Source organism: Coregonus lavaretus, assembly GCF_964263955.1.
Source record: "Coregonus lavaretus genome assembly, chromosome: 24".
NCBI lineage: Eukaryota > Metazoa > Chordata > Actinopteri > Salmoniformes > Salmonidae > Coregonus > Coregonus lavaretus.
Window position 1 is genome coordinate 33,436,389 of NC_140011.1, and position 141,483 is coordinate 33,577,871.

The 141,483-nt window shown below is 43.3% G+C and overlaps 11 protein-coding genes across 18 annotated transcripts in view; 4 read left to right on the forward strand and 7 right to left on the reverse strand.

The window, feature by feature from the left end:
- Window positions 1–15,831: 15,831 nt before the first annotated feature.
- On the reverse strand, window positions 15,832–50,501 carry LOC311099600 (EH domain-containing protein 1-like). Its single transcript, XM_084140312.1, has 5 exons — window positions 49,239–50,501; window positions 34,819–34,916; window positions 18,455–18,867; window positions 18,126–18,290; window positions 15,832–17,963 (listed from the first exon to the last, which is right to left on the reverse strand). The coding sequence occupies exons 1-5, from the start codon at window positions 49,625–49,627 to the stop codon at window positions 17,442–17,444; spliced, it is 1,587 nt and encodes a 528-aa protein (XP_083996438.1). The 5' UTR covers window positions 49,628–50,501; the 3' UTR covers window positions 15,832–17,441.
- An 11,054-nt stretch (window positions 50,502–61,555) lies between these two features.
- Window positions 61,556–65,466, reverse strand: LOC311099609 (WD repeat-containing protein 74-like). Its single transcript, XM_084140328.1, has 10 exons — window positions 65,301–65,466; window positions 64,989–65,095; window positions 64,734–64,858; window positions 64,266–64,329; window positions 63,973–64,116; window positions 63,760–63,861; window positions 63,271–63,427; window positions 62,782–62,924; window positions 62,577–62,630; window positions 61,556–62,166 (listed from the first exon to the last, which is right to left on the reverse strand). Exons 1-10 carry the CDS (start codon window positions 65,359–65,361, stop codon window positions 61,993–61,995), a joined length of 1,131 nt encoding a protein of 376 aa, XP_083996454.1. The 5' UTR covers window positions 65,362–65,466; the 3' UTR covers window positions 61,556–61,992.
- Window positions 65,467–68,495: 3,029 nt separating this feature from the next.
- On the forward strand, window positions 68,496–72,680 carry LOC311099617 (protein cornichon homolog 2-like; the record flags this gene model as incomplete). The annotated part of the gene is made up of 6 exons (XM_084140336.1): window positions 68,496–68,576; window positions 70,577–70,645; window positions 71,188–71,235; window positions 71,765–71,877; window positions 72,230–72,373; window positions 72,606–72,680. The coding sequence occupies 6 exons, from the start codon at window positions 68,496–68,498 to the stop codon at window positions 72,631–72,633; spliced, it is 483 nt and encodes a 160-aa protein (XP_083996462.1). The 3' UTR covers window positions 72,634–72,680.
- Window positions 72,681–80,671: 7,991 nt separating this feature from the next.
- Window positions 80,672–82,178, forward strand: uqcc3 (ubiquinol-cytochrome c reductase complex assembly factor 3). The gene is made up of 2 exons (XM_084140344.1): window positions 80,672–80,873; window positions 81,945–82,178. The coding sequence occupies exons 1-2, from the start codon at window positions 80,757–80,759 to the stop codon at window positions 82,080–82,082; spliced, it is 255 nt and encodes an 84-aa protein (XP_083996470.1). The 5' UTR covers window positions 80,672–80,756; the 3' UTR covers window positions 82,083–82,178.
- Window positions 82,179–83,918: 1,740 nt separating this feature from the next.
- On the reverse strand, window positions 83,919–85,364 carry faub (FAU ubiquitin like and ribosomal protein S30 fusion b). Its single transcript, XM_084140337.1, has 5 exons — window positions 85,303–85,364; window positions 84,823–84,904; window positions 84,566–84,707; window positions 84,358–84,413; window positions 83,919–84,205 (listed from the first exon to the last, which is right to left on the reverse strand). Exons 2-5 carry the CDS (start codon window positions 84,895–84,897, stop codon window positions 84,080–84,082), a joined length of 399 nt encoding a protein of 132 aa, XP_083996463.1. The 5' UTR covers window positions 84,898–84,904; window positions 85,303–85,364; the 3' UTR covers window positions 83,919–84,079.
- Window positions 85,365–90,256: 4,892 nt separating this feature from the next.
- Window positions 90,257–92,671, forward strand: LOC311099602 (zinc finger HIT domain-containing protein 2-like). The gene is made up of 2 exons (XM_084140314.1): window positions 90,257–90,423; window positions 90,514–92,671. Exon 2 carries the CDS (start codon window positions 90,598–90,600, stop codon window positions 92,482–92,484), a length of 1,887 nt encoding a protein of 628 aa, XP_083996440.1. The 5' UTR covers window positions 90,257–90,423; window positions 90,514–90,597; the 3' UTR covers window positions 92,485–92,671.
- Window positions 92,604–101,719, reverse strand: LOC311099607 (delta(14)-sterol reductase TM7SF2-like). 4 transcript variants are annotated; one of them, XM_084140321.1, is made up of 12 exons: window positions 101,661–101,696; window positions 101,211–101,278; window positions 100,861–101,057; window positions 98,590–98,644; window positions 96,797–96,991; window positions 96,577–96,680; window positions 96,356–96,475; window positions 95,972–96,140; window positions 95,748–95,828; window positions 93,629–93,751; window positions 92,924–93,461; window positions 92,604–92,863 (listed from the first exon to the last, which is right to left on the reverse strand). In XM_084140321.1, exons 2-11 carry the CDS (start codon window positions 101,266–101,268, stop codon window positions 93,301–93,303), a joined length of 1,263 nt encoding a protein of 420 aa, XP_083996447.1. In that variant the 5' UTR covers window positions 101,269–101,278; window positions 101,661–101,696; the 3' UTR covers window positions 92,604–92,863; window positions 92,924–93,300. The 4 variants fall into 4 exon arrangements, with proteins under 4 accessions (XP_083996447.1, XP_083996445.1, XP_083996446.1 ...); XM_084140319.1 differs by having other exon boundaries at window positions 92,604–93,461; window positions 101,661–101,719; XM_084140320.1 differs by having other exon boundaries at window positions 92,610–93,461; window positions 101,211–101,303; window positions 101,661–101,686.
- A 509-nt stretch (window positions 101,720–102,228) lies between these two features.
- LOC311099569 (vacuolar protein sorting-associated protein 51 homolog) lies at window positions 102,229–112,180 on the reverse strand. 2 transcript variants are annotated; one of them, XM_084140268.1, is made up of 11 exons: window positions 111,936–112,180; window positions 110,778–110,907; window positions 110,526–110,672; window positions 109,503–109,722; window positions 106,049–106,970; window positions 105,698–105,913; window positions 105,488–105,571; window positions 105,244–105,378; window positions 103,428–103,549; window positions 103,168–103,255; window positions 102,229–103,085 (listed from the first exon to the last, which is right to left on the reverse strand). In XM_084140268.1, the coding sequence occupies exons 1-11, from the start codon at window positions 111,996–111,998 to the stop codon at window positions 102,825–102,827; spliced, it is 2,388 nt and encodes a 795-aa protein (XP_083996394.1). In that variant the 5' UTR covers window positions 111,999–112,180; the 3' UTR covers window positions 102,229–102,824. The 2 variants fall into 2 exon arrangements, with proteins under 2 accessions (XP_083996394.1, XP_083996393.1); XM_084140267.1 differs by having other exon boundaries at window positions 111,817–112,163.
- A 59-nt stretch (window positions 112,181–112,239) lies between these two features.
- Window positions 112,240–120,186, reverse strand: LOC311099687 (FERM domain-containing protein 8-like). Its single transcript, XM_084140405.1, has 11 exons — window positions 120,040–120,186; window positions 119,600–119,687; window positions 119,300–119,467; window positions 118,687–118,788; window positions 118,343–118,401; window positions 116,625–116,791; window positions 116,270–116,485; window positions 116,021–116,144; window positions 115,668–115,817; window positions 115,322–115,535; window positions 112,240–114,001 (listed from the first exon to the last, which is right to left on the reverse strand). The coding sequence occupies exons 2-11, from the start codon at window positions 119,685–119,687 to the stop codon at window positions 113,889–113,891; spliced, it is 1,401 nt and encodes a 466-aa protein (XP_083996531.1). The 5' UTR covers window positions 120,040–120,186; the 3' UTR covers window positions 112,240–113,888.
- Window positions 120,187–125,678: 5,492 nt separating this feature from the next.
- slc25a45 (solute carrier family 25 member 45) lies at window positions 125,679–135,779 on the forward strand. The gene is made up of 7 exons (XM_084140269.1): window positions 125,679–125,767; window positions 130,054–130,119; window positions 130,218–130,261; window positions 130,372–130,443; window positions 134,106–134,294; window positions 134,379–134,631; window positions 135,064–135,779. The coding sequence occupies exons 2-7, from the start codon at window positions 130,083–130,085 to the stop codon at window positions 135,345–135,347; spliced, it is 879 nt and encodes a 292-aa protein (XP_083996395.1). The 5' UTR covers window positions 125,679–125,767; window positions 130,054–130,082; the 3' UTR covers window positions 135,348–135,779.
- Window positions 135,780–135,825: 46 nt separating this feature from the next.
- The window catches only part of ganaba (glucosidase II alpha subunit a), an 11,781-nt gene continuing 6,123 nt past the window's right edge, over window positions 135,826–141,483 (reverse strand). For all 4 annotated transcript variants that reach the window (XM_084140825.1, XM_084140823.1, XM_084140824.1 and 1 more), the window contains 7 exons: window positions 138,583–138,647; window positions 138,339–138,415; window positions 138,137–138,211; window positions 137,915–138,028; window positions 137,700–137,812; window positions 137,500–137,600; window positions 135,826–137,275 (listed from right to left, as the gene is read on the reverse strand). In XM_084140825.1, coding sequence (XP_083996951.1) covers window positions 137,166–137,275; window positions 137,500–137,600; window positions 137,700–137,812; window positions 137,915–138,028; window positions 138,137–138,211; window positions 138,339–138,415; window positions 138,583–138,647 — 655 coding nt within the window. In that variant the 3' untranslated portion in view covers window positions 135,826–137,165. The remainder of the gene's footprint in view (window positions 137,276–137,499; window positions 137,601–137,699; window positions 137,813–137,914; window positions 138,029–138,136; window positions 138,212–138,338; window positions 138,416–138,582; window positions 138,648–141,483) is intronic.

Genomic DNA, 141,483 nt, shown 5'->3' on the forward strand with positions numbered 1-141,483 from the left:
TCATGAGATTTAAGCCCCTAGGCTTTTCCCTAGTCGCACTGCTCCCACTCGATCACGCTTCGTGACTTCGAAAACTCGAATGCCCAAATATGCTATCTCTTGCCTCGTTGGTTGCACCTTCCCACATGCCCTGTGGCCCCTCTTCTACCAAACCAGTTCACTAATGTGATGATGGTCTGGTCCATCATCTTCTGTGGACATACCCCTTCCTGAACTATTATTAGTCCCTCTGATATGCATTTAATTTGGACCCCCATTCTACACAGTGCATCTCTTCCTAATATATTAACTGGAGTTTATTCTGATACTAATATAGGTATACATGTAGCTTTTTCCTGCTTCTTATTTTACTGGAACTGTCATATGTATTAACTACGTTTGTCATGAAAATTATACTGTTTGTGCATCTTTGCCTGACATGGGGAGGTGAGAGGCATAATTTGGATGTACACATGAGTAAGTTGCTCCAGTATCTATCATCATTGGTGTGCCTCTATTATTCCCCTGAACCTGCAGCATAGGTTCTTCATCAGCCTGCATAGTTACTGCCACTAGCTGACCCTCCCCTTTAGGATTCCCTGGGCATCCCTAGTATCCCTGATTTGGTCCTCCCCACGGGTTCACTGGGCCCTGTGGAGCCTGTGTCTGAGACTGCTGCCATTCAGCTAAGCTGGGCCCATTTCCTTGCCAATTACCCTGTTGAGGTTCCCTATGCCACCACGGCTTGGTAGGACAATTCTTTCTTGTATGTCCTGATTGATTACACCTCCAGCAGACACCTGGTCTTCTTGGTCCACCATTCTGGTGTGTCTGCTGCTGTGGTCGGTACCATTGATTCCTTGGTCTGTTTCCATTTCCTCTGTTTTGCCACTGCCCATGGGATTGTTGTGTGTACACGTTCACTACTGGTAAGGCAGGAGCTCTTTGGCCTTGCTGCTGAGGCGGTATTGGTTGACCTCCTTAGAGAACAGGTGCCATGGTGCCCTCCTCCGGCGATGCTGGAGTGATCACTGGGGCTTGTGTTTTCTTTTTGTCCTTTCTTGTCAGCTCTTCCAACTGCAACTGTGCCAGTTTTCTTTGAATGTCTTTCCCTTGCTCTGTCAGTTTCTGCTCGTCCTTCCTGTATTTCTCCACTGCGTGGATAACATGGTCGCAGAACTCTTTGTGTGATTTTGACGTTAGTCCCACCACATCTTCTAGTCTGCTTCTGACAGTGCTGAACAGTGTTGTCATCAGTGGATCCCCCTCTGGATCTCTTTCTGTTTCTTGTCGCCACCTCTTGAGCTGGTCCTCCAGGTAACCTGACGGGTTTTCTTTATCCCCCAATGGCTCCCCTCTTAGTGCTTTAGGGTCTATTTTGGCTGGATACTCTATTCTCAGAGTGTCCCATAGTCCTGGCCTATAATTGTCAAAGGCCACTCCATCCAGTACCGTCCTCCGCACCGCCTGTATGAGGCCACCCTCCTGCAACAGGTCCTCCATTTTGGCCACTCCCACCACCCTGGCCAGCAATGCCTTCAAGTCTCCCACCGCCAGTAGCTTCCCCATCGTTTGTTCTTCAAATGTTCTAATCCATTTCCCTGCTCATTCATGCAGGTTAGGCAATCTAGTCACCAGGCCTTCCAGGTCCTGCGATCCCCAGGGCACATAGTGAACCTGTGTCCCCTTTACCAAAATGGGATATTGGACTCCATACTTTTCTGGCTTTCTTATTGTCCTTGTTTCTTAAATGTTATCCTTCTAGCTTTGGCTATGCTGTCCCTCCAACTCTTTCCTTCCTCCCAGAATATTTTCAAGATTTCTCTCTCTTTCTCTCTCTTCTTCTTTATTTTCTCCTCTTTCTCTCCTGTTTTATAGTTCTTTATTAGGGTATCCATTTCCTCACACACTGTTACATCACACATTCCCTCCTTTGGCCATTTTGTTGCTATTGTCCTGGTTCTTTTTTCCCATTTATCAGAGATTTGACCAATCTCTTCACTATTTTCTGGGAACCTTCTCTTCATGATTACTACTGCTGTTCCTGCCATCCCTATGTTTGGTTCAGTGTCTAGGTTAGGATGCAAGGTCAATTATTTATGTTAGCTTCCTCAGTTAATGGTATTATTCTTCCTAATATCTCTTCATACTCTTCTTCTTTCCAAAAAATGAGATTTTATCTATTCATTGTCTATTCATTGTAGGTCGCTAGACCACCCCTTATTCACCCCTAATCATATTCACATTTCTATTTTCTTTAATCTAGGTTTTTCGTATCTAACTTCCTATACAGTGGGGGAAAAAAGTATTTAGTCAGCCACCAATTGTGCAAGTTCTCCCAGTTCTCAAAAGATGAGAGAGGCCTGTAATTTTCATCATATGTACACGTCAACTATGACAGACAAAATGAGGAAAACAAATCCAGAAAATCACATTGTAGGATTTTTAATGAATTTATTTGCAAATTATGGTGGAAAATAAGTATTTGGTCAATAACAAAAGTTTCTCAATACTTTGTTACATACCCTTTGTTGGCAATGACACAGGTCAAAAGTTTTCTGTAAGTCTTCACAAGGTTTTCACACACTGTTGCTGGTATTTTGGCCCATTCCTCCATGCAGATCTCCTCTAGAGCAGTGATGTTTTGGGGCTGTCGCTGGGCAACACAGACTTTCAACTCCCTCCAAAGATTTTCTATGGGGTTGAGATCTGGAGACTGGCTAGGCCACTCCAGGACCTTGAAATGCTTCTTACTAAGCCACTCCTTCGTTGCCCGGGCGGTGTGTTTGGGATCATTGTCATGCTGAAAGACCCAGCCAAAATCTCACGATACATGGCCCCATTCATTCTTTCCTTTACACGGATCAGTCGTCCTGGTCCCTTTGCAGAAAAACAGCCCCAAAGCATGATGTTTCCACCCCCATGCTTCACAGTAGGTATGGTGTTCTTTGGATGCAACTCAGCATTCTTTGTCCTCCAAACACGACGAGTTGAGTTTTTACCAAAAAGTTATATTTTGGTTTCATCTGACCATATGACATTCTCCCAATTCTCTTCTGGATCATCCAAATGCACTCTAGCAAACTTCAGACGGGCCTGGACATGTACTGGCTTAAGCAGGGGGACACGTCTGGCACTGCAGGATTTGAGTCCCTGGCGGCGTAGTGTGTTACTGATGGTAGGCTTTGTTACTTTGGTCCCAGCTCTCTGCAGGTCATTCACTAGGTCCCCCCGTGTGGTTCTGGGATTTTTGCTCACCGTTCTTGTGATCATTTTGACCCCATGGGGTGAGATTTTGCGTGGAGCCCCAGATCGAGGGAGATTATCAGTGGTCTTGTATGTCTTCCATTTCCTAATAATTGCTCCCACAGTTGAATTCTTCAAACCAAGCTGCTTACCTATTGCAGATTCAGTCTTCCCAGCCTGGTGCAGGTCTACAATTTTGTTTCTGGTGTCCTTTGACAGCTCTTTGGTCTTGGCCAAAGTGGAGTTTGGAGTGTGACTGTTTGAGGTTGTGGACAGGTCTTTTATACTGATAACAAGTTCAGACAGGTGCCATTAATACAGGTAACGAGTGGAGGACAGAGGAGCCTCTTAAAGAAGAAGTTACAGGTCTGTGAGAGCCAGAAATCTTGCTTGTTTGTAGGTGACCAAATACTTATTTTCCACCATAATTTGCAAATAAATTCATTAAAAATCCTACAATGTGATTTTCTGGAGAAAAAAATTCTCAATTTGTCTGTCATAGTTGACGTGTACCTATGAAGAAAATTACAGGCCTCTCATCTTTTTAAGTGGGAGAACATGCACAATTGGTGGCTGACTAAATACTTTTTTCCCCCACTGTACCTTCTTTTACTGTCTTTCAGTATATCTATATCATACGTTATTATTTTTATGTTTCCCATCACTGTATAATCCACTATTCTATCTCCACTTATCCTATACATAAATGCGGCTGGTTCTCGTTCTAATCTTCGTCTTGGCATTTATTCCCTAACTCATCCTTTTTTGTCTTTCTCTTTTACTTGTCTATATCTGGACAGCTAGTCCCTATCCTAAATTCTCCTACCTAGATTTCTATTATTACTATCATCCTGGTCTCATTACTGAATCAACGACACAGGTAATAGCTGTTTCCCATTAGCTTGTGCCTTTTCCTGATGATGTTATAATTGTAGCTTATTGGATTACTTTAGTTAAAATATAAATTTGTTGTTTAACAAATCTAGAACCCACAATAAATTGGTGCTATCCCATCAGCATAATAGTTAAAGCTACTTTCAATCCACTGGTCCACGTAACGAAAACAAATGATCGTTTTAGAATTCATTAACTATTTGCATACGTCACTGGTGTTACGCAAACTTATAGAATAAAGTAATTACAATTAAAATTTGACAAAGAAATGTTTTCCATTCAACTATTCAGACTTCTGCTTCAAATGTTTCTTACAGCTCAATTTGTCTCTCTTTTACCCGTGAACTAGAACATGTCCTTAGTAGAGTATATTCCCAAACCACCAATAACTAATAGTATATTTGCATTCATATTATTAAAATACATTACTTTCATTCCAATCTATATAAACAATTCAAATTTGAAACTTACTTTCCTTTGTTTATCAATTTAAATCATGGCCACAGCTCTATTGCAATTGCCAGTCCGCTATTCAATTCCTGTTGCATAAGTGAGTCTCTCAATTTGAAAGACGCAGGCTGCTAAATCGTTCAGTCTTATATCACAAAATCTGTTCTGTCAATCTAAACAACCCACAACCATAGCTGAACTATAATCAGAAAATCTAGATTTTAGTCAGTAATGCAGAATCTATGCTTTATTGAAATGACAAGTAAATCCTCCTTTATTCCAATTATAATGGTCTGTAGTTTTTTATTTTTATTTTTGTATTTTTTTGGGGGTAGATCAGCTTAATATTGCAGATAGATTGTAACTTCCATCAATGTAATTGTCTGCATCACTTCCAATCCCCCATGTTTTTTATATATATACTCCCCTTTATTCATTTTCAACCCCGCCATCCTTTCCCTACTTGGGGTAAATTAGTGAACAACAATCCCCTCTACTTCCAGCCTATACTTACTATCTACATCTTATGGACACAGTCAATTTTACAATAATTCTATTTTATTTGTTTTTGCTCCTGAACTTCTTCTACTCTCAACCTCTCCGATCATTTTCATGATGTCCATCCGATTTGCTTCTATATGCCATATCTTTCTAACTGTGCTCTGGTCTGTAGTCTTAGCATCTGGCACATACCACACGTATCCGAAAATAGCTTTACAGGACAAAGATCTCACAAGCTCAAAGGGAATGACTTAGCAGTCAACGAGTCAAATCTACATTCATTGATTTGGAAACAGATCTAACAAATTTAATCAAATGGATTATGTTTTTCCTCCCTAATATACTAAAATTCCTTTACTATATCACCTCTGCTCCGAAATGATAGTTATTATAATGCTTAATCTTATTTCTATCAAATGATCTATGTACTGTCTCCCACCCCTCACGTATGTCTACGTTTCGGGTGCGCAAGTCAGCATTTATATATTATTCCACTTTTATCCAATCTCTAGTAATCAATTACCCGTACATAACATTCATCATATTTTAATATATTCATATCAACCAAACCATTCGTATTTCTAATGATTCTTTATTACCACAAGTTAGTTTACCATAATCTAGTCCCAGCGGAACATTTTACTACCTAGACCCTGCCCATCAGTCATAAAATCCTCCCAGAATCCTATAGACTGGTCACTATTCCCTGAACTAACATCTCACAATATTCTATGACAGGCAGTGTTTTTACAAACCCCAAGATATCATTATATCAACAGCTTATTCTCCAAACTTCAGATTAACTCATTCCCATATTCACACGACTCTCATATCACATTCACACAACGCTATTTCCCAACACACAATCAATATTCGTATAAGCTGCAGGAATATTTTCCTCTATAAAAGTGCCCAGATTTGGAATATTAACCCTAGCACATTTGACATTTCACTATGGTCAATTTTACCATAATCCTACATTACTTCTAAATTTCCCAAATGTAATGAACCCCTAAAAGCTTGGCCGAAATACAATGTGTTGACGTCATATGATCACACCCGTACATGTGACCTGTTCCTCCAACAAGATTTATCATACCCCTTCTGATTTTCTTCTAATCAGGACACACTTCTTTTCTACTAGCCTGCATGTACGCTAGCCTGCTCGTCCACTAGCCTGCTAAAACTTATTTACACTTATAAACAATAACATTGCATGCATGCTTATTTCTTATTCCAACAAAAACTCTGTACTTTTCCTAAATTTAGTCCTTAATGCTGGAGAGACCCCTTCCATACCCCACCATCGGATTCAGCTTGATCGAATCACACAGTTCCTATGCTAGAAGTAAGAACGTCCCTTACCTGTATTTAACAATGGCCATTGTATATGTGTGATTCGCTCAAACTTTCTCCGATGGCGAAGCACTCAAAGATCTCTTTCCAATCACGTCAGGGTCACCAATATGTTGTGGAAAATAATCACTATACTTTATTAAAAATCAAAGTTCTTCCAGAGTTTTTGTAGAATCAAGATTTGACTTTATTTACAATTCAACAAAGCCAGGCTAGTCTGCAGAGTAGCCTCCCTCTCTCTCTCTGCTCCCCATCTATATAGTCCCATTCTCATCCCTTCTAGCTCAAAATCCCTCCCTCTTCAGTTTCCCACTCTTTATCGCTCCGCCCACTTCCTTTGTCTATGATGGCGGCTAAATTAAACTTTTATTCAGTTCAGAATCAATAGTAATACAATCAATCAATCCCTTATCTTGCAAAAACACATGTTTGGTTTAAACTCTGTTCAACCCCAGCTCTCCCGAGATTGACCTGAAGATTGATTGTTGGACATGACAGGTTCACTGAGGAGAGATGCATTAGGCAACAGTCTGGTTTCAGTCTCTGATAAGGTAGGACAGCCATGGATTTAAGTAAGAGCGAGCAATTCGACCCTAGGTCAGATTCCCACTTCACCCACACACACACAGTGAAATGACCCAATTAAGTTCTTGTCTAGCAACAGAGAATTCAAACTAAATGTTTGTGATTAACTCAGTTTTATCTCATAGTCCACTAACAAATCTCCCTCAGTGCATCAAAGCTGGGAACGAGAGAATGAAAAACAGCTTCTATCTCAAGGCCATCAGACTGTTAAATAGCCATCACTAGCACATTAGAGGCTGCTGCTACCTATTGAAATCACTGGCCACTTTAAGAAATGGAACACTAGTCACTTTAATAATGTTTACATATCTTGCACTACTCATCTCATATGTATATACTGCATTCTATTCTATAATATTCTTCTGTATCTTAGTCCATGCCGCTCTTAGTCCATTCCTTACTTTTTTGTGTGTATTGGGTATATGTTGTGAAATTGTTAGATATTACTGCACTGTCGGAGCTAGAAGCACAAGCATTTCGCTACACCCGCTATAACATCTGCTGAACATGTGTATGTGACAAATAAAAATTGATTTGACTTGGTACGAGAGACTTATAACTGGTTTTCAGTGTCTCCAAAGCGCAGGGAGGCCTACAAGGCCATATATGAGACCATCAACTGTGGGGAGAAACCTTTACAGATAACCAAGGTGTGTGCCACACGTTGGCTCTCCATTGAACCCGCGGTTTCACGCATTTTGGACCAGTGGGAGGAGGCTACATTTCACAGTCACCAAGTCCAGTGAACACTGCTACATGGCTGAGGTTTTATACTCCATGTACAGTGATCCTCAATATTGTATCTGACTTTTTTGTCAGTGCTGGGTGAGGTACAGTTGGCCATCAAGGCTTTTGAGGGAGAGAAAGTAGATCCTCTTAAGCTACTTGACAGCTTGGTTAGCCTGATCAAGTATGTGAGCAGCAGGGTGCTGAATCCACTGGCAAATGTTGATGTACTCAAAGGGCCAATAGATGGATACATCAGTCCCAAACCGTACCTTGGTTACCTTTTTGAGTCAAAGGCAGCTGGGCTCCACCTTGCGCCTGAGGATGAAAACAATGTCCAAAAGCGGTGTGTAGCCTTCACCATCTCCCTCACTAATGAGTTGAGGGTGAGACTGCCGGACAACATCAAAGCATTGCAGTACATGTCAGTTTTCAATGTGGAGGAAACTCTAAAGCACAATAAGAGCCCTGGAGAAATATAAAAAATAGCCAAGTTCCTTGGCTACTCCCCTGCAGAGATAGACAAGATTGTCCAGCAATGGCGTGCCATCCATCTTAGTAAATGGAATGAGACAAAAAACACACTGGGCTTCTGGAGTGAAATTTGGAAGTTCAGGGATGCAGCTGATATCAACCCGTTTCAAGAACTTTCCACACTCGAATGCTGAAGTCGAGAGAGTATTCAGTCAGATGAGTGTACTAAAAAGCAAACTTTGAAATTGGATGTCCTTGCAGACCCTTAACTCCATCCTGTACATTCGATATGGACTGAAGCTGTCTGGTGAGGCTTACTATGAGCACCAGCTGCCTGATAATGTTTTGCAGCTTTTGGCACATCAGCTGCTTACTCATTTAAGTCAGCTCCCTCAGTTGCTGAACCTGCCATAGAGAGCCTTGACCAAAATGACGATGACCCACTCTTTCTGTGAGCCAGCACAGCCTGTGTGGCTCCTAAGTGGACCATAAGGTTAAAAACCAAACCAAACTTAAGAAAACTAAACGAAACATTTGTAAAAAATAAATAAAAAAGTAACTCCGCCAGTGTCTCTTTTGGGTCACTTTTGCCGGTCCCAAGCCCGGATAAAGGAGGAGGGTTGGAATTGTGACATAAAAAAATACAAGAATCGACAGAAGAAAGTTCATTTGTAGTTCTAAACATATTTAGGGTGCTTTTTACTCACTTATTGTCTCTCCCACGACGTTATTCCTCTCTCCTATAGCATCCGCCACAATTACATGCACATGGCCAATTATGCAAATTAGGTGATGATGTAATTTAGCGACTTTTAGGACAGCCAATAGCTACTTTCCTTACTAAGGAGTTGGCAACACTGCAAGTTGCCACAGAAAGCATTGAGCTAGGCTGAAACACCTGCATTTTGGAGCTGCCTTACTCAAGAAAGCAAAAAAAAATACCATGTTTGTATGCGGCTTTATTAACTCCAAAACAAATTAAACATTGTTTGCAAACTGATATGTGACACGTATTAATGCCAAAATAACATGCAAAACAGGCAACAAAAAATAAACGTTTTTTAGCTAAATAGGTGGGGCTCAAAACAGGTGGGGCTCTGTACGTTGCCTGATCCTTATGGTAAATGGAAGAAAGGAGAAAATCCTATCGATACTATTGTTGTTTGAGGAGACTACCTGAACGGAGAGCATTTGTGTCCAAACCACTACAGTGTGGGAATTGTAAAATATATGGTCATGCATCAAATGTTTGCAGACGGCAGAAGTATGGTATTGAAGAATCTGTGAATGGAAAATGTTGCAACTGTGGTGGGGATCATACTCAGGACTTCCTTGAGTGCCCTGTTAGGGTGAAAGAGGTTGAGGTGTCAAGGATCAGGGCTATACAGCAGATCTCCTATGTGGAGGCGGTGAAGAGAGTTGGAGGGGCAAGAGGCCACAGTGTCGAAGAAGATATGGCGGTGGATGCATTGCAACCAGTTGCTAATGTTTTAAATCAATCAAGTGATCTCGATATACTCATTGTGAAGAAGTTGGATTTTGTAGCATTTATAGCCACAGTGATTAATTGTACAGCACAAGTGTCTAAGAAGTCCAAGAAGCTGGACATCATTATATCTGCAGCCGATACGTTTTTAGGTCTCCAAGACTTCACGGCAGAAGCACTGCAATGTCAGGTGCTGATGTGGATGTGGTGTAGGAGTCAGGCGCAGGACACAGAGGCTTAGTCCAACAGACTTTACTTGTCATAAAGTGACAAAATACAAAATACGGGCCTCGAACAAACAGAGGCGAGCGATTACGCAAACTGTGCGTAAAAACACCAAAACAAATAAACAGAGCAGAAACTCGCAGCTCCTACGGTCAGGCGGACAATAACACACAACACAAGACTAACCAAACGAGAAACTTATAGGAGACATAATCAACCAAACAGGAAACAGGTGTACACAATCAGACAAAACCAAACAGACATCGAAAACATCAAACGGTGATAGCTAGTACTCCGGGGACGACGACCGCCGAAGCCTGCCCGAACAAGGAGGAGGAGCAGCCTCGGCCGAAACCGTGACAGTACCCCCCCCCCTTGACGCGCGGCTCCAGCCGTGCGCCGACCCCGGCCTCGGGGACGACCAGGAGGACGCGGAGCAGGGCGCGTAGGGTGTCCACAGTGGAACTCCGTCAGGAGAGACGGGTCTAGGATTTCTCTCCTCGGCACCCAGCACCGTTCCTCCGGACCGTACCCCTCCCACTCCACGAGATATTGGAGACTCCCCATCCGACATCTCGAGTCCAAGATGGACCGAACTGTGTACGCCGGAGCCCCCTCGATGTCCAGTGGGGGCGGAGGAGTCTCTCTTATCTCATCGTCCTGGAGTGGACCAGCTACCACCGGCCTGAGAAGAGACACATGGAACGAGGGGTTAATATTCTTATAATCAATAGGCAGTTGTAACCTGTAACACACCTCGTTCAATCTTCTCAGGACTTTAAAAGGCCCCACAAACCGCCGACCCAGTTTCCGGCAGGGCAGGCGGAGGGGTAGGTTTCTGGTAGAGAGCCAGACTCGATCACCAGGTGCGTACACCGGCCCCTCACTGCGGTGGAGATCGGCGCTCGCTTTCTGACGACGGATGGCCCGCTGCAAGTGGACGTGTGCAGCGTTCCACGTCTCCTCCGAGCGCCGCACCCACTCATCCACCGCAGGAGCCTCGATCTGGCTCTGCTGCCACGGTGCCAGAACCGGCTGGTAACCTAACACACATTGGAAAGGGGTTAGATTGGTTGAGGAGTGGCGGAGAGAGTTCTGGGCCATCTCTGCCCAGGGGACATACCTCGCCCACTCCTCCGGCCGGCCCTGGCAATACGATCTAAGAAACCTACCCACATCCTGGTTCACACGTTCCACCTGCCCATTACTCTCCAGGTGGTAACCCGAGGTCAGGCTCACCGAGACCCCCAAACGCTCCATAAACGCCCTCCAGACTCTGGAGGTAAACTGGGGACCTCGATCAGACACTATATCCTCGGGTACCCCGTAGTGCCGGAACACGTGGGTGAATAGTGCTTCGGCGGTCTGTAGGGCAGTAGGAAGACCCGGCATTGGGAGCAGACGACAGGCCTTAGAGAACCGATCCACAACGACCAGTATAGTAGTACTCCCCTGTGAGGGGGGAAGGTCTGTGACGAAATCCACCGAGAGGTTAGACCATGGTCGTTGTGGAACGGGCAGGGGTTGTAACTTTCCCCTGGGCAGGTGTCTAGGCGCCTTACACTGGGCACACACCGAGTAGGAGGAGACATAAACCCTCACATCCCTGGCTAACGTTGGCCACCAGTACTTAGCGCTAAGGCAGTGCACAGTCCGGCCAATACCAGGATGTCCAGAGGAGGGTGACGTGTGAGCCCAATATATCAGTCGATCCCGAACCTCGAGCGGAACGTACGTCCGACCCACCGGGCACTGTGGAGGACTAGGGTCGGTACGCAACGCCCGCTCGATTTCAGCATCGACCTCCCACACTACCGGTGCCACCAGACAAGACTCCGGCAGTATGGGAGTGGGCTCAACGGACCTCTCCTCCGTGTCATACCGCCGAGACAGTGCGTCTGCCTTACCGTTCTGGGACCCAGGGATGTACGTGATCTTAAATACGAACCGGGCTAAAAACATGTTCCACCGCGCCTGGCGAGGGTTCAATCTCCTAGCTGCCCGGATGTACTCCAGGTTACGGTGGTCAGTCAAAATGAGAAAAGGGTGTTGAGCCCCCTCAAGCCAATGCCTCCACACCTTTAGGGCCTGTACCACGGCTAACAGCTCCCTGTCCCCTACGTCATAATTTCGCTCCGCCGGGCTGAGCTTTTTGGAGTAAAAAGCACAGGGGCGGAGTTTAGGTGGCGTGCCGAACCGTTGCGAAAGTACGGCCCCAATACTGGCCTCTGACGCGTCAACCTCTACCTGAAATGGTAAAGCGGGATCCGGATGCGCCAGCACCGGAGCCGAAGTAAACAGGTCCTTCAGTCTCCCAAAAGCCCTGTCCGCCTCGTCTGACCACTGCAAACGCACCGGACCTCCCTTCAACAGAGACGTTATGGGAGCTGCCACCTGTCCAAAACCCCGGATAAACCTCCGGTAGTAATTTGCAAACCCCAAAAACCGCTGCACCTCTTTAACAGTGGTTGGAGTTTGCCAATTACGCACGGCTGACACTCGGTCAACCTCCATCTTCACCCCTGACGCAGACAACTGATAACCCAAAAAGGAGATCGACTCCTGGAAAAACAGACATTTCTCTGCCTTGACATACAGGTCGTGCTCCAACAGCCTCCTCAACACTCGGCGCACCAGGGCTACATGCTCGGCTCGGGTAGAAGAGTACACAAGAATGTCATCAATGTACACGACCACACCCTGCCCCTGCATGTCCCTGAAGATCTCATCTACGAAGGATTGGAAGACTGAAGGAGCGTTCATCAACCCGTATGGCATGACGAGATACTCGTAATGACCTGAGGTGGTACTAAATGCTGTCTTCCATTCATCGCCCCCTCTAATGCGCACCAAGTTGTATGCGCTCCTGAGATCTAGTTTTGTGAAGAAACGCGCCCCGTGCAATGACTCCGTCATAGTCGCAATCAGCGGGAGTGGATAACTGTATTTCACCGTGATCTGATTGAGACTACGGTAATCAATGCACGGGCGCAAACCTCCATCCTTCTTCTTCACAAAAAAGAAGCTCGAGGACGCAGGGGAAGTGGATGGCCGTATGTATCCTTGTCTCAGAGATTCGGCTATGTAAGTCTCCATAGCTCTCTTCTCCTCTTGAGACAGAGGATACACATGGCTCAGTGGAAGCGCTGCTCCTGCCTGGAGGTCTATCGCACAATCTCCCTGCCTATGAGGAGGCAACTGCGTCGCCCTCGATTTACTGAACACGATTGCCAAATCCTCATACTCAGGGGGAATGTGCAGTGCGGGCACCTGGTTTGGACTCTCCACCGAGGTCGCCCCCACGGAAACACCTAGACATCGCCCCACACACTGGGCAGACCACTCCTTAAGAGCCCTCTGTTGCCACGAAATAGAAGGATTATGGGTAATCAACCAGGGAAGCCCCAACACCACCGGATACGCAGGAGAGTCAATCAGATATAGCTGAATAGTTTCCTCATGACCCCCCTGCGTCCTCATCCTAAGTGGCGCTGTGACCTCCCTAATCAACCCCGATCCCAAGGGACGGCTGTCTAAAGCATGGACAGGAAATGGGGCGTCGACTGGAAGAAGGGGAATTCCTAGTTTTAAACAAAAATGCCGATCAACAAAATTCCCAGCTGCGCCTGAATCTACTAGCGCCTTTTGCTGGGAATGAGGTGCAACCTGTGGAAAATGTACAGGTAAACAGACGTGCACAACAGAGAGCTCTGGGTAAGTGGGATGCCTACTCACCTGGAATGACTCCCCAGTGCGTGGCCTGTCGTCCTCTCCCCTAGGAGACCCTCCCCAGCACCTGGCCGCAGTGTGCCCTCCACGGCCACAGTTGGTGCAGGGGACAGCCCCCCTCGGGCTCCTCCTCCTCCTCTCTCTAGCGCCAGCACCTCCGAGCTCCATAGGGCTCGGCTCGGAGGTGCTGGAGGGTGGAATGGACGACCCCCACTCGGAACGTCCGCGGGTTGCCAGCAGGGTGTCAAGCCGGATGGACATGTCCACCAGCTGGTCGAAGGTGAGGTGGGCATCCCTGCAGGCCAACTCTCGACGGACGTCCTCCCGTAGACTACATCGGTAGTGGTCGATGAGGGCCCGCTCATTCCACCCTGCATCCGCCGCTAGAGTCCGGAACTCCAGGGCGAACTCCTGTGCACTCCTCCTCCCCTGTCGGAGGTGGAACAGACGCTCCCCCGCCGCCTTCCCCTCAGGTGGATGGTCGAACACTGCCCTGAAGCGGCGGGAGAACTCCGCGTAGGTGATGGTGGCGGCGTCTATTCCCCTCCATTCGGCGTTGGCCCACTCCAACGCCTTGCCGGTGAGACAGGAGATGAGGGCGGAGACGCTCTCGTATCCCGAGGGCGCCGGGTGTATGGTGGCCAGGTAGAGTTCCACCTGCAGGAGGAACCCCTGACACCCGGCTGCGGTACCATCATATGCCCTCGGGAGCGAGAGCCGAATACCACTGGGTTCCGGTGCTGGAAGAGGAGGACTGGCCGATGGTGATGGTAAGGTGTGCGGAGGTGTGGGCACCTCTCCGGTGACCAAACGGCGCAGAGTGTTAGACACCTCATTCATGGCGGCCCCAAGTTGCCGGATCATGGTGTCCTGATCGCTGATCTGTTCCTCCAGTGACTTGGGTGCCGCCGCTGCTCCTGCTGACTCCATGGGGGTGTGTTATTCTGTCAGGTGCTGATGTGGATGTGGTGTAGGAGTCAGGCGCAGGACACAGAGGCTTAGTCCAACAGACTTTACTTGTCATAAAGTGACAAAATACAAAATACGGGCCTCGAACAAACAGAGGCGAGCGATTACGCAAACTGTGCGTAAAAACACCAAAACAAATAAACAGAGCAGAAACTCGCAGCTCCTACGGACAGGCGGACAATAACACACAACACAAGACTAACCAAACGAGAAACTTATAGGAGACATAATCAACCAAACAGGAAACAGGTGTACACAATCAGACAAAACCAAACAGACATCGAAAACATCAAACGGTGATAGCTAGTACTCCGGGGGGGACGACCGCCGAAGCCTGCCCGAACAAGGAGGAGGAGCAGCCTCGGCCGAAACCGTGACATGCAAGGACTATTGTTGCTAGGAAATGTCTCGCCCTCACAGGAGACTGTGTGGGAGCTGATTAGAAATGTATTTGTTTGTTTACAGAAAAGCAGGTTGATTTTGTTAAGTAAACATTTATTTTTTGATAGTTTGTATGATATTTTTTTTTTTCCCCCACATTATTTCCTTTTTGGGATGCTTATTATCCACCCGCACAGTAGGTTGCGGAATGCACATCCAATTGTTGCGAATGCCATTATACCATAGAAGAGGAAGAGACGACAGGTCTTCATGCACATTTTTTCATTGAAAAATACGGCACCAAACATTTCCTTTAGATGTAAAATTGCACAACTAAGATCTCTTAGGCAAAAACGTCCAAATTAATGACAGATTTCTTGAGTTCTTAGATTCATTCTGACTATTTTGAGGAAGTGTATACTGGCGACGGCGTATCAAAATGGACAAACTGTACCATTGCCGTTTGTCTTTTTTTTTTCAAGCGGCCTTAAGGGAGTATGCGAGCACACTCGTTTGTTTCGGCTAGCCGAGTTCGGCTTGGCACCAGCCGAACTGAAGCATGCTGACGCTGTCAACCCCGCGCATCACTACAGCAAGCTAACAACATTGGTTGCATGAGCTAACATTTTCCCACTGTGAACATGTGGCAAAGGGTTAACATAGAATAATGAATATTTGTACTAATGTAGAGTATTTTACTAATGCATTTGAACAGATAGTACATGTTCATATAGTTCATTATAAGGACTACTGCACTGGAATGAACAAGGACAATTATGGCAGTGTTATCCAGTCATATCAAAACAGACAAAAAGTCTATGAAAAACAAATGTATTATAATACAATTTTATTTCAAAATAGAGACTAAAAACAATGTACATATGAACATTTAAGAGGGCTGTAAAGTTGAGGCACTTCTACATAAACTTCTACAGCGACTGTCATTGAAGGCTAACCAAAGATGTGACTGCCAGGGATCAAACTGGGATTTTGAAGCTGGTACTCTCCCCTAAAATCGGTTAATTGGTTTTCCATAAATATATTTGATCAGACATCTTGCCAATGCATACTGTATGCCCAACTAAATCTGGACGATATTTAAAAAAAATTCATATCATGATAAATTGACTGAAAAAAACGGCATAAAATGTAGCTTCAATTTCACAAATTTAATAATTTTGGACAAAATATATGGTTTACAGGAGACTTATCAGACAGATGTTACAGAAGACACCAGGTAGCTAGGCAACGTTGTCCAAGACAAAAGTTTGTCTGTGAGCTAATAAATCTACAAGTCAGTGACAATATGAGGGACAACAATCTGAACTTATCACTCTCCCTTCATCCCCAATGTTACAATAACGTAAGGTTGATGATCCGTCTGCATGTCAGTTGAGTCTACACAAGAGAACAAAGCAGAAGTATTTGGCATGCTGGGAAGAATACACTGTAATACATTGTCTATTGTTATTATTCATTGTGGGGTGACCTATCTTTGCCCTGCCACCAGGTAGCCCTATATTTGTGCTTCTGCAACTCTTGTTTCAAGACTAAAAAGCCACATTTCCTTTGAGGATTCACCCCAGTGTTTTACCCAAAAGGCTCAGACTTTTCTCTTGCTTCTGCAACTCTTTCTCTTGCTTCTGCAACTCTTTCTCTGTGCTTCTGCAACTCTTGTTTTCAGACTCTAAGAACACTTTGCTTTATAATGGCTTTAGAAAAACATACACATTGTTTTGATTAGAAATTATATCATATTATGGTTAAACGTTTGTAAGTAGAATAAACAATTGACTAAACTCGGACACAAATCACATCGAATTTAATGGAAGACAAGGATTAAATAACATTTTCCCCAGCATATATTTGTTATGAGTTCCCCTTATTTCTTTGTAATCGTTTATTGATTTGTTGAGTGACCTGTATAAGTATACAAACCCTCTTATATGAGAAAAAAATAATGAAAAGGGATGGCCCTACAATAAATTTAATTCACTTTTGAACATGGCCCAATGTGGAAATTGAAATGTGATTGTATTGAAGGAGTGTGCACAAATGACCTCAAACGTCTTATGATAAAGATGAGAACTATAAGTAATAATAAAGACAGGGATTCACAGGTGATTAATAAGTTAAATGTTTTTCTCTTTCTTTTCTATTTTTGAATGGACTATGCTAATTGTCATATAGATACAGTCTCTAACATTAATTTCACCCCAACACCACAATTTATGTCACATTCCCATACCCCACACCTCCAGAACACCTTATCTAGACGGTTTCCACTCAAACACCCACTAACGGTCATATTTACCTTGGCCAAAAATACTAACCCTTTCCCTTTTAACTCATCCCACCCACCCCTCTCTCCCAAAAACCTCTAAGCCCCATTCTACTTGTTCAGGCCTATCCCAATGCCATATATGACAGATTTCCAACTCTACAGTCCCCTTTTAGAGGGGGGGATAAGGTGTTCTGGCAGGTCAGTGGGAAGCTCGTGCCCCTCAAGCTTCACCTTGATCAAGTGATTGGCAAGGGCAAACTCTTCGTCGTCCAGGAAACCGTCCTTATCAACGTCAGCCAGCTTCCAGATCTTCCCCAGCACTGTGTTGGGCAGCTTGGACTTCACCATTTCCTTCTTGGCCATGGCGCCCGACACTTTGCCGTTGACAGGAGACAGGGTGTAGAAGATCTCGTCGTAGGTGGGTTTGTCTCGTGCCACCACCCACTCCAGCTCATCAATGCCCTCGCCTGCACCCTCGCCGTAGCCATGGCCGAAGGGCCCATTCATAGTGCCCTCAAAGGCGCCACCTTGGACTGACTGGCTGGGCATGGCTGCCTCCTCCTGGCGGACGAGGGTCATGAGTTTGGCGATGTCGTTGGATAGCATGTCCTCAACGGCCTCCAGCAGCTTGGGCTTCACCACCTGGAACTTACTGAAGTCCTGGTTTGCCAAGATCTCCTGTGTGTTCATAAAAGTGAAAGGAGGTCAGGGGAATTCTAGTCAAGTAAAGGTATCTGCAATGCTCATCACCACTACTACCGCTATCATTACTTACATGGCCACTTCGGTTAACATAATTACTAGCTCCACTGGAAAAATAAATAATATATATTTGTGTACCTGCATCTTAGCTAGTTTGGGGAAGTCTCCGGGTGAGATCTGGTGCTCTTTCTCAATCCTGGTGTAGATCTCCCCCAGGTTGGCGATCAGCTCCTTCTTCTTATTATCCTTCCCAAACATGTTGGGCATCTCCTTCTTTAGAGAGCTGATGATGTAGGCGTGGACCTGGAGGGAGGGAAGACTAAATAAATCACATCTGGACCTAAACAGCTAACCACTGATCAATTTAGATTTTGGCACGAGGGTGATACAATAATGCAGTATAGTAATTGCTTTCGGAGATTAATGTTACTGTTAACATGCCCCAACATTTGAGACCTAGGTCTCACCTTGGCGAGGCGAGCCCGCTTGATGAGGTCATTGAGCTTCCTCAGAGCAGCATTCCGAGGCAGCCCCTGGATGTCCTTGAAAAGGTCCTGTTCCTCGGCCTCAAAAAGCTTCCGGTTGTCTGGGACCAGGAGCGGCTGAGCCCAAAAAGAACCGATGTACACCCGGATCACCTCTGGAGTGCCGACAATTTTACCAAGAGACCACATGAGGGCACCATAGACCCTCATCAGCTGCTGCGTGCCAATCTGGTCAGCCTTGTTCAGAACCACCCGCATCTTGTCCTCATGGTTCTTCAGGGCGCGGATCACCTCAGAGAACTCGTCTGAGATGTCCAGTTTGTGGGCGTCGAAGAGCAGGATGATGCGGTCAACACGCTCGGCAAACCACTCCAGCACTGCAGCAAAGTCATAACCTGAAGAGAGGAAAGAGGAACATTTTATAAGGGATGTGAAATCTTCAAAACAAACATGTGAATTAAATCCTTTTATCAAAAGGTTAAGATTTAAATCATATGAAAATGGTGTGAGATGTAGTCAAACAAATTCCAGCCCAACACAAGTTAAGGCATCTGTGATCATGTAAGGAGTGTAAATATTCACATAAATCCACACCAACTTGATTTCAATTGTGTGAGCCGCTCCTAGTAGTCCATGGGCCACCCACCAAAAAAAGAAAAGGCATTCCGTTACCCAGGAAACAAAACTAAGTTTCAACATCATTACGTAGATACTTTTATGAATATGAACACTGTGGTTCAAAACTTGTGTAGGTTTAACATTAATTGTTTTATATCTTTAATCAAAGTTATGATTAGAGGAAATATATTTTAACCATGGAAATATGTTTTAACCATGTACAGTGGTTTTCTGAACAACATTTCTGGTGGGTGACCCTTAGACTATAGTAAGAGTGTTTGTTTCTCTATGCAAATCAATAAACTCAGATTCCAGCTAATCCTGTCTCTATGGTCCCTCTCCACACGGCAACAGACACACACCCACCCAGCTACAGATCCAAAAACAGGTATATTTTACAATGAGAGAGACAAAATGTGTTTTTCCTGTGCCAGGAAAACCAAACAACACCCTCCTCCATCTTCCTCCCTCTTCTCACAGTGTGACACCGACACTGACCCTTCACCCATGACCTCCAGAGCATAGAAATGGATAAAGCAGAATCCAGTTCATTGAACGTGACACACCTAGTAAAGCCTTATGAAATTGATGTGATGATGCAAGCGAGTTTGGGCCTCACATTTCACCCTCATGTTCTAAAAGATAAGCATCAGGTATTATTCATAGTTGTTTTCTGGAGCACAATTTGTTGAACCCTAGCCTATATAAACACACTGAACAAAAATATAAAACACAACATGCAAGAATTTCTAAGATTTTCCAGTTCATATAAGGAAATCATTACATTTAAATAAATAAATTAGGCCCTAATCTATGGATTTCACATGACTGGGAATACAGCTATGCATCGGTTGGTTGATTGTGGCATGTGGAATGTGGTCCCACTCCTCTTCAATAGCTGTGTGAAGTTGCTGGATATTGGCGGGAACTGGAACACGCTATCGTACAAGTCGATCCAGAGCATACCAAACATGCTCAATGGATGACATGTCTGGTGAGTATGCAGGCCATGGAAGAATTGGGACATTTTCAGCTTCCAGGAATTGTGTACAGATCCTTGCGACATGGGGCCATGTATTATCATGCTGAAACATGATGTGATGGCGGCGGATGAATGGCACGACAATGGGCCTCAGGACCTCGTCATAGTATCTCTGTGCATTCAAATTGCCATCGATAAAATGCAATTGTGTTCGATGTCCGTAGCTTATGCCTGCCCATACCATAACCCCACCGCCACCACAGGGCACTCTGTAAACAACGTTGACATCAGCAAACCGCTCGCCCACACAACGCCATACACGTGGTCTGTGGTTGTGAGGCCGGTTAGACTTACTGCCAAATTCTCTAAAACGACATTGGAGGCAGCTTATGGTACAGAAATTAACATTCAATTATCAACCAACAGCTCTGGTGGACATTCCTGCAGTCAGTATGCCAATTGCACGCTCCCTCAAAACTTGAGACATCTGTGGCATTGTGTTGTGTGACAAAACTGCACATGTTAGTGGCCTTTTATTGTCCCCAGCACAAGTTGCACCTGTGTAATGATCATGCGGTTTAATAAGCTGCTTGATATGCCACACCTGTCAGGTGGATGGATTATCTTGGCAAAGGAGAAATGCTCACTAACAGGGATGTAAACAAATTTGTCCACAAAATTTGAGAGAAATTAGCTTTTTGTGCGTATGGAAAATTGCTGTGATCTTTTATTTCAGCTCATGAAACATGGGACCAACACTTTACATGTTGCTTTTATATTTTTGTTCAGTGTATATATTTCACTCCAGAATAGAAGAGGATTCAATGTTTTTAAGCGATTGTTTTTGATCAACATGCAAAGGAAACCGTAAGACAAATTCTTGGTTCTGAATGAGGACAGACACTTTATACATTGCATTTGTCCCATCAAACTAGACATTCACAGTGATCTTTTAAATGAATGAAAGTCCATTCTATCCACTCTATTTCTACGACAGGGATGGCTTCTCCCCACCTCCACACACACACACATATCCTCCCCTGAATGACAAACAGGAAAGAGCCTTTGGCGCATAAATTGTGCAGCGGGGAGACACTGGGCCCACGAAGAGACCTCTTCCTCGCCTCTGTTTAGAATGGTTATTTATTTGTTCATTCTGAATTGAACTAGAGGGCAGCAGGGCACTAACTCTGCCTTGGCACGCTGTGCTGGAGGTGGAGACTAAACATAGTAATTGTGGCCATTCCCTTAAAAAAAACTAGCAACGTCCAGTTTCTAAAATCGGTTTGGGAAGTAAAATGCAGAGAACAGTCTGACTCAGCGTTCCATTTGAGCAGCGAAAAACAGATTTGTCTTCATCTGATCTCACCATCTCTCTCGCTCTCTCTTACACATACATTAAAATACCTCCATTGTAAATGGTGCAGAGCTTTTTGTTATATGCAATAACTAAGCTACTCATAGCCTAGAAAAAAGACATAAATAAAATCATATTTCTGCTGATTCAACCAGAAGAGAAGCCCTAAAGGCATCAACCTGTCTGTGTGTGTAAAGCCTGATCTTGCTCTTTTTTCCTGTCTGTCGAAGGATTAGTGCTCGACTAATCATTAGCAATTGGGAAAAGACGAGAGACAAGATCCAAAACAGAGTCAATTAAACAGTACAGTAGTTTGTTAGAATTATGTTATTCACTAGGATAATAAGCACAGAGAGTACTAATAATGGTGGCTGTAGTGAATCACAGGAAAGTATTCTTCCGTCAGCCTGGGTTTTGTGTCGATGTCAGCAGGATGTGTGATCTCTGGACCGATCCAATGAGGGCGTCACCTGGCAAAGTCCACGAGAACAGCTCCTCTTATCTCTACTCCCTTTAAGGAGGGATGTGCTGGTAATAAAGTCAGGGATGTCAAATCTACACCGAGGAGATTAAAAAGAACAGCACTGCATGTCACAATTCTTCACATTTAACCTGAAGGTTAATTGTTGCCACACCACATTGTAATTGAACAATCAATCTCTGGTGAAATAAAGTTGAACACTTCAAGGTGAGCTCAATCACAAGAGAGAAGGGACATTCTGGATATCTTTGAGAATGTCCAACCTCACCTCGTACCAGCCAATCAACTATATGTCAGGCCCACCCAGTCTGTTTCAAACAATGGCATTATTCATCATCTTATTCACTGATCTGCCTGATACAGATACGGTCAGGGTCAATTCTGCACTTCTTGCATTAACTAAAGAGTTGAATTGCCCCCAACCCTGGAGTGAGACAATTATTGGTGGAAGGTATTTTTCAGTTGTGTTTTTCCAGCAGCACAGCTAGCTAACCCGTCTTCCTTATTACAAACTTTAGGTAACACACTACATGGCCAAATCAGTGGATTCGGCTATTTCAGTCACACCCGTTGCTGACAAGTATATAAAATCGAGCACACAGCCATGCAATCTCCGTAGACAACCATTGGCAGTAGAATGGCCCGTGCTGAAGAGCTCAGTGACTTTTTGTGGTCCTCTGTAGCTCAATTGGTAGAGCATGGCGCTTGTAACGCCAGGGTAGTGGGTTCGATCCCCGGGACCACCCATACGTAAAAATGTATGCACACATGACTGTAAGTCGCTTTGGATAAAAGCGTCTGCTAAATGGCATATTATTATTACTTTCAACGCGGCACCGTCATAGGATTCCACCTTTGCAACAAGTCAGTTGGTAAACTTTTTGCCCTGCTAGTGCAGCTTCGGTCAACTGTAAGTGCTTTTATTGTGAAGTGGAAACGCCTAGGAGTGGTAGGCCACACAAAATCATAGAACGGGATTGCGGAGTGCTGAAGCACGTAGCGCGTAAAAATTGTCTGTCCTCGGTTGCAACACACTACCGAGTTCCAAACTGCCTCTGGAAGCAACGTTAGCACAAGAACTGTTCGCCGGGAGCTTCATGAAAAGGGGTTTCCATGGCTGAGCAGCCGCACACAAGCCCAAGATCACCATGCGCAATGCCAAGCGTTGGCTGCAGTGGTGTAAAGCTCGCCGCCATTGGACTCTGGTGCAGTGGAAACGTGTTCTCTGGAGTGATGAATCACGGTACACCATCTGGCAGTCCGACGGACGAATCTGGGTTTGGCGGATGCCAGGACGACGCTACCTGCCCCAATGCATAGTGCCAACTGTAAAGTTTGGTGGAGGAGGAATATTGGTCTGGGGCTGTTTTCCATGGTTCGGGCTAAGCCCATTAGTTCCAGTGAGGGGAAATCTAAGCGCTACAGCATACAATGACATTCTAGACGATTCTGTGTTCCAACTTTGTGGCAACAGTTTGGGGAAGACCCTTTCCTGTTTCCGCATGACAATGCCCCCGTGCACAAAGAGAGGTCCATACAGAAATGGTTTGTCGAGATCGGTGTGGAAGGACTTGATTTGCCTGCACAGAGCCCTGACCTCAACCCCATCGAACACCTTTGGGATGAATTGGAACGCCGACTGCGAGCCAGGCGTAATTGCCCAACATCAGTGCCCAACCTCAGTAATTCCCTTGTGGCTGAATGGAAGCAAGTACCCGCAGCAATGTTCCAACATCTAGTGGAAAGCCTAACCAGAAGAGCGGAGGCTGTTATAGCAGAAAAGGGGGGACCAACTCCATATTAATGCCCATGATTTTGGAATGAGAAGTTTGACGAGCATGTGTCCACATAGCTTTGGCCATGTAGTGTATCTGCTATCAGCAACTATCTGCTATGAATGCACGCATGGAGTTGAGAACGATACCAAACCAGGAGAGATCATTTCTCATTTCAAAATGATGCAATGATAGAGAATGTGGCACTGCCTAGGGTGAGAATGATCACTGTATGCCGAGCTGGTGGAGAATGTCAGTGTCATACTCAGATGCCTATATGAAGCATAGGTTAGAAATTTGAGACAATCCTTGCAGGGCTCAGAAATAGACATACTCAGCTGTCCGTCCGATAGCAGCACGCCTGTTTGTATGCGTCTAGGCACCTACACCGCAAGACAACCGGCACAGTCTACTCAACTCATCTCTAATAACTATCTCCTCTGTATCCCCTTGTGAAATGGCTAGCTTTTCACACTAATGGGGATCATTCGCCCTCTCCAGTTAATAGAAAGGCTTGGAACAGAGGAAGGATCTAGGAATGGAAATTTTAATTCCACAATACAATGGCTGATGACATATTTGTTGGAACATGTTGGAATCCTGTATGGCCGGAGGTCAAACGATTCATTGTGGGGTGTGTGAATGCATGCGTTCAATAAACTAAAACTGAACTTAATAAATTTCAGAAATATAAAAACAGGCATATGGTGGCGGACATGACCACTCTTTCTCCTTTAAGGTTAAGGAACCAGCCACGTTGCATAAGCTGTCTGTTGTCACCACGTGTTCAAATCTCTTCCAGTCAGCAGACACAGCAACCCCTTTATTACCAGCCTTAATTTGCCAAGAAATGTCTAAGCGTGAGAGAGAATGCCTGTGACACCCGAAACCTGACACCCGGGAGAAAACTTGGGAGTCACCGAGGAGGACCTTGAGCATGTATACAGTAAATAATGAACGGTCTGTCTAAGTGAACCTTGCAAGACACGCTAGAGTGACAAGGACATCACCTCATTCAGCTGCCGTCCCTTCACAGATGAAGTAGTAACCTAGATTCACTACTGTAATCCTGACAAGGCAAAATAGCAGTGTCCTTATAAGGAAAAGTCCTCACTCTAGCACCCCAAAAGAAAGGTAGCTAAATAGCCTACTCTTTTTTCCATATAGCCTAGTCAAGCAGGCCATAGTATTATGATTAACAGAATTGTAAAGCAGTCATGGAGCTGAGCGAATAGACAAATACAGAGTCAGAAGACTTGGATATTATTAACCGCCCTTGCAAGGTCTGAGCCAGGGCAAATGGAGATAAGTATCACTTTGAGGCAGATAACACAATACAATTAAAAACCAAAAACTACGTTTTAATTGAGATTTAGGCATTGGTATGAAGCCGAAAAAGGAAATTCACCAGCACCACAATGCCTACACTCAACCCATGCTCTACCAAGGTTTTCCAGCACACTGCTTTGACCTACTACAGTAGCTAAGCTTTGACTTACTACAGTAGAAATGTTGGTCTATTGTACTTCAAGCAATGTGTATGCAGGTTAAATTATATAAAAACAAGCTTTGCTTTTATACTTACAAGACCATCATGCTTGATTGAGCGAGCGGTTGTCTTGTAGTAATGTGGTACCTGCCTGTATTTTCTTAAACCTTTTAGCAATACATGTTGGAACATTGCTGCAGGGACTTGCTTCCATTCAGCCACAAGAGCATTACTGAGGTCGATCATTGATGTTGGGCGATTAGGCCTGGCTCGCAGTCGCCATTCCAATTCATCCCAAAGGTGTTCGATGGGGTTGAGGTCAGGGCTCTGTGCAGGCCAGTCAAGTTCTTCCACACTGATCTCGACAAACCATTTCTGTATGGACCTCGCTTTGTGCACGGGGGCATTGTCATCCTGAAACAGGAAAGGGCCTTCCCCAATCTGTTACCACAAAGTTGGAAGCACATTATCGTCTAGAATGTCATTGTATGCTGTAGTGCTAAGATTTTCCTTCATTGGAACTAAGGGGCCTAGCCCGAACCATGGAAAACAGCCCCAGACCATTATTCCTCCTCCACCTAACTTTACAGTTGGCAGAAATCTGACAAACTGATTTGTTGGAAAGGTGGCATCCTATGACGGTGCCACGTTGAAAGTCACTGAGCTCTTCAGTAAGGCCATTCTACTGCCAATGTTTGTCTATGGAGATTGCATGGCTGTGTGCTCGATTGTATACACCTGTCAGCAACGGGTGTGGCTGAAATAGCCAAATCCACTAATTTGAAGGGGTGTCCACATACTTTTGTATATATAGTGTATATGCTCTCTTAGGTAAATAAATTAAACTAGCTCCAGTAGGCTAATCTTTTTGAGTGTGAACTGTATTACTGTACTGTACTGTATTATACGGACTGGAATTACGCACATCGTTCAAACCATGATAAAGCAGAAGAGAACATGCGATTCTAGTGCAGCACATGCGGCTTACAAAGTTACAATTATAGGCTAGCGAATTTGATTTTAAATATAATAGGGCCTATTTGTATAATTAGTAGGCTGACGCATATATACACTTCATAATATTTCCCCTAATGTTGTTAGCCTACCTCCTCTTTCTCTCTCTATTGTTGCTTCATTCCTTCCTCGCTTTCAACAGTTAAATGAAATAAGTTTTGTTGTCCTTATCGTCATCATTCTAATGACCTCCTTGAATAATATAGGACTAGAAATAGATGCAGAAGGCTTTCACTTCTCTTCACAAAGATTGTATGGTTATGGGTCTGAATAAATAACTGCTACAGCCTAGTGCGTTCGCTCTTCTTTCAAACTACCCGTGAGTTCTATTGGGCTGCTGTATTTAACATTCAGCAAAAAAGAGCTCTTCAAATATTCTATTGGTATAAAAAATACTAAAAAATAATGTCCAGCAAGCTATTCTAGTCTAGCTTTTCCTGCATGGGACTCCAAGAGCTAAGGAGTGTTTTTTAAAAGGAGAGGCCAGCGGAGCACAGGTGCTTATGTATTGCGCAAGAGACAGAGGCTATAAATTAAGCTTATTATGCATAACCCATCATTAGATTAGCTAAATATAAGGCTAATACTGCATTGAATGCCTAAACTGAAAGGGGCAGGCTAGGACATTATATACAGTGGGGAAAAAAAGTATTTAGTCAGCCACCAATTGTGCAAGTTCTCCCACTTAAAAAGATGAGAGAGGCCTGTAATTTTCATCATAGGTACACGTCAACTATGACCGACAAATTGAGAAAAAAAAATCCAGAAAATCACATTGTAGGATTTTTTAATGAATTTATTTACAAATTATGGTGGAAAATAAGTATTTGGTCACCTACAAACAAGCAACATTTCTGGCTCTCACAGACCTGTAACTTCTTCTTTAAGAGGCTCCTCTGTCCTCCACTCGTTACCTGTATTAATGGCACCTGTTTGAACTTGTTATCAGTATAAAAGACACCTGTCCACAACCTCAAACAGTCACACTCCAAACTCCACTATGGCCAAGACCAAAGAGCTGTCAAAGGACACCAGAAACAAAATTGTAGACCTGCACCAGGCTGGGAAGACTGAATCTGCAATAGGTAAGCAGCTTGGTTTGAAGAAATCAACTGTGGGAGCAATTATTAGGAAATGGAAGACATACAAGACCACTGATAATCTCCCTCGATCTGGGGCTCCACGCAAGATCTCACCCCGTGGGGTCAAAATGATCACAAGAACGGTGAGCAAAAATCCCAGAACCACACGGGGGGACCTAGTGAATGACTTGCAGAGAGCTGGGACCAAAGTAACAAAGCCTACCATCAGTAACACACTACGCCGCCAGGGACTCAAATCCTGCAGTGCCAGACGTGTCCCCCTGCTTAAGCCAGTACATGTCCAGGCCCGTCTGAAGTTTGCTATGAGGAATGGGAGAAGGTCATGTGGTCTGATGAGACAAAAATAGAGCTTTTTGGTCTAAACTCCACTCGCTGTGTTTGGAGGAAGAAGAAGGATGAGTACAACCCCAAGAACACCATCCCAACCGTGAAGCATGGAGGTGGAAACATCATTCTTTGGGGATGCTTTTCTGCAAAGGGGACAGGACGACTGCACCGTATTGAGGGGAGGATGGATGGGGCCATGTATCGCGAGATCTTGGCCAACAACCTCCTTCCCTCAGTAAGAGCATTGAAGATGGGTCGTGGCTGGGTCTTCCAGCATGACAACGACCCAAAACACACAGCCAGGGCAACTAAGGAGTGGCTCCGTAAGAAGCATCTCAAGGTCCTGGAGTGGCCTAGCCAGTCTCCAGACCTGAACCCAATAGAAAATCTTTGGAGGGAGCTGAAAGTCCGTATTGCCCAGCGACAGCCCCGAAACCTGAAGGATCTGGCGGTCTGTATGGAGGAGTGGGCCAAAATCCCTGCTGCAGTGTGTGCAAACCTGGTCAAGACCTACAGGAAACGTATGATCTCTGTAATTGCAAACAAAGGTTTCTGTACCAAATATTAAGTTCTGCTTTTCTGATGTATCAAATACTTATGTCATGCAATACAATGCAAATGAATTACTTAAAGATCATACAATGTGATTTTCTGGATTTTTGTTTTAGATTCCGTCTCTCACAATTGAAGTGTACCTATGATAAAAATTACAGACCTCTACATGCTTTGTAAGTAGGAAAACCTGCAAAATCGGCAGTGTATCAAATACTTGTTCTCCCCACTGTACATACATTATTGACATTAGGTGGCTTGGCGAGCAAGGCATTAAGTGACACGAACCGCTCGGTGTTCTGCGCCAGCAGGGGGCCTGTGCTACTTCTCTCATCCACCTAGGTGGAAACGACTTAGGAGGAGCTGGATGTTCCAGTGGGCCCAGAAGATAAAGAAGTGCATTGAGAGGGCCCAGCGCTCCGTCAGTCAGCTGGTGTACGCATTTCAGGGAACACAATCCGCCACCCTGCCATTACTCCAGTACAGTAGATGATGTTGGATGCCAACCGCTGATAAACCCCACAGAAAAAGAGGCGGGGGCAACAACACTGGTAGCTAGCTAGCTCGGACAATAGTAGTGTGTCCTTCGGTCCCGCCTGTCGGGCACGGTTTTCCTGCAGTTCTGTTAACTACGGCGAGGGCAGGTGTTCGGCATGCGGGAGCAAAGGACGCTGTGCTAGCTAGTTAGCTAGCTAGCCAGGCAGCTAGTTAGCTAGCAGGAACCCAATAGAATGCTCGAGGGGTGGCCCGAATTGCAGGCCTCAATCACACACTATTGGCAAGACACGCGCAGTAGTACGTACACACGTACACACACACACACACACACACACACACACACACACACACACACACACCACAGTACCTGTCCATTGCCACTCAGCAATGCTCTTTGAAGAGCCACCTAATAATTGAAAATAAGCACACCGTGCGTGTGCGGGCTGGTGTGTTGGGACTGGGGTGTCAACTATACACGAAAGAGAATGGTCAGAACCCTGCCTATTTCTACCATTTCTCTTCTTAATATCTGATTTTAAACCTAACCTTAACCACACAGCTAACCTTATGCCTAACCCTAACCGTAACCACACAGCTAACCTTATGCCAATCCCCAACCTTAAATTAAAACCAAAAAGCACATTTGTGTTTTTATGTATTTTTACGATAACCAATTTTGACTTTGTGGCTGTGGTAACTAGTGGAAACCCTTCAGATTCCATGCCGGTGACATTAACGCTTATGCTTCGGACACAACGACTGCTTCATTGCGTTTTGGTACACCAGAAGTATATTCATTTCCAATGGAACGCTGCGTTTGCCTTGCAAACGTTCTATGTGGTGCATACGTTGGATTTATCGAACGTCTGCGTCAAACTGTATGCGTAAACAGGTTGACAGAAATGGTAGCAGAAGGTGAATGTTGAACTTTTGTTGCACACATATCTAGATGATGCTGCATACTATTTTGCGCAATGACGCAGTCGATGTGCTCAAAGCGTTTGCGTAACATTCACCATTTCTGTCAACCCGTTCACGCATACAGTTTGACGCATACGTTCGACGGCAAAAGTGGAAATATTTTAACTCTGGTGGCAAGTCCCGTCTACTGTGGCGGCTGAAGGCATTCACCACCAGTCTCAAAGGCATTTACCATCGTGCTTGCGCAAAGGTCGCGCAAGCAAGCAATAAAGTTGGTGTTTAACCTGGGAGCACCTGCACTCCCCTGGCTACTTTTTACTTGGATGGTGACTTCAGGTTTTGGGAATACATTGAAAAGTAACTTGACACTGTGTTAATCAGCCAGCGCACATTTGGATTATAAGGACAAGAAAAAAATTGCATTGATAGAGGGAGCATACTGAATGCTGTAACGTTAGCTAGCTACATTGCTAAGCAAGCAGGATTGACTAATGTATGGAGTAACGTTAGCTAATGTTAACGTTAGATGAGCAATGCCAATTGCATGTATTATACATTAGCAGCATGGCAGTTTCCACAAAGTTTGGCATTGACTATGAACTTTACTTAGCTAGCTAGCTAGTTGTGCTTTGTTTGTGGAAGAATGTGGGATTGCTATATTGTGCCGGTGCATGATCCGTACATTCAGCTAACATTAAAGCCTTTAAATGACGTAAATGTAAATGTAAATGTTGTAACTAGCAATATCAGCCAAGAACGTTCGCCATCTTATTTGTGTTTATTACACCAAGTGTCAAAGCCAACAGTTTACACAGATGACTTCAGCCATGTAAAAAACCTTCCATAGCAAAATATAGTTAGATTCCTTTGCTTGTAGTTTGCCTCTCAACCGACTGGTGTTAGCTAGCTACTAGCACTTTTAATGCGCAACCCAACTGCTTTGGTCCAGTTTTAGAACTCAGATTCGCATTGTCAGAAATGCTACAACAATGTAGCACATAGTTGGTTCTTAATGGACATAAATGAGCACGTGAGAGTGATAAATTATACATTTAATAAAAACTGTTGCACCTACAAACGTATTCAGTCCGAAAGGTGGCAAGTCGAATGGTCACTTTATGGATGCTGTAGCCCCGTTTTAATCAGACATCTAGAATTTCAGTTAGGTTTGGGCAAATAAATAATGGCCAACAAAGACATTCTGTTAACAGAGCTATTAGATGAAAATGAAAACAAAAGAAGGTGGGGATGAAAGGGAAATTAGTTTGGAGTGGGATGAGAGAATTTGTGAGGGGAGATGGACTGACAGCATTCAGTTTGGACATGTGCCACAGGGACAATGGGGAAGTGTACTGCAGTGACCCTGCATTGACTATGGTGTGGGTTTCCTATGAGTGTGTGTGTGGGTTTCCTATGTGTGTTTCCTATGTGTGTTAGCCCCTGTGTCTGTGTGTAGTTGTGTGTGGTATGTTATAGAGAGATAAGAGCGCAGCTTGGGGAAAACACAACCAACAACCTCCTATTTTCCATCAGTGACTAATGATTGTAGCAAATGGCCCCACTATTGCTTAATAAAAAATGTATTCTGACCACAATAAGCACTACACAAACTGTTGTAACATCAGTACTGCAGCAGTATCATCAATCCTGGTTCAATATACTGTGTAGGAATGTAAATTCAAATTCATTCCAGCCTGCCCCAGTTCACTTCTCTATGGTGCTCATGTGACTCTTGGGTACTGAGAAGTGTTCAATACTCTCTCCAGTAAGCGCATGAAAGCCCTGTTGCGATGTCCCAGTCCCTGACTCCCCAACCTAAAGTCAAGGACAGTACAGCACACAGTCTCACCATTTCCCCTGGACTTCAAACACTAATTCGACCTCCTGCCTTCAGCACTCCAACATCAAAGAGTTCATTTAAAATGTGTCAAGTCTACTTTAATACCACCAAGGTTGTAGTAAAAGACCAACAATAAAAGCCTCCCCGTTTTCTCACCTTCTACCTACCATCGCATCTAATTTCTGTCCCCAGGAGGCTGTTTTACCCTGGGGTGACCCTGTGGTGGTTAGGCTAGCATCCTCACACTTAGCCTAACTATTCACCCAAGGTGACTAATCTGCTAAGGCGTAAGGACCAGGTTAGAACATGTGAAAGCGCTCGCACCACGGTGAAAGGTGAAGGGTGAACCGGTCAAGGTGTAGCTGGCCCTGGGTTAAAGATGTGCGGCCTGTAAACTGGGGCCTCTACGGGTCTATATGATTAGTGTAAACACCCTCTGTTCTGTTCTTCAGCTAGGCCTAACTCCATTTGTCTGGCTTGCTGTGACTCATCTTTATAGTCTCTGTGCAGGTGATGGTCTGGCGCACACACACACACACACGTCCTTTCGCCCTTTCTCATATGCAACCACACTGAGCTGAAGGGCAAAGAGTAAGCGTCACACTGACTTGGAAAGGCATTTTAAAGCACACAGCCTAAATGTCTCTTAGCTTTGCATTGTTAATTGTCCCTTCTTTAAGAGATTGGCGTACCTGAGTGCAGACAAACAGTCCTGGAGGCATATTTAAATGAGGGGCCGCAGTGGCTCGCGTGGCTACACACGCGCACACTAATATGACCCCACCATCGAAAGGTGAGACTCTCACGAACATGTCGGTTGTTTTGCGCTAGGGCACCCACAAGCCTTACAAGACTCGTCTGAAGGTACGAGGGCATTCAAAGGGGGCGGGGGGGCGGGGGTTGTGCGGCCGTCAGTTGCCCATCCCTGAAATAGAGTGTAAAAACATATACCTAGAGCTCAATGTATGCTTTGGATGAAGTCAAAAGGTTCCAGGCTCAACATTGAGTTAAACTAGCAACTCTTCCCGTTATGTCTGTCCATCCTGCCTAGGAGTCAGGGTTTTGCCCTAACCCTCCATCCTCTAGCCCGGTCCCTCTCTGAGGCCCCCACTGTTTCCTGGCCCCTGGTGGCCTTCCTCTCTGTCAGGACATTTATCTTGGAGTGGGATGGCACTCTGTCGTCACTGTGTACAACATGAGGGGGGCAGTGGCGTGGAGAGGTTCTGACATCCCCTCTTCCACAGTACACACATACAGTTGAAGTCGGAAGTTTACATACACTTAGGTTGGAGTCATTAAAACTAGTTTTTCAACCACTCCACAAATTTCTTGTTAACAAACTATAGTTTTGGAAAGTCGGTTAGGACATCTACTTTGTGCATGACACAAGTAATTTTTTCAACAATTGTTTACAGACAGCTTATTTCACTTATAATTCACTGTATCACAATTCCAGTGGGTCAGAAGTTTACATACACTAAGTTGACTGTGCCTTTAAGCAGCTTGGAAAATTCCAGGCTTTAGAAGCTTCTGATAGGCTAATTGACATAATTTGAGTCAATTGGAGGTGTACCTGTGGATGTATTTCAAGGCCTACCTTCAAACTCAGTGCCTCTTTGCTTGAAATCGTGGGAAAATTAAAAGAAATCAGCCAAGACCGCAGGAAAAAAATGGTAGACCTCCACAAGTCTGGTTCATCCTTGGGAGCAATTTCCAAATGCCTGAAGGTACCACGTTCATCTGTACAAACAATAGTGTTTATACTTGCGTACTGTGGAACCACGCAGCCGCCATACCGCTCAGGAAGGAGACGTGTTCTGTCTCCTAGAGATGAACGTACTTTGGTGCGAAAAGTGCAAATCAATCCCAGAACAACAGCAAAGGACCTTGTGAAGATGCTGGAGGAAACAGGTACAAAAGTATCTATATCCACAGTAAAACGAGTCCTATATCGACATAACCTGAAACGCCACTCAGCAAGGAAGAAGCCACTGCTCCAAAACCGCCATGAAAAAGCCAGACTACGGTTTGCAACTGCACATGAGGACAAAGATTGTACTATTTGGAGAAATGTCCTCTGGTCTGGTGAAACAAAAATATAACTGTTTGGCCATAATGACCATCGTTATGTTTGGAGGAAAAAGGGGGGCTCTTGCAAGCCGAAGAACACCATCCCAACCGTGAAGCACGGGGGAGGCAGCATCATGCTGTGGGGGTGCTTTGCTGCAGGAGGGACTGGTGCACTTCACAAAATAGATGGCATCATGAGGAAGGAAAATTATGTGGATATATTGAAGCAACATCTCAAGACATCAGTCAGGAAGTTAAAGCTTGGTCGCAAATGGGTCTTCCAAATGGACAATGACCCCAAGCATACTTCCAAAGTTGTGGCAAAATGGCTTAAGGACAACAAAGTCAAGGTATTGGAGTGGCCATCACAAAGCCCTAACCTCAATCCTATAGAAAATCTGTGGACAGAACTGAAAAAGCGTGTGCGAGCAAGGAGGCCTACAAACCTGACTCAGTTACACCAGCTCTGTCAGGAGGAATGGGCCAAAATTCAGCCAACTTATTGTGGGAAGCTTGAGGAAAGCTACCCGAAACGTTTGACTCAAGTTAAACAATTTAAAGGCAATGCTAACAAATACTAATTGAGTGTATGTAAACTTCTGACCCACTGGGAATGTGATGAAAGAAATAAAAGCTGAAATAAATCATTCTCTCTACTATTATTCTGACATTTCACATTCTTAAAATAAAGTGGTGGTCCTAACTGACCTAAGACAGGGAATTTTTACTAGGATTAAAATGTCATTAATTGTGAAAAACTGAGTTTAAATGTATTTGGCTAAGGTGTATGTAAACTTCCGACTTCAACTGTTCACTCCCAACAGGAAGGTACCACCGCTTAACACCCTTCACCTTAAACAAAAAGGTGAACAATTGTGTCCTGAACAAAAACACTAGGCTACATCTCCACCCAATACACTTGCCCTAAGACCATATATAGGAGGTAGTTGTTTTCTGACGCAGATCACACACACAGGAATTCAGCCTATAAATCAGAGAGTAGGCTGTTCTGCAGTAATATAAACAGGACGGCTAAAAATACAGGCCTTGTTATGCTCTGGTAATGCAACGAATTCAATTTCATTCCTCTGCTTCACTACGGATGTGTCCGAAATGCCTACAGCATGAATCTGCATTCTCAAGGGCACAAAGAAAAATAACTCTAATAATAAGACAGAACATGGAGGGAGAGAGCAGGAGGGGAAATGAACAAGGGAGAGGAATAAAGGGAAGAAGAGCTGAGAGAAGGATGCAGAAAGTGAAGAAAGATTGGGAAGTAAAAGAACGGTAGAATGAAAAATAGGAGGTAAAGCACCAACCTCTGCTGAGCCTCTGCTTCTCTCCAGACAGGATTCCTGGGGTGTCGATGATGCTGATGCTCTCCAATACAGCGTTGGGCATCTGTGCACACACAAACCTGGGAGAAAAAAAGAGACTGAGTGATGATACGTAGTAGTCGACTGGTCGACTGACATTTCTTTAGTCGAGCAGTTGCAAGTCATTATTATTTTTATTTTTTACAAATCATGGTGTACAAGACACCTGTCTGATTGGCTCCTGTCTGAGTGGAATGATCCATTGTGCAGGCCGTGGGGCTGGCACTGCCCATTAGTCTAAGACGTGCTACTGAAATTGTATATGGTTATATTATGTAAGAACAATGGTGCAACACAAATAAAAAAATATATTTTATAACAAATGCGCTTTCTCCTGCGTTGGATAGTGGTAGCTGTCCCCGGTTCTGAAAAATAAGTGCGCTGTTGAATTGGCACCTTCCTAGACCATGTTGCTAGTTAACCAGCATATTGGTGTTGAGAACCATGCGGCGGAGGCAGAAGCAGAGAGTTAGGAGATGAGAAAACAGCTCTTCCCTTAATTGTCTAAGAAAAGTGAGAAAAGGAAACCAACTTGATTAGGCCTATAAATAGCATAAATGTTAAATGTGCCTGGCTTTATAAATCATCCATCAAGTATTCAGACCCCTTGACTTTTTCCACATTTTGTTAGGTTACAGCCTTATTCTAAAATTGATTGAATTGTTTTTTCATCAATCTACACATAATACCCCATAATGACAACGCAAAAACTGGTTTTTAGACATTTTTATACAAAGTTTAAAACCTGAAATATCACATTTACGTAAGTATTCAGACCCTCTACTCAGTACTTTGTTGAAACACCTTTGGCAGCGATTAAAGCCCTGAGTCTTTTTTGGTATGACCCTACAAGCTTGGCACATCTGTATTTGGGGAGTTTCTCTCATTCTTCTCTGCAGATCCTCTCAAGCTCTGTCAGGTTGGATGGGGAGCGTCGCTGCACAGCTACAGTGGGGAGAACAAGTATTTGATACACTGCCGATTTTGCAGGTTTTCCTACTTACAAAGCATGTAGACGTCTGTAATTTTTTATTTGATACATCAGAAAAGCAGAACTTAATATTTGGTACAGAAACCTTTGTTTGCAATTACAGAGATCATACGTTTCCTGTAGGTCTTGAACATGTTTGCACACACTGCAGCAGGGATTTTGGCCCACTCCTCCATACAGACCTTCTCCAGATCCTTCAGGTTTCGGGGCTGTCGCTGGGCAGTACGGACTTTCAGGTCCCTCCAAAGATTTTCTATTGGGTTCAGGTCTGGAGACTGGCTAGGCCACTCCAGGACCTTGAGATGCTTCTTACGGAGCCACTCCTTAGTTGCCCTGGCTGTGTGTTTCGGGTCGTTGTCATGCTGGAAGACCCAGCCACGACCCATCTTCAATGCTCTTACTGAGGGAAGGAGGTTGTTGGCCAAGATCTCGCGATACATGGCCCCATCCATCCTCCCCTCAATATGGTGCAGTCGTCCTGTCCCCTTTGCAGAAAAGCATCCCCAAAGAATGATGTTTCCACCTCCATGCTTCACGGCTGGGATGGTGTTCTTGGGGTTGTACTAATCCTTCTTCTTCCTCCAAACACGGCGAGTGGAGTTTAGACCAAAAAGCTATATTTTTGTCTCATCAGACCACATTACCTTCTCCCATTCCTCCTCTGGATCATCCAGATGGTCATTGGCAAACTTCAGACGGGCCTGGACATGCGCTGGCTTGAGCAGGGGGACCTTGCGTGCGCTGCAGGATTTTAATCCATGACGGCGTAGTGTGTTACTAATGGTTTTCTTTGAGACTGTGGTCCCAGCTCTCTTCAGGTCATTGACCAGGTCCTGCCGTGTAGTTCTGGGCTGATCCCTCACCTTCCTCATGATCATTGATGCCCCACGAGGTGAGATCTTGCATGGAGCCCCAGACCGAGGGTGATTGACCGTCATCTTGAACTTCTTCCATTTTCTAATAATTGCGCCAACAGTTGTTGCCTTCTCACCAAGCTGCTTGCCTATTGTCCTGTAGACCATCCCAGCCTTGTGCAGGTCTACAATTTTATCCCTGATGTCCTTACACAGCTCTCTGGTCTTGGCCATTGTGGAGAGGTTGGAGTCTGTTTGGTTGAGTGTGTGGACAGGTGTCTTTTATACAGGTAATGAGTTCAAACAGGTGCAGTTAATACAGGTAATGAGTGGAGAACAGGAGGGCTTCTTAAAGAAAAACTAACAGGTCTGTGAGAGCCGGAATTCTTACTGGTTGGTAGGTGATCAAATACTTGAAAATACTACAATGCAAATTAATGACTTACTTAAAAATCATACAATGTGATTTTCTGGATTTTTGTTTTAGATTCCGTCTCTCACAGTTGAAGTGTACCTATGATAAAAATTACAGACATCTACATACTTTGTAAGTAGGAAAACCTGCAAAATCGGCAGTGTATCAAATACTTGTTCTCCCCACTGTATTTTCAGGTCTCTCCAGAGATGTTCGATCAGGTTCAAATACAGGATCTGCCTGGGTCACTCAAGGACATTCAGAGACTTGTCCTGAAGCCACTCCTGCGTTGTCTTGGCTGTGTGCTTATGGTCATTGTCCTGTTGGAAGGTGAACCTTCACCCCAGTCTGAGGTCCTGAGTGCTCTGGAGCAGGTTTTCATCAAGGATCTCTCTGTACTTTGCTCCATTAATCTTTCCCTCGATCCTGACTAGTCTCCCAGTCCCTGCCGCTGAAAAACATCCCCACAGCATGATGCTGCCACCACGCTTCCACCGTAGGGATGGTGCCAGATTTCCTCCAGACGTGACACTTGGCATTCAGGCCAAAGAGTTCAATCTTGGTTTCATCAGACCAGAGAATCTTGTTTCTCATGGTCGGAGTCCTTTAGATGCCTTTTGGCAAACTCCAAGCGGGCTGTCATGTGCCTTTTACTGAGGAGTGGCCTCAGTCTGGCCACTCTACCATAAAGGCCTGACTGGTGGAGTGCTGCAGAGATGGTTGTCCTTCTGGAAGGTTCTCCCATCTCCACAGAGGAACTCTGGAGCTCTATCAGCGTGACCATCGGGTTCTTGGTCACCTCCCTGATCAAGGCCCTTCTCCCCTGATTGCTCAGTTTGGTCGAGCGACCTGCTCTAGGAAGAGTCTTGGTGGTACCATTTAAGAATGATGGAGGCCACTGTGTTCTTGGGGACCTTCAATGCTGCAGAAATGTTTTGCTACCCTTCACCAGATCTGTGCCTCGACACAATCCTGTCTCGGCGCTCTACGGCAATTCCTTTGACCTCATGACTTGGTTTTTGCTCTGACATGCACTGTCAACTGTGGGACCTTATATAGACAGGTGTGTGCCTTTCCAAATCATGTCCAATCAATTGACTTTACCACAGGTGGACTCCAATCAAGTTGCAGAAACATCTCAAGGATGATCAATGGAAACATGATGTCCCTGAGTCTCATAGCAAAGGGTCTGGAAAAATAATTTTATCAATTTTAGAATAAGGTTGTAATGTAACAAAATGTGGAAAAAGTCAAGGGGTCTGAATACTTTTCGAATGCACTGCATCTACAGAAATGCATATCAGTTCCGGCAGGTGAGGTGAGTAGTCATGCTGTACTTCGCTCCGCAGGTAATATGACACATTACATTACAATGGAACGATTTGATTAGTGTAATGTTGGCTAGCTACATAGTTGTATTTGTATCAAAGATAAAGGTGTAGTATAGAGTAACTATGGAGGTTAGCTAGCCAGCTACATTCGTTCGCAGCGACGCCGTTTTTCAAACAAAGTCAACACCGCAGCCATTGCTAGCTAGCCAACACCACCAGCTAGCAGTACTGTAGCAACTAAATGCAATATCCTTTTAGCTAGCTACATTCGTTCGCAGCGACGCCGTTTTTCAAACAAAGTCAACACAGCAGCCATTGCTAGCTAGCCAACACTACCAGCTAGCAGTACTGTAGCAGCTAAATACAATATCTTTGTGCTAGCTAGCCAACGTTTAATTATTGCTGCGTTATGAAAGGAACTAGACACGGACACGAATTATCTGTTTAGTGTGTTAACACACTATTGGTAGTTTGTTGTAACCAAGTATTGGTGCTAAACCGTGTGTTATTGGATGCTAGCATGCTAGTTAGCTATGGCGTCATAGTTAGCTAGCTGAATAAAGTAAGTTGAGTCTATTCCTTGAAACATTGAACCGCTGTAGTTTACAACAATTCTAATTTCTAAAGTGGAAATTGGGAGAGTTTTATTCGGGTGTTTCAGTGAAACAATTATAGTTTCTGAGGTGGAAGTTGGGAGAGTTATATTTGGGAGTTGTGGTGAGGGAGGCCCCGCTCTCTCCTTTCCCAGATGTTTAGTTCATTTCATTCCGATCTCCTCTGCATTATTGTAGCCATTTGCTACAGCCTGTCAACTATGCCTCTGCCTATCCCTGTTCTCTCCTCTCCGCACAGGCTACACAAACGCCTCACACCGCGTGGCTGCTGCCTCTCTAACCTGGTGGTCCCTGCACGCACCACACACCTGGAGTTCCAGGTCTCAGGCAGCCTCTGGAACTGCCGTTCTGCTGCCAACAAGGCTGACTTCATCCCAGCCTATGCTACCCTCCAGTCCCTCGACACTGCTCTCTCCTCGTCTGACCATGTGTTCTCGCATACCCCGAGAGCATCTGGTCAGAGGGGTGGTGGCACAGGAATCCTCATCTCTCCCAAGTGGACATTCTCAATTTTTCCCCTAACCCATCTGTCTATCTCCTCATTTGAATTCCATGCTGTCACAGTCACTAGCCCATTTAAGCTTAATATCCTTGTCATCTTTCGCCCTCCAGGTTCCCTTGGAGAGTTCATCAATGAGCTTGACGCCTTGATAAGTTCCTTTCCTGAGGATGGCTCACCCCTCACAGTTTTGGGGGATTTTAACCTCCCTACGTCTACATTTGACTCATTTCTCTCTGCCTCCTTCTTTCCACTCCTCTCCTCTTTTGACCTCACCCTCTCACCGTCCCCCCCTACTCACAAGGCAGGCAATACGCTTGACCTCATCTTTACTAGATGCTGCTCTTCTACTAATCTCACTGCAACTCCCCTCCATGTCTCCGACCACTACTTTGTATCCTTTTCTCTCTCGCTCTCCTCCAACACTACTCACTCTGCCCCTACACAGATGGTAATGCGCCGCCGCAACCTTCGCCCTCTCTCTCCCACTACTCTCTCCTCTTCCATCCTATCATCTCTTCCCTCTGCTCAATCCTTCTCCCTCCAATCTCCTGATTCTGCCTCCTCAACCCTCCTCTCCTCCCTTTCTGCATTGAGCGTGCCGTCTTTAGCCAACTCTCTTGCTATCTCTCTCAGAATGACCTTCTTGATCCAAACCAGTCAGGTTTCAGGACTGGTCATTCAACTGAGACTGCTCTTCTCTGTGTCACGGAGGCTCTCCGCACTGCTAAAGCTAACTCTCTCTCCTCTGCTCTTGTCCTTCTAGACCTGTCTGCTGCCTTTGATACTGTGAACCATCAGATCCTCCTCTCCACCCTCTCCGAGCTGGGCATCTCCGGCGCGGCTCACTCTTGGATTGCGTCCTACCTGACCGGTCGCCCCTACCAAGTGGCGTGGCGAGAAGCTGTCTCCGCACCACGTGTTCTCACCACTGGTGTCCCCCAGGGCTCAGTTCTAGGCCCTCTCCTATTCTCGCTATACACCAAGTCACTTGGCTCTGTCATATCCTCACATGGCCTCTCCTATCATTGCTACGCTGACGATACACAACTAATCTTCTCATTTCCCCCTTCTGATAACCAGGTGGCGAATCGCATCTCTGCATGTCTGGCAGACATATCAGTATGGATGACGGATCACCACCTCAAGCTGAACCTTGGCAAGACGGAGCTGCTCTTCCTCCCGGGGAAGGACTGCCCGTTCCATGATCTCGCCATCACGGTTGACAACTCCGTTGTGTCCTCCTCCCAGAGTGCGAAGAGCCTTGGCGTGACCCTGGACAACACCCTGTCGTTCTCCGCTAACATCAAGGCGGTGACCCGATCCTGCAAGTTCATGCTCTACAACATTCAGAGAGTACGACCCTGCCTTACACAGGAAGCGGCACAGGTCCTAATCCAGGCACTTATCTCCCGTCTGGATTACTGCAACTCGCTGTTGGCTGGGCTCCCTGCCTGTGCCATTAAACCCCTACAACTCATCCAGAATGCCGCAGCCCGTCTGGTGTTCAACCTTCCCAAGTTCTCTCACGTCACCCCGCTCCTCCGCACACTCCACTGGCTTCCAGTTGAAGCTTGCATCTGTTACAAGACCATGGTGCTTGCCTATGGAGCTGTGAGGGGAACGGCACCTCCGTACCTTCAGGCTCTGATCAGTCCCTACACCCAAACGAGGGCATTGCGTTCATCCACCTCTGGCCTGCTGGCTCCCCTTCCTCTGCGGAAGCATAGTTCCCGCTCAGCCCAGTCAAAACTGTTCGCTGCTCTGGCACCCCAATGGTGGAACAACCTCCCTCACGACGCCAGGACAGCGGAGTCACTCACCACCTTCCGGAGACATTTGAAACCCCACCTCTTTAAGGAATACCTGGGATAGGATAAAGTAATCCTTCTACCCCCCCCCCCCCAAAAAAAAAAAATATATATATATATATTGTAAAGTGGTTATCCCACTGGCTATAGGGTGAATGCACCAATTTGTAAGTCGCTCTGGATAAGAGCGTCTGCTAAATGACGTAAATGTAAATGTAAATGAAATAAGACCGATCCTGCTTCTGTTGCTTGTTTGAGGGTTTAATAGCCTACGGATTCCGTGAGCACCAAGCCTCACGCAACCACGTTGGATAAACAATTTCATAAATGTGTCTGTTTTTTATCTTTGCTATGCTGTAATAAAGGTTTTACACCTTTTTTTTTCTTCATTAGACCAGCCCCTCTAGTATTATTTATAATTTATTTAGTGTTTACACTGTTCCAAATAGTCAGACATTTTTTTCATTATAATAACAACCCTCCTTTTTCCTTGATCTCATCATCATCGTCATCATTAGTAGGCTTAGTATAGCAGCCTTGTATAACCACCATCGAGCTGTAGGCCTAAGAGCGCATCCTGTTTAATTTGAATACCGTAACTTACTTAGGCCTATATTTCAATACTTATAAGCTACTGTATCAATCCATTTATTCGTTCATGTCATCACACAGCATACGAGTCATTCATGATTTGAAATGCAATCAAGCATTTTAGTTTAAAATAAACAAAGCGACCATTGAATAATTAGCGTAAACAATAAATAGGCCTAAACCGTTCTATTTCGGAAATTGCATTCACGAATGAATGAAACTGTTTATAGTCTTTTCTGTAATAAAGGCTTTACAAAAAAACGTTAGAACAGATTCTCTGGTACGCTTATAATTTATTTAGTGTCGTTTACATTGTTCCAATTGGTCAGAAAAATGATATTGTAATCTAACAGCACCTGTTTGGCACACATAATATGCATGCAGCGCTTGCTCCTTACCTTCTTTTCTTGATCTCCAGTATTTTCCACAACTAGTGACATTTATTTCACACATTCCACACTGACATACCCGTTTCGAGTTTATTGGTCACGTCTTTTGCATCCATTTTGCTGTCACGTGTTACCGTGTTAAGAGTTTGTTAACCAATTTATTGATGTGATTATGATATGCTATAGGTTAGGCCCTATTGGTCACGTGCATGCGATGTATACATGTGTCACGTAAAGAGAGCAAGGGTTGAGGGAATAGGGAATGTTTTTCCTAAAGAAATTAGGGATTTCGTTAACATAACTTTTCAGTCAGAAATGGCTGTAATTATGTTGCAGCTTCAGCAACACGGACAGCGCGATACACACTGTTGATGTTCTGTGGTGGTCGGTGCAGCAGGGAGGAGACAGAGACAATGGGTGCTAGTCACACGGTCAATCGCTGTCTTTTTTTTTTAACACAGCAAGTCTGAGCCAGGCCCGGCACAATCAAATCAATTGCGGTCAGACTCCCTCTAGTCATTTGTGTCTTAATTATTTCAAACAGTTTGCTTAAAGCATCAGACAAGCTCAGTGCATATAGTTTATTTGATTAAAACACATAGGATGTGTCTATTTTTTTTTTTTTTACAATCGACTGGTTGAAAGAACAGACGACTTTTGATCGACTAAGATATTTTTTTTGTCGGGGACAGCCCATCTACACAATAATAACTGCAGTAATTAACCATGAAAGACATTCAGAAGATGGAACACACTGATCCTGTTTTTCCATTCACATTTTAACAAACACATTTGATCTAATTGATGCTTATTTATTACAAGTTTGGATGACAAATAAATTACTGGAACTGAGCTTTGATGCAAACCTACATCCTCAGACGCCTTCCAAGACAATAGATGAGAAGCTGTATCTGATCTGTCCAGCTCCTCTATAAATAGACTGACTTTGTTTTTGGAGACCCTCCAATCAAGGCACAAAACCATATGCTACACAACGCAACGAGCACACCCACACACTTTCTTTCCACTCTGTTATAAAACTATTTAGAGAAAGAGCTCAACAAAAATCACTTGTAGAAATGTAGGGCAGCTAGCTAGTCCTTAACACCGGAGAACAATAAGACACTGAACACATGATTCCTCCATGATCATTTGAACACCATGTTCGTGAAGTAGCTTTCATTTTCCATCCACCCTCAGAGGCAGTCAGTACATTTAGTTGTCAATCTAGACACTGACGAGACAAGACAGACTTATGTATTCGCTGTCAGGCAATTCAAACGTAGCGGTCTTGTGTGAAGGGCCTTCAGTGGAGTGATATAGTAAACCTGTACATGAGCTCACTTAGATAGAAATGAGAGCAATGGCAAAAAGCAAAGCGTACTGGAAAAAAGGTTATTTCCTCTCCCCTCAATGTGACGGAGTGGCAGGAATTCCCTTATTTTGTGCCAGAGCTCTTATCTTTCTAACCCCTTACCTCACCTTTTCCATGATCAGATTTCCTCAGCGTATCTGGATGCATGTGCATAACTCATGATTAAACCACTCAGTGTTGCTCACACAGCCATAGTCACCCAATCCTGAAACATACAGTTGAAGTCGGAAGTTTACATACACCTTAGACAAATACATTTAAACTCAGTTTTTCCACGATTCCTGACATTTAATCCTTGTAAAAGTTCCCTGTCTTAGGTCAGTTAGGATCACCACTTTATTTTAAGAATGTGAAATGTCAGAATAATAGTAGTGATTTTTTTCAGCTTTTATTTATTTAACTCACATTCCCAGTGGTGTCATAAGTTTACATACACTCAATTAGTATTTGGTAGCATTGCCTGTAAATTGTTTAACTTGGGTCAACCGTTTCGGGTAACCTTCCACAACCTTCCCACAATAAGTTGGCAGAATTTTGGCCCATTCCTCCTGACAGAGCTGGTGTAACCGAGTCAGGTTTGTAGGCCTCCTTGCCCGGACACACTTTTTCAGTTCTGCCCGCACATTTTCTATAGGATTGAGGTCAGGGCTTTGTGATGGCCACTCCAATACCTTGACTTTGTTGTCCTTAAGCCATTTTGCCACAACTTTGGAAGTATGCTTGGGGTCATTGTCCATTTGGAAGACCCCTTTGCGACCAAGCTTTAACTTCCTGACTGATGTCTTGAGATGTTGCTTCAATATATCCACATAATTTTCCTTCCTCAAGATGCCATCTATTTTGTGAAGTGCACCAGTCCCTCCTGCAGCAAAGCACCCCCACAGCATGATGCTGCCACCCCCGTGCTTCATGGTTGGGATGGTGTTCTTCGGCTTGCAAGCTGCCCCCTTTTTCCTCCAAACATAACAATGGTTAATATGGCCAAACAGTTCTATTTTTGTTTCATCAGACCAGAGGATATTTCTCCAAAAAGTACAATCTTTGTCCCCATGTGCAGTTGCAAACCGTAGTCTGGCTTTTTTTATGGCGGTTTTGGAGCAGTGGCTTCTTCCTTGCTGAGCGGCCTTTCAGGTTATGTCGATATAGGACTCGTTTTACTGTGGATATAAATACTTTTGTACCTGTTTCCTCCAGCATCTTCACAAGGTCCTTTGCTGTTGTTCTGGGCTTGATTTGCACTTTTCGCACCAAAGTACGTTCATCTCTAGGAGACAGAACGCATCTCCTTCCTGAGCAGTATGACGGCTGCGTGGTCCCATGGTGTTTATACTTACATACTATTGTTTGTACAGATGAACGTGGTACCTTCAGGCGTTTGGAAATTGCTCCCAAGTATGAACCAGACTTGTGGAGGTCTACAAAAATATTTCTGAGGTCTTGGCTGATTTCTTTTGATTTTCCCATGATGTCAAGCAAAGAAGCAGAGTTTGAAGGTAGGCCTTGAAATACATCCACAGGTACACCTCCAATTGACTCAAAATATGTCAATTAGCCTATCAGAAGCTTCTAAAGCCATGACATCATTTTCTGGAATTTTCCAAGCTGCTTAAAGGCACAGTCAACTTAGTGTATGTAAACTTCTGACCCACTGGAATTGTGATACAGTGAATTATAAGTGAAATAATCTGTCTGTAAACAATTGTTGGAAAAATTACTTGTGTCATGCACAAAGTAGATGTCCTAACCGACTTGCCAAAACTATCGTTTGTTAAAAAGACATTTGTGGAGTGGTTGAAAAACAAGTTTGAATGACTCCAACCTAAGTGTATGTAAACTTCCGACTTCAACTGTACTTGCCGGTTGCAGTCATACAAAAACATGCTAACCCCTCAATTTCAACCCTCCATATCACTCAGCCAGAGGCAGCCCTTAACTTCACGACCCCCCCCCCCCCCCTTCCTGGACGTTTCACTTAGATTCTCCCCAGCCCCATCTATGTAGGGTCTCTTCCTCAAGAGTCTCCGCTCTCTCAATTTTTCCCCACATCTACTCTCATTCCTGGCGTTCCCTTGGCTCAGTTGCCAACAGACATGTGTTCTATGTGTGAGCTGCAAACTCAAAACAGAGAGGGGGCTCTGGGAGGCATTAACACAGCAGCATACACCATACATCTGGAGTAATGTCAGGAGGTTTAGGGGTTGAGAGATGCAGCAGAGTTGGGGCTGGATAGAATGGGAAGGTTATGGATGACAGTGCTGTGCATGATTGCCAAGAGTGAAAGGAAACACGTTACGGGTCAGAATGAGCTGCCTATTGTTTGAAGGAGAAACAGCTGATTCAGTACCCAAGTTATTTCTGCCAAGGCAGAGCTGAAGTAAAGAACTGACTCCGGCCTTTCCACTCTGAAAGCCTGACCAGTCCACAGACGACAAATAAAGAGTTTAGAGCAGAAAGAGTTTAAAAAAAACCTGCACTAAAATATTGTGAATGAACCGGGCAAATGTTTCAGGGCAGGGTGTAACAGCCAAGTATAAACTCAGCTGGTAAGCACTGCTATTGTAGCTTTTCATCAGTGCTTCCCCAGGAGAGCATCACCACTCCCTCTTACTGTTAAAACCCCAGTCCCCACTCCCTCCACACTAAGTCAGGCATGATGACATTCAATACAGAGGATCCCATTCCTCAAGTGGCAGGCTAGTGTCAACTTGGGTCACGCCCAAGGAAAAAGCACAACTGATTGAAAATAGAGCTGTGCAGAACACAGTGCTACAAACGCTGACATGTGACGACACATCATCCTCAAATTTCAATCGCAATTTTAAGAAAGAAAATCATTGGGCCCCGACAAATGTTTGACTTAACCTGGTCCCCATTCATACAATATGTGGCGAGCCTTTCTTTTACATAGTGTTACTAGTATATTTTAGCAAGCAGTCATGTCTGTTCTAGTGACCATATAATTGTGCAAATAGCACTCAACTATAATTATGATACCGTTTTTTCCCCCCATTGTTTTGTTTTTGTTTCTATTGTCTATTTTTTGTCTTATTTCATTTACTTTTCAGTGATATCCTTGTATGATGCCTTGGTGGGGTGGGTGGGTGGATGGGGTTGTACTGTTTTTCTTTCTGTTCTCATATTTGAAAATCCATAAATAAAGAAAATCATAAAATTTTATACTAAGCAAAAGATAAGCATACATGTCAAATACAGAATCCGCTTTTCAACTGCCACCCAAACACTTTATTTTCCATATGCACTACTGGAATGCAGGATAAAGTGATTGCAAAATGTAGCTACAGTAGCACAATTTTACTAGTGTAGCCTAACTAGTAAAATTAATTATGCGAGAAATGGAGGTAGAAATACCTTTATGCTCAAATATTGATATTATAACAATCATATCGAGGGTCTTATTCTGGAGACATGATGATCGATGCTTGACTGCCCTTTGACAGATACAAATATTCTCGCTCTTATCCATAATAATCTCATCATGTAGACTAACCTACCCACACGTGCCAAGACCAGTCCAGAGTAGGCACATTTTCCATTTAACGCAACAGTTTGTGACAAAACTATCGGTAGAGTTGAAAATGCGATGGAAACAAATTGAACTTTAGATTTTTATTCAGTACATGAAAACATTAGAGAAAAAGTACATTGTGTGCACTACGTCATCACATTTTTACATTTTAGTCATTTAGCAGACACTCTTATCCACAGCGACTTACAGTTAGTGCATTCATCTGAAGATATCTAGGTGGGACAACCACATAATCACAGGCATAGGGGGATTTAGAATAATCGCCTGAAAATCTGTCACCAATTGGATGGAAACCTACCAACAAACCATTTTTGAGTTGACATTCTTATAAATATTTGTAATGTTGAATAAATGAATGCGAAAATGTGTATTTCATAATCTAGACGTACTCCATATGTTTAGTACACTATAAGTAGTATGACACCAAGATGTTGTCTGTATCATGTACGGTCCACATATCATAGGGTCTTACAGGAGGCATGTATAGGTCTAAAAATAACCTAAAATGGCCACTTCCATCATGATTTTCAAAAAAATTGTTTATGATACAAATGTAAAAAGCATGTCAAACATTGTTCCTCCCAATGAGGTTTCTATGTGCGAATTGCCAGAACAATCTGAGATTCCAAAAAAAATTCCGCTCCCGCTGGCATGGAATCGCCATAGACTGTTACAAGTGAAATGATTCACAGAGCAATGGTCCAACGGTCATGATTGAGCATAGTTTTAGTGAAGCAAAGGTCCATACCACAGACAATCCAAATGTAAAAAGTATATGAGTGTATGTTTCTGACATCAGTTATACATTAAATAAAACAATAGTTGGTCAGGATACAACATTGTAGATCAGGTGTGTAAATTACAAATGTATGATGCCTTTTTAATGACTGTTGTTGCAGTTTCCCAGGAGGATAGACAACATTATTTCTTACCCATCTTTTATGGCTATTAACGTGCAGGTTTCTTATGTGTTTTATTATGTGTTTGTCACTGATACGGGTCCGGTCTTTGTAATTTTACTGATTGATGCTGAAGTGATAAAATAATGTCCCAAGATGGGATTAATAAAGTACTACTCTACTCTTCCTCTCTCTACTCCTGTCTGTCCGGGTATTCTGCATTTCTGTGGGAATCAATGTAGCAATGAAAGCAATGCCAGTTAATAATTGATTGAACCCGACAGTCGCTTCTGCAGCTTGTACCAGGACAGAGGCTGTATCGATGGGACCTCTGAGGGGAGGAGACATTCCGCAATACAATTCTCCTATTTTCTCTCATTCATTTTCTGTGGGTCAGAATAAGGGTAACAGGCTAGCTACTATCAGAGTAGATTCTTACTTCTTACATAGGCTATGACAGCTCTTGCATTCATGTACAGAAGTTGATTGCAAGTCGATGTCAAAACAGGATGGACCTATTGCCCACACCCCATTCCACTTAAGAGACATTACATGAATAATATTCTTGATTCTCCCATGACAGCTCTGTGTGGGAGCATTATGAAAGCATAGACAGGAGGGAAAAAAGTGTATTTTGTTCAGGCAGTAAACTTGTTAACTAGATCAGTCTCAGTCAAAGGACATGGGCTGCGCGAAGAGGTGGCTCTTCAACGTTCAACACAAACAGACAGCCACTCCCCTCCATACTGTCACACACTGAACATCTGAACCGAGGATGAGACAATTAATGAATAAAATATCAAATATGAATATATGGAGTAGAAGAAAATAAAAAAAGTGGTGCATGGATCTCCGATAATCCTCGGACAAATAAGAGAATCATCATGGCTTTATTAGAGAAGAACTAGCTAACGTTAGCTATCCACCAACAGTGCTAGCTCAGGCCATCCTTTTAATTCCCTGGCTGGGCCATTCATAAAATACTCCCAGTTAGCTCTCCAAATTAGCTAGTATTTAGCTAGCTAGTTACACTGGACTGGGACTCACCTGTTAAGAAAAGCGTTGCCAAAAGCGTTGAGTTTTCTGAAGGGTTTCTTGGGGTCAACTACTAGAGCGTTGCCTGGGATCAACCCCTCCTGCTCTCCATGCATGACCGCTATGAAGGAGTCGGTGGTCGGTTCGGGCCCTATCCGCATGCCGGGGAAATCTTGCTCCATTAGATGCCGGATAAATGTGGTTTTACCTGTAGAGTATTGGCCAACCAAGAGCACCATAGGCTTGTTGTCAAAGTCGGCATCTTCCAAAGCCGGTGAATGGAAATCGTGGAAGCGGTAGGTGTCTTCCAATGGAAAGAGTTTGGTCCTGTACAGTTTTTTCAGCCCTTCCGACACATTTTGGAATAGTTCTGGGTCCTTCTTGCCATCCCTTTTAAACATGGTGCCCGAATTCACAAATATTGTAGATGTACTTGTTGTCTCAATGTAACGTTAGTTGTTCAATGAAGTAAAGTTGTTGATATCGCTGGCTAACGGGCCTGTGTCTGTCCCCGATGAGGTATAACGTTTGAATGAGTAAATTTGCTAGCCAGCCAGCCAGGTTAGCTTTCTACGTGTGTTAAGTAGCTAGCTAGCTGTGTCTCTCGTCTTCACTCAAAATAATGGGATAACGGTCTGTGAGGGTTTCGGCTAACTAGCTAGCTACCCCAGATTGTGTAAATTAACAGCCTGTTTATCTGTTGAAAACTTAATTTCTGAAGCTATCAACTTTTACAATAGATGAATGAAACTATCAAATACGTTCTCTAACCCTGGAACTCAAACTGCAAGGTAATACACAGCTCTGGCTAGCAGCAGACCAAGAAACACTCTCTTGTCAGACAACCTCGCGTCTCCTCCTCCGTGCTTCTCCAGTCCAGTCTCGAGCCCTCGCTAGTGGAACGTCAGAAAGCGTGTAACAGTGAGGGGATTCGATGAATATTGCCCGGGTGCCAGGGTAGGCGTGTTTAGCAAAGGGTGAAAGTTGATGGCATTCGTTTTGGGAACCGGGCTGCCTCCCGGGCGTGAGCCAGGTGCCCCGTTCAAAGCCCACGGCGAAGTCGGATCAAAACAAAAGTGATGTAATTAAGCACGATGAGTAATGAGTAGGATTCTGTGTTTTAACATGCAAAGTGATTGCTTTTGATAAAAACGCGTTATCTGCCTTCCCAATGAAAACTAGTTTTAAAATTCAAACATATTTTATGTAAAAGAATGTTGTATGTTTCTGGGCGATTTACTATGCTGCCTTGTTGACAACATGGCCGAGCGGCGCAGAGTGCACTCCTCCCCCACCACTTTTGCATGTTCACCTCACGGGCCATAGACCAGTGTCTCGCGGCTCAGCATAATTGAATCCGCCCAGTTCGACGCCTATATAGCCTGAGAGGAAAAGGCAAAGCGAGGTATAATTGGGCCCAAAATATGTCTTCTCCAGCAGGTGGCGTTTTTTCCGCTCACCAACCGAGGAGTTTTTGTATGGAGGTCAATGAGAGAGCGTCGAATTTGGTTAACAAAAAATGGAATGGTTTATTTGCTCGAATATAAGTTTCGTAATGCTTAATGTTACGAGTGTATTGATATAAGTAGGACGGACACGTGACATCCCGGCAATTTTGAGAAAAAACACTTTATATCGGAGTTGTGAATGTTGTTCAGACGCGTATCTGCCCTCTCATTGGCTAGAATGGGGCCACCTGATCTTGCTTCCTCCCAACTGCCTTCCATTTTTGAAGATATTTATTTTCATCGTTAGAGCGCCACTAGAGTATGTGTTCAATATAATGGATAATCTGTGATAGGGCTCGCCAGTCCTAAAAAACGGAAATGAGTTACCTCTGGTTTGTTCATCCATTCCTATGGGGAAAATCTCAAAACCATTACTGACGCCCCTCTCGACCCACTGCAGTTTGCCTACAGAACTAAGAGGTCTGAGGAAGACGCTGTCTACATGCCTACACTACATTCTAAAACACCTCGAAAACCCAAAGACATATGCAAGGATATTGTTTGTGGACTTTAGCTCTGCGTTTAATACCATCATCCCAGAACTGCTACAAGACAAACTCTCCCAGCTGAACGTGTCCAGCTCCATCTGTCAGTGGATCACTGACTTCCTGTCCCAACAGGACACAACACTTGATGCTGGGAAAACACCTTTCATAGTCTTTATCCCTCAGCACCAGAGCACCACAAGGATGTGTGCTCTCACCTCTACTCACTCAACACCAATGACTGCACCTCCAACAATGCATCTGTCAAACAATTGGACACCACTCTGGTCGGTCTCATCACCTATGGCGATGAGTCCTTGTACCGTAGAGAGGTCGACCGGTTAGTGGCCTGGTCGCAATAACCTGGAACTCAAAACAGACAAAACCATGGAAATGGTGGTTGACTTCAGAAAACGCCAGCCACCATCTCTCCCCCTCGAAATTGATGGCTCAGCTGTTAGCAAGGCTGAATCGTTCAAATTCCTGGGGACCATCATCTCCCTCAACTTCAAGTGGGAGGACAACATCACAGCTTCACCAAGAAGGCACACCAGCGGATGTACTACTTGCGGCAGCTGAAAAAACTCTATATCCCAGTCAATCCTAATCTGTTTTTACTCATCAATCGTTGAGTCATCCTCACCTCGTCCATCACCATCTGGTTTGGGTCTACGTTTGGCCGCTGCAAGGGAAAACTGCAACGCATTGTCCGGTCTGCAGAGAGGGTCATCGGCTGCCACCTGCCCTCCATCGAAGTCCTGCACGACTCCAGGGCAGGAAGCGTGCAGGAAACATAATCGCCGACCCATTCTACCCCGGTCACCCCCTCCTCCAGGCGGTTCAGGTCACTCATGACCAAAACCTCCCGCCACCTGAAAAGTTTCTTCCCTCAGGCTGTGGCCCTCACCAACCGGCCATCTGGCCCATAGAGACTAAAGAACTATGAACTCTATTCAAGCCATTTCTGAATTGTACACAAAATAACTGCACTATACTGCATTGTACTCTGTTCATCTCTCTGCATTTAGATATATTCATACTGATACTGTACATTTGTACATCCACTGTATATCAACCGTATACCCACTGTACATTTGTATATCTGGTCTCTCTCTTTATAGCTCTATGCTCACTCTACCTAGTTGTATATAATGTATGTAAACTTTGTTTAAACTCCGTTGTCTGTATTCTGTCTGTAAATGTTGTCTGTCACTAGCAGCACCATATCACCAAGTAAACTTCTGAGTAAGTGTAAATGTACTTGGCGAATAAAGGTGATTCTGAAATGAATGGGGAAAGAATAGCGTTTTGGGATAAATGCCGAAAATAAGTTCTGAGGTTAACACAGGCTTAGGTGATTTTTACATTTTAGTCGACGCTCTTATCCAGAGCGACTTACAGTTAGTGAGTGCATACATTTCATACTGGCCCCCGTGGGAATCGAACCCACAACCCTGGTGTTGCAAGCACCATGCTCTACCAACTGAGCTACACGGGGCCACGTTTTGTTCTATGAGATAATATCAGTCAGTTAACATGACCTTTATGAATTATAAAGCCTTTATGTACTTTTTTAAAATTAAATACATGCTTCAAATTTCACAAAACGTGATGTTAGCTGATGAACATGATCTAATAGAACAAAACGTATAAGATCTCATAAGCCTGTGTTTACCACAGACCTTATTTTCGGTATTTATCCAAAAACCATACAAAAACTTGATTCATTTTCCTCATAGGCTTTGTCCAATGAGCCATGGCGGAGTTAGTGCCTACAAAAAGACGCCATTACTAATTCTCTCTGTTAGCATTACGTCACTACATGCATTACGTCCTTACATGCACACTAGCTAGCTAGTTCACACTAATTAAATAAAAAGCCCCCTCTCTATTAGTCTGATGAGCACATGCTTTATGAATTTGCAAGGGAAACCCCAACCATTCTGGCCTGACAACAGGGCAGATAATAATAGATTGTTTGCATTCACATTTATTACAACCTTGAGCAAATTAAATGGAAGCAGTATGGCCTAAAACAAGGAAGGAGGTATATAATGACAAACCCTGAATTAAACATTTATTATATTTTGTTTTCCCAGGAGAAAAAGGCATATTTAGGGAATTATTTAGGCTAATTTGGAGTGTTACATTTCCCCAAAGATCATGTGTATTTCTTTATTATCCACGACTTATGTTATTGTGTGCTTCTCATGCTTTAGCAACATTTTAATGTGGATTGGCCCCGAGTGGTCGATACACAAACACTCCCTAGATAAACGTGTATGTACTTTTTGTAACAATGGTTCCATTGAAACTGAAGCTCATGCCTTGCTTTACTGTGGGTTATACAACAAAATTAGGGATGTTCTTTTTTGTCAGCTGTCAAGCCAAAATAACAATTTGAATGGTAACAATAATGTAAAAGCCTGCCATTTTATCCTCCAACGGCGACGTTTCTTTATAAGTGCCTAATTGTTATTTTATCCACTGTACTTTGTTTTGTTTTTGTTTATGCTTACATGTGTATAAATTATGTAATGCATTATAGATGACACCTGTACCATGACGACTATGATTGTTTTTAGTGTCTCAAAACTCAATTTGAGTGGTCCACAATGTGGTTTAAAAAAATCTAGATTTTGTATTATTGTATAATTGTGACAGTGACACTTACATTTTTCTAACTCTACTTAGTCAGTCCTCTTTCTTCATGGAGTTTACTGTTGAGGTCAAAATATTGACACTGTTGACATATCACCCCCCCCCCCCCCCCCCCCACACACACACACACTCACTCACACTCTCTCACACACACACACACACACACACTAGTGGACTGTGATAAACATGAAGTTTGAGGTGGAAAACTTGAGACAGCTGATATGAAAATATATGTTTCTTATTAAGTACACTGTGAAACTCCTCTGACTGGTAATATCACTGTGAGATTCCTGCAGTGAAAAGGAGGGGGCTGATTCATGAAGGTGACTCGTCCATGGCATTTTTGGGTGTTTCCCCAGCACAACGGTGATTTCGTATAAACTGAACTGAAGAGACCTTAGGAAGATTAGTAGAGCTAAGAGATAGGGTAAGATTGGATAAAAGGTGTGGGAGGGGAGAGTGATATAATAGTACATCTGGGAATATTTTTGCTTTCACTTTTATTAGCCCCTCCCTGGCAGGTTTATGTCTCAACACCTCCACCCTGTGGTAACACTCAGGAATACTAAGCGTCTACCAGACTAGACAACGTCTGTCAAATTCTTGAATTTATAGAGATTTGTTTCCCATTAACAGTCATGCACTTATATCAGCTATTATAAACTGGGTGGTTCGAGCCCTGAATACTGATTGGCTGACAGCCAATGTATTATTTTACTGGTAATCAGTTTATAATAGTAATAAGGCACCTCGGGGGTTGGTGGTATATGGCCAATATACCACGGCTAAGGGCTGTATCCAGGCACTCCGCGTTGCATCGTGCTTAAGAACAGCCCTTAGCTGCTTAATTATATTATTTAAATAATCAGAGAGTGGTGTTTTCAATCTTTATTTCCAAGGTTGGCAACAAAACAATTGTATTGTCTTCAAATAACTTGCAAATGTGAACTATACAGGATATTATCAGTGGTTTCATAAATGCATCATAGGTTTCTGATTATTTATTAAACATATCAATGAGTTCCTTTGCTCCATCTAAACCCCTGTGTGTGCTCAGTAGGACAGACACAGCAGTGGCCTACAGAACTGACAGGCAGTCATGTTGCAAACACTGGCTGTCAATTCATAGGTCATCCCCATGCGTCCCATTCTTCTTTTAGCCCTACTCTGCATTCAAACCAACGTTTTGAGTGCATGAATATCTTCACATGATGTTGTCAATGGAAAACAAGGAGCTCATATCTGTTTAGTTGATCTAGAGACTGTTCTTAATAATACAACATTTCTCATTTTAAAAAAATATGACAATGTGGTGTAAGCAGATATAACTGAGTTCAACTGAAAGAGGAGAAACATCATAACAGCCATAATAAACAAGGACTGTGATATGCTAAACATTGATTCAATGTCAGAGCTGGCTGTGGGGTGACTCTCTGCAGGTAACAGCATCTCCACTGGAACACAGACAACTTCCACATGGAGTTGCTGTTACAGCCAGCAAGCACCAGATTTGTCCACAAGCTGTTCATAGCACACTGCCTCCTACAGGATAGCGATAATACTGCATTCATGCAATGTTAATGTAGTTAGGCCCATATATTGAGGTCACACCTTCAGTTGTTTCTGGTGGGCGTATGATGTCTCACTTTGAAATATCTGAAACAGAAGTACATATAAGGTCAATTACAGACTTAGTAATTTGGTACCGGTACATGTGAGGAGCCTCCAATAGCAACTGACTTTGACCCATCCTTTCCCCTCTACAATCTTTATGGCCGGCTATAGATGACATCATAGCACACAATCCTCCGATAGAATGGTCAAAGGGCCAAGGCCTGTCTAGATAACAGGGTTTTTATGGTGGCTGTCAACATAAGGGTGCATTGAGGATTGTGAACACAAGCTGAACATAATGGGTGTGTCTGGCTTCTCAATAACTATGTTCCTTTTTTTAATCCTACTTTTATTTCGCCATCAAATGTATTTAGTGTTTGGTACACTGATAATTTATTCCTGATGGAATATTGTTACTCATTTCTTCCTCTCCCCTATCATGCTCAGCAGTCCCTCTCCTGCTCTGATATCTCTGTAGACTTTGCCTCGTAGTAAACCACTCTATCTTGGGAAAAACAAAACAATAAAGCAATTAAAAAACTGTGACACTGACCCTGTCACCCCCGGTCTGACTCATCGCCCTTGTTGTCAGGCACACTCTCAAACACTACCTTTTTCATACTTTCTATCTCTCATCCATTCATTGTTGTGTGTTGGCCGTGTGGCTCAGTCGGCAGAGCATGTTTCTTGCAACGCTAAAGGTCATGGGTTTGGTTCCTGCTGGGGCCACCCCTATGTAAAAGGTAGCCTAGAGTGATGGGCCAGTAACTGAACGGTTGCTGGTTCGAACCTCTGAGCTGACTAGGTGAAAAATCTGTCAATGTGCCCTTGAGCAAGGCACTTAACCCTAATTGCTCTGGATAAGAGCGTCTGCTAAATGACTCAAATGTAAAAATTACTGTAGGTCGCGTTGGATAAAAGCATCTGCTAAACGGCATATATTCTTATTCTTACATATGAACAACTTAGGCAATTGGTCTTCCTGTTTTAACTCTGGCCGCTATGAAACAGCACACTATATCAACAGTGAAACACAATGAGCCTGGCCTTCTCATCCTAAATATAACCCTTTCCCTAATAATGAATAACCATATTCCATGTCCATGTTTCTCATGGGTTTGTACAGCAGAAGAAAGTAGAATTCTTTGGAAGGATATCCCACTAGGCACCCACTGGTGGAATCAACACTGTAACCACTTAATTTCAATGAAATTACATTGAACTAATGTGGAATAGAAGTTAAATAGGCAGCTGCGCCCAGTGGGATGTTAAGGTTTTCACAGTACCCAAGCATGTTTATTTGAATTCAAACACTGCTGATCTACTTCTTTTGCCTTGGTTAACAAAAACGCTAAGCAAAAAGCCTTACATACTTGTCTTAGGGTTAGTTCAAATGCTTTAAAATACATATCATGTATTACATGCCATTCTCCTGCACTCTCTGTCACACACATACAGACATTGAATGACAGAAATCAAATTAAATCTGTTAAATATACATCTCGAAATACTCTCTGTTTGAAGGGAACTGATTTTAAACCATCTGTTTTCCCTGAAACTCTGCTCTACTCCAGCTGTCACTGTATAATACAGTGGAATGTCAAATTGTGTTTATTGTGTTTGTAGGCCTATGTGGAGAAACTTGTCCCCTCATTCAAACAGCCTCTTGTTAGGACAGCCTTTTAGCTTTTGAAACTGTAAACAGAAAAATCAAGTATTGAGGTTTGTAAGATAATATGTTTTCCATTTTAAGGCAAAGACTGATGTTGAGAGTTTTTCTTAGGAACAAAGGTTGGCATGGGATGGGTTGACACCTTTTGTGGATGTATACATAAGAATCTCAGTTTCATGTCTTTAAAGGTCCAATGCAGTCATTTTTATCTCAATATCAAATCATTTCTGGGGAACAATTAAGTACCTTACTGTGATTGTTCTCAATTAAAATGGTCAAAAAGAAACAAAAATAGCTTCTTAGCAAAGAGACATTTCTCAAGCAAGAATTTTGCTAGGACTGTCTGGGAGTGGTCTGAGTGGGGAGAGGAAAAATAACTTTTATTGGCAGAGAGGTTTGGAACTCTCTTTCTTATTGGTCTATTAACTAATTGGCCAAAACGCCATCCCTCCAAAACAGGCTGAAATTTCAGCTGATCTTTTCAAACAGCTCTTACATTAAAAGGGCATTAACATAATTCCACAGTATTATTCCAACATCATAATGTGGAAATATATATAAAACACAGGAAAATCACGTTTTTGACTGAACTAGGCCTTAAGATTATTCGTATCCTAACTAACAGGTCTTGTTAGTGTAGGAAATGTAAGTCCTGAATATGTGCTAACACATTCACACAGACAAACATCACACAAGCGCAGTACTCACCTTCAAATGCAGCCGAGTCTGGCCCGATGGCTTTTACAGGAGGAGGCCAAAGGTTTGGGAGCGGCTGCTTTTGGGGGGTGCAAGAATAGAAAGACAGAAATAAGGGAAGAGCGGTCTGATGTGGTGGAAATTTCTGAAAAGATAGATGGCAAAACAGTGAGGAACGTAGACAAAGTCAGCCTCACTAAGAGGAGAGGTAGAAAGGAGAAGGAGTTTAGGGTGCATTTGTCAGCAATGCAATGGCAGAGAGAGTGGCCAGTTTAAGAGAGATCAGGAGTTGGAGACAAGTTAATTATTACACTCCCAGTCAATATTTAACAGTCTCAACGCCCTGCCCCTCAATCCAACATCCTGATTCCACAGACTCACACTCAAGGTAGGGCTACAGTGAAACACACTCGTAATTCTCGTTTGTTCCATTTACAAACACACAGTCAACACACAAAAACTGTGCCAATGACAGCATAGCACACATTGTAAAACGCATTTGTAAATCCACCACTCTATTTGTCATTACCACTGATTGTATGATGATTTGACCTCACCGTGACTTCCCATGAATGCACTTGATCTCATTGGCTCATCAGTGTGAGCTCCATGTTATGTGGCAGCACTGATTTATCATTAAACCCGTACTAAAGTATACAAGTGAGTGGAACTCTGCACCTTGATCAATGTCAGATTTCTCCACCAACTCTAAATCAGTGCTCTGAGCCAAAATATAAAATGTTTAAATGAAAAACCACTGGTATGGTTGGCTAACATGGTGGGGATTGTGTGGTTGGATAAACTTTTCTCTAGTTTGTGTTTTTTGGAGTTACTAGACTGGAGTCAAAAACATCACAAACTACACAGTGGGTGACAAACTAGCGGCTTTTTGTCACTTTTTGTCAAAGATGATTGTTACATACTGTGAAAGAAAGGCAGAAGGGGTGAAACAAATTCATGCACACACACACACACACACAACACACACACACACGTTTGTTTTACTTTTCTTGTGGGGACCAAACAATTGATTCCTATTCAGAATCCTATTTTCGCTAACCCCTAACCCTAAACCTAACCCAAACCCAAAACCTAATCCTTAGCCTAACCCTAACCTTAACCCTAAAACTAACTCCTAACCCTAATTCTAACCCTAAACCTAACCCCTAAAATAGCCTTTTTCCGTGTGGGGACCGGCGAAATGTCCCCACTTCTGGTCCCCACAAGAATAGTAAAACCAAAAATACACACACACACACACACACACACACACACACACACACACACACACACAGTCACTGGCTCTTAATTACTGGAGTAAGCAAAGATGAAACTCAATGAGATCATGAGGCAATAGTGCAGGAGGATGCACAAGACTCTGGACTCCAAACACTGAACAAGGGAAATAGATTTTATAATAGCATAATAAAAATGCCTTTGAAGAGTGTTAATGATTGCTAAAAACAGGGTTAAAGGGTACAAATGTGTTTATCAGTGGGGATATATAAAACATATTTAAAGTTAAGAATATATTTTATTTCATTTCTAAGAGCATAGACCTTTTACAATTCAATTCAGCAACATCCTCTGGTTTCTCAGCTCCAATTTAGTCCCTTGCAACTTAATCCAACAGGCCATTGCTGTAAATGATCATCTCTTCTCATAAAGTCTAAATGTCTACTGAAAACTGAGAGATGGTTGTAATGAAAACTTCCCACAGCATTGTTTTTTCATCATGTTTAAAAAAGATGAATCCCTGCTTAGACGAGCAGAAAGAAAATACTAAATAAGCTCTACACCATTGATACGAGGAAACTGAAAACCATAGTGAGAACATGACCTCTGCCAACATGCATCTCACAAGCACACGGTCTGTGTTGAGGCCCCCTCCCCTCCAATAGGTTTTGTAATACTAAAACATTCCTTCCTCCACCCTATGAGGTCTTAGGATCAAGTACATCATTTTGCAAGTTTGGCAACAATATTTTCCCTTTTGTGCCCTTTGCGCCTAAACTCCTTACCCTTTCTAATTTTTCCTTATTGCGGTCTATCGACAATCAGGTGACAAACATAATTCACGTTTTATTAGACACATGTTGCAAAAGCCTGTGTGGATGTGTTATTTCCCTGAGAGAACATGACACCTCTTCAGGGTATAATTTATTGGGACCAACAAACGTTTATTTGACAAGTATTTATCCTTGAATGTCATTTTTGAACTGAAAGTAAATGCTGAGCAGCAATAGGACTTTCAATTTGCAACTGACAAATTAAGAGAAAACTCGTCTTTCTTTTCAATTGTTTCCTTCTTTATTCGGACTGGTCTTATCTTATCGGGAGTTAAGGAATGGGTGTGTCTGTGTGCAGAGTCCAGTCTCAGAAAGAGCCAAACACAGGTATCTTATCTGATACACAGTGCTCTCCTAGAGAAACGTGGTGCTGTCTTCAATACACCCACAAGGTCACATGCAGGTCAATTTGAAGAATTAAAACCTAATGAAACTCACATTGCAATAAATGTACTTTGTCAACCACAGTGATAGGTTGCACAAGTGAGTGTGCAATCATGGTTATAACTAATCCATTCAACCAACACTTGTCGTTACACCAAGGTTTGTTATACCTTGATTCCCTAAATGTAAGATGGGCCTATCACTTGAATAAGGTAGAAATTATCTCTAATCATTCATTAGACCCTTACCCCCTAGGCTTACAAACATACATTTTCACAGAACACACCACTGTTGTCTAAAATCTAAATAATTAACAGAGACATATTTACTCAAACTGACAAACACAAATTATAAAACACTTCTGGGCTAACTTCACAGCTTTAAAGAGCGACTGCCCCTAAAAAGCAACTTCTCATTTTGAAAATGGCATATGTGGAATTGATATGAGTCAGAAACATTTATTCTAGTGTCAAAATGTACTACAGTGTAAATACGATCATTTTGGTCATAAAGTCAGTCTCTTCCAAAACAGAGATTTGCAAGATGATAGGAAAAGATGGTATGTCACAGAATTAAGTGTACCGTAGTCTATTTGGTTTGATATTCGATATACCTATGGGGCTAATTAAGGACCATCCGTAAATTACACAATGTTCATGGGACAATATTTTTTAAATGTCAATAGCTCTTAGACTTAAAAACCTCAAACCAACTATAAATTGTAGAAATTAATATACAAATATTTAAACCATTTAATGTGACAACTAAAATATGTGCAACATGAAAACATTGTCCCATTTACATTGTGTAATTTATTGACCGTCCCCAACTACCCCCAGAGACAGGCTATCCAATGTCAAACCAAGTTTGTCATGGTCACACACCAGGCGGCTGAAGCTAATTGGCGAAGTTGGCTAGCATTAGCTAGCCTAGGCGACTTCAAGACAAGACCTGGTTAGACTGTCTCAAGTTAACTAGAAGGGTGAGTGACTGTAACTATGTTCTTGGCAGATTGAATGTACAAACGCTCAACATGTACGAACACACACACACGACACCCACATTAAACCACACCCCCAAGACAACTCGTTTGGCTTCAGTCACGGCCACTGCATTTCTTAATGACCAAGCCAAAAAACGAGGTCAAATCAGGAAGTTCAGCACCCCTTTAAAAGACACCCATCATGCCGAGTGATTTTCCTAATCAGTACCCTCTACTCCATTCCAGCAGACACCAAAACAGAAGCAAGCCAACCAATGGTACCAGATACCACCAGTCTTTTTATTAGGGTTGTTCCAATTTGTAAGTCGCTCTGGATAAGAGCGTCTGCTAAATGACTTAAATGTTGCACTCTCTCTGTCACACACTTATAAGAACCAATCATGTTCAGAGTTCATATGAGATATTGTAATAGCACTGGGGATATTGTACATTCAATACACTTTCTTTTTGCGAGTTGTTGCCAAAATAATAAATATATTTATTAGCTACATTTCAAGGAAGTTGGTATAGAAGGGCATGCAAACAACTCCAGAGCCAGTTTAGTTTTAATAGGAAAACTATGGCTATTGCAGTAGACTCAACAGGAAAACAGTCTGTACATCCGCAACAGACCTCTAGAGCTTCTGCGTTTCTCATAGAGAGCACAGTCCTTTCCTTAAGCTCTCCACTGGGAGTCATTTTACCACTTTTCTTTTCTTCGTAGTCTTCTCTACAGCTGTAACTACGGCTTCCTCTGTTGCTCTCTTCTTAGCCTTGTCTTTGATCATCTCCATAGTGTCCCACACCTCATCCAGTTCTCCCTCTTCTTTCACTTCCTCCACATCTCCGGTTACTGCTGAACTGCTCAGCTGAAATGGAGGACAGAGAGAGACTGTAAACATACGACAGTATAATGTTGCAGCAATATCACATTTTCACAAATATTCACAGCAAAAGTACATTTTGTTGTTTGATATACCAATCATGTCAACTTGATACAAAGATGGTTAAATCAACAATTTTCTGTAGTGTATAATAAATGAGAAAATATATGCATGACAGGTGTCATGTCAGGTGTCATGTCAGGTCATCACAGGTGTCATGTCATCACGACGTGTCATGTCAGGTGTCATGTGTGTAGGTTTGATGAAAATCCTCTAATAGCTCTGTAATATCACAACAAATATTAGTGTTGGTAAAAAAAATTGCATTGAAAGTCAACTCGATGAGTATGGTACTTCATAAAGTCTGATTCATAGCACTTTAAATTCTCCCCTACCTCTAGATCTCTGCTGGACAGAAGCACACAGTTGAGTCGTGATTTCAGATACACCTGCAAGGGAGACAGAGAGAACATCTTGAACTTTAACTGAACACAATTATTTTAAAAACTGTACTAAACAACAATTGTAGGAGGCTTCCCTAATGACGGTTTGTGTAGCTGACTTCAAGTGTACTAAGAGTGTAAGAGAGTGTTAGTGTACCTTGTGCTGTAGGGAGCGGTCCTCCAGGCTGTGTACCCTCAGAAAACGATCCAAACCACAGGAAGCCACCAGAGGGAGAGAAGGGTGGCACTGCAGCCCCCGCACCCCTCCTGCCAGCCCCTTCAAACACCCACGCACCAGACCTGCAGCGGATGGAGGAGAGGAGGAGGGAGGGTTAGACAACCAACACACTCTGTAGTCAAGGAGAGAAGCTCTCACGCAACATGCACTCGCACACACAAAAAAGCTCCCTCTTTCCATGACTATCAGAATATAATAATTATGATCGCTACAGGCATAACAATAAAGCTAAACAGATGCTTCAAAGAGCACATTTAGCAAATGCCTCTCTAATGTAGTACAATGACAATTACGGCAAATAAATACATGGACAAAAAGATAGAGGCTGACATGGAAAAGTTCTGAAGCAGATCGTTAAGCAACTGCACAATCATTTAACAAGTTAACATGATCCTCTGCCTCATTCACCTTTACGCAAATCTAAGATGGCGAGTTCTCCATGCGTGTTGCCCACTACAACACTGTCTTGGTTGGAAGGGAGGGAGAGGGCTGTGAGGGGGTACTCCCCAAACTGAGCCTCCAGAACCGGACGCCTCTGGGGAGAGGCTGGGTCATACACTCGCACCTAACAGAGAGAGAACAAACAGATGAGTAAAAATAGATGGCTTTTGTTACGTCATTAGATATAGGAGGCAAAGAGATGTGATGTTTACTTGTTTGCTTATGTAGCAATGATCGAAGTCATACATCCTGGTACCTGAACTTGAACAATATTAATTAAAATCTTAAAAGGGACTTTTAAAACCTTTAAGAGTCAATTTTCACACTACTGACCAAACTGCTGCTGAATGTATCATTTGAGTATTGTGCGCCAGGTCTGGGTCAGTGGCTGAGAAGACCAGCAGACCCAGTCTAAGAGCAGGGCTTGTACAGGAAGAGGCAGACATTCAGACAGACCTGGTGGTGGCCTGTGCAGGTGACGATCTTGTCGGAGTCTGGGATGAAGGCCATGTCTCTGACCCACTCTGGCACTCGCAAGTCCAGCCAGTCATTACGCACCTGCAACATCAAAAACCACAGCACTGTGTTAATGCAACATCACCTAAAAATAATAACATACTATGTAGACAATCCCACTGTAATTCCTTGACATGTAGTTGTTACTCTTACATTCTTGGAGGTGAAGATGGGTGTTTCAGGCCTCTCCAGATCCCAGACCTTCAGGCCGTTCTCCTTCCCTCCTGTGGCCACTTGGTTGCGCTGCGAGGGATTCTGACGCATCCGACAAACATTCGTCCCAGCATTTATCTCAACCTGGATATAGGGACAGGGGTTATGTTCAAGGAACTGGCAGTGCACAAAAAGGCAGACAGTGAACCTTATTCATTAATAAGTATCTAGTATCCATCAGCAATGTAACAACCCCTAGGGGGCCTGAGTGGTATTCTGGCAAAGTCACTCACTGTGTCTGTGCTGCCCTCCTTCCAGACCCTCAGCAGTCCCGTCTCCACACATGTGATCAGAGCACTGCAGAGACACACAGGGAGTGAGTAGTCCAGTGTCAACATCAGGGGTGTATTCATTAGTCTCAGAATGTTGCAAAACATTTGGCTTGTTGCAAAACGTTTTGCAATGGAAACAGTTTACTGTAGGAACCAAACAGAAGCAAACGGAACGAAACGGGAAGGGACCTAGCAGGATTTGTCCAATAGAAAATAGTTTTAGTTGCAAAACGTTTTCTGTTTAGAGTAAATAGTTTGTTACAAAACGTTGAAACAGCCCAAACGTTGTACTACGACCTGCGACTAATGAATACACCCCAGTATCCTCAACACATGACCCCTGAGCTGCTGGTGTGTAATGACAGTGTGCATGAACAAGAACTCCTGTGTGGTGTTATTATGAGCATGTTTTCATCTACATGACTATACCTGTCTGTGACGGCAAGTCCTGTGAACCTGCCCTGGGTGCTCTCCCCACACTGTCTGGTCTCAGTGAAGATACCCTTCTCTGTGCTAAACGTCTTCACTGTGCCATTCACAGACCCCACCAGCACCTAGAACAAACACACACTCAGGTAAATAACACAATGGCACACCACTCATGATGCCAACATTCAGACCTATGTGCACTCTTAGCCAACACAAAAAAATAAACAAAACTCTCTAGAGCCCCCACACACACACCTCAGTCTCATGTTGATCTCCCCAGCCCAGGACACAGACTTCCTGGTCCCTGCTCAGGCAGTTCATCTCACAGAAGTTGAAAGCCTGTTTTTTGGATAGGCTCACTCCTAATGAAACAGACAGACAGAGTAAGTGATAGACATTTAAATATCCTGATGGTCATCATTCCCAAAGCAATCTGTGTCGCATTGGGGAAAAGTCCTGTCAAGCTAGATACAGCTAGCTAACAAACACGTGGGGTGGCTAGCTAGCTCTAACAAACTAGCACACAAGGACAACATGGCTAAGTTTACTGAGATACATAATTTTTACCTTTTAATATCCCTGTTTCCGATCCCACCCATACTGAACACACTTGACTTTTGTCTGCCATGAAAAATAACTAAAAGATTGTCAAGAAAACAAAACAAAAATTCTAACACGTTATGGTGTGTCCAAATTGTCCTCCGTAGTGATACACTAGTCACCGAACTTCTGTTCCGACCAAAATGTTCTTATATACAATTTCCAGGAGATGGTGCTCTTGAGCTTTACATTTTACATTAGTGTATCTATCCTAAATTCACAGCCACTATTGCACACAAAGTATAATATTTACAGCATCAGTCAGACTGATAGATAAGGGCCATACACAGAACCAACCCACAAGACACCACAGGAGAACACATTCATTTTGCTATTGTTTTTACATTATGTAACATTAATTGAAATCATTTTCAAAATGGTGTTTTTGTTTCATACCCTTGTTGTATGAGTTTTTTCAGATGCTATTGATGTTTATCAAATGTTCAAGTTTGTAATCATTAGAGGGGCACTCAGGAGTGAGGTAGAGCAGGGGACAGGCAGAGAAGAAGGTGATTAATCAGTCAGAGGAGAGAAAATGGGACTTCAGGTCACCCTGGGGGATTTACCAGAGATGAGCTATTGGGATGGATTTAGTGGGTGACAAAAGAGGGGACAGTGAGAGGGATTAGGGGAAAACAGCATTGGCACTTTAATATCAAAAGCTAAAGAACTGTGGGAATTAAAAAGTTGTGGAAATCCTCCCAAGAGAAGAAGAGGGCCAGAGACTGGCAATAGCAGGGGAGAAAGGGATGAGAGTGAAAACAGCAGGACCACAGAAAGAGAGAGGTAGCTTAGAGAGAACAGAGAAGGGGAGGGAAAGAAATTAAGAGAAAGAATCCTATACTTAAAAGAAAAGAGAGAGAGCCTTTTCACCTTTCTGGAAATTACAGAAGAACAGGAGACACAGCATCATGACACAATGAGAGGGGAAGAGGGAGATACAAAGAGAGAGAGAGAGATAGAGAGAGAGAGAGAGAGAGAGAGAGAGAGAGACAAAGAGAGAAAGAGAGAGAGAGAGAGAGAGAGAGAGAGAGAGAGAGAGAGAGAGAGAGAGAGAGAGAGAGAGAGAGAGAGAGAGAGAGAGAGAGAGAGAGAGCGAGAGCGATAGAGAGAGAGAGAGAGAGAGAGAAAAAGGGAGCAGAGGGAGGGGTAGATAGAGACAAACAAGGGAAGCCGACAAAAAAAAAATTGATTTGGAGCTTCCCCTGCCCCCTCAACCATCTCTGGGGAACAAGGGAGTACGGCAACGGATCAAAGCCAGGGAGAGAGGGACCGAGAGAGAAAGGGAGAGAGCGAGAGCGAGAGCGAGAGAGAGAGAGAGAGAGAGAGAGAGAGAGAGAGAGAGAGAGAGAGAGAGAGAGAAAGAGGGAGAGAGAGACTGTTAAATGCACTTGGCCGGTATATTCTAGGGTGATCCAAATATTGCTTAATCAGACCGTCTGAGAGAGAGAAGAAGAAGAGACTGAGGAGGACAGAACATGAGGGAGAGTGTTTCTTGGTCTGTTTTAGAGAAAGAGAAGAGAAAACAAAAGGGGGAGCTTTGGAGAGAGAAAAGCGAAAGATGAGGGAGGGGGACAAGAGAAAGAGGGGAATTAATTAACTTAGAGACTTCTAAGGGCTGTGGAGATGTTTTTCCTTTCTTGAGAAAAAGACTTGTACCAAAATAAGAAAAAACAATTCTTAACATCTAAATATTGTTGATTCTCTAAATGTTGTTTTTCCACCCTGCAAGTGAGCACTGAAAAGCATATGCGTGAAGAAATCAGATGGACGCGACTGAGATAGATAGAGAAAGGCAAGGCAGAGAATTCTGACATGGTGTCGACCCAAATTGACAGAGACAGAGTGGGAAGAGGAAGGAGTTGGATATTCAGTGATAGATGCATCTACCACCAAACACAGGTACACTCTGATCAATGTTAAGATCAATCAAAATATCCATCGTCATCATCACAGATTATCATTCTCCTGATACATCGTTCATCAGTGTGGAGTGCCTAAGTATTCTATCATATTGCTGTTTGTTTATATTCTACTCTATACATTACAGCACCATTTATCAAATCATTGCAAGCTATTATTATCAAATTGATCATTTGATTGTAAGCTAGTGATCTTTGCTCATTTTGTTATTATAAATGATCACTAATAACTGTCATTGTAAGAATATTTATGGGGCACATGTATGAATTGCTGTTATTGTATGAAAAGCAATATCCTTTCTCTTTACATTAGTGGACAATTATTATATGCCTACAAAACAGTCCTCTCTTTCTTGACAGCATATCTGCTCCGTTTAAAAACATTGAAATATCAGAATATACCAAAAACAATGTATTTTGAATAATACCATTTACAACTATAAATGTTTATAGTTAAAATGTAAATAAATACATTTGCCTATTACAGATGTGCGCTAACAATTATATTGTTCTTGAAATATGTGCCATCATGATTTTTTTCTAAGCAACTGAATAATAATAATAATAAGCCATAACACTGCAAACTACTGCTATAATAACCACAAGCCATACCGTCTCTCACCTCACAATAATCATTCATCTCTTTCCTTTACATGCAGTCCAGTGTGTCAGGGAGTCACTTACTAGCTGTGTCACTGTGAGCAAGGTGTGGGGATATTGTGCAAAGTGGATGTTACTGGAAGGGGGAGGGGACAGACATGTAAAGTGCACAAAACCCCCTGTCTGTCAGAATCAGAGGAGGCTGGGACCAGAGGAGAGAGCAATACTCAGCTGTAGCTGTTCTCCATGAACAACTGTGCCCGTCGACCGCTTTACAAATTGTATGTGTGACAGAGAAGAAAATATTTTGCCCAGACTCATGAAAAGGAAAGAGGAACTCAAGAAGAAGGAACAATTGTACAACCTAGATAAGCAGAAATAGAGAGACCACAGCTGATAGACTGGAGAGTGTAGCAGGGATTTTTTCTTCCAATACAGAACTTCAGCTCCTCACCTGGACAAACCTGGACAACAGAGCTCAATACAACGTGAGAGTGAGGGGAGTCAGAGAGTCAAGGGGAGGGAGGGGAAGAACAGACAATAACCTCCTGAGGAAGGAGGGATACTCATCAATAGAGAGAGAGAGGAGGGGAAATCCCCTCTCTCGACCCAACTCGTTGTCAGGCTGGCTGACACAGCCATGGCATTCACCTTCGCGGCCTTCTGCTACATGCTCACCTTGGTGTTGTGTGCCGCACTCATCTTCTTCGTCATCTGGCAGGTGAGCTGAGCTCACACACACTCACTCACCTTAACCATGTTTAGAAACTCTGGGTGATGGCAGTTAAACCATGTTTCAGCTTTGTGACTCATACCTGAAATAAAGAAGTGGTTGATCTGTAACTCAAGGCCAGACACTAAGGAAGACTCTAAGAAATACCTATAATTCTGGGTGAAGACTACTTAACGTAATAGTAGTATGAGACAATGCAATAACTGTCGTCTAGCCATTGGTTGGTGTGAATGTGTGCCCACGTGCCCATCTGTGACTCACTAACTATTTTATTCATTTCAGTACTGTAAGTGTCTCTCTCTCTCTATCTCTCACTCTCTGTTGTTATAATAAGCGCATGTATGGCACCACAAACTGGAAGTTTACTATTAATATGAGATCGTGAAATTTAAATTTGTGTAGGAATGGGGAGACAATTAGATGGAGAGAGAGAGATATGTGCATTAATGCAACCCTCCTCATAAGGACCAGCCTACTGACCGCAGAATTATGATAGGAATTTGTACAGGCGTCACTGGAGACCTCTGCACAATCAGTATTCTACATGTCTAAAGCCTCAGACACAGACTGCACAAAGGCCAGAGCCCATCTCTCTCACCTATAGCCTTCTGTCTAGGGAGACATTGTTCATTTGAAATTCAACACACCATTATCAGATCATTACAAAAGACTGGTTTGAAATGATTAAAGTATTGACTACTAAATTGACTAGCGGGTGAGACTGCGCTGCATGTGAGTCAGTCAATGTGTGAGTATGTGTCTGTGTCTGTGGGAGAGAAGAGGAAGGGAAAAGGAGAGAGTGTCTGTGTCTGTGGGAGAAAGTGTATGTATGTGTCAGCAACAAACCATGTTATTGAGAATGCTTATCAAACTATCATTTTGTTCCACCCCTTACCCCCATCTGCCTCCATCCATGGTTGCCCCCCCCCCCCCCCCATCTCTGTGTGGCTTTCAACCAATGAGACGGCTTGTTCACTTCTATAGTAACCATGGTGCCCGCTAAGGGGCTCATCAGATCACTATGGAAACTGCATCTGTTTACTACAAAGAGGAGCGTGAAACAGAGAATAGGGGGTTAGTGCTATCCGGAATCCTTGGGACGTCCCTACCCTAAACCCTAACCTTAACCCCTAGCCTAACCATAACCCTTACTTAACCCTAATGCTTACCTTAACCATTTTACATTTCAACTTCAATGGAGGGTAGGGGCGTTCCAAGGATTCCGGATAGCACGGACCGAGAAGAGCGAATGATGTAGATCTATATAAGGGGGAAAGGTGTTGTTGAGAGTAAAAGACAGATGTGGAGAGTTAGATTGGTCTCTGAAAGGGAAAGATGGATGTCACAGGGAAGGATTCTTAGATGGAGATCTAAGAAACAGAGAGAAACAGAGAAAGACTAAGGATTTGAAAGATATAAAAGGATGAATGGAGGTATGGGAATGGCAAACTTAAAGCGGCAATCAGTAGTTGAAACAATAACAAAGCGAACTCCCTGCCCCTCGTTCGGTAAAAAGCTGAGGGATGGGGCTGGAGAAATGTAGCCACTCTCAAATTCAAAAACAGAGCTATGGATGCAAGGACTGACCAAAATTATAGCTTTAACTATGTTTTGAGGCTATATAGTGTTGGTTTACATTTACTTTGTTTACAAACATTGGAGTAAAACAAGCATATATTTTGGGTTCTGAAGGGGTAGGACAGTTGAACTAAGCTCATGAGGCATTATACATTATATTCTTCAAGAATCAATGGGTACATATCATTAATTTATAAGTCCAAAAATGGATGTAGAAACTTCAGATTGCCTCTTTAAGATGATAAGAAATCTTGTGAAAAGAGGCTAAAAGGGATATGATTTGAATTTAATGAGAATAACACATTGTGGATGTGAAAGAACACACGATCCATTTACGTTCAATATTAATTTAGCTATATCCAATGCAAATGACAGAAAGTTTAACCATATACTTGTACATGTGTTTTTAGATTATTGCGTTTGACGAGCTGTGCACAGACTTCAAGAACCCAATCGATCAGAGCAACCCCACCAGAGCGGTAAGGCCCCCTGCCTTATGAAAGGGAGTGGAGTTATGTGAAGTGTGACCCAGTTCTATGTGCCCACCTACAGTAATGGCCACTCAGCTGTGAAAAGTAGAGCACTGTAGACAGACAGACAGACAGACAGACAGACAGACAGACAGACAGACAGACAGACAGACAGACAGACAGACATAGACCATGGACACTTAGTCAAATAGAAAAACCTGTTTGAATGGTTTATTTATCATGTTTGATCTATTTTTTTATCATGTTTGAAGCATTTACTCAATGTAACGTACCTTCTATTTTGCCAGTGATATCTTTGCTGGGGGTTCCTTCCTTTCATATAGCTACACAAGAACATTCTGTATCTGACTCTCCATATCTGACTCTCCATATTTGACTCTCCATATTTTACTATCCATATCTGACTCTCCATATCTGACTCTCCATATCTGACTCTTCATATCTGACTCTCCATATCTGACTCTTCATATCTGACTCTCCATATCTGACTCTCCATATCTGACTCTCCTTTGTCTCTGTTCACTTTTCAGAGGGAAAGAATTCTGAATATTGAAAGAATATGCAATTTGCTGCGGAAGGTCAGTAAGTTGCTCCCAGGCATACACACACACACACAAACACTACACACCTTGTGGGAGAGAGGATCTACGCATCTATTTACAGGACTGAGACGGATTGATTCATATCTTCCCCTCCTGCCTGTAGGACACACACACACACACACACACACACACACACACACACACACACACACACACACACACACACACACACACACACACACACACACACACACACACACACACACACACACACACACACACACACACACACACACTATATAATTACCTGGCTTTCTATACTGCCACCACTCCCTAATTTTCTCTGTCAGTGTTAATGGGCAAGCTGTAGAGCCAAATAGGGGAGATTGAAGGAGGGAACACCTGGAGGCCAGCAGGCTTTTATGAAAATCATAACTGATCCCTGCCACTCTCATTCCATATGAAAATTGCAGCTTTTTCAAAGCATTTTGTCCTGAAGTGTTTCTGATAACGACAGAGTTTGCATTTGTGTGGTGTGCACCATATTTGTCTGTTTCATTTCTAGCTGGTGGTGCCAGAGTACTCCATCCATGGGCTTTTCTGCCTGATGTTCATGTGTGCTGGGGAGTGGGTCACCCTGGGCCTAAACATCCCCCTGCTCTTCTACCATCTCTGGAGGTACACAACACGACACAAGACGACACAAGACGACACAACACAACACGAACAACACGACACAACACACCATGAACAACACAACACAACACAAACGGCACAACACAACACAACACAACACGAACAACATGACACAACACAACACAACACAAACAACACGACACAACACGACACAATACGACACAACACGAACAACATGACACAACACGACACAACACGACACAATACGACACAACACGGACAACACGACCCAACACAACGCGACACAACACGACACAACCAACTCCCAGCACTCTCTCAAGCAGGATGCTTTTTAGTTGTTTCTGTTGTAAGAATGCTTTCTCACTCTCGTCAGGTTTTTCCATCGGCCGGCAGATGGGTCAGAGGTCATGTATGACCCTGTCAGTGTGATGAATGCAGACATCCTGAACTACTGTCAGAAGGAGTCCTGGTGTAAACTGGGCTTCTACCTGCTCTCCTTCTTCTACTACCTGTACAGGTGAGGTCATATTACAGGTGAGGTCATATTAATCAAGCTATTTATTATCAGTCCGGCCGGTTCATTGGTGAATGGTGATCTGTACTGCACAATAACTTACTGCACAATAACTGCTGTCACTCAGACCTAAAGAAAAGAGTGACAGGGGACATGTTATTGCTTGGCAACATCACATTCCTTCTAACATTGCTGTCCTTCTTTCCTCTTTTCCGCCTCTCTCTGTCCTTGACAGTATGGTCTATGCCTTGGTGAGTTTCTAAACACAGAATAGAAGACAAAGCAACAAAGAGGAGATTTAAAGACAGTACAAGAGAAAGTGCATGCAAGACTAAGACTGGGTGATGTCACTCACCCTTCTTTCTCACCACCCATTACTCCATCACAGACCATGTTTTGCTCTCCTCAAATCTTTGGATGGAGGGACGAACATCGGAGGACATTGTGAGGAAATTAGGCAAAGCAAAGAGACTTTGTTGAGCCTGCTCAGACACTGCCAAGACATATAGAAGAGGAGGAGCAGACAGAGAGGAGCCACTGAAATAATGAAGAGAAAGAGAGAACACATCTTAGCCAGTGTACGGGATGCCTTGATCTGACCACATCACGTCTTAAGGGCTGCGGGTCTCCTCTGCTATTCTTAGTGATACTGTCACTCAACTGTGAATTTATCAACTTTGTGTTGCCTAAGTCCTAGTGTTGATGTTGCGGATTCATACATCAATATCCTTCCATCCCAATAAACCTCATCATTTTAGAAAATAAACACGTATTTAGTTATTCTCCTAATTTGGTTATTATTTATTAGTTCAATAATTCAGTAGTTGTGGTAGATCATATTCTGAGGATATGAATAGCTAGTTGTTTAAGCAGATAAATACACCATTCAATTCTACTATTTTGATCTAGAGTGATAGCAATTGTGTTATTCACAAATATCTAATTTATGTAGTTTATGAAGTCAACAACACAAACACATAATATGAACTGAACATATGAACATATGAACACAACATGAACCAATGGAGCAAGCCTAGTGGAGAAATAACAAGCTGCAACACTGTTTTGATTACGATACAATGGGCATAAGATTCTGCGAAGGATCGCGGACACCCTGGAGCAATGTTTGAGTCTAGGTCCATCCCAATCAAAGCACTATCTCCCAGCCCCCGTTCCTGCCCAGGGCAAACAGGCGGATTTCTTTCCAACAAACAATTATTCAGGATTGAAGGGGATGTTTTAGCTCTGGCTGAGATGGTACTTGGGTGTTTAAGTATTCTGTGTTTGTCTGTTCTGTTCTAGGCAGGAAGGGATGATTTCACCTGGACATTCCAAGCTCTGTGCTCAGTGATTCTAGATTCTAGAAATCTCATTCAAGAAAAGCAATAGCTAGGAGTGATTACTGTACATGGGATCGTATTTCCTCTGTGGACTAATACTGTGTGACACAAGTAACTGATGAGGCTGCTAAAGATGATGATGTTGATAGGGTTGCAATGATGACTGTGTCAAGCGCAGAAAAGCGTCTCACATAGAACATTATGGTGGGACTTACATACTGTAACTGTTTTCACTCATAGGTGTCACAGTGAATATTGTCGGACACTTGAGTTTTTGGTTCATTTCAAAGCCGTGACTTAGCTGGTGCTGCCCTCATCGTCAGGAATCCATAGCGCTATGTGTAGATAATTGATAATGATCGGTCTGTGTGATGTTAAAATCATTAGAGAAATGGGTAATACTGGAACTTGAAAAATACATGTAAACTGTGTGATAATTTATTATAAACTGACCATAATTGTAGTAATTGATTGTTTACAACAGTTCTGATAGGGTTCACATTGGCATCTGAACACACACAGAGCCCTGCATTATAATGGAGTCACTCACATTTTAGTAACGTGTCAATATTGTTCAGCTAGGTTTCTTGTGCCAAGACACATACAGTATGTTTACAGTGGCTTGCGAAAGTATTCACCCCCCTTGGCATTTTTCCTATTTTGTTGCCTTACAACCTGGAATTAAAATGGATTTTTGGGGGGTTTGTATCATTTGATTTACACAACATGCCTACCACTTTGAAGATGCAAAATATGTTTTATTGTGAAACATACAAGAAATAAGACAAAAAAACAGAAAACTTGAGCGTGCATAACTATTCACCCCCCCAAAGTCAATACTTTGTAGAGCCACCTTTTGCAGCAATTACAGCTGCACGTCTCTTGGGGTATGTCTCTATAAGCTTGGCACATCTAGCCACTGGGATTTTTTTCCCATTCTTCAAGGCAAAACTGCTCCAGCTCCTTCAAGTTGGATGGGTTCAACTGGTGTACAGCAATCTTTAAGTCATACCACAGATTCTCAATTGGATTGAGGTCTGGGCTTTGACTAGGCCCTTCCAAGACATTTAAATGTTTCCCCTTAAACCACTCAAGTGTTGCTTTAGCAGTATGCTTAGGGTCATTGTCCTGTTGGAAGATGAACCTCTGTCCCAGTCTCAAATCTCTGGAAGACTGAAACAGGTTTCCCGGGTGATGAGAGGTGTTTGGTTTGCGCCAGACATAGCGTTTTCCTTGATGGCCAAAAAGCTCAATTTTAGTCTCATCTGACCAGAGTACCTTCTTCCATATATTTGGGGAGTCTCCCACATGCCTTTTGGCAAACACCAAACGTGTTTACTTATTTTTTTCTTGAAGCAATGGCTTTTTTCTGGCCACTCTTCCGTAAAGCCCAGCTCTGTGGAGTGTACGGCTTAAAGTGGTCCTATAGACAGATAATCCAATCTCCGCTGTGGAGCTTTGCAGCTCCTTCAGGGTTATCTTTGGTCTCTTTGTTGCCTCTCTGATTAATGCCCTCCTTGCCTGGTCCGTGAGTTTTGGTGGGCGGCCCTCTCTTGGCAGGTTTGTTGTGGTGCTATATTCTTTCTATTTTTTAATAATGGATTTAATGGTGCTCTGTGGGATTTTCAGTTTCTGATATTATTTTATAACCCAACTCTGATCTGTACTTCTTCACAACTTTGTCCCTGACCTGTTTGGAGAGTTCCTTGGTCTTCATGGTGCTGCTTGCTTGGTGGTGCCCCTTGCTTAGTGGTGTTGCAGACTCTAGGGCCTTTCAGAACAGGTGTATATATACTGAGATCATGTGACAGATCATGTGACACTTAGATTGCACACAGGTGGACTTTATTTAACTAATTATGTGACTTCTGAAGGTAATTGGTTGCACCAGATCTTATTTAGGGGCTTCATAGCAAAGGGGGTGAATACATATGCACGCACCACTTTTCCATTATTTATTTTTTGAAACAAGTTATTTTTTGAATTTCACTTCACCAATTTTGACTATTTTGTGTATCTCCATTACATAAAATCCAAATAAAAATCATTTAAAATTACAGATTGTAATGCAACAAAATAGGAAAAACGCCAAGGGGGATGAATACTTTTGCAAGGCACTGTATCATGACAGTTCCCTCTAAAACTCTAAAAAACAGGACAACAACTCCTCAACCCCTGCCAACAATGTGAGTCAATCACAGACAATTGCTAAAGCACAAAATGGCGGGTCACAGAGGAGGGGAAATATAGCTATGTTTTTCTTTTTTTTTTTTTTTTTGTCATTTAGCATTCGCTCTTATCCAGAGCGACTTACAGTTAATGCATACATTTTCATACTGGCCCCCTGTGGGAATCGAACCCACAACCCTGCCGTTGCAAGCGTCATGCTCTACTAACTGAGCTACACGGGGCCCCTGGTTGACCATCAATGAATGTAATAATGCAGTTGATCAGAATGAATGAATGAATATATATTTAAGAATAACTATTTGTAACTGTCTTCTAGACATCTCTCATCACTGTATGCTATATTTGTTGGTGCGTTAGTTTGTATTCATTAGAATACAATATGATATACAGTTCACAAACAGCAATTCACATATTCTAATAAAATAGCAATGTGTTCAAATATTATGTAGTTCAACTACTGTGTTTTCTCTTGTCTAAATCTATATTTTCTTGAACATACCATTCAAAAGCCTATTTTGTTAAGAATTGGATTCATTAGTCCAGTTGTGGTGCACTGGGTGTTCATAGTTAAAAATGCAAATGAAATCAATTCAATGCATGATTGGGAGGTGACGGATCTGTCTCAATAGCTGTAAGTAACAGGTGATCAAAAGAACATTGGAAGGTCAAAAGGGGGAAGTATTCTGAAGGTCATACCTTTGCTATGTCTCTATTCCAATATATTCTTAGGGTGCTGGGCATACACCATGAGAAGAATACAATAAACAAGAGCTCAGGATTGTAGATCTACAAGAGAGCAAGTGTGATGGAGGAAGTGAGTGTGTTAATTATGGGGGGTTGGAGGGGAGAGTGGGTGAGTGGGTGAGGGAGAGTTGGAGGGGGGAGAGGTAGAGACAGGCAACCTGACATAGACTGCATCTCATTATACGGTGTCACCATGGCAACATAATTGTGTTAGATTCCTATTGACTCACCCGGTCTCTGCCTCACTCTCTTGCTCTCACTCAAAACTCAGAATCAAATCCAAAATAGGCTTTACACACATGGCAGCACTGAAGTATAGGTAGATGCATGATACAGCAAATACATTATCATCACTTATCTTTATTCAACTCAGATGCACAGCAAACCATATCTCTACATTACTCACATAAACCCACAAACACAAACACACACACAAATACACGTACGCACACACACACACACACGCAACACACAACACACATGTCATATTATATACACACCACACGTTTATGTAAGCATGTACATTGTCACGGATCCCCCCCCCCCCCCCCCCGGTACTGCTGCTCAATCCATTCACCAGTTCCAGAGGTCTATGTCACCGGCTTTCTAGGCGTCACTGACATGGATCATTACCACCAACCCCAGACTGTCTTGTCTCATTACGCACACCTGGTTCCCATTCCCCCTGATTAGTATGTGTATATATGTGCCCTCTGTTCCTTATTGGCCCATGTCCGTTGGTCTCGTGAGTACCGTGTATTGTGCTCTGGTTGTTTACGGGTCTCGTCCCGTGTATTGTGTAGAGGTTACACCTTGCTCTTTGTTTGGGTTACATCCCCTTTGTATATATATACGTGTTGGTGTTGGGAGGAGTAATAAAACCCCTAATACGTATTCCTGCGCCTGTCTTCTAATCATTATACAACGTGACACACATAAATGCCCTCTCTCTCGCTCTCCCTCCCTCCCCTCTCTCAGATACTTGACAGTCCATACCATATCTTTCATTCATTCTAGGGCTCTTCCTTTTTGCCCCCCCCCCCCCCCCCCCGTCCATAATAATAATTTTCTCAACTCCGTCCCTGCACTCTCTCCCTCCTCTCTGCCTCAAGAGAGATGTTGCCATGGAAACAGGTTACAATTGATAAGTTTCAAACATAAAGTACAGCATATGCAAAAGCACACATTCTCTCCCTCTCTTTCTCACACACACACATACGTGCACACACACATGCACGCACGCAGACGCACGCACGCACTCACACAAACACACATACACACAAATTAAAATACACTAGGATTTCTACTTGGTGCATATACTCTACTCACCTCCTTATAAAGTGTAAGCAAAGCAAGACATCAGCCAATGTTATGACTCAGACATAGTGTCCACACATACAGGGAATAGTAAAAGTCATTGGTTGTATGTAACGCCGATTGATGTACAGTTGGCAAAGAGGCTGATTAACAATTTGCTAAATTATTGGGTTTCTATAAGTGAACCCATCACCTATATTTGGAATTAATTACACAGGAGTAGTCAGAGAGAAAGTGGGAGGCAATTGGGGGGAGATATGAATGATACATTAGAGAAGATTTCTGATAGTTATACCTGGCCAGAAATAAGAAAAGACCTTAACTGGAAGGGAAGGAGAGATGGGGAAGTGGATAGAGGAAAGGGGGATGAATTACTGGGGGTTAGAAAAAAGAGGGTGATGTGGAGATAGCTGGGTGAGAGAGACAGGGGAGTCTGGATGGGCTTATTAAACAACTGGCCATGGACTGCAAAGACAAATGAGGGCATTAAATACTCTCCATTTGGGCTGTGTCAGTTGAGGATCTGTCACGATGCGACAGCCTAGTTTAAATATGCAGGTTACATGTAATCTATGAGCAATGCATGTCTGAGATGAATGGACTGAACTGGTTGATACCAGACTCAGTAAACTGAATATGTACTGTATGTGTGTCATGTAGTATGTTCCCAGTGAGTCAATATGTCTGGAGACAAGCTTGGTTCCCTGAATAAGCAACGCAGCCTATGCATAACATCTGCATATCATCACTTTTTTATCAGTGGTAAATGCTATGGCTAACTCGCAAATAGATTTCCCCAATCTGCAACCAAATCTGCAACATGCAACTGAAGAAGCACGACTTCTTCACTGGGGCTTATTTTCTACAAAATGTCACAGTAAAAGGCACATGCTCACTAATATGTCAATAGAGGTACATTAGGCAAATGAACACATAATGTATTCCCTCCCACCTTCTCTCTCTCTAACACACACACACACACGCATGCACAAACACACCACTGCTTCCCATTTGTACCCAAAAATGCAAACTGAAGAGAGCCCAGATCCATCAATGAACAGGTTGTATGTGTCTCAGATTATAGCAAACATACAGCAGTAAACAACAATAGGCATGTCTGTCCTCTCTCTCAGTCTCATCTGTTTGCTGCTGTGAAATATAACACTGAAACAGCTGGGGAAAGGGGACTACATGTTGGTGTGAAGAATGCTACCGGTTCTGTTTCTGAGCTATTCACAAACACACATGCATTAATATTCAAGAATACTAGAATACACTCAGACAAAAATGTACTAGGACAAAACTAAACATGCAAACAGAGTGGTACAGGATTTAAACCGTAATCAGACAAATAATGTACACATGGATGTTGACTCTTGTGCACATAGCACCTTCGGGAAACACGGGTGTCATGGCAACGGAAACTGGCATTCGCAAGCGTTACTGTTGCAATCAGAGAGGAAAGGAATGGAAGATGATATGAGGGTGGGGTGTGGGGTGTGGGGTGTGGGGTGTGGGGGTGGGATGGAGGATGTGATGGGGTGGGGGTGGGATGGAGGATGGGATGGGGTGGGGGTGGGATGGAGGATGGGATGGGGTGGGGGTGGGAGAGTTAAAAGTGTTATTATTGACTCAGCTATCAAGGAGGAAGGGAGGGAGGGAAAAATAGTGAGGGGGAAAATGTAATGTGCTGTTATGTATTTTGTGCAAAATGTTACACATAGTTCTAAAGGGTCAGAGTGTTACAGTATGCCTATGGCTAAGAGATATTTAGGAAATGAAAGACAAAGTACAAAGTACTGAGTCTAAAAAACTTGGAGGAAAAAACGATGTCTCTTAGAAAGCAATAAAGCACATTGCCTCACTTACAGCAACATGTACTTCTAATAACATTTAAGAAGATATTAAATACATTTTACACAATCAAGAAAATAGCAGATCGGTAAGATATTATATATCTTATATTGTTAAATTGTATATAAAATGGTAGACATATTTTATTATCAGTGATGCACCTTTAAACAGTACAAAAAAATGTTTCAGGGAGGTGAATTTTTTTTTTTAAATGATAATTGCTCACAATGTCACACACTCCTGAAGAGTTAGGTGTCCATTTTAGTGCATAATATCACAGTAGAACTGCGAGTTCCATTATATATTTTTAGCAAGTTACATTAGCTGGCACTGAACCTTAACAATGCTTTCTCTTTCCACCCTACCTGACACTGATGAATGCATATTATCAGCACTTATCAACACTCAATACACCCCCACACACTATGACTCACACATGCACACACACACACACACACACACACACACACTTTCTGCCAATGTGCACACAGCGACACAGCTGATTTTCTGAAGAGAAAGTGAACCGAACAGTACTGTATTTGGCAAGGAAGACGCTACTTGACTGACACCTGCTGGTTTTGAGTGAAAACTGCACAATTAAGCTTATCGTCAGTGGTCCTTACGCATTTACAAAATGTTGTTAATAATGCACCGTCTTACATTTACATTAAAATATTGGTCAACACAAACAGAAATATGGTCCACTTCTTGAATTAAAAAAGAAAAACGTGGTTTGACATGACATCACATAACTCACCTAAAAAAATGTTTTATAAGGGTAGGCTATCCCATAATGCACTGCATATGCCTGTCAGCGGACATTGAGCACCTCTTAATGAACTTACTAGCTAACAGTCACAACAAAAACATAACAGTGGATTGCTAATCAAAAACATACTCTCAATTCGTCTTCCAAGGAGGATACCAACTAGCCTAACATAATGAGTGGTCTACGCACTGTCCTGATATCTACTGGGTTTGTCGGTGTGGTTGGCATTGGATATGGAATGTGGTCAGTGATTACCCCAGGAGAGGAAAGGAAGAGGGAAATGCTCAAGGTAGGCTGCTATCAAAGTACTTGACTTGCACAGCACTGACTTTTTAAACCGAGCAAAGGACTGCTTGACCTTTTAATCAAATGTGTATGATTTGTGCATTACATTTTGTTTTTGCAAATGGGAAATGGCTTGCCAGTAGTTTCACCTATCGGATATAGATAGGGACATGACGCTATGGTTGTCTCTCTTTGCCCACTTGTCCAGCAGTAGGTTTTCCTCCTAGTGGTGCTTAAGTAGTTCCCAAACTGGGGGGTGCGAGGGGTCGGTGTAAGAACAATTTCGAAATTGGGTAGTACATCAGCAGTTTTCCTCTCATGTCAGTCATTGCAGACCTTGGAGAGCTATTTATAACTTGTCAGAAATGTCCAGATCAACTAGCCCATGTCAACTAGGTTTTTTTTGCTAGGTTTTTTAGCCCATTGATTTTGTTGTAATGTTTGAATCACTGGGATATCACATGAACACACATAAGACATGGCAAAATGTGTAGAATTGCAGGAAATAAGCTTTAAACTTGCAAAATGATGGAAGGGAGGCCTGAGAGAAAAAGATTTGGGAACCACTGGAATTGACCAGCCATAGAATGGCATAGTCTGTCACTAACACTCACCAGAGACATAAGAGAAAGTGCAGATAGAAATGTGTCATGTGGATTGGAACATGGAATCATGTCTGTTCTATATATTTAATTTCTATCTGCAACCATCTGCAATTGCCTCCCACTGAAACAGGCCTCCTGATGGTTTCCTGGTCATATTTATACCATCTATGAGACGTGATGTGTAAATCAGTCAGCCAACTGATCAAAAGGGGAAAGGAATAAGAACCAGCAGAGCAGACAGTCTTCAAGAACATTATACCCTGCTTTGTTTTGGTGTCAACTTCTGTGAAAGAATACATGTTGCATTATTACATTTACATTACATTTTCGTCATTTAGCAGACGCTCTTATCCAGAGTGACTTACAAATTGGTGCATTCACCTTATGATAGCCAGTGGGACAACCACTTTACAATATATATTTTTTTGTTTGTGTGTGCATTATCAGCCTTTTTCCAATTTGACCATCAGAATCTACCGGAGGCTAACCCACTGAGAATGGAGGAGACAAGGAAGAGGAATGCCCTCATGATGCAGGTGCTGAAGGAAGCTGCAGAGACCGATGACAACATTGCGAGAGGATTGGGCCCTATGAGATCCCAGAAATAGTCATGCTCACATGCTGGTCGTGTTCCCCTGCTCAGACGTCACATTCATCAACCAATGGTTGCGTGCCACGTCATCAACTGTGCCGTCGGGCACCAGATTGCTTCTTCACATTGATTTGAAAGTGAAGGGGAAGAGACCATACAATGACAGATGACACACCAGTAGACTTGAGCTTCACCACCTCCTCTAAAGAGACAAGATTATGTTCGCATTTATGTTGAGTATGAATGAGTTTAAGGGTCGTTAAGTGCTTTGTTTCACTGAATGAGAAATTGTTGAAAATAAGAGGCAATGATTCCCAGACTTCACAACTTGCACATGCTCTGTTACATTGGAACAAAGCATATTTACTACAAGAATATTGTTGTTGTATATAATTAATTAACAGTATTGGCTAGCCGAAAGCGCTTGTTGTGATGGTCACAACACTGTATGGCTAATAAAATGTAAACAACACAATCCTGCCTAGTTTTTTATATTGGATATCTTCTGTTATTACATTTTGTAAGATCAATTCGATTTCATGGACAGAGTAACGTTTTTAAATGATAATGTAGTTTATATGATCATGAATATAATGATGTTGTCACATGGCGGCGGACCGGTGTTGGGGACCCTTTTGCCGGTTGCACCCATTTCCGGCATGAGAAAAGGACGTCATTAATTTAATCTGATGTTGAAGGTTGCGGTCAGATTCATGCACAACACATGCAGTCGTAATCGTTCTTTTCATACCTCAGTGGTCGTAACGGGGATCGGGATCACATTTTTAACTGTCGGATGTACGTTTTAATAAGCAATTATAGTAATTTGTCAAGTAAACTGCTTGGTTGTTATCATCACATCGAGCACAGCTAACTAGCTAGTTAGCATAAATCCATAGATTTTTGGCAATGTCAACACCAGAGTCCGTGCCCGCACCACAGGGCTCAGTATCACCCGCTGCGGGTCAAATGTTTGGGAGCTGCTGGAGTTGTCGGATTCTTTCAGGTGGAGGTCTGCTGTTAGGAGCTGGATATGTCTTCCTAGCAGCCCGAAAAGTAATGCGGCAAGGTGGGACAACCTCAATAGGAACTGTCGCACAAATCGCGTTTGCAGCAAGTGAGTATTGTGATTTATGACGGGCAGCATGTCTAAATGTATCTCCTGCATTGTAGTGACAGCAACTGATCCAACATTACTGAGCAGGTGAAATCAAAGGCTTCCCTACATGGATAGCTTTCAAACGCTATATGAGTTGACGCTATTCAAAGTATTCTAGCAGGGCCTCTGAGGTGCAGTCAACTCAATATTTCTGTTTCAGGTTTGGCTGCTTGGGGAGTCGTGGTCATAGCTGACCCTGTGGGGAAATCACACAGGAAGACGTGAAGATGCTCTGTCAGATGGAATTATTTGAAGCTGCTGAAGTATAAGCCATGGTCATATCCAAGATCACTTTGGCAGATAGTGATCTTGGCATACTGGATGAGAACATGCCAAAGACTATTCTCATCATCTGTCAGTGTGACTTGTCTATAATACATTAAATAAATTGAGAACGTGCACTTGGACCTACCTTGTGCAAGTAAGCATTTCGTTGGATGATGTATACCATGCGTATCCTGCACATACGACTAATACATCTTGAACTACCTTGTGTTCATGCCACCTTAGCTGTATTTAAACAGGCAGCCCAATTCTGATTTTTTCAAAAGACCAATTAGTGGAAAAAATATCAGAATTGGGCTGCCTCTAAACGCAGCCCTCGAGTCCATTTCATCTGCTTCTTAACCATCAGAAAGACAGCCAATCATTCAACTGCTCAATTCACCCAATGTAATGGAACCATCAAATTAGTGCAGAGTACCACTCTTTCCTCACAGAGTTTTATTGTATTTCATCACAGTGACCATCAGCCCAATGACAAATGTAATCACAAATGACAGAACTTGCGTGAATGGTCATGTCAATGTTGAACTGTGATGAGACAGCAGACACAAGGCTTTGGGCAAATAGTTTTATGAGTTGGCATTGGGTCCCTTCTTCTTGCCAAATGTTGGTACCACATTCACAAAGCGCCTGTTATATTGGATCCTCCTTTTAGCCCTACCTGTCTTCTTTTTCTTCTTCTCCTGCTTGTCCACCTGTGAGAATGGTTATAAACAAAGGGTCAGAGGTGTGACGTCTTGACGTGCACACTACAGGCAAAGCAAACTTGCCAGAAGAGCAAGTAATGCTGAATATGCCACATTAATTTGAGTAGTTCATTTAATTTATATTAAACACACAAGCCCACCTTGGGAGTCTGTCCCCTGACTTTCCCCGCTCTGGCCAAGGAGCCATGGACTTTGCCTGGGATAGGAAGAGGAAATGGAAATGATTAATCAAAGCAAGCCCCTCCAAATAATCTTTTCAAATAATGGTACAGAAACAAATGTCTCAGACCTTAATAATTTCACATATTTACAGTAATGTTCAAGAATGTTTAATTATTGATCACTTGCCTCCCAACAGTCGGGGGGTAACCTCGACAGTGCTGAACTCCAGTGCCGACTGGCCAATCACAGCATCGTCCTGCAGGGATTCCCCACACAGCATAACCACCTGGTCATCACAGGAGAGTCCCTCCAATGCCTCAATATGAGCCTTGTGGAGAAGGGAAGAGAACAAAGAGCTGAATGCGGTAAACCTTTCATGGTCATCAATTAACTTTTAAACCAAAAACGTTGGCAGACCAAGGGAAAGTAGTGCTATACTTTACCTTGATGTGGGCGACAGTTTCTAACCCAGACACCTCAAAGGTGTGGAGAGTCTGAGCACGCACAAACAGCTGCATGGTCAACCTGTTCAAAATAAGATGGATGATGTTATGTCAGTGTGTTCTACAATCCTGAAAGACCCAAAGGGTGTGCAGGGTTTTGTTCCAGCCCATGCACTAAAACACCTGATTCAACCATGGTCACCAACAGCGCTTGATTTATTAGTTTGTTTGTTCAGACTTATGCCGGAATAAACGGTGAATCAAATGTCCAACAACTAGTGCAATTATTCGTACAGTTTGTGGTTAATCATTAGCAACTGACATTATTGCTAGACTAGCCAGAGCAGTAGAAAACTGTATATTTCCTGTCGACATCAACAACGACCACTTTTTAAGAGACAATATTTAAAATGTCATGAAACTTTTGAGTTCCTTTGTTATGAGTTACAACACAGAATGTAAACTTATTTTATAGCTCACCAAAGTCTCGCAGTGTACTGATCGTGTGTTTCGCCAATGGTGTTTGGTCTGGAGAATGAAAATAGGAAGTATTCTTCTTCTTCTTCTTCAGTGGGGTTTATCGGCGGTTGGCATCCAACGTTATGGTGCATTACTGCCACCTACCGTACTGGAGTGTGGGCCAGAGAACGGGATAAACTAAATCCTACCTGCCAACCCCGTTTCTCTTAAAAAGATAACAAAACATTTGAGACTATATCTAATGACGCTCTACTCAATATACTCTTTAAACTAATTTCCTGTATCCCCTTCTCCCTCATACTAAATCTCATCCTCTCTCTTTCCCTCTGATACTGCCCACACTGTAGCAATACATGCTCCACAGTCTCTATTTCCTGACAATAATCACACTTTCCTGATGGATGCTTTCCTATCACGTTTAATGTCTTATTCAACTGGCTGTGTCTCACCCTTAATCTTGTAAAAATAGCCTCCTCTCTTCTGTCCCTTACTGCCATCCTCCCCTCCCCAACTTTCCTCTGTACTTGAAATAAATGCCTTCCCTTATTATTTCTATTCCACTGCTCCTGCCATCTCTTCACCATCACTGTATATATCACATTTGCCTATGCCTTGCTCATTGACACTTCAACATCAACATCCCCACTACTAAGTGCTTGTTTAGCCTGTTCATCTACCGCCTCTTTCCCCTCCACCCCCACATGGGCTGGGACCCAAGTAAATCTTATCGGAATACCCATCTGTTTAATCCTGCCATAGGTTTGTAGCACCTCATAAATCAGGTCTTCTCTGCTACGTGAGCTAAAGGACTGGAGACTCATTAACACTGCGCATGAATCAGAGCAAATAACTATTCTGTCTGGCTTAGCTTCCTCCACCCACTGCAAGGCCAACAGTATGGCCATCAGCTCCACCGTATATACAGCCAGATGATCTGTAATACGTTTCCTGACTTCCACCCCACATTCCTGCACTACAAATGCTGACCCAGTACGTCCTGTCCTTGGATCGTTTGAACCATCTGTGTAAATGGCCACAAAATCCTGATACACAGTTTCCAGACGTCTCTTAAAGAAATCAGCTGGATCAACACCCTCCCTATCTTTCTGTAGTCTCTCCAACACGTCTAGATCAACTACTGGAGACGGGAGTAGCCATGGTGGATTTACAGAAATAACTACCGTTGGACTAAACTCCACAGGAAGTATTTCATTGTGCAGTCCCGTGTAGCTCAGTTGATAGTGCATGGCGCTTGCAACACCAGGGTTGTGGGTTCGTTTCCCACGGGGGACGAGTATGAAAAAATGTATGCATTCACTAACTGTAAGTCGCTCTGCATAAGAGCGTCTGCTAAATGACTCAAATGTCATAGGCATACCTATGATGTGGTATTCTCTGATCCCGCCCATGTGTGGTGGTCGATAAAAAAACATGTAACTCTCATTCATGCACAGGACCACAATGTTATGCATATGATTTAGGGCAAATTTCAAGCTGTACGACCACACGGCAAGAATACCAAATACTACGATATGGTTACGCGTGAGTTGGCTATTTAAAAATCGAAGACACAAACGTTAGCTTGCTATAAAATATGCTAGTTAGCTAGTGTCAAAGCCAAGCAATATGTAAATGCAGGGCTGGCCCTGGGCATAAACGACATAGGCTATCACCTAGGGCCCCTCCACCCCCTATTTGTTTTTTTTATTACTTATTATAAGTATTAGAGTAGTAAAACACACAAGGTGAAATTTCAAAATGTGGTTGTGCCTCAGCAGTTGTCATCTTGTTGTCAGTCACTGACTGTCCGTAAATTAGTCTATGTCAGCAACAAACAAAAAAAAGATTGGTAAATTGGCCTACCCAGCTATCTACATTTATAATAATCCTGGCAGAATAGAGTACCACCACAGTATGAGTAATAATACCAATAAAACCTTGCGGTCAAACAGGGAAATGGTTCCAATCATTTTTCCACCATTCATTTTTCCCATAGGGCAATTAGAAATACTTCAAATAAGTCTGTGTTTCGTGTAGGCTTACCCTGGCTTGACGTTTTGATAACTGTGTAAATCTCTCTTGGACAAGGTGACTTATCAATATATTAACCTGTATTTACCCCCCCCCCCCCCCCCAAAAAAAAAAATGAAATGCTAATTAGGTGCTAATGTGGTTATCATAAAAAACTACAAATGCCACGATGATCTGGATGAGACTGCTGAATCGAGGCAAAGTTAGCTTTAAAACTGCAAAAAAATCTATAAACCCCATGGCAAAATGTGTAGAATTGCAGGAAATTAACTTTAAAACTTAACATTTTTCTCTCTGCCGTCAAGAGGGGTGGGGGGCCCCCCCAACCAAATCACGCCTAGGTTTGAATGACAGACACTACTAATTTTCAGTTTCAATGCATTTGTCAATTAATTTTTTCATGAATGAGTTATCAGGAGCACACAAGAATACATTTCTGCCTGTCACTTCCCCTTCAAAAACAGACATTGTGTAGCCCAGCTGGAGAAGCCAAGAGTGGGATATTAGCATCTACAGAAGAATACACATTAGTGGAATGACTGATACCACCTTCACGAGTGCCCATTCCCCCTAAACATGATGGTCCTTCCCCATCTGGCTGGACTCTTCCATCAGGTGAAGCTTGACACCTTACCTTCTCCTTTGTTTGAAGGCAAATGGAGAGTAATAGTTTGGTTTCTCACACTGATTCAACTTCTGCTTCAAATACCTTACTACATTTAAATGTGATGTTCTAGTTTTTTTGCGCTACTAATGTCCTGTACATTATTTATCTGCCAACACTTTTATAGTCCCATATACACATCTCTCATAGGCCCTTTCTCAATTGGATTTGCTGAACTCCTGTGTCCTCTCTCCTCTGTCCTCTCTCGCCCCCTTTTGAAAAAACTAAAAGGTAATCAAGGAGATGCCAAGAGTGTGCAAAGCTGTCATCAAGGCAAAGGGTGGCTATTTGAAGAATCTCAAATATAAAATATATTTTGATTTGTTTAACACTTTTTTGGTTACTACATGATTCCATATGTGTTATTTCATAGTTTTGATGTCTTCACTGTTATTCTACAATGTAAAAATAAAGACAACCCCTTGAATGAGTAGGTGTGTCCAAACTTTTGACTGGTACTGTATATCCACAGGAACAATATCAGTTGTAAGTTTGATATGTGATTCATGTATTCATTGCTGTAAAATAATACCACAGCATGACCTGTGCTTATCAGTGGAGGTTTCTCAGAGGAGGAAGGGGAGGACCATCCTCAGTGAATTTCATAGAAATATAAATTATAAAATATTTAAAGTTATCCTTTTTAGATAAAACTATACTAAGTATATTCACGTCACCAAATAATTGATTAAAACACACTGTTTTGCAATGGTCTACAGTAGCCTCAACAGCATTAGGGTAGGGTACCACCATGGTGTAGCCGGAGGACAGCTAGCTTCCGTCCTACTTTGGGTACATTGACTTCAATACAAAACCTAGGACACTCATGGTTCTCACCCCCTTCCATTACATTATAGTCATTTAGCAGACGCTCTTATCTAGAGCGACTTACAGTTAGTGAGTGTATACATTTTTTTCTCATACTGGTCCCCCGTGGGAATCGAACCCACAACCCTGGCGTTGCAAGTGCCATGCTCTACCAACTGAGCTACAGGGGACTACATTGATTTACACAGTAATTATGACATCTTCCAGAAGACCTCCTCCAACCTATCAGAGCTCTTGCAGCATGAATTGACATGTACATGTTGTCCACCCAATCAAAGGGTCAAATAATTAATTTAGTACTGGAAGCATAAGCTACAGCTAGCTAGCACTTCAGTGCATCAAATGTGGTGAGTAGTTGAAAGAGAGAAAGACAATAGTTGAACAGTTTTGGACAAATTCATTTCTTACAAAATGAAGTAGACGCAAGAGAGAGAGATTGTTTTTTTTCTCCACTTTCAGTTTCACATACTTAGCTAGCAAATGCAGCTAGCTAGTTTAGCCTACTCAAACACCATAATCAAACAGAGGGATGCTATGTTAGCTAGCGGGCTATGACTATCCAACACACCACTGGAACTCTTCCAAGTCAAGGTAATCTTTTGGCTTTACTAATTTATTGCCACCAGGGCCTGTCGGTGTAAGTGCTAAACTGCTTACTGACTGTGCACTAATGTTACTGCATGATTGTAGCGGGTTTACTAACTCCTTAGTTCTATTAGCTATGTTGACTATGAAGTTACTTTAGCTAATATGGTGACAACGGTGTAGGCTGTGTGTAGCAGTTAAGATATGGTCTGGCTTGGAAAGTTTTTTTTGCCTGGCCACATACAGCTGATGTGTTGTGCATTGAAGTCCACAAGCTTAGGGAAAAGGTGAGAGGAGGAGAGCGCATAGATGCTAGAAGGAATACAAAGTGGCTGCTATGAAAGTGAACTGTGATCATGGGTGTATTCACTGGTGTTGATTGTTTAGTGGTGTAGTCAATACTGGCAAGTTAATTTAGGATTGAGTGTTTTACACATTTTTCATAGCTGTTGATCGATTTTTTCATAGGAATTTAAACGTGAGGGAAGTATTCCGAAAGATCCTGATATGCAGCCCATTTCATAATCCAGTTTCTATGGCTGTCACTAGTTACCACAGCCACAAAGTCATACACCCCGCCTATTTCTACAATTTATCGTCTTAAAATGTGATTTTAAACCTAACCCTAGCCTTAACTACATTGCTAACCTTATGCCTAACCCTAACATTAAATTAAGACCAAAAAGCACATTTTTGTTTTCATGAATTTTTACGATATATTTTTTTTTTACTTTGTGGCTGTGGTATCTATTGGAAACTATCTTCCATGTCTGGCAGTTATTTGTTTTTGCGACCGTCTTACGACGGGGAGGCGTCATCCAATAGCGACAAGCTTAGAAACCATTTACGGCAGGAGTTTCACCAACGTTTAGTCCAAAATACTTAGTCTCACATGTTGAATTCTTTGACAGTTTTAGGTTGATTAAACGCCGAACAAGTTGTAATTACTGTACGACATATTGAAGTATTGGGATTTGCATGTGTCTGACGACGTACTGAGAAGACTTCTAAAGGTACGGCCATGGTAGTGAAACAAGTTATAATATATCTTAAATTCAATGCTGTGAGTGGCCTCGAGTTGTAAAATCTGTCTTTCCTTTCAGGCAAATTGGACGTTCATCGTTTCACTCAACAGTATTACATCTGCATGCAATGAGAAGTAGGAACTAATTTGCCCACCCAAAATCATGAATCCAATACTTAGACAGAGAATCCCTCCATCTGTGCGGAAGTTGCTGACTGACATTGGACCAAGGGAAGAGCACCACTGCAGTGAATGGACTGACACAGAGCCAGAGACTGTCACTAGAGATGGAATTGAGCTTCCTGCCAGAGGAACCACCAATAACAGTGAATTTCTGACACCAGCTACTGGGAAAGAGGATGGAGATGCGGACTATACAGATGCCACAACACAAAGCAAAGTGTGCGGGCTGTGCTTATGCCAACCCTCTTACTATACCTGTCCACGATGCAATGTACCTTACTGTGGCCTGGAATGCTACCGGAGTACAAATCATTCCGTGTGCTCAGAGGAATTTTATAAAGAGTCTGTGTTACAGGAGCTGAAAGACATGGGAGAAACAGAGAGTGGGGGGAGGAAGAAGATGCAGGATATTCTGCTAAGGCTGAGACATATGGCAGATGGGGCAGAGGGAGGGATGGAGAGTGTTTTAAAGACCGACGAGGAGGAGATGGGAGGTAGTGAGGAGACAAAGGAAAGAGCTCAGGTTTTAGAGCTCCTCTCCAGGTTAGCAGAGATTCAGTCATCTGGGGAAGGGAGTGTGGAGGAGATTGAGGACATTTTAAACAAACTCAAAGAGTTAGGAGACGATGAAGAAGCAGGGCAGGTGGTTTCTGCAAATGTTGGAGACATCGATGAGGGGGTAGAAAACGCTGAGGAGCTGGACTTGGCTGACAGGCTCTCGGGGCTGGATATCGATGCTCTCTCTGAGGAGGCATTGTGGGACCTGTTGAGCAGCCAGGAGAAGGAGAAGTTTATGAGTCTGGTGAAGGGTGGGGCTGTAGGAGCTCTGGTCCCCCTGTGGAGACCCTGGTGGGAGCAGCACGAGGAGGGGGGAAAAGCCCTGATGGAGCTACTGGAGGAGATGGGCAAGCCAGAGGGAGATGATGCAGCAGGACAGGGAGGCAGCAGGACCAGAGAAGCAATGAAGACAGATAAAGGAGGACAGAAGGGGAGTCTGCGAAAGAAAGAAGGGTCAGGTTTATCCAGTTGTGAAAAAAGAGAGGCAGAAAGTCAAATTGTGGTTATTGCAGATAATGAAGTCAAGGATTCTGGGAAAATTATTGAGAGTGTGGGGAAATCAGTGAAGGAGCAGGGACAAAGAAAGGGTAAGGGAAAACACAGAAAAGAGGCGCGTAAGGCCAAGGGACCAAAATCAACCCCCGGTGTGCCTCCAATCAATGTCAAAATCCCACCTCTGAGCTCCTTGTCTTCCCAACCATCCCCTCTTGTTCGCAATGGCTTGGTCAATGCGCTGTTTGGCTACACCTTTGCCCTACGCCTGTTCAATGGTGACATCGAGTCAGACCTGACTCAGGAGTTTTGCCAGATGGTTCTCACTGTGTCCGAGGCCCTAGGCTCAGGCAGGGTGTTCAGCTCCTTTCAGGAGGCCCTTGAGGGAGGGGAGGCAGCCATTTTGGCCGGGGGCTACTTTGACCGAGAGGACCCCAGTGCACCGGCCAGGGCTGTGGAGGCTGTAGCTCATATTCTGACTGGGAGAAGTAAGCAGGATGTCATTGGATACTCCTTGGCAGCTTTGAGCCAACTCCGTACGGTGCTATCCCAAGCTAGGGCAGCTCTGCACAAAGAGGGAGATGAAGGGGATGTGAGAAACAAGTATTTCCTGGCGGGGAAGAAATGTGAATTCTTTCAAGCTTGGGTGTCTGATAATGCCCAGGAGGTGAGAAGACTGGCCGCTGGGTTATGGGGCGAGCATGTGAAGAGGGAGGATGAGAGGAGTGCTTTGCAGAAGGAGAAGAAAAGAGTTGAAGAAAGCTGGAAGAAGGGAAGAGGAAAAGCGAAGGGTGTGTTGATTGAAGAAATAGATTGAGAACATTTTGGTATTCTATGACAGTTAATAAAGAGACTGATATTTACTTGTTTTCAATTCAAATTCAGGGCAAGACTGATATTTGTTTGTATACCATTTTGTAAAAATGAATTCTGACTGCAATTACCATTGACATGTTTATTGTTTTTTAATTAAAATTCAATTATGCAATAAAGGTCATGTAAACTAATAAGGCTTACATTTCAGTTGTGAATATTAAAGAAATAGGCTTACACTCTGACCTTAATTTCAATACATGCATAAATTGTCATGATAATTTGAATAGCCTTCAGATTAGTTACTGAAATTTGACTAATCTATTCATTTGAAATTAAGTTTAGGGCTGGTGTCCCGGACAGCGATTAACCCTAATCCTGGACTAAAAAGCACTTTCAATGGAGATTCTCTGTTGGGCATGCTTTTTAGTCCAGGGCTAGACTTAATCTGTCTGGGAAACCGGCCCATAGTGTCCAGTCTTGAGGAAGTATGGCTAGATCAGTACAAAAGGTGATGGTCAAGATTGATCGTGTTAGAGACTCACTGGACAGACATCACTAATGTGAACAACTCAAAGCTGCTGGGCTGAGGTGTCAGCTTGTCTGGTCTGTTCATCCAGTTAGGAGTGTCATTTTCTCCACAGTGTTCACTTTTATAAAGTACATATTCTTTATGACGGAGAATTGACAGCATTTCAGTAGTATTTGTTCAGTCCAGTCTGTTGAGGTTCAGAACGTGCACTTTATACAACAAAACTGGCTATCCTATCGCATGCCCCCGGGGCCCGGCTCTGCCCTGACCACTCCGGTCCAGCTCAGCTCAGTAGACATAGGGGAAGATCCTGTAGGGCACACGGCTGCAGTAGGCATCCCAGGCCAGGCCATACTTGGCCCTGCAGTGCCTTTCGTCACGGGCCTCTCTGTGAATCAGCAGGACAGTGAAGTACACAACATAGAAGTAAGGTAGAAGATGGTTGAATCCTGGGGAAAGACAAACAGTACATGGGGATCAGAATACTGTTAGTAGCAGGAGGGATAGTGTATCACTGACATTCAATTCTGTTATCTATTCCGGAAACAGCCACTGGTTATGGACACACGTGCAGGGTGGCTACAGAGAGGATCTTATGTATTTTCTCTCTACTTACCACATGGCAGGGACCATGCCAGGGCCATGAGAAGGTCTCCTAGGTAGTTAGGATGGCGGACGAGGCCCCACCAGCCTGACACCAAAAGGCGCTTCCCTGTTGCTGTGGCAATAGTCTCCAGGTCTACAGTAAGGCACGGGGGAAGATAGTATTTTTTTCAGTTTTGGCAGTCATTTGAGAGAGCTCAGATTACAAATTATTCATACTCTATCTGCTCTTTCTGTTGGGCCCAGATTCTACTCTGTGGTGCTTCCTACCATCCAATGTTTTCATATACAGTACCTTGCAAAAGTATTCATCCCCCTTGGCGTTTTTCCTATTTTGTTGCATTACTACCTGTAATTTTAAATGATTTTTATTTGGATTTCATGTAATGGACATACACAACAAAATAGTCCAAATTAGTGAAGTGAAATTAAAAAGATAACTTGTTTCAAAAATAAATAATGGAAAAGTGGTGCGTGCATATGTATTCACCCCCTTTGCTATGAAGCCCCTAAATAAGATCTGGTGCAACCAATTACCTTCAGAAGTCACATAATTAGTTAAATAAAGTCCACCTGTAAAGTGTCATATGATCTGTCACATGATTTCAGTATATATACACCTGTTCTGAAAGGTCCCAGAGTCTGCAACACCACTAAGCAAGGGGCACCACCAAGCAAGGGGCACCACCAAGCAAACGGCACCATGAAGACCAAGGAGCTCTCCAAACAGGTCAGGGACAAAGTTGTGGAGAAGTACAGATCAGGGTTGGGTTATAAAAAAATATCAGAAACTTTGAACATCCCACGGAGCACCATTAAATCCATTATTAAAAAATTGAAATAATATGGCACCACAACAAACCTGCCAAGAGAGGGCCGCCCACCAAAAGTCATGGACCAGGCAAGGAGGGCATTAATCAGAGAGGCAACAAAGAGACCAAAGATAACCCTGAAGGAGCTGCAAAGCTCCACAGCGGAGATTGGAGTATCTGTCTATAGGACCACTTTAAGTCGTACACTCCACAGAGCTGGGCTTTACGGAAGAGTGGCCAGAAAAAAGCTATTGCTTAAAGAAAAAAATAGCAAACACGTTTGGTGTTCGCCAAAAGGCATGTGGGAGACTCCCCAAACATATGGAAGAAGGTACTCTGGTCAGATGAGACTAAAATTGAGCTTTTTGGCCATCAAGGAAAACGCTATGTCTGGCGCAAACCCAACACCTCTCATCACCCCGAGAACACCATCCACACAGTGAAGCATGGTGGTGGCAGCATCATGCTGTGGGGATGTTTTTCATCGGCAGGGACTGGGAAACTGGTCAGAATTGAAGGAATGATGGATGGCACTAAATACAGGGAAATTCTTGAGGGAAACCTGTTTCAGTCTTCCAGATTTGAGAGTGGGACGGAGGTTCACCTTCCAGCAGGACAACGACCCTAAGCATACTGCTGAAGCAACACTCGAGTGGTTTAAGGGGAAACATTTAAATGTCTTGGAATGGCCTAGTCAAAGCCCAGACCTCAATCCAATTGAGAATCTGTGGTATGACTTAAAGATTGCTGTACACCAGCGGAACCCATCCAACTTGAAGGAGCTGGAGCAGTTTTGCCTTGAAGAATGGGCAAAAATCCTGGTGGCTAGATGTGCCAAGCTTATAGAGACATACCCCAAGAGACTTGCAGCTGTAATTGCTGCAAAAGGTGGCTCTACAAAGTATTGACTTTGGGGGGGTGAATAGTTATGCACGCTCAAGTTTTCTGTTTTTTTGTCTTATTTCTTGTATGTTTCACAATAAAACATATTTTGCATCTTCAAAGTGGTAGGCATGTTGTGTAAATCAAATGATACAAACCCCCCAAAAATCCATTTTAATTCCAGGTTGTAAGGCAACAAAATAGGAAAAATGCCAAGGGGGGTGAATACTTTCGCAAGCCACTGTATACACTTTGATCCATTATGGAAAATACTATTTGAAACAGACAGCGATAAAGCTGTCGCCAGAGACAAGACTCAATTCTATCTATCCTCTCAAAACTGTTAAACTGATTTAAGAAAAGTTTATTAACAAAAAATTTGTGGATGTTGCCATGCCAGGAGACACCAGAAGTCTAATCAAGAAGTTGACTACTGACTTGCAACACTGGGATGCGTAGGGTCCCGTCTGAACTGGTTCTTCTGGGAGTTGGATTTTCTGAAGATATAATACCCAACACCTAATGACAGGGAAACAGGAAGAGAAAACAGGAAGAAAAAAATAATACAATCCCCTAATAAGGGTACATACAATATACAAAATATTCAAATGATTAAAATAAGAAGAATGCACACTGCCCCCCCACCTTGAAACTTGATTTACCATTCAATGTGACTATAGCTGTGGCTCCCAGAGGACTGAGGGACTGTGGGTGCACCACCAGGAAGGCAGCCTGCAGGCCGTATGTGAAAGGAACCCAGGCCAGGTCCCCAAAGGCTAACATAAACCCAAAGCCATCATGCACTATGTCCATGGTGGTCAGCACAGCCTCCTGCAACATCACATATTCTACTGTCAAATGAAACACTATACAGCACTGCAGAAATGTAATGAATTCATTCAGGGCTCAATGATACATCCGTAGTGTACAACCACAATAAATTAAATTGGCATCCTCATTGGAGATCACTTTGCTACCACTGTTATTTCACTGTTATACCCCTGTTATTTTCTGTGGACTGTTCCTGTGGACCGTCCTCCTCTCACCTCATTCCACAGCGCATCCGCCACGTAGAGCAGCTGGAAGCTGTTGACCAGTATCATGGCCAGGGAGGCGGAGTCCCGTAGCTCCACCTCTTTCATCAGCATCCCAAGGTTAATCACCACCTAATTGGAAGAGAGTATGTTAGATCAGATTTTTTTAATATATCAACACAATTATATTTAACTTGATAAAATCTAGTCCTCCTTGCTTCATTTCCACTCACCCAGCCAATCAGACCTGGTCTCAACTCACAAAAATATTTCAGATCGAAGCTTCCAATCCGTGGGTTCAGCTCTCGTCCCATAAAGAAATCATACAGAGGGTTTCCTGTGTGAGATATAGCAGGCTTGAGCCTATACAGGAAAATCTCTAATGCATGTTTTTGTATAATTTTGTTAACTATATATTTTCTATGTATTATTTCCCTAATCCTCCACCCTTACCTGTGTTTCCCCCCTGGGCGAGGGCATGGTGAGGGGCCCAGAAGGAGCGTATGTAGAGGTAGAGGGAGAGGAGGAATGACACCCCAATAGCACACACTGCCAGGGGCAACAACAGCTCAAAGAGATATCCCAGAGGCATCCCCAGCCATAGTGACAATGTCAACAGCACAGCTGTGACGCACAGGGCATGAAAACCTGTAGAGGAAGATAGAAAGATAGAAACATAACTAGAAAGGGTGGGGGAGCAGAGAGAGAAAGAGATACAAAAAAATAGAATTAGTTGGGAGAGAGAATCATTCAAAAAAGAGGTAGAGTTTGGCCTGAGTTGCTTACAACAAGATAAATGGCATGCAGAGCTCAAGGAGGGGACACAGGCAGTAGATAAAAGGAAAACATAACCAGTTAACTCTGCCTGAAATTGAAACTATACACACACACACACACACAGGGGTAACTGAGGATTGACATTGGAACCCACTGCTTAAAAAGCATTACTATAGAGAGCAATAGTAAGGGCGTCATTTTGTAGGCACTAACTCCGCCATGGTTCATTAGGCAAAGCCTATGGGAAAATGAATAAAGTTTTTGTAGGGTTTTTCAATAAATGACGAAAATAAGGTCTGTGGTAAACACAGGTTTAGGAGATCTTATACGTTTTTTTCCTATGAGATAATCTTCATCAGCTAACGTCACTTTTTGTGAATAGCGGAGGTGCATAAAGATGGTGGCCCCCATGGACGTGTTTAACTATACTTGTGGGGACCAGAAGTCCCCACAAGAATAGTAAACAAACAAACATTTGACCAACAGGGCACATTTTGTTAGTCCCCACAATGTCAAATGCTATTTCCAGGGGGTTTAGCGTTAAGGTTAGAATTTGTGTTAGGGTTAGAATTAGGTTTAAGGTTAGGGTTTGGAGCTAGGGTGAGTTTTAGGGTTAGGAGCTAGGGTTAGGTTTAGGGTTAAGGTTAGGTTTTCAGGTTAATGTTAGGGTTAAGGTTAGGGATAGGGTAAGGGTTAGGGGTTAGGGAAAATAAGATTTTGAATGGGACTGAATTGTGTCCCCACAAGGTCAGTTATACAAGACTTTGTGCACTTACCACAAATTCCTTGTTTTGCTACGTTCGCCGTATTGTACATCGCTCTCCGTTACTCATTTTTTGTATGGTCATTAGCAGAGTATACATTATCCCAATTTTAGCTCCAAGACGGCAACAATTTGAAAAATCAAAAAAAGTAGATTGTGCTGATTTGTTGGCACATTGAACCATATCGCACTCCGTAGTTTAAACTTAGTGGATAGTGCTAACACAATGACGTCATATCTGAATTCCGCCATCTTTATGCATGTTCGCCATTTTGAAGCATTTATGTAATAATAAAAAACACATAAAGCGTTCATAATTCATAAAGGTCATGTCTACTTACATTTTAGTCATTTAGCAGATGCTCTTATCCAGAGCGATTTACAGTTAGTGAGTGCATACATTTTTCATACTTTTTTTTTTTCATACTGGCCCTCCGTGGGAATCGAACCCACAACACTGGCGTTGCAAGCGCCATGCTCTACCAACTGAGCTACAGGAGGCCTACTGACTGATATTATCTCATAGAACAAAACGTATGAGATCTCCCAAGCCTGTGTTAACCTCAGACCTTATTTTCAGCATTTATCACAAAAACCTATTCTTTCTCCATTAATTTTCCCCATAGGAATGGCTGAACGAACCAGAGGTAACTCATTTAGGACTACAAGCTGGCGAGCTCTATTGCACCCGCCAACCCTACAATACCGTTTATGGGGTACTTGAGTCTCGATCCATCTTTCAGCACCATCCCCTCAGACAGCTGCAGGTAAGACAGAGACATGTACAGTGGGGAAAAAAAGTATTTAGTCAGCCACCAATTGTGCAAGTTCTCCCACTTAAAAAGATGAGAGAGGCCTGTAATTTTCATCATAGGTACACGTCAACTATGACAGACAAATTGAGGAAAAAAAATCCAGAAAATCACATTGTAGGATTTTTTATGAATTTATTTGCAAATTATGGTGGAAAATAAGTATTTGGTCACCTACAAACAAGCAAGATTTCTGGATCTCACAGACCTGTAACTTCTTCTTTAAGAGGCTCCTCTGTCCTCCACTCGTTACCTGTATTAATGGCACCTGTTTGAACTTGTTATCAGTATAAAAGACACCTGTCCACAACCTCAAACAGTCACACTCCAAACTCCACTATGGCCAAGACCAAAGAGCTGTCAAAGGACTCCAAAAACAAAATTGTAGACCTGCACCAGGCTGGGAAGACTGAATCTGCAATAGGTAAGCAGCTTGGTTTGAAGAAATCAACTGTGGGAGCAATTATTAGGAAATGGAAGACATACAAGACCACTGATAATCTCCCTCGATCTGGGGCTCCACGCAAGATCTCACCCCGTGGGGTCAAAATGATCACAAGAACGGTGAGCAAAAATCCCAGAACCACACGGTGAATGACCTGCAGAGAGCTGGGACCAAAGTAACAAAGCCTACCATCAGTAACACACTACGCCGCCAGGGACTCAAATCCTGCAGTGCGAGACGTGTCCCCCTGCTTAAGCCAGTACATGTCCAGGCCCGTCTGAAGTTTGCTAGAGTGCATTTGGATGATCCAGAAGAGGATTGGGAGAATGTCATATGGTCAGATGAAACCAAAATATAACTTTTTGGTAAAAACTCAACTCGTCATGTTTGGAGGACAAAGAATGCTGATTTGCATCCAAACCATACCTACTGTGAAGCATGGGGGTGGAAACATCATGCTTTGGGGCTGTTTTTCTGCAAAGGGACCAGGACGACTGATCCGTGTAAAGGAAAGAATGAATGGGGCCATGTATCGTGAGATTTTGGCTGGGTCTTTCAGCATGACAATGATCCCAAACACACCGCCTGGGCAACAAAGGAGTGGCTTCGTAAGAAGCATTTCAAGGTCCTGGAGTGGCCTAGCCAGTCTCCAGATCTCAACCCCATAGAAAATGAAGGCCCTCAAAATGAAGGCCCTCAAAATTGTCAAAGACTCCAGTCACCCTAGTCATAGACTGTTCTCTCTTCTACCGCACGGCAAGCGGTACCGGAGTGCCAAGTCTAGGTCCAAAAGACTTCTCAACAGCTTCTACCCCCAAGCCATAAGACTCCTGAACAGCTAATCATGGCTACCCGGACTATTTGCACTGCCCCCCCACCCCATCCTTTTTACGCTGCTGCTACTCTGTTAAGTATTTATGCATAGTCACTTTAACTCTACCCACATGTACATATTACCTCAACTACCTCAACTAGCCGGTGCCCCCGCACATTGACTATGCAACGGTACCCCCCTGTATATATAGCCTCCCTACTGTCACTTTATTCTATTGTATATATAGCCTCCCTACTGTCACTTTATTTTTTACTTCTGCTCTTTTTTTCTCAACACTTTTTTGTTGTTGTTTTATTCTTACTTTTTTGTTTAAAATAAATGCACTGTTGGTTAAGGGCTGTAAGTAAGCATTTCACTGTAATGTCTGCACCTGTTGTATTCGGCGCATGTGACCAATAAAATTTGATTTGATTTTGATTTGATTTGAAAGTCCGTGTTGCCCAGCGACAGCCCCAAAACATCACTGCTCTAGAGGAGATCTGCATGGAGGAATGGGCCAAAATACTAGCAACAGTGTGTGAAACCTTGTGAAGACTTACAGAAAACGTTTGACCTGTGTCATTGCCAACAAAGGGTATATAACAAAGTATTGAGCAACTTTTGTTATTGACCAAATACTTATTTTCCACCATAATTTGCAAATAAATGTATTTAAAATCCTACAATGTGATTTTCTGGATTTTTTTCCCTCATTTTGTCTGTCATAGTTGACGTGTACCTATTATGAAAATTACAGGCCTCTCTCATCTTTTTAAGTGGGAGAACTTGCACAATTGGTGGCTGACTAAATACTTTTTTCCCCACTGTATATCAGCCAAACCTCACATGACAACACAGTCAATCGACAAGAACTCAAAGGTATTCATAATTAACAGCTGGTCTCACCTTCCCCATAGGCAGCAGGTAAAGGAAGCTCTGGAGGGCCATCCAGCCCAGTATGAGAACAGGGGCCAACGGGTCCCATAGCTGGGCTGTGGGGGGCAGGACAGGGGGCCACTGGAGCACGCTGGCCGCAGGGGAGCGACATACACACAGCAGGTAAAGCACCGTCAGGGGCAGGAAGACAGGGATGCAGGTGGCACCTTCAGGGGAGAAGAGGAAGAGAGACCAAATAAGTGAGGTGAGTTGAGGAGACTGACTGAGTGGGGGCGAGATGGGATTGCACAATATCCCTTTTTAAAATTAACATTCAAAATTAGTATTATTTTTAATAAAACACACACTATTTTACTCACCCAAAGTCCCTCCAAATTCCCTTTCTGCTTGTGAGGATTTTTGTTTGTTGAGCTTCATGATCTGTCTCCTGTGAGCATTTTAAAAGGAGGACACTGGTAGAGAGCATGCTAAAGAGAAATGTGTATAGGCGGCTCCATTTCGGAGCCTCTGAATGCATCTGGACTAGTATAGACTATAGTGACAGACTATAATGTCATACTGTATTGTTTATGTTGAGAAATAAAAACATAACTCAGAGCCTAAATAGTTATTCTCTAGCGTAATAAGGACACGATTCGATTGAATTACCATAGTCATAGACAGGTTATACAACATAGACAGTTTATATTACAGAAAAACTATTACATGCGCTTTAATAGATACCAGCAACAGTAAACCGTTTTGCGTTGGACGTAAACCAACAATATTTAAGGATTTTTCATCGTAGCATAATTTCTAGCGTCACTCACCTGAATTCCTCATGTATGCGTACTCCAAACAATAAGCACAGTGCGACGATAAGAACGCGCGCATCGAACCACCCCAAAATAGCCCATCTGAACATGTCCCATCTCTAAACCAATGAGATTAAGCCATGGTCATCAGAAGAGCGTGGAGAGGAGAGTGTTAAACCAATCAAATTTACGCTAGGGCGGTGACCACCTTTATCATACGGCAGAGAAAAGTGATGGTCAAATTTCTACTGTACACCTTTTAACTCTACTGCGCGCTTATTGGTTGCTAGAGACGGGACTCTTGCTTATGAAATTTGAGGAAGTACTTACGCTACACCTCCGCAAACATTATTCCCAATGATTCCAGTCATTGATTCAAACTAGGATCAATCAATCAATCATGATTCAAAAATAAATTTAAACACAAATACTACTTGGAATACAGACACTTTATATTGCATACTTTACAGAGATTAATAATTGTAACACAATCATTATAATTTAGTCCGCAGAATTAAGTGTGCAAAAGGGAGAACAAGAGAAAGAATAGAGATCACATGTCCTTGAAGGCAGGAGAGGCAACTCAGTACTACATCTGTTTATGAATGGAACTTTTTTTTATTACACCATATTACCATGTTACAATTTTAGTAATTAACAAACAAATGATTATAGATGCACTCCACCCAAACATCATCATCATCATTTAGACAGGCGGACCAATTCAGATATTTTTTTCCACTAATTGGTCTTTTGACCAATCACATCAGATATTTTCACATCCACAGGGTAGGTACAAAGTGGATTTTTCCCGTTTTTCAGGGATACAATATTTGTAACCAAAACTGAAAAACGGATGTGGGAACTCCGCTCAGGCGTCTTTTTACACCTGCCACATTAGGTTATTTCACATCAGATCTTTTTCAGAGCTGATCTGATTGGTAAAAAGACCAATTAAAGATCAGAATTGGTCTGGCTGTCTAAACGCAGCAATAGTAAGTAACCTCCTGATCCCACATTTACATAATGGGAATCCAGTGTATCCAGCAAAATACCGATTTGTTCAATCTTCCAGTTCAGTTGACTTCAAGGTATTTTTTCGGTTTTAAACTCTGTTACACACTATTCAATTTCACCATCACATTTCACCAGTTCCTCAACCAATGTGACCTCTAGCCTTTAACCTCTCTCACAGATGACCTCGATGACGCTCTGCTCCATGGGAGCGGGGTCCAGGCAGCGGTGGGCAGTGCTGCCCACTATCTCGTCGAGCAGGAAGTGGACCAGGTTCTCATCGGAGACGAAGCGCCACAGGTACATCTGCAGGTAGTGGCAGTCCACCTGGATCTGCTGCAGGCCGTAACGACCAAAGGTACGCAGGCGGACACACTCCAGGAAAGTCTTCAGACTGATCTTTATGATCCCCGTCAACACAGAGACCTGAGAGAAGAGATCAAGACAGAAAGAGTTGAGGAAATAAAAAGGCAACCAGAGCTCTGTGTCCAAAACACTCACTACCCACCTTGTTAAACTCCACAGGACTGAATATTTCGACCCGCTCAGAGAAGAGCTTGTGTATGTTACTCAGGAGATTGGTATCCATAGGAGCACTGCAGAGAGACAAAACCATTCTTAATATTTATCCATTGGGGAAGATAGCAACAATACTAGCATTAGACTGACCCTGCCTCTGCCAAACCTCCACACATTGTGATGCAGTTATTATGTGTATATTATGTTATTATAAACATCTTGTGTGTTAGGCAACTGTAGTTCTGGTACCTAGGTGTGTAGCTAGGGGCGTAGCGGGTTTGCTGCCTCGAACTGCTATAGACGGAGAAGGTCCTTTTGCTGGAGTCACTGCTGTGGGCTTTCCTCACCCCCTCCTCGTAGAGAAGACCCACCTGTAGGGCAACACAGGGAAGGAAGGACAGATCACTGATGTTGCTTTTGTCCACTCATAATTATACAGTAATTACAGTTTTCCCACATTGTAAAGCATGATTACCAAAGGGTTTTATATACAATGCCTTTGGAAAGTATTCAGACCCCTTGACATTTTCCACTTTGTTACGTTACAGCCTTGTTCTAAAATGGATTTAAAAAAAATATATCCTCAGCATTCTACACACAATACCCCATAATGACAAAGCAAAAACTGGTTTTTCGAAATTTTTGCAAATGTATTAAAAATAAAAAACAGAAATACCTTATTTACATAAGTATTCAGACCCTTCGCTATGAGACTCGAAATTGAGCTCAGGTGCATCCTGTTTCCATTGATCATCATTGAGATGTTTCTACAACTTGATTTGAGTCCACCTGTGGTAAATTCAATTGACTGGACATGATTTGGAACGGCACACACCTGTCTATATAAGGTCCCACAGTTGACAGTGCATGTCAGAGCAAAAACCAAGGAATTGTCCTTAGAGCTCAGAGACAGGATTGTGTTGAGGCACAGATCTGGGGAAGGGTACCAAAACATTTCTGCAGCATTGAAGGTCCCCAAGAACACAGTGGCCTCCATCATTCTTAAATGGAAGAAGTTTGGAACCACCAAGACTCTTCCTAGAGCTGGCCGCCCGGCCAAACTGAGCAATCGGGGGAGAAGGGCCTTGGTCAGGGAGGTGACCAAGAACCTGATGGACACTGACAGAGCTCTAGAGTTCCTCTGTGGAGATGGGAGAACCTTACAGAAGGACAACCATCTTTAGAGCACTCCACCAATCAGGCCTTTATGGTAGAGTGGCCAGACGGAAGCCACTCCTCAGTAAAAGGCACATGACAGCCCGCTTGGAATTTGCCAAAAGGCACCTAAAGACTCTCAGACCATGAGAAACAAGATTCTCTGGTCTAATGAAACCAAGATTGAACACTTTGGCCTGAATGCCAAGCGTCACGTCTGGAGGAAACCTGGCACCATCCCTACAGTGAAGCATGGTGGTGGCAGCATCATGCTGTGGGGATGTTTTTCAGTGGCAGGGACTGGGAGACTAGTCAGGATCGAGGCAAAGATGAATGGAGCAAAGTACAGAGAGATCCTTGATGAAAACCTGCTCCAGAGCGCTCAGGACCTCAGACTGGGGTAAAGGTTTACCTTCCAACAGGACAACGACCCTAAGCACACAGCCAAGACAACGCAGGAGTGGCTTCGGAACAAGTCTCTGAATGTCTTTGAGTGGCCCAGCCGGAGCCTGGACTTGAACCCGATTGAACATCTCTGGAGAGACCTGAAAATAGCTGTGCAGCAACGCTCCCCATCCAACCTGACAGAGCTTGAGAGGATCTGCAGAGAAGAATGGGATAAACTCCCCAAATACAGGTGTGCCAAGCTTGTAGCGTCATACCCAAGAAGACTCGAGGCTGTAATCGCTGCCAAAGGTGCTTCAACAAAGTACTGAGTAAAGGGTCTGAATACTTATGTAAATGTGATATTTCCGTATTTTTGCTTTGTCATTATGGGGTATTGTGTGTAGATTGATGAGGGGAAAAAACAATTTAATCCATTTTAGAATAAGGCTGTAACGTAACAAAATGTGGAAAAATTCAAGGGGTCTGAATACTTTCAGAATGCACTGTAGATAACGGACGTTACCTGCACATCGATAGAGGTGGTGTCCTCCACCACTCTCTTCATCACAGCACGGACGTTCCGTGGCTCGATGGTGTTGACCCAGTCTCGTGTCTCCACACTCTTTCTCAGCATCTGTGATATGATTAGGCCCTGAACCTGTCCACAGCAACAGAGAAGGGGTCAGCAGAGAAATAGAAGGAATAGGCCTGAAATGGCCATTTGCAGCAATAGTAATTTGTTGGTAAGAAGGTCGGAAAATGTGTACCTTGACATAATGATTCAGTAGCTTCTGTGCTGCCTCTCTGGCCTCTCCACATAAAGCTGTGACTGCAGTTACAGGAGAGTGATGCTGTGAACACGAGAGAAACCAGAGGCTGTGTAGTAGCATGTGATACACATTTATCATGACAAAAGAGGACTTATCATTTGCACATTATTTTCTAACAAGTCTTCACAGGTTCATTGGCACATTTACCTGCACGAGGAACTGTTCGTCTGTAAGGGTGAGGATGTAGGAGATGGTGGAGGTTTCATAGTCCAGGCAGAGGCGTGACAGCAGGAGTAGGAGAGCAGGGGGTGTAGAGCCGCCCCGGTCTCCTGCACTCTCACAGAACTGACGTGAGGACTGGCACACAAACTTAATGAAGTTAACCACCAGGCTCTCACGAACACCGTGGCTACAAAACTCCCCCTGAAGAAAGAGAGCGAGGAGAAAAAGATCCAACAGGGCTGTCGATGTTAACATACAGTTAGTTACATAAATGGCATTAAAAAACATCTATGGGGCCAACTAACCACCAATAGCATGAATATTCATCTAGCTCACCTTGAAGTAAGGCTTGTTGGAGAAGGTGATGTCCTTTGCAGTAAAGAGGTGCACGGATGCCAGGACTGACTTGATCTGATTGAGAATGGAGGCAGACAGAGAGGAGAGGAGCTCTGGCAAGCTGGCCGGAGCATCTTTCCCAGTGGCTGGTCCCCCTAGGTGAGACCCACCTCCGGCTGAGCTTCCACCCAGCCGAGGGGCTGCTAGGGCCTGCCTCACGTCTGTCAGGCTGTTCAGGTAGAAGCTCTGCAGGGCTGCCAGGTACTGCTTGATCCTCTCCCTGGCTGCTCGCACCACGATCTCAGTCCCCTGGCTGGGCACAGCAGACCCAGGCAGCAGTTTGGCCACAGCCTGGAGCCTGCGGTGGAAACGGTCCAGAGCCCGGACCAAGAGAGAGTTGTCTCCAACACTTTTCTCCTCCTGTATCCTCCTCTCAACCAGGGAGAAGTAACGGGTGGCCAGGGCATCCACAAAAGCATGCAGCTTGCCAACAGCCATCTGGGGGATGTTTTTGGAGGCCAGCTCACCCTCTTGTGGACGGTTGACAAACAACTCTTGATACGAGGCAATGACCAAGCAAAGGCTGCTGACGAATTCATTGCAACCTCTGTCTATGAATTCCAGAATATCAGTCCTTGAGCTGGGAGAGAGAAAGGGATTGTTTAGAGAGGTGGGGTCAGTGGGAGATCCAGCAGTGGGTTCAGCTGACAGTATGCGGGTGGGGCCAGTGTAGGGAGCCATCACTGCTGTGGGTCCAGAGGACAATGGTGGTCTCAGCTCCGCCTCCAGTCCTAGGAGGTCTGCTTCCAGTCGTGACTGGGCGTGACTCAGGAACTTGTCACAGAGTTCCTCTGCCGGCTCATCCAGCTGCAGCAGAAGCTCCACACACTCTGAAAGGTCTTTCGCACTCGAACCTCCATCTCTGCAAACACATACAACACCAAACAAAGATAAGGCATTCATGCAAAGTTATAGTGTATTATTAACCACGTTTCCATCCACAGTTGTTATGCGAATAAAGTCATACCGTACAAAAAAAAAATCAAGACAGCTGTGATGGAAACAGGAAGTTTCGATTACATTTTATAAATGGCGACAGATAATTTGTTTGTTCGACATGGTAGGATCTTTTTGTTAATTAAAATTAATTATGTGAGAAATGGCGGTGGAAATGCCTTTATGCGCAAATATTGATATAATAACCATCATATCGAAGTAAATTTGGAGTCACGCGATGATATGGTGTGTGTGGTCCTCCCACTACGACTCGGGAAACCATGCAGTTTATTAGGCTACAGATGAAATAAGTTTTGATGAACTTCACAGGGTGGTGAAAGTGCACGGTGACAAGCTTGATGCTCCTTTCCAATAAATATCGAGGGTCTTCTTGACATGATGATCGATGCTTGACTGCCGTTTGACAAATACAAATATTCTCACTCGTATCCATAAATCTCATCAACCGCACTGTATCTGCCAGCTGTTGGCTAGAGCGCATGTGCCAAGACCAGAGAAGGCACATTTGCTATTTAACGAAACAGTTTTTGTGACAAAACTATCGGTAGAGCTGGAAATACGATAGAAACGCATATTTTTATTTGGTACATGAAAACTAGTGAAAAATACACATTTTGTGTGCACTACGTCATCAAGCACTGAGTTTTTATCCGCAACAAGTCAGTTTGGTGGAAACACACCACTGGTGGGAAAATGCGAATTTTTTCTTTAAGTGGATGGAAACCTAGCTACTGATACAGTGGGGAGAACAAGTATTTGATACACTGCCGATTTTGCAGGTTTTCCTACTTACAAAGCATGTAGAGGTCTGTAATTTTTATCATAGGTACACTTCAACTGTGAAAGACGGAATCTAAAACAAAAATCCAGAAAATCACATTGTATGATTTTTAAGTAATTAATTTGCATTTTATTGCATGACATAAGTATTTGATCACCTACCAACCAGTAAGAATTCCGGCTCTCACAGACCTGTTAGTTTTTCTTTAAGAAGCCCACCTGTTCTCCACTCATTACCTGTATTAACTGCACCTGTTTGAACTCGTTACCTGTATAAAAGACACCTGTCCACACACTCAATCAAACAGACTCCAACCTCTCCACAATGGCCAAGACCAGAGAGCTGTGTAAGGACATCAGGGATACAATTGTAGACCTGCACAAGGCTGGGATGGGCTACAGGACAATAGGCAAGCAGCTTGGTGAGAAGGCAACAACTGTTGGCGCAATTATTTGAAAATGGAAGAAGTTCAAGATGACGGTCAATCACCCTCGGTCTGGGGCTCCATGCAAGATCTCACCTCGTGGGGCATCAATGATCATGAGGAAGGTGAGGGATCAGCCCAGAACTACACGACAGGACCTGGTCAATGACCTAAAGAGAGCTGGGACCACAGTCTCAAAGAAAACCATTAGTAACACACTACGCTGTCATGGATTAAAATCCTGCAGCGCACGCAAGGTCCCCCTGCTCAAGCCAGCGCATGTCCAGGCCCGTCTGAAGTTTGCCAATGACCATCTGGATGATCCAGAGGAGGAATGGGAGAAGGTCATGTGGTCTGATGAGACAAAAATATATATTTTTGGTCTAAACTCCACTCGCTGTGTTTGGAGGAAGAAGAAGGATGAGTACAACCCCAAGAACACCATCCCAACCGTGAAGCATGGAGGTGGAAACATAATTCTTTGGGGATGCTTTTCTGCAAAGGTGACAGGACGACTGCACCATATTGAGGAGAGGATGGATGGGGCCATGTATCGCGAGATCTTGGCCAACAACCTCCTTCCCTCAGTAAGAGCATTGAAGATGGGTCGTGGCTGGGTCTTCCAGCATGACAACGACCCGAAACACACAGCCAGGGCAACTAAGGAGTGGCTCCGTAAGAAGCATCTCAAGGTCCTGGAGTGGCCTAGCCAGTCTCCAGACCTGAACCCAATAGAAAATCTTTGGAGGGAGCTGAAAGTCCATATTGCCCAGCGACAGCCCCGAAACCTGAAGGATCTGGAAAAGGTCTGTATGGAGGAGTGGGCCAAAATCCCTGCTGCAGTGTGTGCAAACCTAGTCAAGACCTCCAGGAAACGTATGATCTCTGTAATTGCAAACAAAGGTTTCTGTACCAAATATTAAGTTCTGCTTTTCTGATGTATCAAATACTTATGTCATGCAATAAAATGCAAATTAATTACTTAAAAATCATACAATGTGATTTTCTGGATTTTTGTTTTAGATTCCGTCTCTCACAGTTGAAGTGTACCTATGATAAAAATTACAGACCTCTACATGCTTTGTAAGTAGGAAAACCTGCAAATTCGGCAGTGTATCAAATACTTGTTCTCCCCACTGTATATAATATGAACCAGAAATGAAAATGAAAATACCATTGTTTTGCAACCATACCAAAGTGAATACCAACTGAACGTTTCCTGAGACTCCTACCTGAATTTCTGCCTAAGCTCCTGTGCCAACTTGTCCATGATGTCATGACAGTCATCCTGGATGCCCCTGAAGGAGGGCATGTGGCTGTACTGCTGCAGCACGCAGCGGGCACGGCGATGGGAGCTCACTGCCTGGGCATAGGCCTGCAGCTCCAGGCACTTATTCAGCCTGGCAGGCAGCTCAAACAGGAACTGCAGCTTCCTCAGGAGAGTGTGGACTCCTGGGTGGGTGGAGGGAGAGAAAGGAAAAGCTATAAGTAGGCTGCATTTAGACAGGCCGCCCAATTCTCATATTTTTTCCACTAATTGGTCTTTTGACCAATCACATTTTTTTCAGAGCTGATCTGATTGGTCAAAGGGCCAATTAGTGGAAAAAATATCTGAATTGGGCTAACACCATAGTAGCCAATAACGTGAATAAACCCTAGATGACTGACAGGGGGCGCTGTATTGAAGACCCTGCGCAGCCATCTTGGTACACCTCCTCCATAGTAAAAAACATTTTGGAAGCTATATAAATGAATGTATTAATGTCTACATTCGTTATTGACACATTTATTATATTACTGACACCTAAATGCATACTTTTAAATTATATTATGTGAGCGAAACTTTTTAAAAAAAATGAATAAATGTATATAAAAACTTTTTCCTTAAAGTATATTTTTTTTAGAGTACTATTATTCCCGTCCCCACTACAACAAAAAATACTTAAATACATGTACTTTTGTCATTTAAACATTTAATTAAAATACTGTAGAATTCCATTAATTCCTATGGAGGACTGCTCCAACTGAGGAGTACCATTATGGCCAACTGGTCACTTCAAAGTCTCTCAATGGCCAATACATAGCGTCGGCAATCTAGGGTTTATATACATCATTGGTAGTAGCATATTATGAAGTGGTTCACAGTCCACACAAGTAATCTTACAATGATAGATATATGACCAACAAATGCGATTTGTTTATCTGGTTTTCATTTCAGGCGGTGGAGGCATGTCACCACGGGTTTCATTACCAACCTGACAGTTTGGTGATCTGTGCATGCTGGTCCTGAAGAGTCCCACTGATGCGTGCACTGAAATCTGTGATAGAAGCCATGTTGGTAGAGAGACAGTCCATTTCATCCTCCATCTTCTTAAAATCGTTCTTCATTTTTCTTATTGTGTCTAGTAGGAGAAGATGAGGGCATTCATTCATCACATGGTACTGTATGTGCACAGAACAGAGTGATACCAACATGACATTGCATACACTATCACCTATTGTATTACCTGTGGCAGAGATGAACTTGTTGTAGTTCTCATACACCAATGTCTGCATGTCACTGTCCAAGGAGCGGATCTGCTTGACCATGCAGCTCTCCTGGTCCATCAGCTCTCCAAGGGAACATTCTCTCCTGAGCTGCAGACATCAATAGGACTCAAAGGTCAGTTTCCAAGACAACAGACTGCTACTGCATCGCAGTGCTAACTGTGCCACTAGAGATCCTGGTTCGAATCCAGGCTCTGTCGCAGCCGGCCGCGACCGGGAGACTCATGGGCGGCGCACAATTGGCCCAGCGTCGTCCAGGGTAGGGGAGGGAATGGCCGGCAGGGATGTAGCTCAGTTGATAGAGCATGGCGTTTGCAACGCCAGGGTTGTGGGTTCGATTCCCACGGGGGGCCAGTATAAAAATATATATATGTATTCACTAACTGTAAGTCGCTCTGGATAAGAGCGTCTGCTAAATGACTAAAATGTAAAATGTAAAATGTACTGTACTACCTGGGTGACACCAATAATTTATATATACACTAGATGACAGGTGTTTTGAAACCACCACACCACTATCCTCCACCATTGTAAAACATATTTTGGAAGTTATATAAATGCATTTATTTATGCCACGTTTATTCTACTACAGACACCTTAATGCATACTTTTAAATTATATTATGGATTAATATATACAAACATTTTCCTTAAAGTATACTTTTTGGAAAGTTATAATCTTACTTAAATACATGTCATTTTTTAAATAAAACGTTTAATTGAAATACTGTAGAATTATATTTTTTCCTATGGAGGACTGCTCCTGCTGGGGAGTGCCAATATGGCCGACCAGTGGCTTCAAAGCCTCTCATTGGCCAATACATAACATCAGCAATCCTGGGTTTGGTTTATATACACCACTGGGTGACACCAATGACAGACAAGAAGTTGGCATTGGCTCTCTCGTACTGTAAAATAATAACAATCCTTTGCCACTGTCTTATGTTCAGATAATAGCGAACTATATATGTCGCATCCAGACACAGAAATTTGATTTTACCTTATTGAGATAAATCTCAGGATCGAAATGCGGCCCGTTTATATCGCAAGGATCCATTGACTCTGCTTGATCCACGGTCTTTCCTTCCTCGTTCAGCCCATAGTACAGCTTCAACATACCGTGCACTCTGCGCTTCCGCGCTGGGTCGGAGTCAGGTGGGGTGGTGGCCGGAGCCGTAGCATTAATATCCCCGTCCATTTCGACCGAATACCGGCGAAATTGCTGTGAATTGCAAAACAGACCAAAGAATAGCTAGCTAAATACAACTGACAGCCACCTAAACAGACAACCAGCTATGCACCCCGTCACTACCAAACCTGCAAGATAAATTACCGTACTGTCACGATGAGAAGCTCGTGAACACGAGCCAGTAGGTGGCAGCAAGTACTCAAGGAACACAAGATCAAGACACTAAGACTCAAATATGGACAAATGTTTTTATTGTAAAAAGAAAATGCAAAAACTTTGATAGTTGTTTCAAATAAAAACAATATAAAAATCTCATTAGTTTTCCCTCACTGTTTTGACAAAACAGTACAAAGCTGAATAAAAAGGTTTTATGGGTTTGACTAAACCTACAGCCACTGGTTTAGTTTGGTAGTGCACATTATATAAATGACAAAGGAACGAAAACAGTGAAGTTAAAGGGTTTGATATATTTGACAGTCTCAATGTGTACACACAACAAGAAGTCGTGTAAATGTATAGCAAACAGAGCAGATAAAATGAATACAGCAACATTCTGCTGATCATGTTTAACAGACAAACAAGCCCACATAAATACCAGGTTAGTCTCAATGGCCAAATTATTACTGAAACAAAAGGCACTTGGTCTTTTTATACAGCAACTGCATTGAAAAATAATAAGGTTTCAAATTACCTATTGTCTAATTTGTGTGAGAAAGACAGAGATAGGTGTATGAGAGTCAAAAGATAAGGTATTACTCCAATAATAATACAAAATAATTACCAAATGTAAAAACGCTACAGTATTTCAGATATAAACAGTGCAGTCTTAAGATATTGAGTCACGTGCACATAAAGCAAGTGAGTACACTACAATCGTTTTAAAATAATACAACATGAATACATAGCTTGACTTAGGAACAATTAATTCGACCATTTTGTTTTTTGATCCCGTTTGCATAATTGACAATATCAGTTCTAACAGTGGAAACCACATTCTTCAGTTTGATGCAATTTAATGTTCATACAAAGATATACAGTAGAATCGCTCCTCTCATACTGACACACTGAGGAGAGGCCAGCAGGAGAAGTGTCATCAGGAAACTCTTCTTGAATGGACAGCTCCTAAGTCAAGCTGCTCTTGCATGTTGTACAATATAACAATAACAAAACATGGAATCTGAAACCACTTGGATAAGGGTGCAGTCTGGAATATGGAGAATGGTTGACCTTGTCATTTCTGGGAGGAGGACGCAGATACAGTCCATGATGACCATGAGAGACTGAGTGTTTAGCACAGAGCAGCATAGACTACCACAAGATAAATGTTTGTTTTGGAACAAAGACTGAGGTTTGAACAAGATATAGTTGCAGAGCCTTCAATATCGCCCTCCTGTTAGACAATACAATGCCCTGTGTTGTTTGGTTTCCAAGAGTGTTGCATACATCTCAATGGATGATACTGTATGTAGTCATAGTACATACATTCCATCTGAGGGAGAACAGTAATAAAGGTCCCCTATCACAAGGGTAAAGATACAAGGTGGTGCTACTGTGAATGTTACCACTACTCAACAGTTTCATATTAAACTACAACTTCTACCAATAGGTAGCCGGTTCAACTTGACCTGTGAAGCAACGACACTCAACGTCACTTTGCAGCACCTAAAGAATGCCAATATTCTCATGTAACTTCATATACACAACAATTATGCATAAATATTTATTCACACTTAAATCCCACTCTTGGTCCATTGTGTTTTCACAAACAACAAGATAAACTCTCCAACTCCTTGCATATCTTTTTCTCTCTCTCAATCTCAATGTGCATGTTCAGTTTTGGTCTCCAGTTAGCATAGAGCAGTGCCTATACCGGAGATGGAGGCTCACCCTTGCTCCAAACTCTCTTCCACCTGTACTGCAGAATATGTGGGTGGTTGTGCCTGCCTGGTGAAGAAGGAAGCAGCTCTCTTTGGCTTCAGACGTTTGATTTCTTTACCTGCCCGGAGGACAACAAATACATTTAACAGTTAGTTTTACAACCTTACCTGATATCAAACAAGTGAAACTTACACTTCATGGCTAAAGGTATGTGGACACCTACTCGTTGGACATCTCATTCCAAAATCATGGGCATTAATATGGAGTTGGTCCCCCCTTTGCTGCTATAACAGCCTCCACTCTTCTGGGAAGGCTTTTCACTAGATGTTGGAACATTGCTGCGGGGACTTGCTTCCATTCAGCCATAAGAGCGCTAGTGAGGTTGGGCACTGATGTTGGGCGATTAGGCCTGGCTCGCAGTCGGCGTTCCAATTCATCCCAAAGGTGTTCGATGGCGTTGAGGTCAGGGCTCTGTGCAGGCCAGTCAAGTTCTTCGACACCAATCTTGACAAACCATTTCTGTATGGATCTCTCTTTGTGCACAAAGGCATTGTCATGCTGAAACAGGAAAGGGCCTTCCCCAAACTGTTGCCACAAAGTTGGAAGCACAGAATCGTCTAGAATATCATAGCGTTAAGATTTCCCTTCACTGGAACTAAGGGGCCTAGCCCGAACCACGGAAAACAGCCCCAGACCATTATTCCACATCCAAACTTTACAGTTGGGGCAGGTAGCGTTCTCCTGGCATCCGCCAAACCCAGATTCATCCGTCGGACTGCCAGATGGTGAAGCGTGATTCATCACTCCAGAGAACGCGTTTCCACTGCTCCAGAGTTCAATGGCGGTGAGCTTTACACCACTCTAGCCGACGCTTGGCATTGTGCATGGTGATCTTAGGCTTGTGTGCGGCTCCTCGGCCATGGAAACCCATTTCATGAAGCCGACGAACAGTTCTTGTGCTGACGTTGCTTCCAGAGGCAGTTTGGAACTCGGTAGTGAGTGTTGCAACTGAGGACAGACGCGCTACATGCTTCAGCACTCGGCGGTCCCGTTCTGTGAGCTTGTGTGGCCTACCACTTTGCGGCTGAGCCGTTGTTGCTCCTAGACGTTTCCACTTCACAATAACAGCACTTATAGTTGACAGGGGCAGCTCTAGTAGGGCAGAAATTTGACGAGCTGACTTGTTGGAAAGGTGGCATCCTATGACGGTGCCACGTTGAAAGTCACTGAGCTCTTCAGTACGGGCCATTCTACTACCAATGTTTGTCTATGAAGATTGCATGGCTGTGTGCTCAATTTTATACACCTGTCAGCAATGGGTGTGGCTGAAATAGCCGAATCCACTAATTTGAAGGGGTGTCCACATACTTTTGGTGTATATGGATGCTTAATACTGACTAAATGAATGGCATGCATGATTCCCCCTCCCCAGACTCACCGTTGTCCACGTAGCTGATGGTGTTCAGTGTATGGACCCGACTGCACACCACACTGCTCTGCCTGTGCAGTTTCCCACGGCGACCGTCCCTTTCTCCGTCACTGCCCCCCGCCTGTCCAGCAGTGACATCACCGTCTGTTTCCGTGGCCGCCCCTCCGTCGGCTGCAGAATGTAGCTCCACACAGAACTCGATAAGGCCGCTCATAAGCTCTGCCTAGAGGTACAAGGAGGGAATAAAGAATAGAATGAACTCTGGTCACTTCAAGGACATCTATGACCACCTACTAAGGAAAAGTACAATGAACTTATTTTTTTTAATAGAGAAATTATGTTTAGGTTTCATTACTTGTTTTGAGTAGATCTTCAGTAACTTGTTGACAGGGGTGCCGGCCTCCTCTCCATCGAATTCGAGCCACAGGATGTGTGAGTCACCCTCCCCTTCAGGGTAGCTGTGGTCCCAAGACAGCTCACTGAAGCGCAGGCCCAGGAGCACGTGCTGTCATGGAGTAGGGATGCATCAGAGAGAATGAGAGGCAGAAAGGGAGAGGGTTGGATCATTCAGTGAAGAGTCTTTCTGGATTGATAAAGGATACCTCTGGTTCATGCCAATTCTTAAATCACACACAGTAAAATAGGTAATATTCTGCTTGTTATGTAGAGGCGTTATCATTCATTTTAACTTGACATTCCAGGTCTCACCTTCTCTTTGATGTCCATTACATACACCCCCTCCAGACTGATCCCCACATTGACAGCTTTCCGTCCTGCTCTATGAAGAATCCCCTGGGCTGGCTTTTCGATCTCCCCCGAGAAGAAAGCACACCTGCACAGACAAAAATCGAACTCACACCAGTGAGACATGATGCAAGTGGCACATGAAGAAGATACAACTGTGAACGTGTTCCATGCACCATACAGTTGAGGCCATTTGTCCAGCTTGTTCCTTACCCGTAGTAAGGCAGAGAGTGGCATGTGCTGAGGTACTGGCGTAGACGCTGAGTGGGCTCCAGGGGGGTGCTGCCTGAGGTGCTGAGCTTGCGATATTCCTCCAAAAGGTTGTGCTCCAGCCCTGCCTGACGGCCCCCTTTCCCCCTCAGCGTAGAGAACAGCCCCCCACCTCCCCCTGAAACATGTGCAGGCAGGAAGGATATCAGCTTCTTCTCCCTGAGTGAGTTGGGAGAAGAAGGGCAATAATCAGGGTATGCAGCCAGGTATTATTTTATTTTTTAAATTAAATTTTAAAAAAAACACTACACAATAACTTCAGCAAGAGGCAGATGTTCAAATGCCTGGCATAGTTTACCTTAAAGCAGCAGTGGCTTTCTGGTGGTCCAGACCGACCCCCAGCTCCAGAGCAAAAGACAGTGCTCCCAAACCTGTCCAGGTCTCAGGGTCACAGGGGAAGCGGCCCGCGAGGATGTTAACCCGTGCCTCATCGTAAAGGAGTCTCAACACCCCCTCGTCTTCAATCTAGAGGGAAAGACCATGCAATGACGTGGAATATAGGAGGATCCAAACAGAAATAGGGGAGTTCGGGTCATTTCCATGTAAAAGGACCCATGAGCACCAACATGTGAAGTTCATAAGAGCATTTCAAATTGGGTGTCAAATGAACGCTAAGAGTGTATATTTGAGAAATTAAGGCATATACATACTTTTAAACCATTTTCCATCCTAAAATTAAGAATAAGCAATGGCTTTGATTTCTGGTCAAACAAATGGAAAAGGGGTCTTACAAAACATCTACCAGAAAAAGGCATATTAAATTAATCTAAAACACAATGTTGAAGTAAAGACCCCTGCCAACGAATAAACACATATTTAGTTTTGGATACGTTTTTCAGCCTTCTGTAAGTTTATGAAACACTGCCTTGTGCCTTAAAATTCCATTACCAAAACCACACATATCTTTAAGATATTTTCTAATTTCTCTCACTCATGAGGGAGGATAATGAAAGTTCCCAGAAGTAACAACTTAAGGTAGACCTATCAATTAGTTAGTGTTTTTACTGATATCAATTTTGTTTATGAATTATTAAGTGATTAAATCAAAAAATTCCGTTACCAATTTGTTAATGGAATTTCTGCAATTTAATTGGCTATAATGGAAAATCATTAGTAGTCAAACCAGAGTTGTGTTCACAAGCTTGGACAGCACAGTAAAGAAAAGTAGAGAATAGTAGAGTTCAGTACACTATAACGTACTGTAATTTACTTTGATGTACAAACTTTTGGTTCAGATTTGGTCCAGTCCAACCAAATTTGGTCTTGTTTAGGGACAGATCTCATTAAAATAGTCTTCAGTGTGTAGAATAATACCCAAATATGCAAAGGAGGATATTACATATGTATACCTTTGTGTACCTATTTAAGATACATCACCATGAAGAGAATTACATTCATAACCATAATTATGCATTTCTGTATAGTACAGATCAGGGACTCATTGTGAAATTCAGTTTACTACAATTCTGTTACCGGGTGTAAATCCACTTTACTTAGGCTACTGTAGTTCAATAACCAAAATAGATTTTTTCAAAGTCAATGTTTCATGTCATAGCTGACACCCCATTTGTTCTGCAGACATCGTTGAATCTTAATTTAGAGCAGATATTTAACACAATTATTTGGAAAACATGGACACATAAAAAACAAGAGGGAGATTTTACAGAAATTCTGTTACCAAACTTAGCATTTGCACAGTTCTTCCAGTAAAAGTTTTGTAAAATGTTCAGTGTAAATTGTTAAAAGTAGTCCTTGTGCCTAGAGTTGTATGGTTTGCATGATTGTTTAGCATACATTTTAAGTGTCTCAGCGCAATTCTGTTACCGTGGAATTCTTGTAACAAACGTAACCTTTTGTCTGAGGGTCGGTGCTAGAGTGCTCAGGGTATGTGTCTACGACCAGGAAAGTATAATGTATCCATTTGACAGTACAACCTTACTGATATTATTAAGGACAATGTTTTCCAACAGCTTCATGTTCATGTAAAGTTTAAGGAGAAAATGGAACAAGCAGTACCTGCAGCTCTTTAGACTTGGGATAAAACACATTCCTTCTGTACTGCAGGCTTGGCTCATCTGGAGAAAAAAGGAAAGAATCCAGCATGTGGAGGGTTTCCAGAACATTTCTATATGATGGCAGATGTACAGTTTAGGATTAGCGATGTTGGGTCAGAGTTAACAGGAGGTCAGGTTGACAAAGCAATATGAATTCAGCAGTGGGGATGAAAAAATAAAACATTTGGGGAAAAAATAACATGGATGGGAGACAAAATATTAATCTGCTAAAAATACATAAACAAATACAAAAGCTTACAAAAAAAACAGGCTCATCCCTACACACAGAGACACAGGCAGTCTCACCTTGAGATATGTCCTCCTCCGAGGCCTCAGTGAAGCGATACAGCAGGTCCTGCCACTGGCGGCACAGTTTGTAAGGCTGATGCTTCGGCTTTAACTGCAGTTCTGAGAGAGGAGGAAAAGGCAGGATGTAGACAACCAAATGTCATTATTTATGAAAGTATGAATAAACATTCTCATGGCATAACAAAGATCAAATAATTTTGGCATGACAAAGCATGCTAATCTTTCACACTATATCCACAAGCTGTAGACTTGGCCTACACTCATTTTGCTGTAGTGATCTCTTTCATATTTTACAAACAATGCCAGTCTTCCAGCAAGACAGCAGTTCAAGAGAGAAGCATACAAATGGGCAGTGTTCCGCTTATGGCCCAAGGGCTCTCTACAATCTTCACCAATACATGATACAATGAACCAGACCAGCCTCAGACAACAACATTCCTTTGTAATACAAATCAGCCCTCCTGCCCCAGATCAAATCAACAAAATGTCAAATGAATGAAGAATTACCCAGTTGTTTATTTTAAAACAACAGCATGTACAGCACAGCTGTTTGAGGGCTAGGGGGGGAGGATGAGGAAGGGAGGTGCATTACAGAGAGAGCTGTCATTACCGAGCAGAGGAGAGCAGAGCCAGAAGGCAAAGGCATCCATTGACGAATCAGGAATGTGGAGAGCCTCTCGGACACTGTGGCCTAGCTCCTGGACACTCACACAGCCAACCCCCTCCACACACAGGTGTACAGCACTGTCACCCACCAGGTACACAAGCACATCTTGAGCTGTAGGAGAAAACACACAGGGAGGGAAGTTGACGCAAAACACCATCTTGCATCTTCCAAATAATAAACACACAGAGGGACAAAATAATATTATACTGTAAACACCAGACTGAAAGAAAAAAGGTTACTGACCGCGGGTGACAGAGGAGGCCACACTTCCCCTCTGTGATTTACCCTCCGATGGTTCTGGAGGAAACTTCCCACACTCATCTCCTTCCATCTGTGTGGGACACAAAAATCTTTTTTTTATAAAAAAATAAAACAAAAAAACAACGTTATCCAGCAAATTCACTGTGACATACTTAACGTTAGCCATCTCAGAAGCTAAGTTGGTTGCTAGCTGCTAATTATATTCAATATCAAGGCTTTGATTTTACTCGTCGTTGTTTAGTCGTAAGAAAATAGTTACAGCTACCGTTAGCCAGTCAGCTAGTTTTGACTGGCAGGATAGCGACATTTCACATCTAGCACCCTGCGCGAAGTCAGAGATAACTCACGTACGAAGGGCTAACATGTTAGCTAGCTACCTAGCAAGAAGTCAGCGGTGCGCTAAACCAGTGAGATTCAATTACCTTATTTTACTGAAGAGGTGGTATTGACAGTGCACAAAATAGTATAAAAACTCAGTATTTTGTCACAACAACTTCAACAGTTTACCAGCAAACTGACAACTCTGGAGAACTGCGCCCACCGCGGTCCAAACCCCAATCCGGAAGTGTCGAGACAGTAAAAACAAATGTTTTATAAGTAAACCAAGATAGACCACAGCCTGTCGTTTCTAATGGGAACAAATTAGTCATAGTGGGCAGAACAAGCAAGGAGGTGGGCAGAGCCAAGCAGGAGCTAGCGAGATCCTATTGGTGTGTTCTACTAGCCACATCTGCATATGTCCGCTAGGAAACCACTCCTCTGTGCAGTGCGCGTGTGCAATAACTCAATTCTCCTTTGCGCACGTTCTAAACAAGGCGATTTAAAAAAAAAATTTGCAAAGGGTAAAGTCTACAAAACTTAGTCCACTCTTTTCATAACAGATTCTAGTTTTGGGAACAGAAAACTGTATTGAGATCAAATTATTAATCGATGAGAACATTTGCAGAATGTCGGCCCAAATCCATCTCGTTCCATCTTCTCCCACTGCCCGCCATCGGGCTTCCTCTCACTACCATATTTGGTAGTGAGTGGAAACGCCAAGCGGATGCTTCACATTTATACATCCAGTGAAATATCTGTCTCATTGTTCTGTGGTAAAAATGTTCATATTAATTGTTGTTGTGCAGCTCAACTATTATGGTACATTACCGCCATCTATCGTTCTGGAATTGTAGTATGTTGCTTAACTATTATACTGTGTTTAGATATAAGTGAGCAATTATGCTAAAATGAAAAGGCACTGTGTCTGGAGCAGAAGCAATACCATTGAACTCACCTTATAGGCCGAATGGGATAGGGGAATCTCTGTCTAGCCTATTGGAAATAAATCAGGGTTATTTCTCTACTAGATAGAAATATATACATTATGTATATTAGGTGCCAGAAAGGGTCGAGATTGTCTAGCCCAGATGATTTGTAGGGGTCCAGATTTTGCAGCTCTTTCAGAACATCAGCTGTCTGAATTTGTGTGAATGAGAAGCGGGGGGGGGCATGGGCAAGTTGCAGCGGAGGGTGCAGAGCTGGTGGCCGGGGTAGTGGTAGCCAGATGGAAAGCATGGCCAGCCGTAGCAAAATGCTTGTTGAAATTCTCGATTATTGTAGATTTATCGGTGGTGATAGTGTTTCCTAGCCTCAGTGCAGTGGGCAGCTGGGAGGAAGTGCTCTTATTCTCCATGGACTTTACAGTGTCCCAAAACGTTTTGGAATTAGTGCTACAGGATGCACATTTCTGTTTGAAAAAGTTAGCCTTTGCTTTCCTAACTGCTTGTGTATATCGGTTCCTAACTTCCCTGAAAAGTTGCATATCGCAGGGGCTATTTGATGCTAATGCAGTACGCCACAGGATGTTTTTGTGCTGGTCAAGGGCAGTCAAGTCTGAGGAGAACCAGGGGCTATATCTGTTCTTAGTTCTGTATTTTTTGAATGGGGCATGTTTATTTAAGATTGAGAGGAAATTACTTTTAAAGAACAACCAGGCATCCTCTACTGACGGAATGAGATCTATATCCATCCAGGATACCTGGGCCAGGTCAATTAGGAAGGCCTGCTCGCTAAAGTGTTTTAGGGAGCGTTTGACAGTGATGAGGGGTGGTTGTTTGACCGCGGACCTGTTACGGACGCAGGCAATAAGGCAGTGATCGCTGAGATCCTGGTTGAAGACAAAAGAGGTGTATTTAGAGGGTAAGTTAGTCAGGATGATATCTATGAGGGTGCCCATGTTTACGGATTTAGGGTTGTACCTGGTAGGTTAGTTGATAATTTGTGTGAGATTGAGGGCATCTAGTTTGGATTGTAGGATGGCCGGGGTGTTAAGCATATCCCAATTTAGGTCACCAAGCAGTACAAACTCTGAGGATAAATGGGGGGCAATCAATTCACATATGGTGTCCAGGGCACAGCTGGGGGCTGATGGGGGTCTGTAGCAAGCGGCAACAGTGAGAGACTTATTTCTGGAAAGGTGGATTTTTAGAAGTAGAAGCTCAAACTGTTTGGGCACAGATCTGGATAGTATGATAGAGCTCTGCAGGCTCTCTCTACAGTAGATTGCAACTCCACCCCCTTTGGCAGTTCTATCTAGACGGAAAATGTTGTAGTTGGGGATGGAAATTTCTGAATTTTTGGTGGCCTTCCTAAACCAGGATTCAGACACTGCTAGAACATCAGGGTTGGCGGAGTGTGCTAACGCAGTGAGTAACTCAAACTTAGGAAGGAGGCTTCTGATATTAACGTGCAGAAAACCAAGGCTTTTATGGTTACAGAAGTCAACAAATGATAGCTCCTGGGGAGTAGGAGTGATACTGGGGGCTGCAGGGCCTGGGTTAGCCTCTACATCACCAGAGGAACAGAGGAGGACTAGAATAAGGATACGGCTAAAGGCTTTAAGAACTGGTCTTCTAGTGCGTTGGGTACAGAGAATAAAGGGGGCAGATTTCCGGGCGTTGTAGAAAAGATTCAGGGCATTATGTACAGACAAGGATATGGAAGGATATGAGTACAGTGGAGGTAAACCTAAGCGTTGGGTAACAATGAAAGAGATAGCATCACTGGAGGCACCGATTGAGCCGGTCTCGGCGTGTATGGGGGGTGGAACAAAGGAACTATTTGAGGCAGTTTGAGAGGGACTTGGGGTTCTACAGTGAAATTGTATAATAAGAACTAACTGGAACAGCAATAGGCAAGGCATATTGACATGGGAGAGAGGCATAAAGCAATCACAGGTGTTATTAGAGAGAGCCAAGACAACAACTGGTAATGGCGATAAAGTTTGGGCTCAGGCTAAACAGAATAAACAGGACAGGGTACCGTGTAAAGGAACAGTCCAACAGGCATCAGCTGTGCAGCTGAGTGATCATAAGGTCCAGTGAACAGCAATACGTGAGTCCGAGAGCAGTTCAAATAGGTGCTACAGCACAGCGAGCAGGAAGCACGGTTGTAGTTTGCGTGTGCTAGCGGGCCGGGGCTAGCAGATGGATCTTCGTGGTCGTCGCAACGGGAAGCCTGTTGAAACCATAGACGATTACGTCGGCAGACCAGTCGTGATGGATTTGCAGGGCTCCGTGTCAACTCTAGGAGGTCCCGTCCGGTTGACAGAGAGGTAGATAGCCGGGAGATGTGCCTAACTCAAGGCTAGCTCAAGGCTGATTAGCCAACAACAACGTTAATTTGGTTGCAGCTAGCTAGTTGCGATTATCCAGTGTTAATGGTCCAGTGACTTTGAAGAATCTCAAATATAAAATATATTTTGATTTGTTTAACACTTTTTTGGTTACTACATGATTCCATATGTGTTATTTCATAGTTTTGATGTATTCACTATTATTCTACAATGTAGAAAATAGTAAAAAATATAGAAAAACCCTTGAATGAGTAGGTGTGTCCAAACTTTTGACTGGTACTGTATATATATATATGTGCATGTTATTTTGGCATTAATACGTGTTGCATATCAGTTTGCAAACAATGTAAAAAATAAATAATAATAATAATAATTGAGTTAATAAAGCTGCATACAAACATGGTCTATTTCTTGCTTTATTGAGTAAGGCAGCTCCAAAATGCAGGTGTTTCAGCCTAGTTCAGTGCTTTCTGTGGTGGTGGGGCAGCCAGTGGAAAATATGGAGCATAGGTGTTGGTAATGTTCTCTAGTTGCGCCGTGATTGGCTCAGTGTTCTGTCACTCATGGAGACACTACATCACCACCAAGTCTAAGGGTAGAGCTTGAAAATTCAAGCCCCTTCAAATAAAATCTAATCAAATTTTATTAGCCACATGTGCCGAATACAACAGACCTTACAGTGAAATGCTTAACCAACAATGCAGTTTTAAGGAAAATAAGTGTTAAGTAAAAAATAGATAAGTAAAAATTTTTTAAAAACATAATTAAAGAGCAGCAGTAAAATAAAATAACAGTAGGGAGGCTATAAACAGGGGGTACCGGTACAGAGTCAATGTGCGGGGGCACCGGTTAGTCAAGGTAATTGAGGTAATATGTACATGTGGGTAGAGTTAAAGTGACTATGCATCGATAATAAACAGAGTAGCAGCAGCGTAAAAGAGGGGGTGGGGTGGGGTGTAGGGGACAATGCAAATAGTTCGGGTAGCCATGATTAGCTGTTCAGGAGTCTTATGGCTTGGGGGTAGAATCTGTTAAGAAGACTTTTGGACCTAGACTTGGCTCTCCGGTGAGTTCAAGACAACTGGGAACTCTGGAAAAACAAGCTCCGACTGGGAAAATAAGTTTTGAACGGTCATTTAACTCAGAATTGTAAATCCGGAACTCGGCCTCTTTCTAGAGCTACGACCTGAAGATCACTGATGTCCTTATGATTCGACCTTGTTTTTTTCAGAGTTCCCAGTTGTCTTGAAAGCACCATAAATCCAGAGAATGCCAGACTTTGATGAAAGTTTGATGACAAAATTTGCCCACTAAGGACCGCCGCGCCACCTTCCTGTTCAAGTGAGCACAACAAGGTGAGTCCAAAAATGTATTGTATGCTGCTGCATAAATTATGTAATATTCCAGGGAGATATGTATACCGTAGCTAAGAAAGTAATACTATGTGTATGTTGTGTAGTAAGCTGTTAGTAGCCCATGTGCCTTACCCTAATAATTTGGTATATGTTCCCCTCTTAATTTCGCCTACTGTTCTGACTTGGTGGTGCACATGTAGCCTATAACCTGTTTTAGAGAAATGTAATCATCGAAAATTGTAAGAGCTTTCATTGTCTGCTTATATGCCCCCTTTATTTATCCTACAGTTCTGACTTGGTGTACAGGGAGAACACTGTAAGAACGGCCCATGTTCTGAATTCTGTCGCTGTACATTTCAAAAGTGCTTAACAAATAGTTATATTGACTACGTCCGTCCTAGCTCGCTCATTAATGTCTTTATTGAAATTACGGATTGCCTCTTATCCGCTTGTCTTCCCCTTATGCCATAGTTTGTACATCTCAATTGTCAGTAGAAACCACATTTGTTTAAGCAAGTCAGCCATATCAGCTATGTTTTTTTAAAAGGCAGTAAATGAGGCTGAATTAACTGTTTCGCTGCCAGACAATGCTCTGCTGATAGCCAGGTGTGGCAGTGGTAAGGTGTTGGGACTGCTGTTGGGACTCTGCTGTTGGGACAGCTTTATGTAGGGCCTAACAGTTAGTGGGCACCGTTTGTCACCGTTATAGTGCAATTAATGTATTGTTTAGTGATGTGTTGTGTAGTGGCTTAGCTGGCATGCATCCCACATATATATATATTTTTTGCCCCACCAAGATTTACATGCTAAAATCGCCACTGGTTGGTAACCAGTTTATAATAGCAATAAGGCACCTCGGGGGTTTGTGGTATATGGCCAATATACCACGGCTAAGGGCTGTATTCAGGCACTCCGGGTTGCGTCGTCTCCCCCCGTCCGCACATATATAAATGTTTTTTATGGTGGACTACTTTTATTTTTTTTATAGTGGACAGTGCGCATTTTTTACGCTAAAGGGCAGCAAAACCCTACCCTAAAAAAATGAATCAAAGGCGATTTGGCTTTAGATATGGTATGTTGTAGGCAGTCACATAATAGTGCGGGTCGATCAAGAAAGTATAATACTCCGATAGAACTTGTTTTGGTGTGTATTCTGCGATGAGGTAACGCTCAAATCAGGTAAATCTTTCTCTGGTGTAGGTCACCGACCAAACTTTCTAGTCAACCCTACTCTTCAAAAGCTTTGCTTTCATTCTTTTAAGCGCAAAACGCAACGGGGATGTTCGCCCCAATTCATTTTGTATATTTTGAACTGGTTTACTGCTCCAGACTAATGGGTGCGTTTATTAACTTTGCACAATGGTTGAATAGCAGCATATCACTAGCTATATACACGCTATATATAAGCTATGCTATATGCTTTAGCGACCTATATTTTCTATCAATGATTTAGAATGGGACTCCAATAAATATCTTGACATTGAACAGTCAGCCCTGTCCAGACTCTGCCCCGAGGAAACAGAATCAATAGATTATCTATTTTGGTACTGTCCTTCTGTGGCTTGCTTTTGGAGACAGGTACACTACCGTTCAGAAGTTTGCGGTCACTTAGAAATGTCCTTGTTTTTGAAAGAAAACCAATAGTTTTGTCCATTAAAATAACATCAAATTGATCAGAAATACAGTGTAGACATTGTTAATGTTGTAAATGACTATTGTAGCTGGAAACGGCAGATTTTTAATGGAATATCTACATAGGTGTACAGAGGCCCATTATCAGCAACCATCAGTCCTGTGTTCCAGTGGCACATTGTGCTTGCTAATCCAAGTTTATCATTTTAAAAGGCTAATTGATCATTAGAAAACCCTTTTGCAATTATGTTAGCACAGCTGAAAACTGTTGTGCTGATTAAAGAATCAATAAAACTGTCCTTCTTGAGACTAGTTGAGTATCTGGAGCATCAGCAATTGTGGGTTCGATTACAGGCTAAAAATGGCCAGAAACAAATAACTTTCTTCTGAAACTCGTCAGTCTATTCTTGTTCTGAGAAATGACCTTCTAGGCAGAGTTGCAAAGAAAAAGCCATATCTCAGACTGGCCAATAAAAATAAAAGATTAAGATGGGCAGTCTGAGATATGGCTTTTTCTTTGCAACTCTGCCTAGAAGGTCAGCATCCCGGAGTCGCCTCGTCACTGTTGACGTTGAGACTGGTGTTTTGCGGGGACTATTTAATGAAGCTGCCAGTTGAGGACCTGTGAGGCGCCTGTTTCTCAAACTAGACACTCTAATGTATTTGTCCTCTTGCTCAGTTGTGCACCGGGGCCTCCCACTCCTCTTTCTATTCTGGTTAGAGTCAGTTTGCGCTGTTCTGTGAAGGGAGTAGTACACAGCGTTGTACGAGATTGTCACGCCCTGGCTCTGGGGACACTGTTATGTTGAGCCAGGGTGTGTAGATTTCTGTGTTGTAGGTCTAGTTGTTTCTTTTCTATGTTGCCAGTGTGGTTCTCAATCAGAGGCAACGAGTGTCAGCTGTGGCTGGTTGTCTCTGATTGGGAACCACATTTAAACAGGCTGTTTTCCCACAATAGTTGTGGGATCTTGTTCTAGTTGGTTTGTGTTAGACCGTTGACTGTCACGTTATCGTTTTTGTTGTTTTGATCGTGCATTGACTGGGTCAAGCCGGGTGAGGAAGAGAGGGGCTTGACGTGGAAGCAGAAGGGCGAAAGGCTGGCGAGAAGTATGGAGACCTGGTCCACGGGTAGGAGTGAAGCCCATAACATTTTTAGGGGGGGGCTAACGCTGTGGACGACGGGCCAGCAGGAGACCGCGACAGAGCGGCCCAGCGGGTTGGCAGAGGAGGCCGCCAGGTTACGGGGGCCACTGGTCGAAGAGGGGATGGAAGGTGTAGAGGCACGGCGAAGGGTACTGGGGTGTGTTACCAGTCCGGTCCGGCCCGTTCCAGATCCCTGCGTAGGGCCAGTGGTGTGTGTCCCCAGTACGGTCCGGCCTGTTCCTGCTCCCCGCACCAGGCCAATGGTGCGAGTCTCCAGCCCGGTCCGGCCCGCTCCTGTTCCCCACACCAAGCCAGTGGTGCGCATCGCCAGCCCGGTCCGGCCCGCTCCTGCTCCCCACACCAAGCCAGTGGTGTGCGTCGTCAGCCCGGCACGGCCCGTGCCTGTTCCCCACACCAAGCCAGTGGTGCGCATCGCCAGCCCGGTTCGGCCCGCTCCTGCCCCCCACACCAAGCCAGTGGTGTGCGTCGTCAGCCCGGCACGGCCCGTGCCTGTTCCCCACACCAAGCCAGTGGTGTGCGTCGTCAGCCCGGCACGGCCCGTGCCTGTTCCCCACACCAAGCCAGTGGTGTGCATCGCCAGCCCGGTCCGGCCCGCTCCTGCTCCCCACACCAAGCCAGTGGTATGCGTCGTCAGCCCGGCACGGCCCGTGCCTGTTCCCCACACCAAGCCAGTGGTGTGCGTCGTCAGTCCGGCACGTCCCGTGCCTGTTCCACCGGTGCCTGGTCCGGCACCGGTCAGATGCTTCACGCCGGAGCTAGAGCAATCCGCTCCACCAATGTGCAGTCCAGCTCCGGCCAGCGGGGCCAGACCGGACCAGGGGTACTTTGGGGGGTTGGAGCGGGGCTCAGGCCCGGAGCCGGATCCACCGCCTAGGCGGAGTGCCCACCCGGTCCCTCCCCTGTGGTATTTGGTTGGCGCGGTCGGAGTCCGCGCCTTTAGGGGGGGGGTACTGTCACGCCCTGGCTCTGGGGACACTGTTATGTTGAGCCAGGGTGTGTAGATTTCTGTGTTGTAGGTCTAGTTGTTTCTTTTCTATGTTGCCAGTGTGGTTCTCAATCAGAGGCAACGAGTGTCAGCTGTGGCTGGTTGTCTCTGATTGGGAACCACATTTAAACAGGCTGTTTTCCCACAATAGTTGTGGGATCTTGTTCTAGTTGGTTTGTGTTAGACCGTTGACTGTCACGTTATCGTTTTTGTTGTTTTGACCGTGCATCACCTATAATAAATATGTTCGCATTCAACGCTGCGCCTTGGTCCTCCTCTCTTACCGACGATCGTGACAGAGATCTTCAGTTTCTTGGCAATTTCTCGCATGGAATAGCCTTCATTTCTCAGAACAAGAATAGACTGACGAGTTTCAGAAGAAAGTTATTTGTTTCTGGTCATTTTGAGCCTGTAATCGAACCCACAATTGCTGATGCTCCAAATACTCAACTAGTCTCAAGAAGGACAGTTTTATTGCTTCTTTAATCAGCACAACAGTTTTCAGCTGTGCTAACATAATTGCAAAAGGGTTTTCTAATTATCAATTAGCCTTTTAAAATGTTAAACTTGGAATAGCAAACACAACTTGTCATTGGAACACAGGACTGATGGTTGCTGACAATGGGCCTCTGTACGCCTATGTAGATATTCCATTAAAAATCAACCGTTTCCAGCTACAATAGCCATTTACAACATGAACAATGTCTACACTGTATTTCTGATCAATTTGATGTTATTTTAATGGACAAAAAATGTGCTTTTATTTTGAAAACAAGGACATTTCTAAGTGACCCCAAACTTTTGAACTGTTGTGTAAGTGATAATGTCTGTGTTCAGATGGACCTACAAACAGTAGGCCTACTGTTAGGAGATCTGAAAAACCAAGATCAATCAATGGGAAATATGATTACACTCTTAGGTAAAGTATTTATTTTTAGGGCAATCTCGGTAGAAACGGTACAATTACAGAGGTTCAAGAACCTCATAAGACATCACAGTAAAATAGAAGGATGTTTTGCAAAAGGAAACAGTAAAATGGTAGTGTACTGGGGAAAATTGGTTAGTTTGTGGACATCTGAGGGTTGGAATTAAGATGAAAGTGTACTGTATGTGAGCGAAAATAGCTGTAAGTAGCAGTAAAGACTTATTGTTGTCCGTTAGTTTACTCCAATCAAGGAAGGGGTGGTAGGGTTGAATTATTATTATTATTATTATTATTAAATTGGGGAATTAGAAATATTGCAAACAATTAGTTTGATAGAACCCAAAATCTATCTATCTATCTATCTACATGCACACCATTGCCATGATTGCACTATCAGGCTCAAAGATCACTATTGGAGATCCAGAACCATGTGCTGTGAAATCTGTATTAAAGTCTAGTGAGTCTACCTACTGGGCACACACTGGTTGAATCAACGTTGTTTACACATCATTTCAATATAATTACGTTGAACCAACGTGGAGACGTTGAATTGACATCTGTGCCCAGTGGGTAATGTCATCAGGGAAAATTATTAATAATTTTATATTTTCCCCTACTCCTAAACTGTAATGGCTATTCAGGTATCATCATAAATGCAATGCTGACTTCTGACTAGATGGTTACAAGGTGAGAGACTGTAATACCAACTACCTTGATTAACTTGGGACTGATAGTTGCACTGCAATTGATCTGTTTTAGTGTGAGCAAGCAACTGAGCAAGCCTACCAATGCCATTTGTGGAATTCATAGCAGGATGCATCTCAGGTAATGTATAGGGGGAACATAGATTTTTGTGTATCAAAACATTTTTGGGCATGAATATGGAGGTTGAACTTGACTAGGGGTATATGAATATGTTCTAGGAGCAGTAGGGTTGGCTTTTGGTCACCCAATGGACACAGTGAAGGTACAAGTATTGGACTCACTCAAACTTGATGATTAGATCCACTAATTTAGACCAAGGAATCAAAACTTGTTGACAAGTCACATAATATGTATATTATACTCCATCTGTAGGTGCGTCTGCAGACCCAGGTTAAATACAAAGGGATTTTTGACTGTGTGGCTAGGACATACACTCGCGAAGGGGTACGTTTTTGAATAGTTTGGTATTATGTGACTCATCCCACTGTGCACAGCACGTCATTTCAATGTGGATAATAGAGTAATATTTGGTTGAGACAATCAATGAGATTACAACCTATATTTACCCACTCAAAAAGACAGCCAAAAGTTAGTTGAATTTCCAATGTGTTATCACTATGCTTTCAACCATCTAAAAGCACAACCAAATTCCAATGAAAAAGCAATGTCTTATTTTTGGTTAAGTTTTCACTCAAATGTCTATCACTGTGCTTTCAACCATGTAAAAGCACAGCAAAGTTCAAGTGGGAATACAATGTCAGATATTTAGTTTATTTATACAACATGTGTTACTTATCGCTGTGCTTCATCTAATAGCAGAACCAAATGACCTGGATTGCTGTTGAGATTACATTAAAAGTACATAGTGCAAGTGATCAATGCCATTCGAGATTCTGCACAGATTATTACACAAATGTGAAGATCTCCACAGACCTGTGATGACCTATGCATGCTATCTTGAACATGCACACTGTATATGATTACATAAAAATACATGTATAGTTACAGTAACCTCAAAATGTGGCCATGGATGTGTTACTCAATTTGAAGTAAAATGTTAAATTAGTTTGTAAGATAGCCTTAACATTAGGCTATTTACTGTATTACAAAAGTAATATTGAATTGTATTTGGTTGACAACACAACCAAATATGAACATTTAAAGGAGATCTACTGCTTGGTTATTTTCCATCTGAGCAACTGGCTTATGCCCATTCTTTAACTTTTATTTTTGGTTGAGTTGGAGACGTCAATCCAACATATAATTTGTTAACTTTCCGACAAGTTAATAGGCTATTTATTGTATTTCAAATATGGAATTGTGTTTGGTTACATTTAAAATGTTTACATTTTAGTCATTTAGCAGAGGCTCTTATCCAGAGCAACTTACAATTAGTGCATTCATCTTAAGATAGCTAGGTGAGACAACAACATCACAATCGTATCAAGTACATTTTCCCTAAACAAAGTATTTATCATCAAAGTCAGTGCTAGTGGGAAAAGAGAAGTGCCTTTTTTAAATAGTAAACATTTTTGGGAGGGGGGCGTAGGGGGCGCCGTGAGAGTTATTTAAGATACTCTTCAAAGAGGTAGGGTTTCAGACGTTTTCCCAAAAAATAAGAAGGGACTCCGCTGTCCTGACTTTAGGGGGAAACTTGTTCCACCATTGGGGTGCCAGGATAGAGAAGAGCTTGGACTGGGCTGAGCGGGAGCTGTCCTCCCGTAGGGGTGGGAGGGCCAAGAACCAGAGGTGGCGGAACGGAGTGCTTGGTTTGGGATGTAGGGTTTGAGCATAGCCTGAAGGTAAGGAGGTGTAGTTCCCCTTGCTGCTCCGTAGGCAAGCACCAGGGTCTTGAATGTGATGCAAGCTTCGACTGGAAGCCAGTGGAGTGTGTGGAGGAACGGGTGACATGGGAGAACATTGGAAGGTTGAACACCAGGTGGGCTGCGGCATTCTGGATAAGTTGTAGGGGTTTGATAGCACAAAAGTAGAGCCCAGCCAACAGAGAGTTGCAGTAGTCTAGACGGGAGATGACAAGTACCTGGATTAGGACCTGCGCCGCTTCCTGTGTGAGGAAAGGTCGGACTCTACGGATGTTGTAGAGCATGAACCTGCAGAAGTGAGTCACTGCTTTGCAGAGAACGACAGGTTGTAGTCCAGTGTCACACCAAGCTTCTTTGCACTCCTGGAGTGGGACACCGTGGAGTTGTCAACCGTGATGGAGAGGTCTTGGAGCGGGCAGGTCATCCCCTGGAGGAAGAGCAGCTCCGTTTTGTCGAGTTTGAGCTTGAGGGGGTGGGCCGATATCCAAGCTGAGATGTCTGCCAGGCACGCATAAATGCATGTCGCCACCTGTGTGTCAGAAGGAGAAAAGTTTCCCAGGGTTGGCGGCAGAAGCTTGACATTTAGAGTGATAGAAAGCGGCTTTAGCAGTGAATACAGAGGAAGAGAAGGTAGAGAGGAGGGTATGGAAGGATGATAGGTCCTCCAGAAGTTTAGTGTTCCACCATTTCCGCTCAGCTGCCCGCAGCCCTGTTCTGTTAGCATGCAGTGAGTCACTCAGCCACGGAGCGGGAGGGGAAGGTTGGGCCGGCTGGGAGGAAAGGGGACAGTGAGAGTCAAAGGATGCGGAAAGGGAAGAGAGTAGGGTCGAAGAGGCAGAGTCAGGAGAAAAGTGGGAGAAAGATTTATTAGATGGAAGAGAGGATAGGATAGAAGAGGAGAGTAGCGGGAGAGAGAGAGAGCAAAGATTGCGGTGGCGCATGACCATCTGGGTAGGGGCTGAGTGGGTAGAGTTGGAGGAGAGATGGAGAGAAAAGAAAACAAAGTAGTGATCAGAGACCTGGAGGGGGGTTGCAGTGAGATCAGCAGGCAAACAGCCTCTAGTAAAGATTAAGTGCGTATTTCCTGCCTTGTGAGTGGGAGGTAACTGGGAAAGGGTGAGGTCACAAGAGGAAAGGAGTGGATTTAACGTATAAAAAACATACTGATGAGCTAGTTTAAAAGCTACGTAAGCTTACATATCTTCGTTGTTGAAGTATAAAAACAAAGTATTGGTTAACTCTTGAGGTTCCTCGGGTCTCCACCGAAATAGGTACATCCGCTTTTAGTTTGAATGCACCTCACTGAGTATAGAAAACATTACGAACACCTGCTCTTTTTATGACATAGACTGACCAGGTGAATCCAGGTGAAAGCTATGATCCCTTATTGATGTCACTTGTTAAATCCACTTCAATCAGTATAGATGAAGGGGAGGAGACAGGTTAAAGAAAGATTTTTAAGCCTCGAGACAATTGAGACATGGATTGTGTATGTGTGCCATTCAGAGGGTGAATGGGCAAGACAAAATATTTAAGTGCCTTTTAACGGGATATGGTAGTAGGTGCCAGACCAGGCGCACCGGTTTGTGTCAAGAACTACAGCGCTGCTGGGTTTTTCACGTTCAACAGTCTCCCGTGTGTATCAAGAATGGTCCACCACCCAAAGGACATCCAGCCAACTTGACACAACTGTGGGAAGCATTGGAGTCAACATGGGCCAGCATCCTTGTGGAACGCTTTCAACACCTTGTAGAGTCCAGTAAGTCTATTAGTTCCACAACAATAATTCTCATGATAGCACATTGGTAATAGTCAGTGGTAAATATCATAGCTAAGCAGGGATGGGCTTGGTTAAGACCCTGGATGGGGAGATCAAAGGGTAGCTGTCAATAGGTCAATTCTCCAGTAGGAGGTGCTGCCCAGCCTATAGTTTAGTTTTTTTCTGATAGTGGATTTTATCATTGAAGATCTTAAGTTCTTTTAAAGGTACAAATTCAACATATTTTATTCAAGGTTTGTCTATGTTGAAATTTGGTTATCGTGATGACATAATCCTGTGGTTGAAATTTTACCCTCAAAACAACAGTTGATTACTTTTTTCAAATCTAATGTATTTTCCTCGTAGATTCCACATCAGAATACGTTGACAAATTATGTTGAAACAATGTTGATTAAACCAGTTTGTGCCCAGTGGGATTTGTCGATGTGTGTTTTATATTTTCGCTACAATGTTGTACCATCAGCAATACTTGAACAATACTATTTTTGCATTTGTCGGATCAGATCCCTGGGTTCTTCAAGGGCATGGCATTTCCTGTCCTGACTACTGGCATCACCAACGCTGTGGTCTTTGGTTCCTATAGCAATGCTTTAGACTACCTCACTCAGTCCCAACGGAACGACCGTAGCCAGGGCAACCCTGCCTCTGCATCAGCAGTCTTCGCAGCTGGCTGTTTCTCAGGTCTGGCACAGGTAATATGGAACGTGCTTTAAATGGCCCTGAAATATGGCATTGTTATGTGTACTTTTTAACACCAAGCTTTTCTTTGCTGCCAGGTGGTGGTTACTGCGCCTGTTGACCTGGTGAAGGTACGCCTGCAGTCCCAGACCAAGGGCTGGGCTGGGGTCGGTGGTGACGGGTATCGAGGTCCCATTCACTGTGTGACTGTCATCCTGAGGGAGGAGGGGCCAAGGGGATTGTTTCGAGGGGGGTTGGCTCTTACCCTGAGAGATGTGCCCTGCTATGGAATCTACTTCCTGCCTTACGAGATCACCTGCAGGTTTCTGACTGAAGAAGGCAAACGGCCAGGTCAGTTGGAGAAAGAGGTTGTGTTCCAGGCCATCTTTTTTTGCAATTGCGCTGCACATCTGAAAAGATTGTTATATTATAATATATGAATGTGGTTCCTGAGATGTTACGCTCTTCTCCAGGCGTTCTGAGATCTGATCATCTGTGCAACGCCACTGCAATAGAGACGACTTGGAGCGTGTGTCGTTAACAGTTCAAAAGCCATGCGAGTCTGTGAGAAGAGAGCATGCGAGTCTGTGAGAAGAGAGCGAGCATGCGAGGCTGTGAGAAGAGAGAGAGCATGCTAGTCTGTGAGAAGAGAGAGAGCATGCTAGTCTGTGAGAAGAGAGAGAGCATGCGAGTCTGTGTCTAGTTTGACCATTTATTGCTGATGGTTTGAGTGCTAGTGCAATTACATAGATTTTCATGTAATAATTTGGTTTGTATCTTCAGGCACATTTGCGGTATTAATGGCGGGTGGGGTGGCAGGCGTGGTGACGTGGGCCTTTGCCACACCCATGGATGTGGTGAAGGTGCGGCTGCAGATGTCCGGTGCTGGGGGCCGGGTGTACCAGGGGGTCCTGCACTGCATGAGTATGAGTCTGAAGGAGGAGGGGGTGAGGGTGTTCTTTAAGGGGCTCCTCCTGAACAGCCTGAGGGCCTTCCCTGTCAACGCCATCACCTTCCTCAGCTATGAGAGCCTGATGAGTCTCCTCACCCGGCCATCTGCAGACTGACCATAAGACTATATACACATCTCCTGGATACACTCCGGTCTGACCAAATGATGGAAAGAATACCAACATTGGATGGGCAAACCACCATTATGTGAAATTAACTGGTATATACAGTGTACCTTAGCATGCTATACTCAGAATTGTATCTGCTATACTGGAGTTACACACACTTTTGTGATATCCTCAATGTGGGCACTGTGACAGGGCTCATGATCCTGTTATAGTAGGGCACAGTGCTGTGATATCATAAGGTATGACAATACTTATGGATGCAAACTGTCATACAGCATCACCTCTCAAAGAGCTATGATACTATCAGTATTTTTTGTCATGACAGACTACAACAAAACCTTGAATATAAAAACCCTTGGAAACCAAATACCAAATGTTTATGCCAAGACATGGTGCATTTATGTACTGTATGAACTTCATAGCCTACATTTATAATAACTTTGTAATAAAGAAAATGTGAAGCAAATGGGAATGTAGTTGGTTTATTGCTGACAACCAATCCTCAATTCAAATCATTCTGACTTTAGTTAAATCAACCCCCTTCAACATGTAAACATTTAGTAAAATTATGCATATTTAACTTCTTGCATAAGTCAATGTATTCACCCCCTTGGATTTATTCACATTTTGTTGCATGACAAAGTGGGATTGAAATGGATTTAGTTGGGATTTTTTGTTATTGAGTATCACAAAATACTCCATAATGTCAAAGTGAAAAGAAAATTCTACTTAATAACTAAAATATAGTTGTTGCAAAAGTATTCAGCCCTTTTGTTTAGGCAAGCCTAAATTCGTTCAGGAGTAAAATGTGGCTTGAATCACAAGTTACTTGGACTCATTGTGTGAAATAATAGGGGTTGACATGATTTTTTAATGACTACCTCTTCCTCTGTCCCCAATACATACAACATCTTTAAGCTCCCTCAGTCAATAGAATACAAATATACAGAATAAGAATATTCCAACACATGCCTCCTTATTTTCAAGCATGGTGGTGGCTGCCTCATGGTATGGGTATGCTTGACGTCTGCAAAGAGTTTTTCATGAGCTAAGCACAGGCATAATCTTGGAGGAAAACCTGTTTCAGTCTGCTTTACACTAGACACAGAGAGGAATTCACCTTTCAGCAGGACAATAACCTACAACAAGGCCAAATCTACACTGTAGACAGTGAATGTTCCAAGTGGCCAAGTTACAGTTTTGAATTAAATCTGCTTGGAAATCTATGGCAAGACTTGAACATTTGTAACGCAACAAAATGTGAAAGAATCCAAGGTGGGTGAATACCATAATACCCAATGTAATTCATAATGTCTGATAGAAGGCAATCTGTTCTTCATACTTGTCTATTCACATTGCTGACCCATTTAAAAGTTAATTCATTAATGGAAAGGAAAAAATACAAACATTACATTGTCATAATTTTTTATTTAACCTTTATTTTAAACAGCTAGTCATATAGGGTCATATAGGGTCTTATAGGGAGTCATTGTCATCATTTCAACCCCCCCAAAAATATTTATAAAATTAAGATAAGTATCAAAGATCCAGCCTCCTTTTGTTAGTGGTGCAGAATTTCTCCTGACTAACACCATTTGTGGTCCTGAGTTTCATACTCTTTCAACAACCCTGATCAATTTCTCCTGCGTTTTCTTTCTCAAGGTTCAGGTAACTGCTCCAAATCCTAGCCACACTTTTGAATCTGGGTGCATGTGTGCCCTTTTGTAGTTGTATGTTTACTTGTTTGTCCAAAAGTCTGTGCGTGACATTTCGTGTGTCTCTTGACTTCTATACGTGTGTCCTGTGCTACCGCAGATGTAATGTCCAGTTGACCCCTGCGTTCACGCCTGGCTTACGTAGAGTTAAGACTGCCGTGTCCGGGTCAAACTCAAACTCCACAGAAGACTCCCCACCATCTGTGGAGGATGGGTGAAGAACATCAGGCACATTGTAACAAACTCTAATGTTCTATGTTCACAACCCTTACCACTTTCTGCACTAGCCTGCCAACACAAAAATAACTTAACTGCAACAAGTATTATTTTTCCATTACATTACCTGACCAGAAGAAAGTTCTGGGGAAACTCCTGGCTCTACACGTGACATTATGTTGCCTGGTTATTGACGGTACATGACTAACCTGTCGTTGTGAGGGTGACAGCATCAGGCTTCTGAACTCCCAGGATGATCACTTTCTCAACCCAAGAGGCCGTGGGAAACTGGGAGTCAGGAGACAGGTCACTGCAGCATCAGAGAAAGAGACAGGTTACACTCGATACAGAAACACAGGGAGAACATGGCCTGGTTGGAATGAGGACGTTAGTTAGAGGAGGGACAGACCTGGATGAGAGGCTGTTTGCAGTGAAACTCAGGTGTCTGTGAATGAACTGCTTGTCTGTTTCATGTTTAAAGGTGTGACCATCATCTATGTAAAGCTCTCCTTCTGCATTGCCCTGGAACAAAGAGAAACATTTAAATGATGACAAAGCCCCTGCAAGTAAAATGGTGCAACAACAATGGTAGTGATATCATAGAAGTGTAAAGTAAGGTTATACCTGTGAGTCAAGGGCCACGTAGAGGGTGTAGGGATCGTTCTCCATGCAGGATGAGGACCTGCGAACACGGTTCTTCCGGCAGATAATGGACCCTCCTCGCTGGAACACTGGAATCTGTGAAAGGAAGAGGTGAAAAGAGAGAGAGTTATTTGTGGGAAAGGTGCTGAGAGATGGGTGATGGCAGCAGATCCATGTTAACACTGACGGCAACAGAGAACCTACTGAGCTCATGGTGACAGGGATATAGAGGTTCTGAGCTCCGTCATGTCTCTGGAACGTGTGGACGTCATACCAGACCTGTAACGGGGAGAGAAGCGTGAGGTCGTCAGAGGACGAGAAAGGATCAGGTTGATTGAACATGTGGTACATTCCAACAGGCAAAACTCCAGGTCAGCCTTCCCCCTCTCTCCATCCTCACACTCACCTCTCCATTCCCAGGTAAGTAGGCTGTGACCCCACTAGACCCTTCATCTGTTACAGGGTGGACCAAAAGATCTCTGCCTGATGAACACACAGGGGGAGAGGTAGTCTGGGGTAATGTATCATCCTCACCAGGTTGAAGAGGTCAAGTGCATCCAAACATTTAAGTACTCAAAAGCATTGTACCATAATATAAAAGGTTAAGAACTACATACCGGTCTAAAGGCCACTCTCCCTAACCTACTTACCAATCAGGAACTCATCGTCAATGGAGAACGTGGCAATATCCTCTGGATACTCCACCCACAGGGGCCTATAGTACGGAGAGAGAGAGGGGGGAGGGAATTCAACCCAAGGTGAATCAAAATACAAGGATTTTCTCTAGTATCACCTTAAAGACTAGTGCCAGCTATAGACCTTTGAAACATAGACATGGCAGGGCTCGACATTAACGCTTGTCCGGGGCAAGTAAAACAAATTGTCAGACAAGCAGATTTAAATTGTCCATATGGACAAGTTTTTTTTTTTAAAGCCTATTCCGATCAGAATTGGATCAGAGTGTCCTCCGGATGCGATGTGTGGCGCACTGTCCTCCCAGAGTGCATTGCAGCAGAATTACTGTAGGCCTGCATTGAGCGGTCTTTCAATCATGCAGTCCCAAGATGCGTTTTTTTTTATCAAATCGAGCCTAGCCACGTGTGCACATTTGTTGATATTCATTGCTAGTTAGTGAGTTATTTACCCAGTTATAGCTCATTTTTGGTCAGCAATGAAAATCCTGGAAAACTCATGGTGTGTGCATCAACTGCGTGTGTGCCAGTGCGAGTGGGCCGTTGCCAGAGGAGACTGCAGCAGCAGGTAAAATAATGATATACAACAGACTAACTAGACAGCCAATTCAGAACATAGTGTACATGTAGATATACACGTCTTAGTTACAGTGAGGGAAAAAAGTATTTGATCCCCTGCTGATTTTGTACGTTTGCCCACTGACAAAGAAATGATCAGTCTATAATTTTAATGGTAGGTTTATTTGAACAGTGAGAGACAGAATAACAACAAAAAAATCCAGAAAAACGCATGTCTAAAATGTTAAATTGATTTGCATTTTAATGAGGGAAATAAGTATTTGACCCCCTCTCAATCAGAAAGATTTCTGGCTCCCAGGTGTCTTTTATACAGGTAACGAGCTGAGATTAGGAGCACACTCTTAAAGGGAGTGCTCCTAATCTCAGCTTGTTACCTGTATAAAAGACACCTGTCCACAGAAGCAATCAATCAATCAATCAGATTCCAAACTCTCCACCATGGCCAAGACCAAAGAGCTCTCCAAGGATGTCAGGGACAAGATTGTAGACCTACACAAGGCTGGAATGGGCTAAAAGACCATCGCCAAGCAGCTTGGTGAGAAGGTGACAACAGTTGGTGCGATTATTTGCAAATGGAAGAGACACAAAAGAACTGTCAATCTCCCTCGGCCTGGGGCTCTATGCAAGATCTCACCTCGTGGAGTTGCAATGATCATGAGAACGGTGAAGAATCAGCCCAGAACTACATGGGAGGATCTTGTCAATGATCTCAAGGCAGCTGGGACCATAGTCACCAAGAAAACAATTGGTAACACACTATGCCGTGAAGGACTGAAATCCTGCAGCGCCCGCAAGGTCCCCCTGCTCAAGAAAGCACATATACATGCCCGTCTGAAGTTTGCCAATGAACATCTGAATGATTCAGAGGAGAACTGGGTGAAAGTGTTGTGGTCAGATGAGACCAAAAATTGAGGTCTTTGGCATCAACTCAACTTGCCGTGTTTGGAGGAGGAGGAATGCTGCCGTCAAACATGGAGGTGGAAACATTATGCTTTGGGGGTGTTCTTCTGCTAAGGGGACAGGACAACTTCACCGCATCAAAGGGACGATGGACGGGGCCATGTACCGTCAAATCTTGGGTGAGAACATCCTTCCCTCAGCCAGGGCATTGAAAATGGGTCGTGGATGGGTATTCCAGCATGACAATGACCCAAAACACACGGCCAAGGCAACAAAGGAGTGGCTCAAGAAGAGGCACATTAAGGTCCTGGAGTGGCCTAGCCAGTCTCCAGACCTTAATCCCATACAAAATCTGTGGAGGGAGCTGAAGGTTCGAGTTGCCAAACATCAGCCTCGAAACCTTAATGACTTGGAGAAAATCTGCAAAGAGGAGTGGGACAAAATCCCTCCTGAGATGTGTGCAAACCTGGTGGCCAACTACAAGAAACGTCTGACCTCTGATTGCCAACAAGGGTTTTGCCACCAAGCACTAAATCATGTTTTGCAGAGGGGTCAAATACTTATTTCCCTCATTAAAATGCAAATCAATTTATAACATTTTTGACATGCGTTTTTCTGGATTTTGTTGTTGTTATTCTGTCTCTCACTGTTCAAATAAACATATCATTAAAATTATAGACTGATCATGTCTTTGGCAGTGGGCAAACGTACAAAATCAGCAGGGGATCAAATACTTTTTCCCCTCACTGTAGCTACCTTGCGATGAAGTCGCCCACCTTAGCCATTTTATCCCTGGTTTATTGAATGAGGTAATACTTTTTTAAGACCTATCAAGTATTTGGTTTTAATTGTAATGTTGCAGGGTCGCCAACCATTCTCCAGGAGAGTCCTGGAGCGCTACTGTGTTTGCAGGCTTTTGCTCCAGCCCTGCTCTAACACATTGTGAAGAAGAAAAAACTGCTTCTCAGCAGTCCCTTGATAAACTGACTCGGGTGTGTTTGAGCAGGACTGGATCAAAAGCCTGCACACCCAGTAGTTCTCCAGATGGAGGGTTGATGGACCACATCTGTGTTTTATACAGTAGCCTATCAGTACAGTATTTGACTTTGTGGGGGGTTAAGTGCCTTGCTCAAAGCCACAACGGCAGGAGGCATAATACATGGCATCAGAGACCAGCAGCCTTCCATTGTCAACACCAGTGATAATAATGAAGGGTATTTTGTGAAGTGGTTCCTTGCATCATACAACACAATACTCAGTCACCGTTGTGGCCCATGGTGTTACAGAACATTGTTTATTTTTGGACTAGTGACTTGAGCTTTCTGACAAGTAAAACAAATTTAAAATCCTAAGTGGCTAAAAAAGTTAATGTCAAGCCCT

Bases quoted from the DNA above. Each gene is read 5' to 3' on its own strand.
- LOC311099600 (XM_084140312.1), bottom strand. From the start codon at position 49,627: ATGTTTAAAAGGGATGGCAAGAAGGACCCAGAACTATTCCAAAATGTG. The intron at 34,917-49,238 runs GTGAGTCCCAGT...TTTTTCTCCCAG, and splicing joins GGCAACGCTTTTCTTAACAG to GTTTGTGTGTGCACAGATGC. The intron at 18,291-18,454 runs GTGAGACCTAGG...CCCTCCCTCCAG, and splicing joins AGCGGGCTCGCCTCGCCAAG to GTCCACGCCTACATCATCAG.
- LOC311099609 (XM_084140328.1), bottom strand. From the start codon at position 65,361: ATGGCAGACAAAAGTCAAGTGTGTTCAGTATGGGTGGGATCGGAAACA. The intron at 62,925-63,270 runs GTGAATGAGGCA...CATCCGCTGCAG, and splicing joins CATCTTAGATTTGCGTAAAG to GTCTGGTGCGTGGGTGTTTG. The intron at 62,631-62,781 runs GTACACTAACAC...TCTCCCTTGCAG, and splicing joins ACCGCTCCCTACAGCACAAG to GTGTATCTGAAATCACGACT.
- uqcc3 (XM_084140344.1), top strand. From the start codon at position 80,757: ATGAGTGGTCTACGCACTGTCCTGATATCTACTGGGTTTGTCGGTGTG. The intron at 80,874-81,944 runs GTAGGCTGCTAT...TTTGACCATCAG, and splicing joins GGAAGAGGGAAATGCTCAAG to AATCTACCGGAGGCTAACCC.
- faub (XM_084140337.1), bottom strand. From the start codon at position 84,897: ATGCAGCTGTTTGTGCGTGCTCAGACTCTCCACACCTTTGAGGTGTCT. The intron at 84,708-84,822 runs GTAAAGTATAGC...CTTCTCCACAAG, and splicing joins AAACTGTCGCCCACATCAAG to GCTCATATTGAGGCATTGGA. The intron at 84,414-84,565 runs GCAAGTGATCAA...TTCCTATCCCAG, and splicing joins TACCCCCCGACTGTTGGGAG to GCAAAGTCCATGGCTCCTTG.
- LOC311099602 (XM_084140314.1), top strand. From the start codon at position 90,598: ATGAATCCAATACTTAGACAGAGAATCCCTCCATCTGTGCGGAAGTTG.
- LOC311099607 (XM_084140319.1), bottom strand. From the start codon at position 101,268: ATGAAGCTCAACAAACAAAAATCCTCACAAGCAGAAAGGGAATTTGGA. The intron at 96,992-98,589 runs GTATTGTAGGGT...CTTCCTCTACAG, and splicing joins ACTCAAGTACCCCATAAACG to GTTTTCATGCCCTGTGCGTC. The intron at 93,752-95,747 runs GTCAGTAGTCAA...GCCTTACTGTAG, and splicing joins TACGCATCCCAGTGTTGCAA to ACCTGGAGACTATTGCCACA.
- LOC311099569 (XM_084140267.1), bottom strand. From the start codon at position 112,014: ATGGACGGGGATATTAATGCTACGGCTCCGGCCACCACCCCACCTGAC. The intron at 105,914-106,048 runs GTGAGCTAGATG...CTCTTTCTTCAG, and splicing joins CCAACAAGCCTTACTTCAAG to GGGGAGTTTTGTAGCCACGG. The intron at 103,086-103,167 runs GTGGGTAGTGAG...CTCTTCTCTCAG, and splicing joins GTCCTGTGGAGTTTAACAAG to GTCTCTGTGTTGACGGGGAT.
- LOC311099687 (XM_084140405.1), bottom strand. From the start codon at position 119,687: ATGGAAGGAGATGAGTGTGGGAAGTTTCCTCCAGAACCATCGGAGGGT. The intron at 118,402-118,686 runs GTGAGACTGCCT...TTTTTTCTCCAG, and splicing joins GGAGGAGGACATATCTCAAG to ATGAGCCAAGCCTGCAGTAC. The intron at 115,536-115,667 runs GTAATGAAACCT...TTGTACCTCTAG, and splicing joins TGAAGATCTACTCAAAACAA to GCAGAGCTTATGAGCGGCCT.
- slc25a45 (XM_084140269.1), top strand. From the start codon at position 130,083: ATGCCATTTGTGGAATTCATAGCAGGATGCATCTCAG. The intron at 130,444-134,105 runs GTACGTTTTTGA...TTGTCGGATCAG, and splicing joins GGACATACACTCGCGAAGGG to ATCCCTGGGTTCTTCAAGGG. The intron at 134,632-135,063 runs GTCAGTTGGAGA...TTGTATCTTCAG, and splicing joins TGAAGAAGGCAAACGGCCAG to GCACATTTGCGGTATTAATG.